The sequence below is a fragment of the Phoenix dactylifera genome, unplaced genomic scaffold, assembly GCF_009389715.1.
Source record: "Phoenix dactylifera cultivar Barhee BC4 unplaced genomic scaffold, palm_55x_up_171113_PBpolish2nd_filt_p 000528F, whole genome shotgun sequence".
Lineage (NCBI taxonomy): Eukaryota > Viridiplantae > Streptophyta > Magnoliopsida > Arecales > Arecaceae > Phoenix > Phoenix dactylifera.
In genome coordinates this window covers 135,600-274,486 of record NW_024067938.1, presented here as the reverse complement: position 1 = coordinate 274,486, position 138,887 = coordinate 135,600, and the positions used below count along the sequence as shown (strand labels likewise).

The window sequence follows — 138,887 nt, the reverse complement described above, 5'->3', positions numbered from 1 at the left end:
AATCCAACCTAAATCAAGCCACCAAATCCCCCTTTGACTACATTTGGTCATGCCCAATTGCACTTGATTGCACCTAATCCTAGGACTCAATCCAACCTAAACTTAGCCAACCCAACCCAAACCAACCCCCTCAATCCCATCCAACCACACCTGATCATACTCAAAAGCACCCAATCATACCCGGTTGCATCCGATGGTAACCGATCATAATCGATCAAAGCTCAATCATATCCAATCCAAACTCAATAGACTCAACCCGGAGGGCAAAATACAATGTATGCACCTGAAAAACTAAAACTTTATATTTGCACACAAAATGAACCTATCTTGAACCCAACATGGACTTAGGCTAGACCTAGTTAATATGAATAAATCCGCATTCCCTTTGGTATTCTCGGACCATGCTTCATTTTCCTATGATGAGTCCACCCTCAAATAGAAAGTGCATCATGATAATTTCACTCTCTTCTTAAGCCGTCATCCCTCTCCCACCCACCATTAAGACCACTTAACAAGTGCCATCCTGTCATGCTTCCAGCTTAATATTGCTTTCAACCATTTTTGATTTCTTATTCCGTTCCATTGTGCCACATGTCCCTCCAAATACCATCTCCTCATACTACCTCCCTCGCATCCAATCCTGGCTTCACCAGAGGATACAATCAAGACATTATCTATAAGAATCAGTCCCTCTTCTTGATACTCTTTTCATGACATGCATTGGGTAAAAGTTGGTGCAGTATGTTCATCATTCACATCAACTTTTAACGACCAAATTAGCTTTTTAAACTCTTCTTGGATCCTCTTGCATCTCCTACAAAATCTCTACCATGCGATCTCCTTCCACCTCACCAATCCAAGAGGAAGGAATGAGCCAATCTTGTTACTTTATCTAGCATCCCTGCAAATCATTGGATTGGTTTTTGTCCTAATTCTAGTCTTCCCCTCCCTTTATTCATCTCAACTATCCAAAGAAACACACTTTAAGAAGCACAACCTCATCTAATCCTAGCCGTCCATATTCGTGATCCTCCTCTCCCCCTCTCTAGCCAATAAGAGGTTGTGACTTCAAATTAGTCATGGCTACTATATCCAATAAGCTCTCATCCTAACCCTTAAAACATCCTCTTACCTATCTACAAAATACTAGCCAATTGAATCTTAAAGAAACAAAACTTCCCTAAATCCTAGACCTTAAACCTAACCACCTTATCAATCCCTTTTTTAATATCCTAAACAATAAGATTAGGCCAATTAGCATTTCATCACAACCTTTAGATCTAGGATTATCCTATCCCTCATTAAATTCTAGCACTTAAGTCATCCCCCTTTTGTATATGTACCTCCTCATTCTATCCCAATAATCATGAAAACCCACGCAAGAAATTGGGAAGAAAATAGTAGAAATATAGGATGCTCCACACAATTTTTTTTTCTTGAAACCCTAGCCCTTATCCTTACACCACACTTTCTCCCATGGAAACCCAATCTTTATACCTTAGCCTCTTGGAACCAACAAGGAAGAAGAAAGACTTCATAAGAGCTTGGGTGCCACACCTTCTCCTTCCCATCTCTCTCTTTAATTTATTTTCTTTCTTACTCCATTAGCATACAAGGAATGCCAAAATAGAGACAGAAGACCTATCTTTCCTTTAAGTCCTCATTAAAGGAGAGGTGGAAGAGTGCACCCTCTGGATCCTTCCCCTCACAAACCTAGATTTAAACCCAAAGCCTTATCTCTATAGATTCTTAGCTTTCCTGAAATTAGGTAGCAACTCCTCCATAACCCATGGGATAGCCCATACAAGGAAAAAGTTAATATTTTATAATGCTATATGCAAAAACTAGTACCCAAAAAAAATATGCAGCCACTAATTTTGTTAAGTACGAACATAAAGTTGTTCCAATCTGAGCGCCAAATGCTCTTCATAATAAGAACACCAGTTAGAAGAAGTTCAAAGAGTAAAATCAAGAACTGTTCCATAAATCTATATGTTTAATTATAAAAAATCGATGAACAAGAGAATATCCTAAAGCATAAAATGCTTGGCAATATAAAAGGTATCCCCTCCTTGAAAGGCGAAGGGAACCTGATTATCTCTAAATATTAGCCTAATAGGTAAAGATCAAATAATTTTATAGGCTTATTAGAGGAATTCAATTAGGAAGCCAACCGATAGAAACTCATGCAAAAGAAAGGACAGTGGTCATCTGTAGTTGGAATCACTTGTTTTAGTCATGCAGGAAACAGAATGATATAGTTTTTCATAACGGTTGCCCCAGTTTTGTTTGCTAGAAAAATAAAAATTGGATACATAAAACTTCCAACAGAAGAAATCCAGAAGAAATTTATTGCTACAATATGAAGATTATTACCATTTCTCGATAGGCTTGGATTTGTTTTCGAATGGCTAATAAAATTCATCCACATAGTGTTTGAATGGCTTTTTAGGATACTGATATGACAAGAAGAAGAAAAGCAGGCAAATTTGCCGGACTGTTCTGTTCATGTGACAAGCAGCAGAGCACTAACTCAATGTTCTACAACTAGGTTTTTCAAGTTATTGTCACAGCAATTATGGAACAAATCTGGACAACATACAACCGCATGGTATTTAGTTGACCTAACTCAATATTGACATAGAGGTGGACAGAATAACTGTCTGGTTGGAATCTGAATATGCAAACAATGGATCAAAAAAAAGGATGCGCATGGATTCCTAAATCATGTAACTGAATAAGGATATATCTGAAAGGCAAAACAGATATGCACAAGTAGGGTTTGGCAACCGATGCGAGCCAAAATATTGATAGAGGTTGAGGGAAAGATTCTTTTTATGCACTAACTAAAAATATTAAGGAGAAGGAAGAATTTAATGAAAAAACAGAAGTAGAAGGCGTAACGCTAGTAAAATTAAGATGAAGAGTAATTTTTTATTTACAAAAACTTTAAATGTTCTTGACTTCAGCAACTACGCTGGTTCGCCTTTAAGCATAATAACAAGCCTAAAAATATGTTTAAAAAGTAAATCTACTCTTGTCAGTGACTATCATTTGCGTTTTAGGATATTATTAGTAATTGACAAGTAACTAGTATTCCATGAACATTCATAAAGAGGTACACTTGCACTCATACTGTGTGAAGCAGCCCCCTTGCGCGCGCGTGCATGCATGCATGCATTTCAAGATTGCATAGTACTTACGCACAATGATAGATAAAATTTAACTAATGGAGAAAACTTTGTTAGCTCTTCTGCCACCCCTAAATATCACCTTGTTGTATTATTGAGCAATGGGTGTTGGTGCTCGATTTAGACTTAGGAGTTCAAGGACGAATTGCAAGTTATGGAAATAAATGGAAAGATGCAGGCATTTTGAATCAAAGCCAAAATTTCTTTCATGTAGCATACCTTGCACAAATCTAATTCTAAGCATATGCAGGTTGGTCCCATTATCCTGAAGAAAGAAATGTTAAGCTGAAAGCAAACAACAAATGCAAGGACTCTTGACCATCATGAAAATTATGCAGCAATGGCCTTTCAACATATACAACTTATTCTGTCACCTGTAGCTGCCATACTAGATATATGCTCAATGAGAAAAATATAAAAACTTTTAAGTTGGTATTATCAACATAAACAAGAACAGCCTTAAGCCATCTGATTTGAGGTTGCCTCAAAGGACGGCATTGCTATTGGTTCTGTTTTTTATACTGAACTCCTGAGATAATTGTTTTGACATTTGTTTCACCCTTCAGCCATAGCTTTTTTCAGCACGACACACATCTGTTCTTCAATCTGAGTTCAGACGCAACTTCTCATTTGGGTTCATCACTGGCTTGTTCAATGTTACAGTACTCAACCATAGTGTTACATTATAATCACGTAGTGGTACTATAGCGTGTTATACACTTAGATCAATTTAATTGCGCTTGAAGGCGCATCAGATGCTACTGAACTGTATCTAATTTCTTTTAGTGAGCAGCATGAATATTATTACTGACACCAGGGCACTGCACTTTTTTCAGTCCCCTGAAGATTGTGATGTTCCAATAACTGGCATGATTCGAGGCTGAGTGTATGGCTTCTCTCGAGGTTTCAGTCTCTCTTTGTGGTTTTGAGGATTGATGTTATATTTTAAGTATTTAACAGCAGAGTATTAACTTTCTATGTCTAAACAAGCATCATATTTAAGTTTACCTGACACCTCTTTCAAGGTATTACAAGACTTTGAGAAAGTATAATTTGTTAATGTTAAATTAGAATGTTAAATACCTCAATGAATTTGCCTCTGCCTTGGCAAAAAATCAAGGAAGAATTGCTTGATGAACTGATGGAGTTTAGGTCCCCTTGCGATAGTCGTTAGTAATGTACCAAGGACATATTCAACAGTTTTCACATGGAAATGGCATGCATGAGGAGGGGATGATGACTAATTGAAGTGTTTTTCTTCCAACAAAACTCTTTAGAAGTAATGTTGGATGGAGCAGCTGACTTATATATGCCCTTCATATAAACCTGCCCAAATTTAGCATCGCGCAAGATAAACCTTGTAATTATTGTTTGAAGCACTTTCCCATCTTTTGAACTATGGAAAAGCACCTGAAATTATTCTCCTTTCCTCTTCCTCCTCCCTCTTCTTTGAGAAAAGAAGAAGAAAAAGAAAATTGTTCCTCCTAAAAATTCCATCATTACAAAAACTTGTTCCTTCTAAAATTTCCATATGCACCTCCTCTTCTCTATATAAAAAGAAGTTCCTTTTAAATTTCCACCATGCAATGCTATTAAAGACCAATTCGCTCATTCATTTCTTGCTATTAAGTCATGGAACTCTTTTCCTTTTCCCATTGTAAGATCTTCTCAGGAAACTTCGAGTCACTCAAACTCTGTTTCCATGGCATCATACACTGCAATTTAGCCTTACCCAGGACATCAAAAAAGAACTTGGAATTGGAAGGTGAAGGTACAAGCCAGAGGTGAAGTCAAACATTTTCATTCTATCTTTCAACCTCCAGGCTTCTTCATGCAAATGTTAAGAGTTTTCTATTTTCTGGTTCTGCTAGGACAGAATTTCTTTCTCCTGATATATTTGGAATTCCTGTCAATAGCAAATATTCACAGCCTTTTTTACTCTCCTGGCAATTTATCATTTGAATATATTAGATTTGGCATTAAATTTTTGAGGAAAAAAATTGCAATTTGCTGTGATATTGTTACATTGACTACATTCATTGTTACATTAAGTTTTTTTGGTTGACCCAGCAAAACAACAACTGAAAGAAGATTCATTTAATAGACCTGAATTTATGGGCTCCTGCACATGGCTATACTGTTTAGATGGTAATGAGGGCCGCATCTTATGGGTCAGGATCTTGTGATCAAGAGGGCCCAAGAAATGCAATATAAGAATAACAAAGATGAGAAAGAATAGGCAGTAGGCCAGCAAGATAGGATAGAGTAAGGAACTCATATACTGAAGTATAGGAGTCACTCCAATTGCAGATGAAGATAGAAAACAGATAGAGAGGGTATCCACATGCCCGGCAGAAATCCAACAAGGTTCTCTCAGGGAAAGAGCTCAAGTCTGTGTGGAAGTGTCAAGACAGAGAAGGCGATGACCCAGAATATGTTAGAAAAAGAAAAAGTTCTAGTCTGAAATAATAATGGATAAACCCTTACAGGAAATATTTGTCGAAGGTTCACTAAACCTCCATAAGTCAAGATAAACTTTCATAGTGGAATGGCTTATTAAGATAGTAATGCTATATGACATCACAAGTCTGCTGCTGAAGTTTTGTTAGCCAAATAGGCATTGATAGCGTTAAGCAGCAACAGAATCTAATCAAGGCAAAAGATCATAGTACACTAAATATCATAAGGTGACAAACAAGAGAATTCTGCAAGAAAATTTAAGCAAAATACCCTATAAATTTAGATAAGTGAGACATTTAAAAAAAAAAATCTTTAGTTGTAAACATGAAAATGTTCCTTTAAAGAAAAAAAGTTCAACATATATATATATACACATATATATACATATAAATAAATATATGTATGTATGTACGTATGTATATATGTATGTATGTATGCATGTATGCATGTATTGATGCAGAAAAGTTATCTGAGTAGATGAATATTAAGAAGTTCAGGGTCATCTGAGTGCCTAGGAAGCTAGTCACAACTTTTGATCTCTTATGTTGAATGAGAACTTTCTACATACTTCCCTTTTATGATAAATATTACCTGCAGCATTACTTTGTCCTCAAAATCCAAAGTAACATCACTAATGGTATGAGTTTTTTACATAGATGAACTAGTACGAAAGCTAAAAATTTTGTATCTCATTTTATATAGTGCATCATCATAATCAATGTTCACATGAGTATCTGCATTACTATCAACATGAGAAATGGTCCCTCAATTTGCATTAAATTACTATTAATGGTAGTGATTTTATATTTGTTATTGGCTCATCGCAATGCATTAGTCATTACAAACAAATTGATAATCCTGCATTACTGTCAACCTTTATAACAGAACGCTTCGAAGTTCCAATTGTGAGATATACTGGCACAAGCAGGCCCATGAGAATAAAAGCTATCATTGATTTTTTGTGGATTAAACATTTAAAAAGCTATAAGTTATTAGTAAACTAACATATCCACAGAACAATGTGTTGCTATAACATTTTGATAAGAAGAATGCAGATTCACATAAAAGATTTTTTTTTTTTTTGGTGCCGGGGGGACTAGTTCTTAACAGTGTATCAATTCCTAAGAGTTGAATTGGCAATAAATAATTTAGAAACAAAACATGGACGCTTGTAACTATGACATGCTGATCGAACAGAAGAAAGCAGTAGCAGCTCTTAGATTGAACAGATCACAGACAAAACAACAAACCTAAGATCATAAATGGAGAATTCTCAAAAAGTCCTCTTGATACATCATTTCAGGGGGGAAATGATGAATAAACTCTTTCAGAAGTTTCAATGCAGTGAAATCCATAAGAGACTTAAAAAGGAGGAAATCAGAATGACATATTGGATAACTTTAAGACTAAAATATCAGAGAAAACAGCCCCTCTGTCCAAACTACATCTTAAAAAGCTATGTACCAATTACATCAGCTCAAGCTAGCATACATCAGAAGAGCAACCAAAATCTTGCAAGACATACATCATCTCAATAATCTCATACTTTGTGCAAGTAATATGCAACGACAATCATTTAACAGTGTAGTTGCTTCCAAGCACATGATAATTTAACGCAATAAGCTCACTAACATTTCACAATTACAAACTGAGTCATTAAAGAAGGAGCATGATGATAGAAGAAAAGAGCAAAGCACGGGCGGACAAATTATATTCTTTTAATCTAAAATCAAGAAAATGTAATGACAATAATTAAGTTAAAAAAATAGCTCAGTGAAAAGCTAAAAAGCAGAATGACCAAAGCAGAAAACAAAATTTCTTCTTTTGATTCCTTCTGTATCAAGACAAGAATTCGTATAAATCAGCGCCATCATCGGAATAGAGGACGCAGTTAAGCACACTCTTCCATTACCTTCACGACATTGTGCTCCCTCGGCGGCACAGGATAGTTGCGGGAGAAGCACGCATCACAGAATGTGGGTGCCTCATCCCCAAGCAGCTTCCTGAGGCTATCGAGCGAGAGGAAGGCGAGTGAATCACAGCCGATCGTTTTCCTCACCCCCTCCACATCCATCCTATTGGAGATGAGCTCCTCGGCCCTTGGCGTGTCGACCCCATAGTAGCAGGAGCTTACAATGGGCGGGCTGGAAATCCTCATGTGGACCTCACGAGCACCGGCATCCCTGATAAGCTGGACGATCTTGGAGGAGGTGGTGCCGCGGACAATGGAGTCGTCGACGACGACGACGCTCTTCCCCTCGAGAATTCCACGAACAGGGGCGAGCTTGAGCTTGACGCCGAGGTCGCGGAACTCCTGGGTGGGCTGGATGAAGGTGCGGCCTACGTAGTGAGAGCGGATGAGGCCCTGCTGGAAGGGGATGCCGGAGCGCTCGGCAAAGCCGAGGGCGGCGAAGAAGCCGGAGTCCGGGACGGGGATGACAACGTCGGCGCCGGGGACAGGGGAGTCCTCGGCGAGGGCGGCGCCGAAGGAGTAGCGGGAGGCGTGGACGGGGCGGCCGAAGACGACAGAGTTGGGGAGGGAGAAGTAGATGTGCTCAAAGATGCAAGCTTTGCGGGGCTTCTTGGGCAGGAGGCAGAGCGAGGTGACGGAGAGGTCCTTGCCGTCGACGACAAGCACCTCGCCGGGCTCGACCTCGCGCTCGTAATCGGCGCCGATGAGGTCTAGGGCGCAGGTCTCGGAAGCGAAGACGATGGCGCGGGAGGGCCGGCGGAGGCGGCCCATGACGAGGGGGCGGAAGCCGTGGGGGTCGCGGACGGCGAAGAGCTTGCCGGCGGTGAGGAAGACGAGGGAGTAGGCGCCTTCGATGGCGCGGCAGGCCTCGACGAGGCGGGAGAGGAGGGGGCGGGTGGTGGAGGTGGCGATGAGGTGGAGGAGGACCTCGGTGTCGGAGGAGGTGTTGAAGATGGAGCCACGGGCCTCAAGGTCGGCGCGGAGGGCTGGGTAGTTGACGAGGTTGCCGTTGTGCGCGACAGCGAGCTGGCCGAATCGGTAGCCGGCGAGGAAGGGCTGGACGTTGAGAGGGGAGGAGGCGGACCCGGAGGTAGAGTAGCGAACGTGGCCGATGGCTCCGGAACCAGGGAGGGAGTCGAGCTTGGCCGGGGAGAAGACCTCCGAGACGAGGCCGAGGCCGGTGATGGCGCGGAGGGTGGTGGAGTCGGAGGCGACGATGCCGGCGCCCTCCTGGCCGCGGTGCTGGAGAGCGTGGAGAGCTAGGGAGCAAAGCCGGGAGGCCTCCGGGTCGCCGATGATCCCCACCACGCCGCACTCCTCCCGGGGCTTATCGTCGAACAGTGGGAAGCCGTCCTCGTCGTCCGGCGACGTTGGGAACGGCTCAGCGCCGGGGACCACGGCGCTGGAGAGGAGGCGGCGGTGGGGGGAGGAGGAGCGGAGGCGCAGGTGGAGAGAAAGATGGGGTTTTGGGAGGGTTTTGACGGAAAGGGAGAGGGAGGGTTTGGGAGAAGGGAGGTGGGCGGAGGAGAGTTGGCGGGAGGCGGCGGCTACGGCGGTGGTGGAGATCGTCGCGGCCATGGAAAGGGCAAGGAAAGGCGGACGGTTCGTCGCTCGACGACTCCGGTCTTTCTGGGGCGTCCTACGAGTGCACGGGTGGGGGGGGGGGGACGAATCTTCAGATATATAGCCCGGCGTCAAATATGATTGGCGGATACCAGGGGAAACAGCGCCGTACATCTCGGCCGCTCGTTCCCGTCGCTCGGCATTATTCAATGATCCAAACCGTCCATCTACGGAGAAAAATCGCGAAAGATATCCAGGAACCCTACGCTGCCTTTGTTTCGTTCCTCCGCCACGTCGTCCCACGCAAGAAGCCGTCCTCCGCTCTTTTCCCAGTTGTGGTCAAATTTGGTTAGCCGTAGGTCCCAACCCCTGGTCCAATTCCACCACTCATGTCGGGCGCCGGTGGAGCTGGACTGGTATTGGAGCTGAGTTACAATGGCGTGTTTCCTGATCCGAGTCTGAGGCCATGTCTCATTCATGTCATCCAAGGGCAGTACAACCGTACAAGTAGTCAAAGACTAAACCTTCTTCATATGGAGTGATCTAAATTTGTCTCTCATTGCCGATTTTGAATAAACCAAGTCGTCCTGTGATTCCTCGGAGACCTTCGAAACTTGATGAGGTAAGGCCAGCATGGAGGTTTGGCAAGCAGGTGGCTGCCAGCTGTTCGATACGTCGGTTCCGGAGGCAGAGCTTCGAGCAGCCTGGGCGGGCGTGCGCTATGCGAGGATGATCCTGCGAGCCAGGTCGATCATTTTGGAGGGCGACTCCACCACGGTCATCGGATGGATTCGGAGGGGGGCGACGGGTGATGGTACAGACCACCCTTTGATCCGCGACATAGGGAGCATGATGGGAGATGAGCGAGCCTTCCAGGCTCAACATGTATTTAGAGAAGCTAATGGGGCAGCCGACTGGGTGGCGGCCCATGCGGCTCATCACTCAGGGTATACCCTTTGGTCGGGGGAGGAGGAGCTGCCACATGCGCTCCGCGAGTTGCTTTATTTTGATTTTCTTGGATGTATTCGTACACGTATTGTATGAAATACCCGTTTTCAGCAAAAAAAAAAAAAAAAAAAAGAGAACGAAATTGCCCATGAAAGTCAATATTAAAAAGGTAAGGAAATAAAATTTTATTATGCTGAGGAAAAGAAATACAAGAATTTTATGTTTTTTTTTTTTTTGCTAAAACAAGAAATTTATGTTAGATGCCAAAATTTAAAGGGACACTTTGGAGTAATAACCGCCCGCCGCAGAGCAACCAAGTGGATGTTGATCAATTAGTTGATTCATAGTGAGCAAACTAAATGATTCTACAAAGTTTTTGCATCCATCCAGGAAAATAAAAACTAAAGGAGGAGAGGAAGAAGATTTAAAAATTTCATGAGCAATTTAACAATATTATTAGATTATTATATGACATTCAGATGTTTCTCAACTGATCAACATCTGCAACGTCATTAAGCCCATTACAATCTCCCCATATAACCTCAACTTACCGGGATACCCCTATAATAATACCTTATAATGTGGTAACCTTTCTCTCTCCTAAGGCAAAAAAAAAGCTTACCTCATAGTAAATCACATCTTTGGCATCGGCTTTAAAATTATTATGTTATGAATTTTATGATAGCAAACTTTACAAAAGTTGGGCTAAAAATGGATTGGATACGGATCGAATATTGATATATCTATATTTGTATTCATATTTTTTAACGAATATGAATACGGATACGAATATTAAACGAATATCAAAATTGATATCCATATTTGTTCTAAACAGATACAAATCAAATATTAAGCATATCTATATTTGTTATAAATGGATATAGAAACGAATTAGATATTAAACATATCCATATTTTTTATCCAAATATGGATATAAATTGGATTTTTTTTGGATATTAATCAAATTTTGAGCAAAATTCAATGATGAAAAATAGTAATAAAGACATGACCGTAAAAAAGATTCAATTAAAAAATATAATTTTAATAAGCATTCATCAATAATAAAAACTAAAAATAATGATAAAATTATAAAGGATATATTTAATAAAAAATTATAATTTCAGCAATCATTTACCAAAAGCAAGAAGCGAAAATTTAATGAAAGCAAGAATTCAAAAATAAAAACTATAGTGATATATTCACAAAGGATAAATTTGATTTAAAAATTATAATTTGAGTAAACATTTATTTCATGCAAGAGAGATAATCATAATTCAAAGCTCTATTTAAATTAAGAAGTAGAACATAGAATTCAGAAAAAAAAATAAGAAGTACCATTAATTGAGGATCAAAATAATCATGAACACTCTCCTTAGTTAATATAAATATATGCTCTTCTATACTTGTAATAGAAGTACCTAAATACAAATATGAGAAAATAAGAAAGTCAATCAAGACGTATGAATAATCCTAAACAATAATCATTCAAAAAAATAAATATACGCTTACTTTCTCACTAGAGCTTCTATATTTTGGCTTCATCATAACGACATAATTATTACAAGAAGAACTATAATATTATTTCTTCTTAGGCATCCAACATTAAAAAAGCATGGATTTAAATGATAAATGATTCAAATATTTAGCATAATGCCCATAAGATAAATGATATAAGAGCAAGGATTTAAATATATTAAATAGTATCAAAAACACAATCACCATCCACCATGGTTAATCTCGTTCAAAAATAAACTTCAAATACATCCCAACACAAATATTTTTAGCAAAGTTTCATAAACTAATAAGTAGAATAGTTCCATTTAATAGAACGACGTCATGTGACAACCTTCAATGCTCTAATCACCCATGCAATAAAAATGATGACTTTAGTATAAAAATTTCAACATATATAAACAAAAATAATAATTAATATATTAAAACTATGTATCATATTTATTTACCTTATCATAGTATTTGAATTAATGTTCATTTGTTTGCGTCTTCAACAAAGATAAAGTAGCTATCCGACATAACAGGAGAATCAAGATCATGAACAATAGAAGCAATAGTACCTAAAATAAAATAAAAAAATAACTAGTAAAGCATTATAAATAAGTTAAATTTTATAAAAATGTTATGTAAAATACAACAATTTTTTTCTCCGATCTTAGCCAATCTTGAAGACAAATCACAACTTCAACTATATCAGGATCTAATGAACTTTAGAATGAATCTATCACTCGTACACCTATGCTAAATATTAATTCTGATGTTATCGTAGATACTAGAATTGCCAAAATATCTCTTGTAAACTGAGCTAAGATAGGATATTTTAGGCTATTAGATTTTCACCAGGTTAAAATATTAAAGACATCACCTTCAACCCATGGCCATACAGGTTCCTCCATCTATATATCCAAATATGTTTTAACTTGTTGTTGCTGTGCATTCTCCTTCATAAATTGTGTGAACCTTCTTTTTCTTCCTTCCATCTCATCAAACTCATCAAAAATATATCCACTATCTCTTGATGAACCAATATCATTCATAAGTGGAATAGAAAAGGAAGAAAATTTTCTTTCACACTCACTATAAAGCCTCCGAATGATATTATGAGCATCATTGATCTCTTTGTCTCCATTCAAAGAATAGATCTATGAGTAATAAAATTCCACCATCTTCATTTTATAGTAAGGATCTAAGAATGAATCCACCATTGGCACAAAATTAGATTGCTACCAATATTTGTCGAACTTCTCCTTTATAGATAATGCCATAGAAAGAAAAAGTTGATTTTTAGAATTTGTGCACCATTCAACAATTTGCAACTGAATTTTACAAAAATCTTGAAAAAAGAGAATTGTAGTTAGATATGTTGCACCTGAAAGAAGCTCAATGATGTTATAGAAATTTTTCAAAGCTTGACAAAATATTTTTACCTCTTTCTATTGATCATTTGTTGGACACATGTCGAATCTATAAGGATCAAAGCATTGTAATCTCTTGAAGGCCTCCTTATAGTGACAAGCATCCCTAAACATCATATACTTAGAGTTCCACCGTGTAGGGACATTAAGAGATAAACCTCTGCGTGTCTCCAAATTATCTTCTTTAGCCCTCTTTTCAAACTCCTCAAACTGTAGTGGAGAGATTCAAACGACCTTCACCATTTTCTGGATATTTTCAGTTGCCACATTAATTAATAATGTGTGCAACACATTTCACATGAAAGAATTGGCCATTACGTACAAGTATTTTTTAAAGTACCTTTTCATAATTTTTCTAACACAAATATCATTGGCATGATCATTATCCAAGGTTAATACAAATAACTTACAATCAATATTCCAATCAATCATATTTTTGATAAATATGTTGCACAAATTGACTCCCATATGTCTTCCTCCCATATGCATAAAATTAAATTTTTTTTTCAAAATTCAATTATAATCAATAAAATGTGCTGTTACACACAAATAAGACTTATTTTGTCTAGAAGTCCATAAATCCGTAGTTGCACTTATCGGGAAGAAAGTGGACTAAATATATCATAGACTTTTTTTTTCTCCTCTAAATATGTCTCCATAATCTCCTTTCTAAGAGATATGTGACTTTTTAATTCAAAAAATGACCGCAAAGATTGAATAAAATCAATAAATCCTTTGTGCTCAACCATAGAAAATGGATATTCATGCATAACAAACATCCGTAAAAGTTTCTTTCCGCCAACCTCTTTATTATATTTATATGTGTCCAAAGAACGAGTACCATCCTCTCGTGTTAATGATGTTTGCAATATTTGTTCGTCTTTAGCATCAACATTCTTCAAAAATCGATGACAACTAGCAAGATAATTATTCAAATATGTTGTCCCTAAACTGCTAACTCTATCAAATATTCTTTTGCAATAATTATATCTTGCTTGTTCTCTTTTAATAATTTTTCTACTTACTTCCTTTTCTACTGCATACTTTGCAAAATCATCCCAAATTTTAGTTTTTGTGTGTCTGTGTGAACCTAAACTTCATTGCTATAGAAAAGAAAAGCCCAGTATGAACCTAAACTTCAACCATTAGATTGGGAATAGGTTAAAGAACTAGATCAACTTCATTTCTATAGAGGAAACTTAAGGCTTAGATGATTGCAAACAATCAGCACTGTATTACCAAATCAAGAATCAATTGCATATTCAATTCATCTGAATTAATCATTCCAATCTAAGAAACTTAACCATAAAATTTTCAAGATAACATTATAATCGCATTGATCCATGGAAATGATATTTTTAGGATGTTTTGGCACAAAATGGAGCAGTTGCTATACAATGTTCCAATTTCATCATTGTCAATAAGAACTTTTTCTTATAGTGAATTAAGGGCTTGCCCTTTTGATCACACACCTCTCTGCATAGCAACCGGAGGTTCTTGACTTGATTTTCATGTGGTCCATCCTCAAAGATATGGACTTGGATAATTATAGTGCAGGGAAGCCTCCTCTTTCTAGAAAAGGATCAGGTTTAGTATATGGCATCACATAGTTATTTCTCACTTTCTTTTCTTTCTCTGTTTCTTTTAAAAAATGCAAAGAGATGCACCGAGATTAGTTTGACCCAGTCACAGAATAATACTCAGTGACTTTACGAACTGAGCTAGTTTAGATGGTTGCCTTCTAAAATAACTAAATAAATAAAGAGAGAGTAGAGAAGAAGAGGAGCTCAAAAATCATTTTTAAAACTAATTGACTAGAAAATGAACATAAATAATGCTAAAAATCATCTGACTTAAATATTTCTTGTTTTACTTCAAGGAAATTCCCTTGCCCCTTTTAGTGCATCTAAATGAACCAAATGAATCCCCCCAGCTCCCAAGCTGATTGGTAATGTGTGGAATTACTGAACCATCACAACCATAGTGTGATGATCTATGCGAGAATGTGTTTAGTCTCACATGGCTACGTACTGTGTAGATCTTGGATATTTATACAGGGCAAAAAAATCCAAATAATACTTTTCAATTAGTTTTTTTGGGCGAAATCATAAGTTGTGATAAATAGTATCAGAGCAGATCCGGCTTATGGCCTATATGGACTAGAAGACACTACAGTACATGGCCAATCATGGTACTTGTGATTAGATTTAAATGGATTTGAACTCCTATCTTGGCGAAAATGCAAAGGTTTAAATGAAAAAGGTATGTCAGGATCCGTGCAGATGTGTGTTTAATCCTACATCGGCTATACACTAGATAGATTTTAGATACTTATACAGAACCAAGAACCAAAGAATCCAAATAATATCTTCCGACTGGCTTTTTTTTCCTCGATTGTGATATATCAATGGACAAGCCAACACACGGCAAACCCAAGAAGACTGTAATGGATGAGATGAGCTAAGGGGAAGTAACCACTTTGGATCATTCAAGAATATGGATGGGAAAAGAAGCTGCTTTCAGCGAAAAGTTTTGAAATGGTTGTCATCGTTTGACAATTGCTGCAGGATTGGGCCATCCACTGCCTATTTCTATCACTACTTCATGTCCATGGAAAGGAACGGTGAAAACACTGCGTTGGACCTCGACCAAAGAATGTTTGACTTGCAGCTTAACATGCTAAAGTAGGCAATAAAGCACAGAATATTCTGCTTGGACTTTTCTTTACCAGCCATCCTCGCCTTATCGGAACCATTTCGTACCGAAAATGGAAGGCCTCTATTAATCAAATTTCAACACGAGTCGAACAAAAATCTGGAAAGCTGAATGAAAGAGTTTTAAAAGGCAATATATTCCAAAAGTCTCTTTATTCCGTTTCTCTCCTTTCCCTAGACCGGCCATGTGTCCCTGCGGTTATAATAAAAATTCTCAGGAGTCCATCTCTGATTTGACTTCTCGGTTTTATGCAAGGCCCGATGTTAGCATCTCATTCATCAGTTCAATTCTAAACCCTCGGACATGAAACATGCTCTAATTTTTGTTTGTTTGTGAATATGAGAATAGACTCCTTTAGGGCATGTTGGCTCGGAGGAGTGGCAATTTAGTTGATTTTTTTTTTATTTCTATCTCAATTTCAAAAAAAATAAAAATACCATATTTCTCTAAAACTCAATTATTATAATTTTTTTCAATTCTAATTTTGATTATAAATCAAAGATATGGCCATTCCGATTTTTATTCTAATTATAATTTTGATTCCAATACTAATTCCGAATATAGCTGTCAACTAAATGTACCTATATTTATTTTCTTTTTAGTGGCGCCTTCTAACAACTCACGTGATGAGCACGTGCTGAAGATACTGTCCTCGTTAATTTAATGATTAATGGTCATATTCGTGGGCAGCAGATGAAAAGATACGGGAAGGAAGACGCCATTGCGTACATGTCCCTTTCCCTTGCAAAGGCTGGCTTACAATAACATAAAATAATAACAGAGTTGCATTATCCGAGGATTTTTGTCTGTCCTCCCCCTCTTCCCCTCTTTCTTCTTCTTCTTCTTTTTTAGGTGAAAGTTGGAAGTGAAGTACTTCTCTTTCGATGGTACCTTATGGTCTTACAAATAGAGATGAGTGGCTCATACTAGCAGAGATTTTACCGAATTTTTTTTAAAAAAAAGGGATCAAGAGATATCTATTCGTAAACAGGTCTATGCATGTCAGAATCTCATTTGGTTTGCGAAAAAAAAAAGAAAAAAAAAGTGTGATCAACGAAAAAGTAAACACAAGCTACTTGGGAACAAAATGACTTGGTTAGGCTTCATGAATTCGAAGTTAAGACCTACAGAGGCGAGGGTAAAAGATTTCAGAATCCTGGGTTCAACAGCCTGAATTCTCAGTTCTCTAATCCCTTCCTCCTGTTCTTTTCAACCATCAATATCCAGTACTCCTCATAGGAGATATCATAGCATAAATTGGCCTGGATGCCCAAATTGCTAAATATTATAGCAAATCATATCACAATATAATTCTGGTACCTGGCACGTGAATAAGATGGAAAAGATTCTCTTCGACTACACCACAAAACTACTTTACTGCAAGTCTGCAATATGAGCTAATTCTCAGGGTCCAATATATGGACTGCAGGGCATGTGTTGTGAAAGCCTCTTCTAAAAGGAGGTCCTCTCCTTAGCAAGAAGTGTCCTAAGGGCAGATGAGATCATCCTGAAAGGAGACTCAGATATGGTGATCAATTGAATTTGAGATGCTGAGCGACAAATCAACGGCCATCCTCTTCTTAGCAATATACAACGGATAGTGATGGGCTAATATTGTACCCTATCTTTATTCCATGTATTATATTTTAACTCAGTTAGTTGCTCTCACGCCAGATTAATGTGAGTTACCGTTGTACAAAAAAAGAAGAAGAAAAGAAGACATCCTCCAAGGATAGTAGTGATCAGCAAAAGCCAGCAAAAATGCAAGAATTATATCTAAAGAATTGGAAGAATTTATCTCATACATTGAGAAACAAGTATCAATGTTTATTCTGACTACTAATATATATAATCAACTTCACAAGGAAGCTGCATCATGAAATTTGAACAAATGAGCAATTACCAGGCAGAAACGTTCCACCAAGCTATGTTTGGATTTGTTCCAACAACCAAGAAATTAAGCTGGTGGTGCAAGATTGAAACTTTATGCATACTGAAGCCGAAGACTGCTATCACTGCGAGAGGCACTTTGAGTTTCTCATATTTCATCCGGTCCAAGTTGTACGTGGGTTTGGCATGAACGTAGCATGGGTCTTCATATGCCTTTTTGACTTTGTTATTTCTCCTCCTTTTATCCCGTCAACTATGTGCTTCAATGTTAGATATAAAGCTGGATAAGGCTTTGGAAGCTTTTTTGTGCTTATTAATTCTCTTCTACCAATGGCTTCACGGACACTTCTATTCTTTTTTCCTTTAGCCTATTGCTTGAAATAGAGTGATGACTTGCACGAGTTATATCGATCGATTCTTCCACATTTTTCCTCTTTTCTTCCCTGCTTGATGCACAAAAGGAGATGAAGGACTGAAGTTATGGGATGCTCGAGGTTAGATACAAGATCAACTGGAGTGATCAAGGCAATTGAATGGCTAGAAGGCAAAGATGTACCAAATTAACCTAAAAGGAGGACCGAGCAATTCAAGAAACCCAAGAATTGGAGAGCAACTTGGACAGATTAGGCCCGAGTTGAGGGCCAACCCAAACCCAACTTAGCTGCAAAAATACCCAGCAGAAACCGAACCAGAACCCAATCACCCAAATCAAACCCTCCAAAACCTTTAACCCAAATTTGGATTAGGTTGAGTTATCCTAAATAAGATTTTAAATCCCATAAGATAGTGGTGTCCTGGTTTGTCCACGAGACAGAATGCCCCACTATAAGACCATCCTTATTAAGAGTGGCAATTTATAACCTGATCCATCAACTCAATGCACAACTGGCCCTCTTTAAGCAGGTTTCAGTTTGGTAGAATGGGTTCATGTTATAAATAGGTTAACCTACCTTGACCCATTTATTTAACAGGTCATATTCAAGTTTAGACCTTTAAACCGTTTAACCCGTTTTGACTCATTTAACTCATTTTGACATGTTTAACAATTAGTTCATATCATGACCTGACCAGGTTAACTCATTCAACACTCATTTTAATCCACTTAAAATCTACTTAATTCTTTTTTGTCCTTTTTAATGCAACCTGCTTAATCTTTTTACCCAAATATGTTCAACATATTTAACCTGATTTGACCCATTAGTTAACAAGTTATATGGGTCAGATTGGATTACCTATCTAATATGTAGGTCATGTTTAGATTTAGATTTTTGATCTATTTAATAAATAGATAAGATTTAGATTGACAAATACTTAACCTGACCTACATCTAGTCCGACCAATATCTGACCCAACCTAATCTGATTGATACTCCTAGTCCTGATAGCATGTCCCAATATGTACCCTCCGACTCTCTCCCCTTCTTTTTTTTTTTCTTTTTTTTTCTTTCTTCCTTCTTGTCTTATTTCCTTACTTTTTTTTTCTTCCTTCCTTCCTTTCTTTCTTTCATTTTTCTTCTTTTTTTTCTCTTTCCCTTCTTCTAGCTTTCCATCTTCCTTTCTTTCTGTTATTTTTCTTCTTTTCATTCTTTCTCTTCCTTTTCTCCTTCCATCCTTCCTTTCCATCTCTCCCCTTTCTTCTTCTTTCCCATCGTGTGCGAGTTTCAGAGTCTTTCCCCTATCCTAGTCCCGTTTTCTTACAGAATAGGCAAGATGGTTGGGATACTCTCATTTAAAATTTTGATCCCAAATAAAAAAGTCGTTATTTTATCACAATTTGGCCTTCGAGATTCCTTAGTCCCAAATTAGTGGGTAATTTCTTTGGGCTGAAAATTTTGGACGTATGTTAGGTTTGGATTTATGTGGCCAGGTTCATTACTAGAATTGTTAGGTCCAAACAAGCAAATATCTCTAGCCTATTTGGATTTTGATTGGTTCTAACTCAACCCACCCTACCCAGGTTTCTCCTTAATTTTAAATTTTTTGAAACTCTTGATCCACCTTTTCGATTAATGCGACACACTTCGACCTCCTAGCCATCTAATGCCTTGGTTACACCAACTAATCTTGCATAATGGCTCATATTCTTCAGCTTCTCTCTTGTACTCAAGAGGTGAAGAATAAGGAGAAGTAACAGTACCAAAAGAAGAAAAAGAAAAAAGGAACAAGAAGACCAAGAGGAAGAAAGATGAAGCAAAGAATTGGTATATATAATACATTGATATTGTTGCATGCTTCAACCCCTCAGCTGAAGAAAATTTGCTCGAATTAATTGGTAAAAGAGATAAGCAAAGAGCCTCCAAGGTTGATATATAAATATAACCTTGAAAAATTGGCTGAAGAAATAAGACGGAGGAGAAAAGAATAGATCAAAGAGGTAAAATATATAGACTCTCCAACAACTATTCAAACTTTTTGAGTAAATGGAGGTAAAGCATCACAAAATACTCAGAATTTTGAATTGTGCAAAAAGATTTGCAAAAAACAAATAATCATTAAAATGAAGGGAATGGGACTCGAGAGAAATAGAGTGATGAAGTGCAAGTTATAGAGAAGACAGGTTTCCAATTTGTAATGAACATACTCCTAAAAGTAGGAGTGGTAATAGGAGACAGTAATCCACTATGTGGAACCTAAATTAATCCTAAATATTGGATTTTAATCCTAAATTCGAACCCAAGACATTAATTGGTCGGGTGGGGATTTAGATTGATTGATACCTAAAAACCTAAACCCTGTTTTGGTATGTATTTATGTATACTTATGTGTGTGTAATATGTAGAACCAGAGAGAATCGTAAATCTCAGGTTTGGAACCTGAACCTATATTCGAGAATATTAGATTGGATTTGAATTTAGGTCTATTGCACCTGAAAAATTAAACCCTAGTTTAGTATGTATCTTTATCTATATATATGTATGTGCATGTATATATTATATAAATATACTTCAATGCATACTATATTTTTATTTATTTTATAGATTAAATCATAACCATGTATTTTGAATTGATAAAAGCCATGAATGAGTAGGTCTGCAAAGAATTGATTAACAAAATTTAAAGTCATGGTCACAATCCAACTAAATTAAGTGGGTCCCATAAACCACTATTAATTAATATATAATGGCACCAACAATCCAATGTGAAAGCTTGGTGATTAGTGTTGTCAATGATGTTCAATATTCATAAGGTAACATGTTGTGTGCATCTAATAACTTGAAAAGAAAAATACTAAAATAGCTTGATAAATACTTGATTACAATTTGATACCAAACCCATACCCTATTATATTTGGGTCCAATATTAGGTTCATGCAAGGATTATAAATTTGGTTTAGGTTTGAGGCCAACATATGTACTTCGAGTTATGGTACTGATATGACCAAGTCCAACCTGAACTAGACTTGTGGTTGCCCATATGTATTTAGTATATTAGGACCCTAAGTAAGTTCCTTAGTTTAAGGGGTTGACTTCAATAAATTCGGTGGTTGAACATCAATTTAGATTACTTGAAATTCAAGAGTGACTAATTGCTTTTCGTGACATATTGGTATGATTGAAACACTAAATTACCTAAAGCCGGAATGATAGGACTAAAGAAAAACATAATGATGACCTACATATGGAGAAAATATATTTAAAGTGTATTAGTGGATCTCAACTTGATAGTGTTGTTAAGGCCTTAGTTTTGGTTGATATTAATAGTCATAAAATAGATTTAAGGCCACAAATGAGAAATAAACTGATTATGTAGACAATTCACGCCAAGCAATAATCATATCAACTTCAACTCTTAAATATTATATGTAACTTCACTTCCATTAATATCTTCTATATAGAAAATCTATTCAGAATTTCACCATAAATAAGAAACGTATTGGCCATCCAAATGAGGATCGAAATAAAAAGGCCAAATTGCCACATGAAAATGCATCACATAAAAAAGTGAAGAGATATTTGCAATTCATTGCCACCCAAGAACACTCCTCCCCCACCAATAACCAAAATTTGTAATGAAGAACATAATTATAATTAGTTATAGGATATCGTTTTAAAAAAAATGAACTTCTAATTAGAAAAAAAAGGGTTCAAAAGCAAATATGAAACTCATATCTCATTATTGTGATGATAAGAGAAAAGACAACTTGCACAAGAGAATTAAAATGATAAAGTAAGTACATTATCGATAAGTTAGCAATGCAACATCAAAATCAACTCAAGCCTTGGCAAGACAAGAGCATTTATCACAAAAGAAAATGCTTGAAGCAATTTCAGGATCCGCTTAGATCTTATCCATATCTGAAATAATCTTTTCAAAACATCTAGGTTCTTTCTTGATATATTTTCCACGAATTTTCATGCAAGGCGAGGATTCTAGTCATAGTTTTCCACTAGCATCTTTTACTTTTTTTTTTGCATTAAGAGTAAGAAGCAAAAAAGTCTCCTCTAAAACTGTTGCACAAGAAGAAAACTAGATCAAGCCAACTCCTCCACTCAATAACCCCTTACCAATGCTTTAGCATTAGGAGCAAAACAAACAAGTAACTAGTTGTAAAGTTAATTAATATGGCTTGTTTCATGAGTTTAACCAATATTATTTCTAACTTTTTTTTTTTATCATAAATCACTCATTCCTAATAAAATTGTAAATATCATATGGGGAATTTGAATTCTTTATGCATTCCACTCATTCTCGAGACCCCCACCCAATGTCATAAATCTTTCTCCTCTCTCCCTAACTTGCACAACTTCCTCCTAGTCAACAATGTAGGCTTTGCGCCCATCTTCACTATACCCTTGGGCCTAGACCCTTCCCTCATTTGCAATTTATAAGTCCTCTATCATTTTATTTTTTGTTCAATATGTCAGTCTATAGGCTTGATCATGCTACACAACAAGGGTAGCCCATTCCCCTTAGACCTTTCCAATTTAGCTAGGCCAATAATCCAAAAAGTCACCTAAATTGGAGCCTTCAATATTTGCCACCATGAGATTAGAAATAACTAACCATGAAAATGAATTACAAATAGATGGTGAAAGACATTCGAAAACAAAGCTAACTCCCAATGAGAAACACATCAAAATTTTCTACCTTGCAAATGAAACCTTTTATTAATGTGTTTTTTTCTTGAATCACCTGTTTATAATTCACCATCAAAATTTCATCTTCCACATCATCCCATAACACATCCATCAAAATATTGAAAAAAAAAATCTATTTGCTAAATCTAAAACAACAAGCAACATGTAATAAATTATAAGATCAAAATCATTAAGCCCTCCAAGAGGAAATATATGTCATGGATCAAATCGATCTAGTGCATATTAAACAAAGACTAACATCATTTTTCTAATCCTTATATCTACTTGATCTGAAATATGATTCGAAGAAGAAGAAGGTGATTTGTGGGAAAAGATTGGAGGCTTACCTGATCTTAAGAGAGCAGTTTCATAGGAGATCAAAATCTTTATACTCGGTCCGATTCCATGGTTGAGTTTCAGGGCCATCTCTTAGAGTCTCTCTTGATCGCTAGGCATGAACAATCTAGGATGAAATGGAGGCTCAAGGATTAGGAAAAAATGGAATAACAAGTGAGAGATTTGAGAACCTTGTTCACAAGAGACATATACAGGGTCTCGCATATGAGCTACAAATTTGATTTGTTTCACTTTTTCTCCAAGGAGTTGGTCAGATTAGGCTCTAGATTAAGCAGGATATGTGGACTTCTAAAATAAAACAACTCCAACCCATTCACCATGTGATTTTTAATTATTTAGTTAGTATTAAAACAATAATTGATATAGTTGTTCCCATGGTGATATAGGATTGATTGGTGGGCTCTTACCTTGTCCTGTATTATGTAGCCTGATTAGAGCTATGGTCTGTGTGACCGAGAGATATTCTTAGCTAAAATTAAGTTCAAATGTTGCTGTAGCATGCTTTGCTTAAATGAATATAACTTGCTTTGATAATTCTTTTTCGCTGAATTACTTGCAGATAGGCTAGATAATAGTTCTCTTTGGACTAACTACTTGAATGCTAAAACTATTTTACTTATACAAGGTTTATAAATGACATGTCATCAAGACGTGTACCATAAGGCAATGATTTTATTGATTTGTGCTAATGCTGGCAAGTAGCCGAGTTTGCTGTTGGGTTAAATTTGGAGCAGATACCTCCTGATCTAAACTCAAATCCTAAGTATTATGCCTCGTCGGGTCAAATCTTTGCTTGGGACTTAAGCTTGCTTTGGGACTAGGCTCGACTCAACCACTTGTAGCCAAAATTATTAGATCCCTGCACAAGTTTCCCCTGCTTCCATCCCTCTTCCCCCTCTAATGCAAACCAAGGTAGTCCCTCCTTCTCGTAATTTAGCACAATTCGGCTCACTATGTAGGCTACTATCTTTTTGCCCCCAATTAGCTTGATCCAGGCTTAAAGTGTGCTCAAATTGAGCTTTAATTGATTTCAATTTCATGAATGTTATCAAGTTGCTCGAAATAGGCTCGAGTTTGACTTACTTTGAAATCGGATCTAACCTAGATCGATTTGATCCTATATTTCAAGCTCAAAAATAATTTCAAGTTAACATTGACTATGCCATTGCATAATTTAAGGTGGTCTTGTGTGACTAGCATACTAAGCAGCCAAAATGGCATTTGAGCTGTTACTCATGACCATTTCTCCTTTTTGAAGGTTGAAGAGGTATTCGGCAAGCCATTATATAGATATATAATCTTTCTATCTCTTGTAAAGATAAGCTTATATATTAATTATTTTTAAAATCAAGAAATTGTTTGATTTGTAATAATTTTACCTCAATATGCACCCAACTTGGAACTTGAAAAATATATATGTCTATTTCCATAGTTTTCTTCTTTGTAGTCATCCACTTATCATTGCTACTCATTAGCTGGTTTGCTCAAATATGCTATTTTGGATGATTTAGTTGTTGTTAGAGGTACCAATCAAGATGGCTTAGAGATTGGACCCTCGGCCGCCCAAGTCCGCTGATATCCTATGCGCTGACAAAAGATGGTACTGGAAGGTGCCAAAAGGCCCTTGGCCAGCGGCCAGGTTCATTTCATAAATAAAAAAAGTTGAAGGGTCCGTAGCCACTTGTACAATGATCTTCGCAGCTGATAGAGACGGACAACTTACCTATGAAGCGTTGGGCATTCTTTTTATATTATTTAACTTTGGCTTAGCATGGATAAGGTTTTATTCGTCAGGAGAAATGACATGTATCTATTGAGCTGTCGGTTGGTAAAGCTTTCTAGAGATAACCAAGAAAGGCTCATAGCAATCCTAATCATGCGAGCCTTTTGTATCTTCTTGGCCCTTGGTTTCTGACAGGGCTCAAATAAACTGTTGATATCTGTGGTAAAGATAAGGATTGAGGTTTATGTATGTTTGGATTTTTTGAGCTCACTAGTTCATTAATCCACCCCCTCTCTCTATGATACAAATTTTCTTTTAGTTAAGAGAACATGAAACCCTTTTTTTTTAGAAAAAATTAATAAGTGCATAAGTTATTGGAAATATATTCTTAACCAACAATTGCCATGGAATCCTAAGCTCCTTTAGTTAATTTTCTTTCATTATTGGATCGTATAAATAATATGATACAATCATTGATCTAACTTGGTATCCTGCACATAAATGATGTCAATGGTCTTCACCACTATAATAGGTGGTGTGGACTAATTACTTAAAAAAAAATATAAACTAATTCTCGCACTGCAAGCATGTTCTAAATTTAGAAGGTACTACCATTAACTTATCCTATGACCTATATCATATGATATCCCATTGCAAACATGATAATTATAAATATTCTCCTTTATTATCCCTATTTGTTTGATGCATGCAAGCTCCCCCATCTAAATTATCTAAATTGCCATTGCACATTTAACCTTGCCATCCTAATTACTCAATTTTGAGTGCTTAAATTTCTCACCCAAGACCTAAGTAGTTTCCATACGGAACTAATGGCTTTTTGGCCACAAAAGAAAAATGAGCATTCTAATCTAATGTGTACTTTAGGTCTTTGTACATGGTACTTGGCCACCAGATAAACCTCAGGTTGGAGCCTACTTTTGGCCTCCAATGGATAATCCTGCAAGATTTAATCTCAACCACTCATCATCTTGCACCGCCTTCATCATTAGATCATTCCCCAGCCATCCCATCCGAATGAAGCCATCGTTACCACCATATATTCTCTATCCGACCAAAAGGAATATTCCACCATCCATCCACTTGCCAGTCTTAGTTTATCAGTATTTAGGTTTTTTTTTTTCCCCCACTTCGCCCCGACAGCGTCTATAACGTATTAATTTCTCCTGTTTTCGCGCCATTAATCGAATTAATTAAACAATAATTAGAGAACTCTAGGTGGCCAGGCGGATAGGCTTGAAGCCGCGAAGAGAGATCGGGCTTTCCCCTGCCCGCGTGTTCCGCCGCCTTCTGCCAGCGCGATCCGCCGCCTTCCGTGTACCAGCGCTCTCCCTTTCGATCCCCCTGGCTCTCATGGAAGCCGATGTTTCTATTGTCGTAGTCCCTAGGATTCTTCTCTTCATCCAGACACCTCAGGTGATCTTTTCCCATCTTTTCCCCCCCTTCTCCGATCTATCTCTTTCGATTTCTCTTTCTCTTTTTCTTTCTCAAATGCGACGAAGATTGGTTTTTTCTCCCAAATTTTGATTTTTCTATCTTAATAAGGAAAAGTTATGTTTTTTTTGAATCGGTTTATTTATTGATTCGTTTGTGATGATGCTTGGGATTTGCAGAATCTGAATTGGCGGTGGGTCGTTTCGGTTTGATGAAATAAAGGTTGGATTTCGAAGTGATTAGAAGTATAGGGTGGTAAATACAGTGTTAAACCGAAGTGTTTTTTTGTGAGCTTGTCGAGATGGGGTTGTTGAATTCCAAGGGAAGTGCGCTATTTGTAGGCACTCTTCTCTGTCTGCTGGTTGGGTTTGCAGCTGCGAACGTGGTGCTGATTGGGAGGAACGTGTCATTGTCATTCGAAGATGTCGAAGCAACTTTTGGTGAGAGCTAGAACCTTTTTATATGACTTTGGATACTAATTCTGACAATTTTCAATCTTGAGTGAAGTAATATCTCTATTGCCTGGGTTTTGTGTGGTTTGATTATAGTTTTTAGTTAGCACATAGTTGATTTTGTGTAAGTAGAATTTCTTGATTGGGTACAAGAGGAACCATAGGGTTTATGCCATGTTGAATGTGAAGATTGTGTTGATAAGAAAGTTTGCAAGACTTGATCCTTAAGGGGAACTATATTCATGTTGCTGAAAATAGTATAATGTTGAAACTTCTATTGTTCATAAAAAAGTAAAGCAAAACCACAAGCTGCAACCTATGCAAATTGGTTAAAAAATCAACTAATAATAACCAAGCAATCATAGCACATGTTAATGTAGATAATTTGTAAGCTTTATCAGAGAAGGCCTCAAGATGGAAGCCTCTTCCAAATTGGTTAATCAAAGGGGATGCCTTAGGACCTTTGTTGGATCATGCAGAATTCTAGGAGGGAAAAATAAGATGCAAAACCTTTAGAATTGGGGGAAAACGCCAAACAACATATTAACCTGAAGCAACAAAATTGAGCAATGGGGGTGGTTTCGAGATTGAGGGATGCCATTGGTCAAAAATTTGAATATGTTTAGGACGCACTCAGAATTTGGTGGAAGAGATTGTTCAGAGCAATAGATCAAAAATATCAACAAGTCGTGGAAGACTTTCAAGTTTTACAAGGTTAATATAATAGAGGAAATTTAAAATTCATTACTCTTGAAGTGCAATAAATGGTTCTAAATGGAGAACATAGATGAAAAACAGAGATCACTTAGCAAAAGGATCAAATGTGAGATATCGCCTTGAAATATGGAAGAAGGAAATATGCAAATCATGTAGGTTCATGGAACATTATAAATGGAGAAAGAGGACTGCTGGGAACTTGAGGAGAACTTTGGCAACCTATATAGGAAAATAGGGATTAGTGCCCTAAACTGTGAGGGTTGATTTTCTATAGTGCATAAGGTATTTTGAAGGGAAGTTTAGTGTCATTGAATCTAGGGTAACGTTTTTAATTTTGATAGGAAAAATGCTCCTGGTTTGGATATTTATTCTCATTCTATCTTGCCAAAATCTATAAGCATATTACAAAAGAGGTGCCAATAAGATCTTTCGTGAATTTCATCACCGTAACAAAATTTATGAGTTGTTGAAGAATTCAGTATCCTCATGTTTGTAGAAAGGGAAGCCTACAATGTTAAAAAAGCTTTAGCCAAAAAGCTTGTTTAATGGCAAACGCATGATCGTTATAATGCATAGATAGGTGTATTAATGTTGTTTTCATCTTTTTGTTGGTTAAATACGATGCATAATTTTCTTCTGACCATCATGCAATACTGTTCGAGCATCAACAACATTTTCCAAAGTCATTTTCACTTTGTTTGTATATGGTAACTTCTGAGGTCACATAATCATGTTTTCATTCTATTTGTCCAGCACCGACAGTGAAAGGGTCTGGTGAATGTGGTGTATTACATCTTGCTGAGCCTCAAGATGCATGCACTTCATTGACAAATAAAGTTGAAGAGGGCCCAAATCCTCCATTTGTGTTGATCATAAGAGGAGGATGCACATTTGATGATAAAGTTAGACATGCAGAAAATGCCGGATTCAAGGCTGCTATTGTATATGACAATGAAGATAGCGACGTCTTGATTTCAAGTAATTTTTCTTGCTTTAGTCACAGTGTTTCTAACTTCAAAATCTTTTAATTATATATATTCAGTTTTAGGTTGCTATGACCCAGAGGATCATCCTTTTCTCTATGTTAGAATCATAAGTTTAAAATGCCTGACAACATTGAAGTTTTCTTTGAATTGCTGCTTGTATCTTTAAATGTAATTATACACATGCTAATAAATTGATCATCTTTCCTTTTTAAAGTAAATATTCTTCACTTGTACACAAACTAATATCTTGCTTGCTGATTATATATTGCTGGGATTTGTTCATGAATTGGTGATTGGCTGATAGGTAGTTCTTTTTTAGTCTAATGTTATGGTCGCCTTCCTCAACATTCAGCTGTACTTTAGAATTTGAAAGTAAGTTTTCTGAGCTTAGTATGTGGAGCACATCCAGATGTCAAGTAGGGAAGTGATGCTCTTAAGTACTTGAGTAGGTCTACTGAATGTTTACAGGAAGTACAGTGTTATATATCTAGTATATACTTGAACTTCATAAGTTACTAGTGGATGAAACTTTTTCTTTGTTGGCAGGATTAGGCTGCACCTTTAGTAGTTCCATTAATGTTATGGTTTTCTCGGTAACAATGCTGTTGCAATTTCATCAGCTATCTATATGGTACTTCAATGTGGGAAATCCACTTAAATAATAGGTCTTTCTTGAAAAGGTAGATTCATGAACAAGATTTTAAATTAACATCAGGATCTTTACTTGAATGTAACTCATGTAGCCGGAAAATTTATAAAATAAAGTTAAAATAAATTCTTCGAATGCTTTGCGAAGTACTTGCACTCAATGTTCTAGGTCCGTGCTCATCACATGGTTGCTTGACAAGACTATTTAGCAATTAGCAAATGAGTTGCAGATCAGGCCCTTGTTCCAGGAAAAGAACAACAGAAGGAGAAAAATAAGTACTTTGATTTAGGAGTCTAGACCAGCAAAAAATATCTTTATAAAAAATTTCCATTGAGTGGTTTTTTATTTATGAAGAAGCCTCTTCTATCTAGTGTTTGGGGTTTGTAAGGAAAAAATTTGAGGGATATTTGAATTAGTAAAACTGTCAACAAGCACATTTTCTCTATGCCTTTTTTAATATAGGTTCCCTTAACTTAATTCAGTTATTCTGGAATTCTTGGGCATTATACAGTGATGTTCGCGATTCAATATCTGACCATATTTTGGCTATTTCAGAGGTTGTAGTTGTAGCTTCTAATTCAGGTGCTTGAATTCAGATAAGTCTTAAAATTCTGCACAAAATAATCCCATAATCAAATCTGGGGATGTGTTTACTGCATAGCAACTGATATTATGTTTATGCAGGGAAAACTGTGAAATAACTTTGATAACAGGCTTCTCATGTTGAAGTATTTAGAGGATTAATTAGAAAATTTCCAGCTTAGTTATTTTTTAGGGTTGACTATTGATTCAAAATACTTGAATTACAGTTCTATATTAAATTGGATGTATTAGGGCCAACAGGCCCTGAGTCCTTTTGTCGGCACTCCTTTCCTCAGCGCATGTGATGTTTGGAGAAGTTTCAAATTTGAACCCAGCAGGTGGCAAGAAAAAATTAAAAAAAAGGATATAACAGGCCGAAAATGCTTAACCGTCAAATTGGTATTGAATCAAGCCAAAGTGTTTAAAAATGGAGGTAGAGAGCAAAGAGGATTTTGAATGGGGGTTGTAAGGAAAATAATGACAATTTCCTTTATAGAACGTTGGAATCGATTACAAACTAGGGTACGTAGAACTGATGTTGACATGGTAGGATGAGTAATAAGTCATTTTGGTTAATATTTGTTGTAATTTCCACTTTTTGATTTAGTGTGTGAGAGTGCTGGCATTGACAAGGGTTGGCACAAAAAGGAAAAGACTTTCTAAGTTGACGTTGTCCTGGAACATGATAAAACCCTTTGTTATACACAACCAAGTAATTTTATAAAAGCCTGGTCAAATTTCATGTTCTTTGATGTTTGACTCAGGAAGTACTTAAAGCTATCTTTGATAATGAATAGGAAAATAAGATAATTGACATAGAACCACAGTCTTTTTATTTTGCGCTTATTTTACAGCCCACTTTTCCTGGTTTCCATCGTAGCTCAATCCTTCCAAAAATGCCAATAGCTACATAATCATATCATTATGAAGATAGTTATTGCATGTAATATGTAGTTCTCATATAGCCTGACCAGACCTGACGATTCTCTTTTTATAAATTTGTATAATGTTTAACTTGCACATCAAAATCAAAGAACTGAATCTTTTAGGTTATTATATCCTATTCCTGCTATGCATTTTCTCACTTTTATCCTCTTAAGGATATTACCTCTTCTCTGATGCAATTCCACATGACCTGGCTAGTTGCATTTTATAGTCACTCTTTCTCAATAATATATTCATTAGCTAAAAATGGAAGTAATTCAGTGGCAGGATCTCCGGGTGGCATTCATATACCTGCTGTGTTTGTCTCTAAGGCCTCAGGCAAGATACTGAAGGAATATGTAGGCCGTGCAGACGTCGAGTTGTGGATAATACCAACATTTGAAAGTTCAGCATGGTCAATTATGGCTATCTCCTTCATTTCACTCCTCGCCATGTCTGCTGTGCTGGCTACATGCTTTTTTGTGCGCAGACACCGCATAAGGCGTGAACAGCCTAGCATTCCTAATGTCCGAGAGTTCCATGGGATGAGCAGTCAACTAGTCAAAGCAATGCCAAGTCTCATATTCACGTCTGTTTTGGAAGATAATTGCACTTCATCAACGTGTGCTATCTGCCTAGAAGACTATAGAGTTGGAGAGAAGCTTAGAATATTGCCATGCCGTCACAGTATGTCTCTTATCCATAACAAAATCAACTTTAGTTTTGCTCGTACTTAGTTCAGTAAGAAGTCTGATTGTCTTTGATTGCTATGCAAAGTGGCTAAAAGGTTACCCTTAAATTTATGCAACATTAGTAGTCATGGCATAACCAGGCATTATAATTTTTGACTAAGAACAACACCTTTTATATGCATCCTAAACATATCCTTATGGTGGATAGTTTGTAGGAACTGAAAACAATGTAGTGCATCTATGCAAAATATTTGGTCACTATTTAAGCCTGTTCAACATCACTCATGGAAAATTACTTGCACGATCTTTTGAATCTAAGTAGATTTTGATATTTGGGATTTTTATCAGAATTTTCTGTATAGGACTAAGAGAGAGCCTTGGCGCAACGATAAGGTTGCTCCATTACGATCTGAAGGTTATAGGTTCAAAATATGGAAATAGGCCCTCCACATGCATTGGTAATGCCATGTGTACATCTAATCCTCCCTAGTCCAGTGATTTCGGGATCCTTGTGCACTAGGCCACCCTTCTATACAGAGCTGCTTTGCTCCTCCATCCACTAGCTAATGATTCTATCCCCTCTTCTCAAGTAGACATATTTCATCACCATCATATTTTTTTTAAAAAAAATCAAAGTTGCTTAAGCCTTATAAACATATTTAAATGATTATTTTTTCGTCTTACACGAATTCCTCTATTGATTAATTGATAAATTGCACCAACCACCAACCAACAAGTGCATATTTTTTTCCTTGCATTGTAGTAGCAATCCGGGCATTTGTAATGCACGCTGAAGAAAATCAAATAAATAAAATAAGAATATCATTGGGGATATTTGAGCTTGGTAGATTGCAAAGAATACTCCCAAACCATTAGATTTGAAATTTTTGGGAGAATTGTTAGAACTTGAGAGTTGGTGGTTTCAAAAACCACCAATATGTGATAGTACGACCAATATATCTATATACACACATATAAAGAGTACTGTTTTGGTATGAAACTGGCACCGATGCGGGTGCTAGGATATCGAAATGGCCATACCAATATGAACCAGACATATTGGTGCGTATTGGTTATACCATACTAATTGATATGGTATTGATTGTTTTTCATTTTTTTGAAATACGATACCAATGGTTTTGAACCGGATAACCTAAAAAGTTATAGAAACAATATATTCAAGGTGACATGACAATGTCGGAGTAATCAAGGTGAATCAGAGAAAAAGAAAAAGAAAAGCTCAATAGTTTTTTGCGTAGCATTAAATCGAAGTTTATCCCATCTATATGTCATCGGTTTTGTCAATTGTTTTGTTGAAATTTGTGACATTTTAAGACTATGTCTCAATTTGACATGAATGGGGAGACCTTTTATGAATCGACACCAGATTCTAGCTAAAAGAAATTGGGCAAGAGAGGATCTTAGCATGATACCTAAGTCTAGTTGGCAAAAAAAATAACCTTCTTGTTAGTAATGAGGTTTTAGTATTATGAGACCTGACCTGGTGACTGAAATAGCACAACAAGGCCATGATTCCCTAAATTGAGTTCCAAATTAACTCTCCATTGTTCGAGTCGAATGAGGAGACCAACTCCTACTCCTTCCTCGACTTCACTGGAGGCTTGGAAAACCCTAGCCTTGCCTCTATTGCACTTCTTCCTGGCCCTTGAGATGCAACACTGTCCAACACCCCCCTTCCTCTCTTCTCTTTGGGGATAATTTCTCCCCATGCCGCCATCTTAATCTTGGTAAAGTTCGGCCTCAAACCTTGTCGGAGACAAGGTGTTAGAGCCCCTACCTTATTGTCACCTCCTCTCCTACTTTATCCTAGCATACCTCCGTCTCTGCCGATCTATAACCCACCAAGAACCACTGAGTTTCTACTTCTAATTCAATCCTTACTTCCATGATACACTATCTCCCTTATTTTTGTAATAACAACCCTTGTGGGCCTCCGGCCGTCTCTCCTCGACATCCTGTGGCTGGCATTGAAGCTCTAGCCACCAGTAAGAAAGCTAAGGCTCAATTATGGAGCCATCATCCATTGAGATCCTTGTTATGACTCTCCTCTATTTCTCTTTTTTCACCATCACCCAACGTCGCCATAGTCGATCATCATCGGCCGTCCAACAAGTGTGGACCACCACCACTACTAGACCACCACCTCCCACCTCGTCTTCCTCTTTCCCAAGAAAGGCCATGAAGATACCTTTTCCCTCTCTTTTTCTTTCTCTCTCTCTCACTTTGTCTCTCTAAACATCGAGGTGAACCCTAGTGGAGGTTCCCTTCCTCTCACTTTCTCTCTCCATGCCCTTCCGTCGATCTCAGTAGCAGATTTTGAATTGATGTTTTTATGACTACCCATCAAGTTGGCTTCTACCCCGGTCTTTGTTGGGCTTCATTGGACCCCACCATTGACAAGTTCTATCATGCTATGTTTACCTTGATCGGACTCTTGTTTCATGATTTGATCAGCTGAATTACCCAGATTGGACTGATCTGGGCTGCCAAACACCGCTACCGAGCCAGCCTTGTCCTTCCTCCAACTCTCCTCATGCTATTTTAGAATTTATCATGGCTATATTTTGACATGATATATTTTTAGATTAGATTTTGAAGAAAATTTTCAAAATTCGTTAAATTTGTCGGCTAAATATGCTCGTAAGATAACTAATAATTCAACTTTCCTAAATTTTTCTTTATTTACTTTGAATAAATATTGATAACAAATAAAATATAAATTAATTAACATGCAACTTGTGAATTTTGTGAGTAGATTCGATGGCAGTGCGCCAGGGAAAGGGCCAAGCTGTACACGAATACCCCCATTAAAGTACCAAACAAAGGGTTCTACAAGCAAGCTATTATTCTAGGGATCTCCATTGAGGAGCATCAAACCCTAATGAAAGTTCTCTCCCCATTAGCAACAGGAAATCATTTCAAGCCACAAGAAGGAATCTCCTACTGAATGATAGGAAAGTGAGTTCATTAGTCCGGTTGGGTAGGAGCACCTGGTTGATCGCCCAACAAAGGAGGTTAGCAATGTACGAATGTTTTCCAAGCAAGCCACTGGAGTCTAGGTTTTGCGAGCTAGCCTGGAAAAGAGGCAAGCATGTATAAAGGTTTAGGTCCAATCATTCTCCCTATGTGCTATCGGGCATAACTTCTACACCCGCCATACCAGAACATCGGCTAGTAATCGTTTTGAAGTTTCGGTGGAATCGATCTAGAACCATTCTGAGCTATACCAATCGATGATGTATGGAAAGGGCTTTGCTCCATTGGTATAGTAGGTAGAGTCATTTCTTGCCCTTGAGCCTTAGATAAATAACTTAACTGGAAAAAACGATTCTTCAATAGAAAAACAATAAGCTCCAACTGGGAAAACAAAATTGTAAATTGAAATTATAATTTTTATTCCCAGATATTATGTATTTATATTTAGAAAATCTTTTATCGAACTTGCATACTTATTTTAGAATTTGAGATATATATGATTTATTAATAGCTTTGATAAATTTTGAATTTTGGATTCTCAACTTGATTATATTTTGGACCCTATCAATGGAGGGTTATACATTGATATTTTGACTGTTCTGGAACTCATTATTTTGACATATTTAAAATATAATGATTTTGGTTCGATGCATAGTATTAGCAAGAAAAATTATTTAATTTAGGGTTTTTTGCATGAATACCCTCCTAAAATCGAATTTTGCAAGAATACCCTCCTAAAATTCATATTTGCATGTATACCCTCGTAAAACACTTATTTAGCTATTCTGTCCTTTTTTTAATTCTTGTTTTTGCATATATATCCATACCAACTAATACCGTTAAAGAATTAACGGTTTCAAATTAAAATGACTTAAATATCCTTAATGGGTAGATGTGCAAAATGAAACATTTATAAGACGATAACGATGGAGGACAAAAAAGTAATTTTCAAAATTTTATTTTATTTTTAATTAAAATAAATATGGTTTTTATCAGTGGTGTTAGAAGAATCGTTATATTAGGAGCATTTGTGCAAAAATAGTTCTTTATAAGGGTACAGAAATAAATATAAATTTTAAATGGTATTCACGCAAAATTAAATTTAGAAGGGTATTCATGCAAAAAATTCTTTAATTTATTACTTCTATTATCTAGTTAAGGTATTCACTGTGTCCTAGGTTATGGATTTGGTCCTTTTTTTTTTTACAAATCCAAAAAACTAATTGCTAACGGTGTATTGCTATAGGAGTGTGACTAGAAGTAAGTAGGGTCGGCAGTGTGAAGCCCAATAGTCCCACATCGGAAAGACTCGTTCCAGAGTCTGGGCATATGAGGCGGGTGACTCCAAATCCTGCAGACGCGTTTTGGGAGGAAAACAAAACCGGGGAGGGGTGAAGGACGCTTGCGTGAAGCCCCAGAACTGGACAATATCTGGCAGGGGAGCCCCGTGTTCCCCCCTCATGTGGCCCCCACGTGGGCACTAGGTGCCTCACGTGCCTCGCAGAGGCGGAGGCGTGACATTTGGTATCAGAGCCGAGGACGGCTCTTGTCCGATGGTGGGAAGTGTGTGAAACCCAATAGTCCCACATCGGAAAGACTCGTTCCAGAGCCTGGGCATATGAGGCGGGTGACTCCAAATCCTGCAGACGCGTTTTGGGAGGAAAACAAAACCGGGGAGGGGTGAAGGACGTTTGCGTGAAGCCCCAGAACCGGACAATATCTGGCAGGGGAGCCCCATGTTCCCCCCTCATGTGGCCCCCACGTGGGCACTAGGTGCCTCACGTGCCTCGCAGAGGCGGGGGCGTGACACTAAGTGCCTCACGTGCCTCGCAGAGGCGGGGGCGTGACAGGCAGAACCGGTGTATTGCTTATTATAGGGTTTCGATCGTTCTGAGCCGCCCCGGCAGCTAACCGGCATGGTTCCGGCAACGAAAACAAAATCCATTGTCGGAGGAGGAGAAGGAGAAGGAAAGAGAGAAAAAGAGAGCGAGCGGGGGAGGGAGGGAGAGGGAGAGGAATAAGAGAGAGGAAGGTGTAGGCCGACCAGCGGAGGGCTGATAGAGGCCTGTGAGCCGCGCAGAGGACGCTCCTTCGTGCTCTGTGGCTTTGTGGCCGAAAAAAAGGATGGGTCCTTTGTTTCGTTTGAAATAGGAGTTCGGCCCTTTTTTTATTTTGTGATTTTTAAGTGAAGTCAGCAAGCAATTGCGGACTTTACTTAAAAATCGCAAAATAAAAAAAGAGCCGGACCTCTGTTTTGAATGAAATAGGGAACCCACCCTGTTTTCCAGCCACAAAGGTTTCCTCTGTCTGCTGCCTGGGTCGCCGGCCTTCCTCCGTCTCTCCCCCTTCTCTCTCTCTCTCTCTCTTTCTTTTTCCTGCCTCCTCTACTATGTCAATATGGGTCCGGCACGGCGCGGGTACCGACTCGTCCCGTCGAGCAACTGGTGCGGTGCCCGGTACCGGTAGATGGGTTTTAAGCAAAGTTGGTTAGTAACCAGGACTCCAAAACCCAGTAATTTTATTGACTAAGCTAGTTGGCACCCTTAATATTGACTTTTCCTCCCATAATTATACTTAAACAAAATAGACATATACGATTTTTTGCTACTAGCATGTGCATATATTTGAGGATTTACAATTCAAGGAATTTTTGGTGTATCAAAACAATAAGTTTGTAATAAAAAGAGAACACAAAAACACTAAATAAGACTCAACTCTCCAATCATTTGAAATGGGAATGGTAATGCACTAAGTTTGCTCTCCATGCAAGAAGGTGTCACCATGACAGGGATTCCACAAAATTTACCTATTAAAATCAGTGGACATGTTTGCCAATGTTAATCTGGTTGGATATGATTGACACTTAAGTTTGCTTAACTCAACATAAGACTATCCTTGTTCTCTAAAACTCTTTGTTTTCCCCTTCAGTTATCCAACATAATAGCAGAGTGGCCAAATTTTAAAGCTAAATTTCCCCATCTTGCCATTGGACTGGGGCACCATTCCGTCACAATACCCAAGTGATCCCACATCTAACACTCAAAGGACCACACCTAATTGCCAAATGATACCTTTTGTTGTCTCAGTATGCCAATTTTTTTTTTTTTAATAAACATGTCCTTCATTTCACTTTAGATGATTTTTTTAGCTTGACAGAGAATGCATGATCCTGGTTTATTTGGAAAACGAAATTAAAATCAGGCTCTTCTGTAATCAAATGGGATTGAATACTCCTTAGAAGCTCCAATGCCAGAACCTTGCTGCATCTCTGTAACATACTTCTGATAGGACAAGCACAAACTGCACATATGAAAATTCACGGGCGAGAAGCAATTATTCCACATAAAATTTGGGCTAACAGCGGTCTTTGACATGTTTAATTAAAATTTAGATCAATATTTAAAAAATAGAGTTGCTAGCTTTCTTGATTAGCATTTTCTTGCCAAGCTTTTTTTTATTTTTTGCTTTTTTTTTTCTGGAGGGGGGGTTGGGATTTAGGAATAATAATTGGTGTAAAGCATACTTGGAGTACAGTACTTTGCACAACTATATGCACGACTAAAGGCCACTTTTATTTCTTGCATTTTTTGTTCCACAAGATTTGGTTTTCTGAGAGACACCTGGCCGACTAAAAATTTGCTAGTAGTTTGTTGCCTTTCAATTAGTTTGCTAGTATTTTATTCTATACTTTCACTCTATACTCTTTGTTGCATTATTGTGCAGAGTTCCATGCATTTTGTGTTGATTCCTGGCTCACCACCTGGAGAACATTCTGCCCTGTTTGCAAGCAAGATGCCAGAGCAGGCATAGCCAATCTTCCAGCTTCCGAGTGCACCCCATTACTCTCTTCTGGTGTGGCAATTCCTTCCTCAACTGCTGCACTATCATCATTCCATTCATCTGTGGCATCATCTCCATCTTCCAATATACAAATTGCTTCCACACCTCCTCAGTCAGAATCAACTTCTCGATCTCCATTCCTTTCTATTCCTCCTCGTATTCCTCACCCACATAGGTCCTATAATCACTCACGAGCTATCAGTATAAGCAGAAGCTCTGCTGACCTTAGAAATGCTTCATCTCATAGATCCCGCTCCTCTCATATAGTCTCCCCACACTCCATGGATTTTCCTTTGTCTTCACCCATCCATTCAAGATTCACATCCCCTTACATTCCTGGTTCGAGTAATGCATCTCCAAGCTATCTTGCTGGGTCATCCAGTCGACTGTCATACCTCCGGCATTGCAGGGAGTCGGGGGCAAGTCTGTCTGCTTTAGCCTCAGCACCATCTTTGCCCGGATGTTGATTTTGCTCAATTTCTGGAGGGAGTTCTCAAACTGGTTACAACCCCAAATTTGCGGCTTATGATACACCATGCTGGGGTACGGGAAGGCAGCAATGGGCGTGTCAGTTCAAGGGTGCAGCATCAGTTCGTCATACCATAAAGAAATGGCTGTTTCAGGATCCTTGTGACAATCTTGTTTGTTACTGATTGTTGGTTTTATTTAATGAGTTTATTATATTGAGTGTGAACTGAACAGTCATCCTTGTCTTGCGAGATTGAGAAATGCTTACTGTAGATGCTTGTCGTTATTTGCTTTGGAATTGAATATCTGGACATAGGAGGGCTCATTTTTCAAGCTTGGATTTCTCAATCTTCATTCTTCTGTGATTAAAAATGAATTGAATGCTCCCGTGGTGAATAGACCAATGTGGCTGCTAGTTCATTATCAAGTAATCTATTCTTCAAAGATCTTTTTCCTTGTGGTTCATTTTGGAACATAAGTGTGAACAAATTGGATGCTTGCGTGGTGAATAGACCAATGTGGCCTATGCTAGTCCATCAAGTAAATTTGTTCTTCAAAAATCTTTTGCCTTGTGGTTCACTTTGGATCATTAGTGTTATAGGGGCTTCTAATCATTAATTCGTAACATATGGATGCATGTATGTTTTATTGTTTTAAACTTGGGTTATCTGTGCCTATTTTGTTTGGCGGCTTACTGTGCCTATAGGTTCCGCTGTTACAGAATTTAACTGGAATCAGCTGTCTTTTCTCTAGCTTTGTTTTCTTGTTGCTTTATAGCTTTTGTTCTATAAAGCTTATGCCTTCAGTTGTACAACTCTGGAGCTGAGTAGCTTTGGTGCTACTCATTTAGCTGGAGTTCATTGTCTTTGCACCATATTTGTTTTCTTGCTGCTTTCCTGCTTCACCATGTTGGCTATTATATCGAGTGAGAACTGAGCAGTCATCCTTGACTTATGAGATTGAGAAATGCTTATGGTAGCCAGACACATTGATATTATAGAAATGTGCTTAAGATACTCTTCCAGTATATTTAAACAAAATGTTGAAGTCTGCATAGATGCTGCTTGTTATTTGCTCTGGAACTGAATGTTCTGGATGATAAGGAATCTGAACTAGATCAAGATTTGAAAATTCAAAAATCAACTCAAGAGTTCAAAAGTCAAACTCGAAAATTCAGAACTTGAATTCTGATTCTTTCAAGTGATTGATGGGGAAACCAAGCTAATCAGGATTTGAGAATTTTAATTCTTTTCTTTGATTGAATTGAGAATTTTAAGTCTCAAGTGATTGATAAGGAAATTGAGCTGGATCAAGATTTGAGAATTAAAAAATCAGATTCAAAAATTTAAAATTTGAATTCTAGTTCTCTGAAGTGATTGAAGACAGATTTCCAAGCTACAATCATAGTTTGAGTTTCTATAAATGCCATAATACTCCTACCAAAATTATTATAGTTGAATCTCTATAAAAGTTGTGATATTGGCTTTTCATGAAAGCTGCAACATTGGTTTTCTTACCAAAAATTTTGATTAGCTTGAGTACCAAAAAATTTGAGTTTCCAAATCTTGATTAGCTTGGTTTCCTTACTAAATACTTAAGTGAATCAAAATTGAGCTTGAGTTTTGAACTCTTGAATTTGATTTTTGAATTTTCAAATCTTGATCTAGCTCAGTTTCCTTATCACCGGACATAGGAAAGCTTATCATTCGAGCTCGGGTTGATCAAGCTCCATTCTTTTCCTGGACATAAAATGAATTTGATCACTGCATGTTGAATAGATATGCTGGTCCATCACCTGCCTTGTGGTTCATCTTGAACCCTACTGTTACATGGGCATCAGATTGTTAATTCCCAACTTCTTGATGTATGTGTGTTTATGTTGTAACTTGGGCATCGGTATCCACATCTGTTTGGCAGTTTATCTTTTGGAGTTCTCTTGTTCAGAGGTTATGGAAACTGGAATCAGCTGTCGTTTCACTAACTTTGGTTTCTTGTTGCTGTCTAGCTTCTGTTTATAAAGCTTATGCCTTCAGTTTTACAACTTCTGAAGCTGAGCAGCTTTGATGCCAAAGCATTTAGCTGGAGTTGGTTGTCTTTTTGCTAGATTTGTTCTCTTACTGCTTTCTTTCTTCTGTTGTATAATGCTTGCGCCTTCAGTTTCATATCTTCTTAAGCTGACCAACTTTGGTGCCAGACCTTATTGCTGGAGCAAGCATCTGTAAGTCTATGGGCTTCATTTCATTGCCTCATTTTCACTGGTATGGTAAGTGTGGAAGAGTACTAGTTGGATGTCTAGATAACTCTTTTGATTTGTAGAGTTATTGTTGTCCATGTAGCTGTTGTTTATTTTAGACTATTTATTCAACAACCCAAGCTCTGTTTAGCCAATGTTATCATTCAGGGATCAAGCATACTCCACTTTATCAGATCATTCTGGTATGTCTATTAGACTATTGCCAAGATGCTCAAAATTGGGAATTAAGCTACAGCTCTGCAAACAACAGTGGCACCCTGAAGTTTAGCATCCATGGTTTTCCACCAACACAAGATTTGCAATTTCTGTTGTCCAACCTGAAAGCCAAGTACTCAAAATGCTGGGATTTGTGCTAGCTGACAGGTGAAGTGATCCCTCTTTAACGATTGTGTCATAAGATCTGGACGGGGACTGTCCTTAATGCTTCCCAGTTCCCGTGACTAATGGCTAGCCCAGGTGATTTACCTGATCCCACTTAATGTAGATGATGGGCGGGCCTCTGCTTCTCTGCTTTGGTCCTTACTAATTGGAATGAGTCGATCTGTCTCATTTTCAATTGGCATCTAGTGTTCCTTTTATAACACTGGATGTTTGAAGTTCTTTTTTAATTCTGTGAAACATCCATCTCAATATTCTCATTTTTGATCAGCTTTTATCTCTCATATCCATTCCCCGGTTTTAATTTTTGGGTGGCAAATAATGTCGTTCTTCGCAGCATCATAAGGCATTGCTTAGCTACGACCATATCCAATGGTCCTTTCTCTCAATAATGTCCATAGCAAATGTAGATTCATGGTTTTTGAGTAACCAATCTGCATGCAGCTCCGGATCAACCTATTCCAAGTTTGCAGACATTTGAATAGCTCTATAGTGATACCCTAAATTATGCTAACATAAAATGTTCATTACATCCATAAATACTGATTAGGTAATTTAATAAATAATTAATTCTTTATAGCAATAAATTTCGAGCTATACCAATTCTCTCGTGCCATGTAACATGCTTGTAGTATTGCTCGAATGGCTTATACCTTCGAGCATATAAGTTAGCCAAAACTAAGTGCCCTCCCATTTCATTTAACAGTGATCAACTCATCCCAGTAAGCTTAGTTTTATAATAGAATAAAACTAATTAAGATTAAATTGACTAAGCCCGAGTGCACTTCATGCTTCAAAACTCAGGTCAGCAAGCCAAAAGGTTGATCTTAGGAATATCTTTGGAGAAAAGAAAAGGGAGGGTTGGTCTTGGGAGCTGGTATAGAACTAATTTTTGATTCCTCGTGTTCCTCCTGTGTCGTCTGAAGCTTTTTGTAAAAGAAGAGCTGCTTTACCTGGTCTTTTTGTTCTTATTATTAAAGGTCTCTTTTATCGAGATAGAGGTGTCAGAGAAAAAAATGCTTATCTGAAGAAGTATGTCACGCTTACTAAAGTAACCCTACTGTTCTTGTTAATAAAGGCGACAAGACATGAAAAAGCCTCAAGTCCTGGGGGCTTTGGGCTTCTTTTCTGTTACGTATGTTTTGGCTTTTTTCGTTTTGGATGTTTTTTCGAAAGCCGATGATCTCATTGCTTTATATTTATTCTATAGATTGGCTACTGAGTCCTCAGAATTGTCATTTTCATCTACTAAATGATGAGCCATCTTGTGAGGCACGCCGTTTGGTAATATGGGTTTCTTTTGTGGTCAGGCGGTGGTGCTTCGCTTTGATGAGATGCTCGTTATTATGATGCCTCGTGGTTACTTGATCCTTTTATGATGGGGCCGCCTCATGATCATGGCTTCCATAGGAACCAGCCGTGCGCCTCCGGCTGATGACCTTGTAAGCTGCGACTGTCCTTTTATGACTCATGTTGATCAGATAATTGTTGAATAATGTACTTCATGCATGACATGCAGGGTGGAACTATTTACAAATGTATTGGGAGACAGTATGAAAACTTTGGCAGGACCGGGACCGGCTATGTTTTTTATTAATCCATAAAACTATAAAATTTCTTTCGTTTTTGATTCTAGGAAGCATCATTAATTGTACAGCTCTAATGCACAAGCACACCTTCTTTTAGGAATTTTAAGGAGCAACACAAAAGCTGAGTATTCTGGACCGACTTAGTTATGTTTGAGGGCGACTTAGCCATTGTGATCGGCTAGATTCAAAATGGCTCCAACAGAGAGCCATCCTTTGCTTCGAAATATTTGGACAATGATAAGAGATGAGATGGTCTTTCAGGCCAAGCATGTATTCAAAGAGGCAAACGGAGCCACGAATTGGGTAGCTTCGTATATGGCTAGTTATTCAGAAGGTACTTTGTAGATCGGAGATGGAGAGCTGTCTGTAGTACTTCAGAATCTTTTGTTTTCTGATTTTTTAGGATATATATGTACCATAAATGTACGAATCATTTGTTTTAGCAAAAAAAAAAAAAGTGCAACGTTGGTTTGTCCTGAATTTTTTTTTGATATTAATACTAAAAAGTGGGCACAAAATTAATTTTACCAAACATGTTATTTTGTTGCTGATAGTATTATTGAGGCATCATATGATTCTATGCCATTAGAATTGTTTGTCTTTTAAAGGATATGGCGAGGTATACAACTACAACTATAAACTATAGAAATGAATTGTATAAATAGAATCATTATCATTGTGCAATGATAGAAATGAATATACTTTTAAGGAAAAAAAATACTTGAGGATCGAAAAAGAAACAAATATTCACAAATAAAGGAGTGTTTCTCACGATTTGCCCTGCTTACTTTGATGCTTTGAATCTTGGGATCTTTAATCTTCATACGAATTTGCTTCAAATTGTTATTAGTCCTAATTTGGAAAATAATTCTATATATTTATACAATTCAAAAATATATATTCAATTATTTAGATGAATAATCTGAACATGAAGATCTTACACCACCCCTTGGTTCGGGATATAGGGATGATGTGTGGGGTTGGGGTGGCCGTTCAGGCCAAGCATGTATTTAGAGAAGCCAATGGGGCAGCCGATTGGGTGGCTGCCTTCGCGGCTCATCATTCAGGATACACCCTTTGGGTGGGGGAGGGGGAGCTGCCACTGGCTCTCCGTGAGTTAGTATTTTTTGACTTTATTGGGTGTATTCGTACACGTATTGTATAAAAACTCGTCTTTAGCAAAAAAAAAAAAAAGATCTTACATAGTTTTATCTTGCACACCTATCCTGCTTTTTCCTCCAGACGGTACTTTACTAATTACTCAACACTCAGAAATTTACCATGGCCTATATACGATCCGCACCTGTCAGCCACAAATGCATTTCTATGTTGCAAAGATTAAATAATTTTTTAAAACTTAGGTCAAATCAGTTGAAATTTATACAAATTATAACTTTTAGCGAATGCGTGAAACTTAAACATAAATTGCCAGCGGTCATAACCAAGCGGTATGGAGTATACCGTATTATATCGATTCGGTACTGGTATTTGATTTGTATAGCGACCAACATTCGGTACGTCAAAAAATTTTATACCGTATTAATATTGTGCTAGTATGATACTGGTACGTAGTCCGGCATCGAAACGGTGAATCTTGGTATAGATCACCGATACCTAACTCTTGGTAATTTTACAAAAAAAATACTTAATATGCATCATTTACCGGGCATGAATCTTAAAGCATGATGTGTATGATAATTGATGCCGTAATGGAATTTGTACCTAATATATATTCTTAACAAACGAGACCAACTGAGAAGTAACGACCTTTTGATCAGTGCTTTATTCCTTCCGAGTAGACTAATCCCAGAACAAAAGTGAAGGTCCATAAAACCCGGCCCGCTCTTAACGTCCAAGAAATCCGACAGCTGTCCACCCGTCTCGCTCGGCCTTCAAATTCTATCGTTCCCTACCCCTCTATAAAATCCTCTTTACACTTCTACCCCCTCCGCAGCTGGAAAATTTACGTCACCGCCGCTCGCGCTGCCGTCATCGAAGAAGCGCACCGCCTCCTCTTTTTTCCTCACATAAAATCGCCCACGAACCCCACACTTCCATACGAACCCCAAGATCCTTTCCTTGTCCTCACCTCCCTCCTCTTCTCCGATCGGCAGCGGCGGAGGAGCGATGGCGGCGACGGCGGCTGGGGCGGCGGCGGCGGCTCTGTGGCAGCCCCAGGAGGAGGGGCTCCGCGAGATCTGCGGCCTCTTGGAGCAGCAAATCTCTCCTAACTCCGATCAGCCCCGGATTTGGCAGCAGCTCCAGCACTATAGCCAGTTTCCCGATTTCAACAACTATCTCGTTTTCATCCTCGCGCACGCCGAGGTTTTCTCCTTTGTTTCTTCTCCCTCTTATCCTCGGCCTTCTCTCTCTTTTCATATATATCTAGTTTATACGGATTTTGTATTGATGGAGGTGTTTATTGGTTACTTCTTTGACGCGGGATATGTTAGGGTTTGGGCAAGTTTTAGTTTCGATTGCTGGTTGTTGCTGTATGGAGTGTTTGGTTGCTCTTTGACGAGTTTGATTTGATCATGATGTGATTCGAGAGTCTTTCTGATAGTTCGCGGAAGATGGTATAGAGGTTTACGGGTGTCATGTGATGTTTCCTGTTTTCTTGGTCATTTATAAATGGTTTGAGATGATTAGGAGAAAAAAAAATATAGTTATATATCCTGGTCGGTCATGATTTCTGTTGGATTAGGAAATTATACGGAAATAGATTTGTAGAATTCTTGTGATTGATTTTTCAGATTCCGTGTTGGAATATTATGGGTTTCAGTGTACCCACTGGTTATGTGGCAAAAACCTGGGCGTACTAGCTTGTATCGGCTGCTTCATGCCAATTCGAACAAGCTTGCTTTTGCCGGTTCATTGGAAAGATTGATATGCGCCAACATGTTATTGGAAAATCTACTTGTGGTAGTACCAGCCTGTTCAATATAGTTTCAGTTGGTTTAGCAGATTTGGCGGCTTAGACCTTAAGGTGTTATTGGCACTATTGGCTAATTTCTTGTTTTTCTCTTCTGTCTAACACTCATAAAAATTATTAAGAATCTGGAACTAAGTGGAGTCAATTTAAGTGAAGAATAAACTGAGGATGATAAGATCCTTCATGTAAACCAAAAACAGATAGAAAACAGTATTGTGATCAACATAGTGAAGAAGGCATACTCTTTTGTAGTTCTCTTCCTTTTAAAAACACATATTGGATATGGTAATTTTATTTTTTTAAAGTACCAAAGTTTTAAGCATATTTTGTTCTGATTTTCGTTTTCCCCCAGTTTTTGTATTGTAAATTGAGTAGAGATGAAATATTGATACTTAAATTAGTTATTTTAATTAGTATGTATGCTGAAGTGTGGTTCTGGTGTATTAATGGATAAAATGCATTGCTCATACTTCTTGCGGCGGACATGAGGGAAGTCAGCGATAAGTGGTCCTTCTACTGGATGAGAATTTGTATTTTGATAGTCCTTTGGAAGCTTGCTTTTCTGTTATAAACTTATTGCAGATGGGTTCATGACTTATTGGAGTAACCGTGCAAGGTTTGTGGCGACAAGATTTGATGTCTATTATTATTTCAAATTTTAGAAAACTTAAGTTGGATGTGGGGTGTGGCTGAAAATGATTGGTGATTATGGTGTGCCAGGATGTGAAAGCACTTGTATTTGCAATGCATTGCTGATCGGAACTGGAAGGAATTTTATCTTCAATATTAAGCACTTGCTATATCTTGGTTTCGGCAACGGAAACGAAAACCGTTGCTGGAGGTGAAGAAGGAGAAGGATAGAGAAAAAGAGAGAGAGCGAGCGGGGGAGGGAGGGAGAGGGAGGGAGGCCGGCGCCGGGGCAGCAAGGGGAAGCCACACCGGCCTCCCTCCCCCCCTCCCTCCCCTGCTCTCTCTCTTTCTCTTTTCCTCTCTCGTTCTCTTTCTTTCCTGCCTCTTCTACTGTGTCGGTACGTGCTCGGCACGATGCAGCTCGAACCGACTCGTCCCGCTGGAGAACCGGTATGGTGCTTGGTCCCGGTTCTGCCGACGTTGGTGCACGTGTTTCCACAAATGTGCAACATTTAAATTGATATTTGCAATTTGGTTTCATTGTCGATTAATTACCTTATTTGAAAATAAGATACAAGTCAACCTAATCTTATGTTATTACGAGATATTTTTTATATTATTCTCCTTTTGCAATTCTTATTTGGAATGCCTTTGTCTACATCTTATTTCTTTATCCCTGCTAAGTGTTTGGACATGAAATTCATTGTTGGTAAACTGGTATCTATTTGCAGCTTGCCATGTTAAAATATATTGCTGACAGCTGTTTGTCATCCATTTTTAAAACAAAACAGGGTAAATCAGTGGAAATACGACAGGCTGCTGGATTACTATTGAAAAACAATCTCAGGGCGACTTTCAGTTCCTTGTCTCCTTCGCACCAGCACTATATTAAGTCGGAGTTGTTGCCATGTTTAGGGGCAACAGATAGGACCATCAGATCCACAGTTGGTACAGTTGTCAGTGTTCTTGTTCAATTAGGGCAAGTTATTGGTTGGCCAGAGCTGTTGCAAGCTCTCGTTCGTTGCTTGGACAGTAATGACACAAATCATATGGAAGGTGCCATGGATGCCATATACAAGGTAGCTTCTTTTAACCAGATCCATAGTTCGTGCTTTTTTTTTACTTATTAAGAAAAATCTTATATTGGTAATGTTATAGCTCTTTTTGGCTAATTTACATCAACCCCCCCGCCAACCCCCCCCCCCCCCCCCCCCCCCCCAAAAAAAAAAAAAAGAAAAAAAAAAAGAAAAGAAAAGAAAAAAAAGAAAAGGATCTTACGTAACTAAGAACCCACTCAAATCAAAGACTTGTTGTTTTTGAATTATATCGGAATGGTGTGATTCCAAGGAACTCTGCAGACAGCTAAATTTGGACGCATTTGTGCAAATATATGTACTACAGTACAACTTCCTGTAGTTATAGTTGATATTAATTTCTGAATGCCTGCCTGAAAAAAATATTCAAAGTTATCATGCAAGATAACATGCATTAGCTATGAGCTTGTATGGAATGTCTGGGCATGCAATTCATGATGGATCAGTGGTGAACTTAGCTCTGCAGTGTCAAAAGCCCTTCCATGGTATGAAGACAAGTCCTATTTTGCAACACTCTGTTAGTTCTCAAGATAGCTTATTATCCGCTGACTGTAACATTGGAATTTTCCTTGAACACTTGAACATGCACTGGAGCCCATCACTAGTGTTGTTCATTAATGAAGTCTCATACCTAGAGAAGAGGAATCCGTTAAATTCTTCTCCATCTTCAAAAGCTACTCTGTTATGATTGCAGTTTTCTTGCTAAGCCTCCTTGTACAATAGATCTGTTGAGAACAACATAAAATGGGTCATAATGAGGACAAATGCCATCTAAAAGTGATCATCTGGAATATCTGAAGAGCTCTATTTTAGAGACCATAGCTATTATTTTTCACTTCAATCTGTAATGTCAGATTTGTGAGGACATTCCTGAAGAGCTTGATGTTGATGTTCCTGGATTATCTGAACGGCCGATCAACATTTTAATTCCGAGATTATTGCAGGTGATTGAATATCTGAAAATTTAATTATTTAATATCTAAAATGCCCTCTGCAATCTCTGTCAATAGAAACCTGTAATATATGAGGTTAAAGACTGAATCATCCTTTTTCTTTTGTTCAGTTTTTTCAGTCTCCACATGCTGTACTCAGAAAGCTATCACTGGGTTCTCTTAATCAGTTTATTGTAGTGATGCCCAGAGTAAGTGAATCCAACATCTTGTTTTCAGTATTAGCAAAATCAAAGCTTATGGTTGACATGTAATGTGAATCGTTGTGCAGGCCTTGTTTATGACCATGGATCAATACCTTCAGGGGTTGTTTGTTCTCACTCATGATTCTTCTGCAGATGTTCGGAAATTGGTCTGTAGTTTTTGAAGCCCTGAACTTTGTGAAAATTCCATCTCTGAAATTGATCTGCCATAATTTTTCACTTTCAATTTTTAAATACTTCTTGGTATTAGAAGTCCTTGAAAGCTAGTGATGATTATGACACTGTCATAATCATTTTCATTAAGGTTGGATGACCAGCACTTGTGCCTCTATAATGAAATTCATGCTTGTTCTGGTGTTTAATATTTAATATGTGGTTGCCTTTCTCATCGAAACTGTTCTGTCATGATTCAGAAATGCTTTGTATCTTTGACTTTGTGATGTTCTTTACTTCATTTTTTTTTTGTGCTGCATAGGTTTGTGCTGCATTTGTTCAGCTAATTGAAGTCCAGCCATCATTCTTGGAGGTAGGTACAATGGATCCATTTGTTCTCTAATTCTCTGCTGTTGTTCTACTTTTATTTAGTTTTTGTATTTTATAATTCTTGCTTTGCATCTTGCTATCTGTGCTACTTTTTTTGGTATTTATTTGTGCATCATACCTGGTCCTGGTTAATAATGTTTGACGATTGGGTTCATATATCCTGATTGAGATCCACAGTAAGTTGCATGGGCCCACCCTGAAATTTCTTTCCTTCTTTAATTGACATTTGAACTTTATACTGCAGCCACATTTGAGAAATGTGATCGAATACATCTTGCAAGCTAACAAGGATCCTGATGATGAGGTTGCTCTGGAGGCTTGTGAATTTTGGTAAATCATTTGCCAACAGTATCATGCTATAATTATAAGCTCACAAAATACATATGTGATTGATTAGCAGTCTAATATTTGTAGTTTTCATGGTTATATATTAGTTAAATACAAACTTTAAGTTTCATCTGAGTTTCTTGGTAGGAGTTTTGGTAATAATGAGATGCTTGTTGCATGGTGAAAGCTTAGAAAAAATGAGGCATGTTTTGTGATGTCAGCAAAGTCCAATTATGGTTATCTGACATTTCAAATGCACTTTTTGGATGCTCATTTTGAAGTTGGAGAAAAAGGGGGCCTTGTAGAAAATTTATTACATTACTTTAGTATTATAGAATAATTAAAATTATTGTGGTTAAAGGTGATTTTACTGTAAATCAAGGTTCCTAAATATGTATTCAATTGATTCTCTTCCACCTTGTTTACTAATATTTTAAGGGCAAAAGAATGCTTTCAAATATGAATCAGATTATTATTCGCTTGATTTTCGTTATAATATTTTCTGATATATATATATATATATATATATATATATATATATATATATATATTGTTTCTGTTAATTTTACAAAATTCTGCCCCTATCTTTAGATTATTTGTTCGGGATACATTGATATTTCTTCTACATATGTTTTTGTTCTTTAGTTTTAATTTATTTGTTTAAAATCATTTGCAGTGCACTTTTGACTTCTGGGACCTGCACACATGTTCATGAAAATATAGTGCCATGGATTCAACAGCATTATATGATTTAATTGTAGGATTTACACAAGAAGATTCCAAATTGTGTTCATAACCATTGGCTTAGAGTTGTGAAGATACAATATGAGGCTCTTTTTTCTTTTGATCCTTAGCTGTAAAAGGGTATCTTTTAATAGGACTAGTCTTAGGCATGTGCTATGTATGTGAAATTATGTATATTGAGACTCTTAAAGTATGTCAAAGCATATGCATCAAGACTTTTAAAAATATGAGTCACGAATAATATAAAGGTTTCTAAAAGGGTTATCTTTTAACAGGACTAGTCTTGCCCTTTCTCTATGGGAGAGCATTTTTTCCCCTCTATCTAAGTGTTTCTAAAACTCTTTTTAAACATTTTCTTTCTATTCTTAAAAATCTATTTTTTTAAAGAAAAAACTTAAGTCATTTAAGATGCCAATCTGTTGAGATTTTGAGTAAAATGGTCATGATTTTCTAAAGAATCTGGGTCATTTTTTTTTCCTGTTTCTAGTTGGTTGATTGCTTCCAGTTTTGCTGGGTTCTTCCCCCTCATGTGAGATCATGTGAATGTCTGTTGAATGAATAGCCGACACTTAGTCGTGCAAAAATTTCCATTATATGTAAGAGATATGTTATTAGTACCATTTTGAGGTTTCTCTCTTACGAGTCAATATCTTGGTAATCTCAATTGTGACCAATATCAAGATAAATTGAGATAACAATTTAGCTTGGCCAAGATGGAATGCTGGAGATATTCAAAAGAGACTAACAGATCCCAAGATCTCAATTGATCTATAAAAATCAAGATATCGATATATCACTCGATGAGTGGAGGAAAGGTCGATTATAATTCCATGCCTTTATTTTAATTCTTCCTAGTTAAAAAAAATCTATTGAAGATGCTAAACAAAATGATTAAGTAATATTGGCCTAATCAATCAAGCTGATGGCCACTATCTCAAAATATATAGGGATATACCAGGCTGACACTTTATATGTATCTATATATGTATGCCTGGGTAGGTATGTATGTATATATATGTATGTATGCATGTATACATACATACGTACATATACAGCATGTACATATGTATGTATAGATGTCTGTAGATCATATTTGTCAGTGTCTGATTGATATGTCAGCAATGATGAAATATTGGCTTCATTGATTGATTTTCTATGCTTGTGATTTCGGACAGTTATAATCGGCCTGCCTCATCCTAGCTATTTACGGTCGGCTTTGCTTATCCTTATTCTCTAAATATTTCTGTGTAGGTCCAACTGTAATATTATTTCAAGCTTCTTAATATCTTTCCTCACAACTTCTATCTATGTTACCTTAAGTGTGCCCCTCCACTCACACACACAAAAAAATTCTTTAAGATCTTTGTTGTACATGCTCAATCCATCTCTGTGTTCTTGATATGTGAAACTCCTATGGCTTCTTTAATATATATATATATATATATATATATATTGATCAATCTCTCCTTTTTAGTTTTACTTTTGCAATTTTATGCACATCCGCCTTACAATCTGATTTCCCGCCACAGTTTGTTTTCACGAAAGCCCTTTGTTCTCCCAATATTCTATAGGCCTTATTATTGCTCCATAGGATTTTCCCTCAAGTCTCCAAGGTATGCATGGATCACATGATATCTAGAGGCACCTCTCCACTTCATACAATCAGCTTGAGTTCTATAATATCATAAATATGTTCATCTATCACCCATTAATTTATTTGATAGAACCCAAATGTTCATCTATCTTCCATTATTTTATATGATAGATCCCAAATAATGGGACCGATCAAATTTGTGATATCTATATACATTAAACTGAATTGGGACCATATCTTCACTGCCATTCTCACTAAATTAACATTTCTTTATGCGCTATTTCTTGTTTATTGATCTATAAGCCCTTACTTCTGAAGCTTTCTTCTGTAAATACAATTTGGTATATAAGCTGCTTTTTTTAAATCAATCAACACTATATTGTTTGCAAATAAATAGCATACACCATGTTACATCACCTGAATATTAGCAGTAAGTTTATCTTTAGTTAGCATAAAATGATGCGAGCTTATTTTGGATGCAACCTTTGTGGTTTTGGATGCAATCAACAATACAGACTAATTGATGAGTTACATACATACATACATACATACTGACATACATATTTTTTTTAGTTGGGCTAAACACTTTATGTTAACTCCTTGTAGAAGGAGCTAACAGTTTAAAATTGATATCGGACTATCCAAGTTTAAGATCCAAATTGGCTACAAAAAAAAGCCTAGAAAAAAATTCATTTGTTTTAGCGGTCTCTAACCTAATCATCAAGTAAGTGTTAAAATGGACAGTTTTATGGCATGGTTCTATGCCTTACTATGATATAATCATCAAAACCTAATGAATTAACACCTGCTGATGCTTTAAGATGTGTAGATCATTATTCATAAAGCAGATTTTCTATTTCTGTGCCCTATTACATATTTACTACACTAGTGGAATTGATACCATTTATTTTTGTACTGGCTTGATGCTGGTTAGATGCCACCAAAATATGTGAATTTTGATTTCTAGGCATTTGTTGCAGTGTAGATCATGCCTTCAGTTTGGATATTCAATTTGAATGGTTTATCATCGATTTTAAAATTACTAACTCGTTTTATAAGGAGCTAGCATAAAGTATAGACCAACTCATATCTATCTATCTATATATATATATACACATATATAGACAGTAAGCAATTGTAGTTTTCTTGCTATCTGCAATATCATAAGTGGCTAATCTTGAATGTGGGCTAACATCTCAGGTCAGCATATTGCGATGCTAATTTGCCCCCGGATGGCTTTAGAGAGTTTCTACCTCGCTTGATTCCAGTATTTCTTATGCCCCATTAGCACTATCAATTTTTAACCACATGGTTTTGCACCTTGTTATAATGTATGTACTTCTATTCCAAACACCTGTAGGTTTTGATGTCAAATATGGTGTACGCTGATGATGATGAGTCACTTGTTGATTTAGAGGTATGCTATTCTTTTTACAAGTTTCACTTGCTTGTGGTTACCTTTTTGGAGTTATCTTTATTATTAATATATGACTATTGTTTTTTTTTTAAAATTCTTGTTCAAAGGTAAACTTGTTCTAATGGATATAGTTTTCTTTCCTAACAGGAAGATGAATCTTTTCCAGATAGGGATCAGGTTTTTTATTTTCCTTCACAGTTTTCATTTTGTTCTTCATTTGAGTGTACATATTTATCGTCTTATTGCTTGGGAATTATATAGAAAAGCATCTTGATTGACAGGATCTGAAGCCTCGTTTCCATTCATCACGATTGCATGGATCTGATAATGGAGAAGAAGACGTACATTCTTACAATTTCCTGTTTCCTAATTTATATTTTCTGCTTTAGTTCACAATTATTCTCATCACTTACTCTAGCCACTAATATTGAGCCTTTTTGAACTGGTGATTTTGACACCACAACTTTGTAACCATCAACTCTGATCTTCTTCTGCTTATGCCTCCTTGATTGCTGCTGTCTACAGGATGATGACACTGTCAATGTTTGGAATTTACGGAAATGCAGTGCAGCTGGACTGGATATTCTGTCAAATGTATTTGGTGATGAGATTCTTCCTACATTGATGCCTTTAATTCAGGTAACTGTAAAATCTTGCTCTTAAAACGTGTGTACTTATAGTTATAATGGTAAGAGTTCATCTATGTTTGTGCCTAAGTTATAAAAAAAAATGGTTTGTAATTGGTTACTGTTCTATTGAAATGGAATAAGTATCTTTAAGAACATATTTTTTATTACTTGGTCAATCTGTTTGGACTGTGGTAGTGAAAGTTCACAGGTCCAACTTTAGTCTAGATTATCATTTGTGCTAGAGTTAGGATTTTCTTACTGCATATAACTGATTTTGGTCCTGATATCAGAGGAAATTCTTTTAATTGCATGCTAGATTTTGGCCAAAATCTTACTTCCCCTGCTGCTTATGTAGCCATGTTTATGCTGTTTGTTTTCTGTGACCTACCTTTGTCATCAGTAGCTTCAAACCGCTTCTGAACATAACCTGTCAGGAAGTATGCAGTTGCATAATTCATATAGTGAGAGTGAGCTATGCCTACTCCTTGGTAGTTACATTTTTTTTCAAAAAAAGTGCTTCTTATGAAAAACCCCTTTTGAACATGTTTCTTGAATCATGATACAAAAAACATCTGTAGAGAGTATTCTATTTTCTTATTTTTCACAATCAGAAGCAAAAAAAAATCCATTAAAATGTTAGTTTTCCTTGATGACTAACTGACCCCATACATTAATATAACAAATGAACCTTGAAACAATCCTTCAGACCCAAATTATTGCATGAATTATAACACGGAACTATGAAAATAATATGATTATGCATGACTTGTTACAAAAGAGGTATGGACTTTTAAATGATTAAAAATATTTCTTTCTTTCAACTTTGGAGATGATGAAGTGTGAATCTAAGACTTAGGGTCTGCCCAATTTGGTCTAGTGTTTGCTTGCTTCAAATACCTGATGGTTCTTAATCGGAGTCCATGAAGAAAGCTTCAAAAAGCCAACCCAAATTGTTGAGTTGAAGCTCGCTGGTTATGGTTGTAAACTTGTAATAGGTTCTAAGTGTACCTTGTCCAGCTTGTCTCCAAATTCTGACATATTCACCTTTCTGAGGTTGTCTGGAATAGTGTGATATAAGATTTTTTGCTTCAACCAGTCTGGTGTTTAAATATTTCTGCATGCAGCTTTGAATCTGAAATACAGAACTTATAAGCCATTCAGACTATATTGGTTTGCATATTTGAATTTATTTCATTGTAGTGGTTCCTCAAAGAGATGCAGCAACAGTCTGCTTTGGTTCTTGTATAACATTTAACAAAATAAACAAGAACCGTGCTGAAATATGGGATCATTTGGAAAAGAAAAAGTGCAAATATCTCTTATATAACTACTCTGAATGTTAGTGATGCGCAAAGGGACTTGGACAGCTGATATGTGGCACCTTGTCACAGAATCAGGTGGCTGAACAATTTCCTCAGTGAACTGCTTGCAAGTTTTGAACAAAATTAGTGATGCTTTAAGTTCGAGCAAATGTGAAAACAACAAAGTGATATTAATGAGAGGATGCTTTGTGAAGAGAAGAGATTAGCAGATGGAAGAAAGAGCAAGAGGCCATATAAGATGGTGAGTAGCAAAATCCAATTCAAGGAAATGGCAAATTTAATAATTTGTAAATCTTAGGTCTCAGAAGATTATTTGTTTAGAACCCCTCTTAGTAGTTCTAATAGATCCTTGATTATACCAAATCTAAGGGGGCTAAAAATTTGAACCATATATCTAACTCCAGTTCCTTAATCTAATGATTCAAATTCTGTTGGACGGGAGCATCTTGGATTCTTGGGTTTCCCACGGAACAGGATATGCCATGTCCCGCCCTGTCTCTATAACTAGAATGGTGGAGCATCCCGGAACAAATGTAAACTCGATGTTTAAGGTCACATTCAACAGGTCATTGCTTTACTAAGGGTTGAAATGGCAACTTTGCTCCTTACAATTCAGAAAAACTGTCAGTTGAATTAGTTTCGATGAGGTTTTGAGGGCGGCGAAACTCCTTCCCCACTTTGTTCTTGACCGTGTCTCCTTTTTTGTCCCTTCCTCTCTTTGCACCTTGACCTCTGTTGCCATGTCCTCCCTCCTCCCTCTCTCTCTCCCTCCCCCCCTTCCCTCCCTCCCACCCAACCTTCTTGTCGTCTCAATGGATCTATAATGCTGTTGCTGCCACCCCCTCTATATCTCTCCCCCCCTCCGATGCTTCAGAGGGTGTCAGCTGCTGGATCAGGCACACCACCACCCCTTCATTGTCTTCTTCTCTCTCTCTCTCTCTCTCTCTCTCTCTCTCTTTTCCTAGTCTCTCTATACCTGCTTCTTGCTAAAGGAATTCACCCTCCTCAGACCATAGAAAAAGTGGGCTGGGAGCAGAACGGCGACGCCGTGTCCGTTTTGGCCCATGCTCCAGCTATTTCCTGGATGGGACTGCAGTGGGATGGTAGAGCACCCATATGGGGTAATATTGGGGTCCTGCCCCTACTCCACGTCTCGGTTCCTCAAAGGAACAGGTTGGGACATACTGGGTTGTAAAACATTGCCTTAATTACAATGCTATTTTTGAGGAACAGGTTGGGACATACTGGGTTGTAAAACATTGCCTTAATTACAATGCTATTAGATGACATGCTTACAGAAAAAGAAAAAAGCAACAAGAAATCATAGTTAACTCTAGAATAATTTCATTATCAAGTTACACCTGCACATTTTTAGCACTTTTGAGTTTTAACCTTTAACATCAGTATCTTGCCAAGGGCCATGAATATCACTTGTAGATCTTAAAATATTATTTTCGAGACCAAACAAGTATAAGATCATTTAGGTCCAATAACCAGGTGAATTGTTGTTTATATCGGATATCAGCCCTTTAATCTGATGAATCACTGAGTCTGTACTACATCAATTATCTCATTATTATATCGTTGAAGGATTTGCAGCCAAACTAGAGCATGTTCTGCTATTTCTTTTTATTTTTTTTTAAATTTGAATCCCGGCAAGTAGGCTGTTTGTATAGGGCATGGAATACTGTATATAGGAACAACCTGTCTTGGGAAAGTACATCTTCATCTTGATTTGTTTCTGGGAGAAGTGAATTTCCATCTTGATTTGTACTCCCTTTCTACATAGATGTAATCCCTCTTTTCTCTCTGAAATGTACATTTCATAAATACTAAATGAAAAGCGGAATTGATATACTGGTTGATGGGATTGTAACTTTTCATCAGATATTTCCTCCATCCATGAATAGTTGTTAAGCAAAAGGGTTGTGCATTTTGTCAATTCACTTTAGAAGAAAAATTATTAATTGATAGGATTATATCTTTTAATGACATAATTTCTTCACTACTATTAATCACATGCATTGCTTATGTCAGTTACAAAGTCTGATAGTCAGATTAATGCCATATATCAAATAATTCATCAGTTGGTACCATTTTGGTCTTTCAAATATCAATCAAATTATTGTATGTATTGCATGTGTTGGGGTCAGGTTTATTTGATGGGATCAGAACTGTCCATGAAATACTTTTGTGGATGATTGAGTCATAACTGTCTATTAGCCTTCTGAGTTGCGCTGATGCATCCATGCATTAAATATATGTCCATCCTCTTCTCGCATCCATAGCACATGCTAGACAGTAATCTTTCTATGATCTTTTATAGACTAGTATGATTATCTGAGTTAGGATGGAATGCTTTTGGGAGCATTTTGCTCCAAATGCTTCCTAGTGCAAATCAATGAAGGTCCTCTTGAAATGAAAATCGGCACCGTTGATCATGATCTATGATATATAATATGGCTAGAAAGCAAAAATTATTTATTTTGGAGCTGTCTAGCTTATGCATCTTGTCTAGCTTAATGCAATTCCAAACCATTGATCTTGATTTGAATATTCTAAAATATGTGTAAATTAAATTTTAGCTAGCTTCATTTTTTTCTAAGGGGTTATTGTTTGGTACAATGGTAAAAGGCTTGGGCCAACAATTGCAATGGTGTGGGTTTGAGTCCCAGGGCAGCCATTTTGTGCACAAAAAAATTTTCAAAGATTATATTTGTCCCCAGTTTGCCTCTTTTGGGACCTCGGATTCCTGGGGCCATAACTAGGTAATATCTTTTTTTTGGCATTTTTCTAAGCTGTAGATCAAACTAAAACACAATATCATGCTGTTGAAATTGTTAATTTTGTTATCATTTGATGCATGAGTAAAGAAACCCTAAAAATTGATGATATTTCCACTAGGAAACATTTGGAGCCAAATGCTTTGCATTTGAGCGTAACTCTGATTATGTAACCTGTAAATTACATTATACAACTTGTATTTGGGTGATATATTGGCTACATACTTGACAGCGAAGGCTCCCACAGTAGGCCATTTCTAATTCATTAGCATGCTTTTAAATTGTTTTAATTTTTGCAGCAAAAGCTATCAACTATGAATGATTCTGCTTGGAAGGAGAGGGAGGCTGCTGTTTTGGCAATTGGTGCCATAGCAGAAGGATGCATTAGCGGACTTTACCCCCACCTTCCTGAGGTATTTCTCTGACAATACCTATAGGTGAAAGGTTAAACATTTTAGTATTGCTTAATTTATGTAGTTCTAATAAGCAAGCAGTCATGCCATATGAAACATGATTTACTTTTTATTGTTTCCTGGGAAATTAATATTGTAAATTATTGTTTGTATATATATACATGTATGTATATTTGTAATTTTATGTGGTTTATATGGCACAATTGTTTTGTGCTATATCTTACTAAAATATTCTGCAGCAGTAACAATCAGCAGCAATAAAACTTGTATGACAAATAACAGCAGGAGAAGATATTTATTCTTTTAAGTCACTATTAGCTGTATGCCCTAAATTTTGAACCGCTTTCCGAAGTGTTAGACAGCACGTTAGGGCCTTAGTCTTTATGTGTTGTGATGTTTATTGCATGGCCTAGAATCTTAACTCTATTGCCAGAAAATCAAATCTGAATGCTACTTCAATCTGCAAACTTTTTTATATAAGTTCATTTAACTAAAATGAGGTCTGTTTAATTATTGTTAACTTTCTTTAATAAAGCGGGAGGAACCATCAGCATTTTTCAATGTAATAAAGAAAAATTGTGTGAGGGGACTGGAAGCCTTCCTCTGACTCCAGAAGTCCATATTATCTAAATAGAAAGTAACCAGCTAAGAGAATGTACTGATCTTCAACAGCTGAAATTCCTACTAAATGAGTGGCATAAAATTAAAACAAGGGGCAAGAAGAAAATGAAAAACACTGTCAAAGCCACCCTGCAGCATGAGTCTGTTGCCAATGCCTTTGACAACTAGTTGATCTATTTACCCTTTTACTGGTACTCTGTACATACCAATAACCTCTACAAAGCCTGCCTTTCTGTTACTAATTGAACATTTTCTTGTGTACTTGATATAGCATGCGATAAGTGTGTGAAATGTTTCTACCTAATACTTTGGTACTATTGCATATGTCATGCATACATAAAGCAAAGTGGTCCATGCATGGGTATAAAAAAAAACCTGAACTTCTGACATTGTGAAAGAATCCATACCAAATGGTGAAGGTGGATGAAATTGGTAGGTAGTGGACCAGCATGAATGAGGAAGGTTAAAGCAAAAGGGCATTTAATGCTATTCGGTTCATTAGGTTAAAATAAAAAAATGAATGAGGAGGGTAAAAGCAAAAAGGTATTTATGCTATTCAGCTTAATTAGGTCAAAATTAAAAAAAATGGTCATTTTCGACTTATTCGCTGCTTACTATGCCCTGTTGAAGATTCCTTTCTGCTTTCTATTTAAAAAGAGCAAAAGAGAGCGTGGGTGACAATTTCTAAACTGTTAAGTATTTTTCAAATACCATGGATAAGCTCAATATGCCGATGATTATTGTGAAGACCGCATCTACCAAACGTCTAGTATAACTTCATAGAATTTGCTGAGACAACAGACGAGATGAAGTGGCATGCTCAACAATCTTCTTCGTTGTGAAGAAGGGACATTTGCCAATCTAACACTAACACCAACCCTGATCATTCACTTGGTCATGTGCGGGAACCCACTTTTTGTGAAAATTAACATGGGAGGTTGAACTCTAAAATGCTACCATCCATTGGCATATATGCTGAGTAAGCTTGTCAAAACGATTTAATGTCCTGTTCTGCTTCTGCTTTCGGTTCAAACATGTTCTCTGGTTACTTTATATGTGTTAATTAGTTCCATGCTATCTCTATTACTCTTAATCTTTGAGGTGTACTTTTCTGTAATTGCTGGGCTGCTTGTATTCTGTTTGCAGATTATTGCATTCCTTATACCGCTTCTGGATGATAAATTTCCTCTTATACGGAGTATCACCTGTTGGACACTTTCTCGTTTTAGCAAGTACATCGTTCAGGTGAATATAAATTCAACAGAATACATTGACTGATAAACAACGCCTTTTTGTTACTTGTGAGCTCTGGGAGAGTTGTTTAAGCATGCCATTGTCATCCTCTTTTACCTATTTGCTAAATATCACAGGCTTCTGATCAGCTTATTCTATTTTCCTGTATTCAAGGAAAATATCATCTTTTAGTGCTCATTTTAATTTTATAGCATTCTGTACTTGTAAAATGATCACTATTATTTGATCAAATGCAATCATTTCGCTCATAGACAACCACTTCTAGCTTAGAAAATATATTGATTAAAGGAACTGTTTACTTTATAGGGAAAGAGGGGTTAATTTAGAAATATTGAAGTTAGTAGCAGAATGATTTTGTTAGTTTGTCCATGCTCATTCTCAATGAGGTACATTTCCATGGTGCTTCATGTCCATTTGCCCTATCAATGACATCCTTAATAGTCTTCCTTAGATTTTGCACTAAGTAATTTGTCCCTAACAGTATGCACCTTTTTGCAGCTTTCACATGCTTACTATTTAAAGTTTTTGTACCATCCAATCCTGAGACCATTATAAGAATTGCTCCGCTACCATATTTAAGTACAAAGTTTATTGCACAAAGGACACTGATTTTCAAGACAAAAGTTCCCTAATGCATGAATTCTGGAAGTACCTAATCAAACCTGGAACTGAAATCCATGAAGTTGAAATTAATATATTTTAACTCAGTCATGATGAATTTGAGACACCAATAGTATAAGAAGAAACTAAGAAACTCAGAATAGATATCCATCTTGAATGGTATTCACCGAAATACCCTTGGCCATGTTTGGTTCGTGGGAACTGGTGGTGGGAAATGGGTATCAGTTTCTTGTTACGATCTATTCCCATGTTTGGCAATTCATTTGGACACGTGAATGATGATTCCAATGGGTATCTGTTTCCTATGAAAAGGCTAAACCATACCAAGGGGTTCTTTGGCATAGTTTTTCCTAGTTTTTGAAATGTGCCCGATTGAAAATAAGAAGACACTTTCTATAATTAGTATAAACTATACTTCAAAGATATATATATGTATGCATATATATTTATATATATGATAGATACATGGAAAATATGTTACAGTAAAGTATTATCTGTTGTGTAATTTAATATTATAATAATACATGTCCATATTATAATACAGAATATAATTTATGCATTCATATACAATAATATATATTATTAATATAATATATTATTAATACAATATATTATTAATATAATATAATGTTATATATCATTATAAGATATTAATATCATATAACACTGTAATTAACGTCGTTTTAATACAAATGTATTATATTATATATTATATTAGTAATATATCTTATAAGTCATAGAATTATATATAATTTTATATATTATGTTTTGTTATCATCATAATAATAAATATTAGTATTAATATTAATATTTGAGTATGTTTCGATACCAGTGAAGTCACATTATTATTCTTACATTTAATATAGTATTAATTTATTATATTATCATATTGTTATATTGATACATTTCTATTTTATTATTTTATTATTAAATTCTATTTTATAAATATGATGTCTATAATTATTATATTATAACAGTAGTATATTATTATAATATAATTATATTATATATAATATATTATATTATAACATTAATAATATTATTACAAGATATTAATATTAATATTAATGTATTGGTATTAATGTATTATATTATACACTACCTGGTTTGCTTTATTTCTGCAACTTTACCTAGGTTAATCCAAGCACAAGAATTAAAATCTCTCATTCCTAAGGATTCTCATGACTGGATATACTGAGAATATATACCGAGAGTAGGAAAACCATGATTTCAATTCCGGTCAACTAAACATGACCTTAAGTGGTTGCTTAGTTAATGAATGTTATCGTAGTGCTATCTAGTGCCAACTCAGCTCTATATTTAGAGCATGTTGGACGGCTAAGATTGCAAGCTAGAGTAGGTTAAAAAACCCCAAGGAGTGTTCTACTTTATTGATAATGATCAAAATGGGTTCGTGTAATAGTTAGACATGAGAAGCCAACATTGGTGAAACAAATGATTCACGAAGGTACTTGCTATATGAACAAATGTACTATATGATTAGTTACATTTGATAAAAATTGTTTTATTTAGTCTTTTCTGTTTAAGTGACAGTTTGTTAGTTTATTCTTCAATCTAAGGACACTGATGGAAAGCCTTATGGGGAAAGTATTTGGTTATTTATTGGCTCCAAGACTATTGTGGGCAATGCATATTGTAAGAACTTTCTTGGAAAATTGATTGGCAATTAGTATATTATCAGGGGGATATCCATTTCAAATATGGATATATGCATGACTATTGGTCCAATGAAAAGTAGAGGGGAAAAAGAAGAAAATTTAAAGAGATAAGGGCAAGTTTGTTGATCAAAGATATGACAGAACAGAAAATAGATAGGCTCTAGGAGTCATTTACCAACAAAACATGAATCTCTGATCTTATTCTAGCTTCAAATGATATTTAAAGTTCTTTAATCTTTTTTTTAAGGAAAAGATAGATAATGGCCATCAATAATTCATTAGGACCATGAATTGAGGTGAAAACGAATCTTGAACTAAAGTTTCTTCTATCAACACCAAAAGACTTTACCAACTCAACCAGCTGGTTCCCTCAAACTTCATAATAGCTGTTTAGCCCTTTTCTCTTGCCATAAATTGGTACTTGAGGTACTTTTGCAAATAAGAGTATTTACCCTGCATGGACCTCGTTCTGCATGGATCACAATTACTGCCACTGTTTCATTATATGACAACTATATCTGTAATCCTTATGGATTCAAAATTAATATAGGCTTATGTTTGCGTCGATGATTAGTTGTTGTCATTTGTATCTCTGATGACAAGTAAAATAGTCTTCTATCTGGTGATTTTTTTTTTGAAAATTTCAAACTATCATGTATTATTGCATTTCAAAAATATTATTACTTTGGTAGTAAAGCTTTAGATTGGTTTTCTTTTTTACTAGTGTATTTGTCCTGAATTGGTGTGAGGGAAAGAGCAAGGCTGCTCTCCTGATTTTATTTACTTGATAATGCAGGGCATTGGTCATCAAAATGGTCATGAACAATTTGATAAAGTTCTCATGGGACTACTTAGAAGGATATTGGATACTAATAAGCGAGTGCAGGAGGCTGCTTGCTCAGCTTTTGCAACTCTTGAAGAGGTTTTCTGCAGTTATGAATTGATAACTGTCCATGCATTCAAATATATGTATACCAATTGTGTCTTGCTGCTGGCAGGAGGCTGCAGAAGAATTGGCACCACGCCTGGAAATCATTTTGCAGCACCTCTTATGTGCTTATGGGAAATATCAGGTTTGAACTGATAGCATTTACGTGCATTGAGCTCATTATTTTGTCTGTGCCAGCTAGTTCATTATGTCAAGCAGTACCATGGAAGTTGCAAATTAATGCATTTATGTCATTCTTTCATATTTGCAAGTCACTCAGCCAACTTTTTTCATCTTGTTTCTATTGTTTGTGTTCTTTCTCAACGACTAGAGACGGAACCTCCGGATTGTCTATGATGCTATTGGTACTCTTGCTGATGCAGTTGGAGGAGAATTAAATCAGGTCTTAAAATTTTTAATGTAGTAATTTGTACCTTTTTTTTCTTTTTCTTACTATCAAGAATTTGGACTTAAATGAGGAGCTTATTCTTGAGATTCTGGTTCCTATTGGCAGCCAAAGTATCTCGATATTTTGATGCCTCCATTAATCTCAAAGTGGCAGCAACTTTCAAATAGTGACAAAGATCTATTTCCATTGCTCGAGTGCTTTACTTCTATAGCACAGGTATCATCATTTCTTATAGAGTTCATATGCCCTTTTCTTATGTATCTTGTTTGATATGATGATTTGAACATATTCCCCGCCTATTTGTCTATAAAACTTATGGTCACAGTCAAAGTTTGCTGAACCGGTATCAGAGGGTGCATGGGCTAGCAACCGGTTCAGCATGGTAGAGGTTTGTACCGTGCCATTCTAGGGCACACTGAAATAGAGAGAGTTGGAGAGGATGGAGGGGAAGAGGAAAAGAGACAGAGAGGGCTCGAAAGCCTTCGTCATTGTTGGAGAGGAGAGAGAGAGAGGGAGAGGAAGGGGGAGGGCCAAGGGAAACCCTAACCCTAATGCAGAGAGAGAGAGAGAGAGAGAGAGAGAGAGAGTGCAGGAGGGAGAGGGGGACGCTTATCGGTGACAATCAAATCAGGGCAGGGAGGCGGGGGTGTGGGGGGAGATGATCGAGCAAGGGGCTACTTCTCTTGCATGGCTTCATTGCTAGCTTTGTGGGGAGGAGGGGACAATAGCGACCCCCGAAGAAAATCTCGGCCTGTTTACTGAGCCGACATGGAGAATCGTCATGGTTCCCCATTGGTTCTGTTCGACGCGTCCTGAATTTGCTGGTTTGCAGAGATACAACCAACCCTGGATACATTTTTGCATGCTTCACATCCTATGCAAAACTTTCAAATATAATGGATACGACAAATTGACAATTATCTTATGTGGCATATGTAGACCGAGGTTTGAAAACTTGGTTTTAATAATATTTTAGTGGGCCTACTTTCAAAGATTGTTATTATACACTACTAAAAAATTGACAAACATATATCAATAAAAGTAGTATGAAAAAGGAAATGAAAAAAATGAAGAAAAGAAAATTGGCAATGCTATGAGTGTATTGAATTAAATGGGGCTCAATGTTCCAGTCTAGTATGTTCTTTAGGAGTTCATTTGCAATATTTTTAGTTTGAATTACCAAAATTGTTTGATTATAAGTAGTCAAGAAATAAAAGAATTTAAAAAATGAAAATTAGAAATTACAAGCGCAATTGTGTGAGATGTCTTAGTCATTCAGCCTGCTAAAGTGGTAAATCAAATAAGTGTTGTCTAGTAATCAGTAAGGATTACTGACTTCTCATAATACTTGTGAATTACTAGTGGATCAAATACAAACAAAAACAACTATATTACCTCCCACTGACAGATCCACATAGCATGCACAGCTAGCAGCATTCGGTTCAAGAATAAAGTGGCCATAAGACTTGAAATAAGCCTTATGCCAGCGAAACAACTTTTGAAAAACAGGCATAAGCAAGGAAATACTACTGTACACCAACTTTGGGGAACTGTGAAGATAGTTTAAGGATGTAATTGGCTGGAGTAGAGATTTCAAGGGAGTGGCAAAATGGATTATAAAAAAATGTGGTAGTGGATGTCAAGGGTCAGTGTTAAAGTCAGCCCAGAAGTATTTAGGTTTTGTGTATCAATGAGATCTTGGAGTTTGTCTATCTATGAGATCCACGGACCAGGACCTGACCTGGATCAATAGACCTAGGGCTCCGGGTATGTGTTTCAAGATAGATCTGTAAGACATTTTAGGTCTACAAAGTTTTCATCTTGTAACTTCACATTTCTTATAAAATCTATTAATTGCACTTTGAAACCATGTCATCAATGAGTTGTTTTCAGGGCATGAATGTTTGAGCTTACCAAATACTCTTACATGCTTAGGACCCGAACCTGGACTTGACTTGTAAACTATCCAAACCTGATTCATGTAGGGTAAGTGTTTTAAAGCACTTGGACCTGACCTCTAGACCTAATGGTTCTGTTGAAAAGTCTCCTGCCCGGACTTGGACCTGGCCCAACCTGGTTATTGAATAGGTATGATTTGGGTTAAAATTTAGATCCAAACCCTTGTGGACCACGTCGAGGCTGGAAGGTGTGCATGTCATACCCAATAGCACCCCTATTTTAGGTGATTTGGTTCTTGTTGGATCATATTCTGCACAGTTTGGTGGATTATACTTAGCTAGTTAAAATGAGTCTTAAATCTTTCTTAAAACAAGAAAACAGGGGAAGAATTGGTGTGGGAGGGGAGGGGCAAACTGAATATTAGGAAGCAGATCTGAACTCACAAGGCTACCCATAAGGTGCACGATTAAAAAAAGGAAAATTTTAAAACTAGGTTTGATCCATTCATTTGAGTGAACACTTCCAAACTTGACTAGATGGTTTCCAGATATTGATATGAGAGAATTTGAAAGGCCCTTAACAAGAGTGACAGGACGTCCTAATTGATTTTTTGATGTGGTTTTAGCAATCTCCAGGAGCAAGGTCAGTGTATTATAGTGCTGATTTGGCGGCAAACCTTGGGGCAAAGGTATGTTAAAAATTTGGAAAGACATGATCATATCCAATAGTCAGATTATCGAAATGCTTTTCAGATTGCCTGGGGCTCTTGAGTGAATGCCTACAATACAGGGATGGGCTCTAATGACACTAATTTTTGGAAATAAGTGAAGGAAAATGTGAAGGTATATTCTCTTTAGGGCATCAGGTTAATTGCTTACATGAATAAATAAGTTTACTTATAATATCGTGACAGTATGATGTAGGGGAAAAATAATAGATAGAATGTGCAGAAAACATGAAAAAATAGCATATTAAAATTTCTGAGATAGGGCTCCCTCATGGCATTCTTGCTCTTGCATTTCAAAGTCGAATCGGGATTCCATCTAGCGAAAGGTACCGAATGGAACTTGTGAATGTGTATGCCGAACGTAGGACTCTATAAAGTAATTTAACAGCAGATAGACACAAGTTATGACAACCCTCACACGAGAGCCAAAAAGAAGGCTTTCATTAAGATAATTCGCCCATACAATAGAACAAGGAGAGCAATCAACGCTATGGCTACTTTAGGACAATTCCCGCCTTAGGACCCCTACTGTGACAACAGCTACTACGCATCCCAAATCAGAAAATGCTATCGACGAAACATGGGGTCGAATAGGTCCAACAGAAGCATCCTCACAAGCAGCCAAAGATAGGCGAGGAAAAAATTCCGTTAAGATGAAGCTTCGTTTGGTGTTGATTCTAGACTAGACTGGAAATAACCCGATGAAACTGACCTGCTTTCCTTTTCTTCATCGGCTCTATCTAATCCAATATATTTTACTTGATCTTACTCTTTACACGATGACTGCCCTTTTGGGTTTTTTGACCTTATTATCTATTTGCCGAAGAGGTTCATTCTCCTCACTCAGGAAACTTATAGTTTAGGTGCTTTATCTGTCTTTGGTTTCATCGCTTGTTGTTTCGTCTGGTTCAATAATACCGCTTATCCTAGTGAGTTTTACTGGCCCGGTTTGGGCAGCTCTTTGGAGAAGGACTTAGCCCCCCGTGAGGTTGGTAACAGTACACCCTCATCAGAAGTTCTGTTAGCTGAGATTGCCTCTTTGAGGAGAGAATGTGAATCTTTGAGAACCCTGGTGAAAAAAGAGGGCCGGGACAGCTCTGAAAAGGAAGAAAAAGGAATAGAATCGAAATCTACTTCTAAACCTGCGACTTTCTCTGACTTTCGTTCTTTCGACTGATTGCCTTCCGCCCGGAAAGAAGAATTTTTTTGAACCATGGACTGAAAGCTCCTCGTTCCGAGCCCAAGAGGCGAAAGCGCTGGAAGTAGCTCGAGAGATGGAGATAGGCGAGCCAAGCGAGATCCCGAGTCCACCTCTATTCTACTTTCCTCTCCTGAGACTTTGTCTTTGCCATCTGCTGATGACTCTCACCCTCCTCGACGTGTCTCGTGTCCATCGTCCCCCAATTACGATAGTCAAACGAACCAACCCGGGGCCCCCAACCAAAGGGGAATGAAATGGAGAAATGATCGGAACGATTGAGGAAAGAAAGAGAATGGTGGCCCCTTTCGCCCAGGGGACCCCGATCAATCACCTTGCCAAAAGCCAAAAACAGAAACGGCCCCAAAGCTAAAAATGCGATATACCTTCCGAATATGAAAGGAAAGCTGCTGACTAAAGGTTACTGAAAAGCTAAAGCTGCAGCTATTGCCGATTTTCTTAGCTTTCACTATGGCTACCGAAGTTTCATCGGCATTGGTACCGCCACATCTTGGTGGCCTATAGTCCTGAGGGCATACTACCGCTGCCCTTTGAGTGGAGGGAAGGAGCCCTCGTCCCCTACTTAGGTAAGTAGGAGGACTGAGATTGTCTACTTTTATTAGCAAGGGTAATTCTCACAAAAGGAAAGTTTCTTAAAGGAAACTTTCTACTCTTTATCGTGCAATCAGAGGGGTTCTCAAACGGTGAAGCCTTGTATTCTCAAACGGCGAAGCCTTACCTTGCCTCCTTTCATTCTCGTGTCGTGAGATGTTTGGTCAAGTCCTATAACGAGCGAAACCCTCGTTTTGTGTTGCTGAGACATGCGCCTAAGGAGAAATTGCCACCGAAGTGAGCCGAGGAGCCGAGTGACGTGCCAGCGCTACTACTTGATTGAGTGCCAGCACGTAGCTGTGCTTTCAGCATGCCACCTTTTGGCTCGCTCTGTATACTCTACTCGTTCCCTTGCTTTCGTCCTCCCATTCATGCATGAAGTTGTCAAAGGGGCTTATTACTTACCAAACAAATCCTCCTACATCTATATATAAACGCTGGTTCATCAAGAATACGCAAGAAAAGCACTGGGAGATCAAACAGAGTCCTACTCTTAGGGAAAGCTAGGTGTTTACCAACTACAATCTAGAAGCAGTCACTAAAGAAGGTAGGATACGGCAGCCTTGCTTTCTAAGTACCGCGAGAAAGCCTTGGAGCGAAAGAGGCGCTTCTTGGACGGAGAGGATGGTGAAAGGGAAAGACCGAACGAGAAGTAGAGTCAGTGTAGGAAGGGAAGATCATCGTATAGAAAGAGAGAGCAAGAGCGATGATGAGAGGGGGCGAACGGAAGTTTCATCATTTTCTAGAGTGAGATGCGTTCACCATTCTTATCTTACCAAATCAATAAAAACTCGAATTTCAGTTTTGAATCAAAAAATCAAAGTAATAAAAGACCGTCGTAGTCTATTCTCTGGGCCCTTTGAATTTGTTCCCCTTTTTTTATCAAAGAGGAAAGAGATTTTAGACACTTATGAAGCTCTTGCGGAATGCAATCGACGTTCGGTTCGAATAACGGTTGACGAAGTGGGAATTCTCCTATTCTAGGCGGGGCGGGCCATCCACCTTCGAATGGTGTTGGTCCGTAGGACCGTGAACGGATTCGCCTCTGGCCTGCCTTAATCGTTTTCGGAAAGCGCCTTCCCCTTTTTGGTTGGTTTAAGGGGCGAGAGGGGGCACCACTTCCAAGACTGAAAATCCAATGATAGAAGAATCAACTGCTGCTCCTGCGCTTACTCCAATCAAAAGGAGTGAACATGAACCTGAGGAGAGAGGTCAACAGCGGCAAGGATAGGAGACAAGAACAGAATCACGCTCTGTAGGATTTGAACCTACGACATCGGGTTTTGGAGACCCACGTTCTACCGAACTGAACTAAGAGTCATTTTTCATTCGTGGTCTAATCAGACAACATGTTGCTTCTAACATAGGGATTGCTAAAAGTAAAATTCGGAGACTGCCCTTTAAAGCACAGTTTTTGAAATCTTCTCCCCGGATTCCCCTCTAGGATGGCTTCGCAATGGAAGCACTTAGTACTGAATGAATGGCAAGGCAAGAAAACTCCAACCTAGTCCAGTTATCTTTTAGCTATCTCACTGAACTAGCAGGGAGAGATGGCAGGGAAGGGCATATGTTTGCCGTGATCCCCTGAAACTTGTTGCTTCTCCTCAGTTTTAGAGAGAAAGAGCTAGGAGTTACCCAGGCGGCTGAGCCATCTAAGCATGAGCAATATAAGCGGATGTTTGAGTTGCTTTCTCAATTGATTGTGGATTGACTTAGCGTTCAGTCTCTGAACAGGCTCAGATGTCTGCGCCTGAAATTCCTGCCACGATCCATCCCCTTTGGCTCGCTAGCTGCGGAGTTCTTTACCTTGTCCCAGTAAGCGCTCTTTTCAATATCCGGTGTGTTCGTAGGAGCTCTAAGCCTATCCGTTGTTGAATAACCGGTGTGCAGATGAATAACCGCCGGCTAAGCTTACTTTTTTGGGGTGGGAACTAAAACGGATTTTTTTATTGATGCACCTGACTCGCTTGACTCATTTCCATTCCGGAGCATCTTAATCTTAAGTTTCCTTTTTATCGAAAAAATCCCATTATTGACTCACTATTCATCGAACCATACGGATCGATCTAGCAATGATGGAATGTATATTCTGTTTACTGAATCACATGAAATTTCAGCCAAGCCTTTGGCTAAACTGGAGGTTTCTAGAGTTGAGGAGCTAAAGACCTTCTATGTTCCTCCTTCAGGAAGAAGGGGACTAGTCCTTCCGCTCGAAAGAAAGCCATATTATGGCATGACTTGTCGACTTTGATCAAAGGAGAAACGGAGCAGAGATTAGATCCAGGAGTCTAAGCCTTCTAACTCTCGTTTTAAGCTTTCATTGGACTCAAGGACTTATCAAAGAGGAGCTAACCCTACTCATGCTAGTTCCCTATTACAATCCCTTACTACAGGAGGTTTTTCCACACGAGCTCCCGTTCTGCGGCGTGGTGGCAGGACCGCTAGGGGATTGGCTCCGGGTGTAGGTAGGGTAAAATCTGCAGGGGTCATGCAAATACATGGGCCCCTTCCCTTCTGCCGAGTTGTTTAGAAGGCGTCCACATAGGAATTTTAGACAGACTGAGAGGCAGACTCTTCTCGTTGATTTCTTTCGTCTTTGGCCCGAAATCGAAAACGTCGACAGTGAGACACCCCTACTATGTACACTATGTACAAGGCTTCTTTGAGAGCTGCGGCCCTCGACTGAAAAAAAGAGGGAACATAAAAAAAATGCGTTCTTACCTTTTTATATAAAATACCTACTTCTCTAAGTAAAGTAAGAAGACAGACAGAGATCTTGATTTGGAAAAGACTGAGCTTGCAAAAAGAGTTTACGACTGGCTTTTGATCGTAGAACGACTTGAGCTTGGGGATCAATGAGAGAAGAAGTTAGTCAGAGCGGGTCTTTGCCAAAGGAATGGAATGGGACCCCTTAGATAAGGATGCAGTGAAGTTCGATTCCAAAGGAGCTACCAAGAAGGGAAAAGTCAAAGTTACTAGGACTCATTATGCGATCGGGGTCCACTTGGTCAATTTCTTGGTGGAAAGAGGTCTTATACATTTGTCAAGTGAAGTGAGCTTTACAGAAGTACCGGCTTTTGCTATTAAGGAAGGAGCCAACTCAGAAATGGTAAGCCAAAGGTTCAAGCAATTCTTTAATGAGGCCTTGACTGAGCTCAAACTGGAAGCAACTAGTTTGGAGCTCGCCTTGAAGAAGGGCCCCTCTGGGGTTCTTTTGTGGAATAGAGTTTCAAGGGCTCCTGGTGCAGGAACAAGTCTTGTCTTCAGCTAGAATATCCCTGAGATTCGGGGGCAGGTCATCCCCATGCATTAGGGTTTTTTCAAAATGAATTCTCCGAGGGGAAGTAGCTAGCAAGGAAAGTAAATGCCTTTTTTTCTCCTGAAGTTGTCGGAATTATTCGTAATAGAATATTGGCTACAATTGACGAGGTCTTAGCTTTCTTCCACTGAGGATGATTGAGGGCTTCTTCCAGGTATCTTGGTGGAAGAAATTGCTGAAAGAAAAGCTTTATAGGAAGGAAGCTTGATAGGACACAAAGTGATTACTTGTTGATCATATGTTCCTTAAGTTCTCATTCAAGTTTGATTTTTTTCCTGGTTTGCTATAGCGACAAGCGGCAAGTCTATAGCTTGGACATTCAGATATTTGGAAGTGTTCAGTGTTAGTATGTAAAGATAAAACTTTAGAATTTTTAGCTGTGCAAAAGTAATTCCGGAGCCTGAACTTCTTCCACATGCTACAATTCCAGCACAAAAAACCATGACTAAAATAATTATCCAATAAATTTAATTTCCATCCACTCTACCTCTCTTAATGATAATTTAGCTAAATTATAATGATAAGATGAGAAAAGAGTAAAACAAATTATTTACTTGGTAGTAACAAAGAATATCTAAGTAAAATGATGCTCTATCTCTTTTCATCTGAGAAGAAAATAAGGGAAGGGTAAATTCTTTGTTTTTTTTTTTTTTTTGAGGAAAACTTATTCTGTTCTGCAATCATAACATTAAATGCTCAGGTGCATGGTATGCTGTACCGGTCGGACCGAGCGTACCGTATCCGTACCGATGGATACCGGTATCGGTACGCCAATGTCGGTCGGTATGCCTGGAGTATCGCATACCGTACCGTACCGATACTCGGTACGTCTATACTAATGCGGCACCGGTAACGGGTTCGGTACCGGTACGGCGAACCTTGCTCAGGTGTATACTATGTTTGAACGTGATCTTCTTGAGTTTAATGTATAGGTAAAATAATAACCTTACTCAATCTAGGACTTGTGAAAACATATTTCTAAATTTTAGTTTTATTTTTTGATCTAGGAAAAATAGTTTCAGACATTCAGAACGAAATCTTTAATTGAGGGCTAAACCACCAGCTGTTACTACATTAGCCTTGCTGTTACAAATTCTGTTTTCGTCTAGTTACATTAAAAAAAAATTGTTGAAGGGGTGATAGTTACTGTGGTCATAAAGTTTCTCTACCACAAGATATTTTGATTCCAAGTGTATCTGATTTAGCTTATGTTTAAGAGGTAAAAGGACCGTTTTTCTTTTTTAAAAAAGAGGTCATCATGGTCTAGCTGTATACTATTGATCATTCAAATTAAAGCTAGCCAGATTGGTGCCTAGCTAATTACTGTTGTGGTAATGTCAAATGATAAGCAATGTAGTTAGCTGAAAATTTCTATGGGCATTAGTACTGACTATTAAAGTCCTTGTATGTGTTCTGTAACTTCCCTTGATGCAAATCTTGTCTCCATCTGAATTTCTCTTTAACAAAATAGGGTGGGATTTCCCTCCCCTTCCATCAAAAAGAAAATAATCTTGTCTCTATCTGCCGAAGATTTTTTCTGCGTCACCTCCATCAGCATAAAGTTCATAAATGGATATCTAGGTAGTTAATGCACAAATACCAGCAGGAAGTATTCTATTTCAAAAAGCTTCAGGAGTTAGATTAGCATGAATGGGTGATAAAATGAGTCATTACAGAGCTTAAGTAGTGGGATTGGTGAAAATGGGTAATAAATCATTACAGCGATTGAGAAAGGAATCTTTTCAAAAATCGACTTAATTTTATACTCTAGAAGGATTTAGCATGGAGTCAGTTTTTGGCTTGAGCTCGGTTTGCTTGGTTAAGAAAGAAGCCGAGCTAGATTTAGGTCTAGCCTCGAGCTCGGCTCCCGAAATACTAATATATAAATTTAACTTGTATTTTTTAATTGTTATTATATATAATAATTATTTTTATAATTATTAACATAAGTTAATATAAAGTATGTAGAATAGAATGTATTCTAACTATAAGTTTAGAGTGTAATCAAGATTTTACTCCAAACTATAGAAATGAAAGCTTTGAATGATTCTGAAGTCTCACTAGGTCTCTTAAGCAAGCTGTTCATGAACAAATCAGGCGCAGCTCCAAGTTAAAAGATCTAGTTTGAGCTCGGCTCGATTAGAAAACAATCTGAGCTAGAGTGAGCTTGGTTTGTGTTCTTCTCATTTCCACCCCTATCATGAGTTGTTATTTCTTGGGCTTAGGTGGAAGGGTTCCCTGTAAATTTGATTTGATGAAGTATCTGATTTTGCTGGTGGACTCTGATGGACTCAGCATTTCGTTCGTTCATAATCATAAAACATCTGAAATAGAAAAGAAGCCCTTTGCTCATGGTTTGTGGAGGGATACAATCTTTAATGTGGATAGTTTTTTCATACTTGCTCTTGTCAATCCTTATGGTTCTGATTTGTCTATTCATCAAAATTTCTTTATTCCAATAATATTTCAATTAAAATATGATAGCTCTTAATTTGCTTGAAAAATCAATATTTATGTTTGAGAACACTTTGTGAATCTTTTTTCGTTTTGTCTGCTCTAGGCTACACGAGCCGAGCCCAGACATGCTTTGGGTGGCTCAGGCTTGACTTGTTAAATGTGTGAATCAATCTCAAGCCAAACATAACTTTTAAGTGTTCAAACTTGATTCTTTTCCTAATCAACCAGCTTGAATGCGCCTGTCATCGAACCAAGCTCGAGTTTCTACTTATTTTTCAGTCCTGGTGTGTTTGGGCTTGGTTTGTTTATGAGTCAAGCCTAAAACTGAGGCTTGAGCTGGCCTTATTTTCTAATTGAACAACTTCAAATGAATCTCTTATTGAATCGAGTCTGAGTTGTTCATGAACTGCTTGTTTAATTGCAGTCGAATATCTCCCTCCCACCAAACTCCCTTCCCTGCCTCTTTCTTTAGTGTGTGAGCATATGCAGATTTCTTTGATGGTGATCTAAAAGAATTCACTTGTTTGAATTATACTCAAATATGCAGGCTTTGGGACCAGGATTTTCTCAGTTTGCTGAACCAGTTTTTCAGAGGTGCATCAATCTTATCCAGATACAACAACTGGCAAAGGTATTTGGCTCTATAATTTTATTTTAATGCTGCAATTTGACAAACCCAAACCGGGTTATTATTAGATAGGTGTTAGTAAGTCCATGCTATTCTGTGTAAAATGTATCATATTTTATGTCTAAGCTGTCCCTTTGAAGTTTACTTTGATGCTGAGTACATATTCAATTAGTTGCATTATGTCATATTGATTATTGCCTCCAAAATCTTGGATGGTTTCTCTTTCCCATCTTTAACTTTTTGGTAAAAACATAAGCTCTAGCTTTTCTGGCATCTAAGTTATTGAGCCCGTGGTTATTTTAAATTTCAAAGGTGAGAATCTAACTCTATTAATATAGGCCACTTGAGCCTGCTGCTGGCGTCATTTGATATAACACAAGCTATGTTCATCTAGAAGAATATGAAGTTGGATCATCTTTAGGTTAGAGAGATCGAGTTTCATGTTAGGTTGGGTTAGATTAAGATTAGGTGCATCAGTGGTCTGGCAGGGCTTGGGTCAGTTTATAACTGGATCCTTCCTACATCTATTGGATAGATAATGAGGGAGAAGCCTTCATTCTTTCTTTTTCTTTCTTAAATGAATAAAACTCGGATATCTTCTCTAGTTGCTAAGGAGAAGCCTGCTAGGAGTCTTTCATATGGATGAGCAATGGGTGCTACAGTTGTGTATTATGTAATAATACATTTAGAGTCATTGTAAGTTATGAGAATGTAAATTTGACCTCTGACCTTTTCCGCATGTATGTATTTGCGCTATTGCTGTCATTTGTAGATTCATTGGCTTATTGCAACACTTCAGAAATATTAAGGCTTGTTTGGTGTTGCTTCTGCATTGAGAGAAGAGAAGCCAGAAATAGGTTTTCTAGATTCTTCTGAAAGTGCTTTTCCGAAATTTCTGTCCTGTAGAAGCACTTTTTAGAGAGTGTTACCAGACATTTATTTATTTTTTTTACAAAATACATTTTTGCTTTAAAAGTTGCAAAAGTACTTAATTAAGCAAAACCGAACTCACTTCTAGTCACATCACAAGACAGCATTTTGTGATGGGTATGGTAAATAAATTTAGCGTACAACTCTCTGATAGGCCGAACTAATGCTGGTGATTGCAAATGCAATTCTATTGTAATACAATACAAGTCATGAGACTTGATATAAATTGGCATGTTGTAGATAGTCCACTAGACTTTGCCAAAATAGTGGATGGTTAGATGATCTGATCAACATGGATAGTTTTGAGTATTGAGACTTCGTTCAAATACTTGGATTGTGCATGGATCAAGTCAGTCTGCTGACGAATTCATACAAATGCATACCTGTTTAACAGAGACCCAGTTCTCCAAGTTGATTTAGTGTACCAGTTTGCCTTTAAGTTCTGATCCTCCTTTGTGACTTTCTTCTGGAGGGGCCAAAAAAGAAGACATGTGGAACTGTAATGATAATAAATCTTTCACCAAGGGTTTTGAAAGAATACATTTAACTGTATGTGACAACAGGAGTCTTTATTTTTAACAACCATGGTATGATTGGGATTTTAATTTCAGTCACCCTGATATTTGATGCTTTAAATGCAGGTTAATCATGTTGTGGCTGGTGTCCAATATGATAAAGAATTCATTGTCTGCTCCTTGGACTTATTGTCAGGGCTTGCTGAAGGCCTCGGCAGTGGGATAGAGAGCCTGGTAATTTTTTTCTTCATATTTTTCAACCACATTGATTACATTCATCTTGTGTAGAAGCATGCTTTGAAGGTGCTCAGAGTAGTAATCCCATTATGATATACAAATAATACTTTATTGGTTATTCCTTGACTAATATAGAATTGGGCTGATTGGCACTTGGGGCCAAGGTCCGCAATCTCAGTCCCGGATACTATATCGGTACCTTATCGGTTCGGTTTGGTATGGTACGATGCACTTATGTACTGAAATAGCTCTCCAACCATTTTTCTCAATTTCCATCTCGGTATGGGGCGGTACACTTCGGAATGGGGCGGTATGCCTCGGTACAGATGGTACGGAGCTTGTACTGACTTAAAGATGTGTTTTGTACCTATTTTTGCCGGTACGGTATGATACGCTCTGTGCCGAGCGGTATGGGGCAGTACGACAGACCATGCTTGGGGCAAATGGGCCCCACCCATACATTTGTCTTGGTTGAGCAACGATACATTGGTCTCGGTTGTGACGTTTCAGGAAGTTTCATGCTGAAATTATGGGCTGTCACAGCCTAAATCCACATTATTTCAGACAAGAACCTCGATGGACCAACCAGAATTAGTTCATGATGATGCTCTATATTCGTGATTACTTGTACATATGTGTAAAATATGATTGTATTCTCAGGATCTCATCGCTTGTCATTTGCTTTATTCTGATAGCTTTACTTTATATTACACTTGAAACCCATAAGTTGATGTTCTGATTCATGAAGCCCCATTGTCCAGTTATGGAGTCTGTAATGTTGTCAAAGTAGCAGCCCTTTTTGGGCAGTTCTTGTTTTTGCCATCTGAATTTGAAAAGATGTATCATATGCTTTAGAATCTCTTCCAATCTTCCTTGTTTAAACCAGTCTGGTTTGAAAGCCTAAATTTAGACAAATATGATTCAGCCAATTAGTGTAATGACCAACAATATTAGGTTAGTAAACTCCTTTTGTCTGGCCCTTAAACTTAAAGGGCCAGTCTTTTCTTTCTTTCTTTCTTTTTTAAATTGCTAGCCTGTGATGTAAAGGTTGCATATATCCTTGTCATGACCAGTTGGGTTATGGATCAATCTGTGCTATATATAGCTTCCTAGAGTCAAACCTTCCAAGCTTTCTTTTGCTTAAATAAATGAAGCTGAACTTTTAACCTGGAAATAGAACACCAGCCTTTGTAATTTAATTCCTTAATTTTATATGAGATTTGAGGCTTTAATAGTCCCTATTAATGCTTGTGATTCTGTATGAATTGCTGTATCTCCTACCACCAATTGAACATATACTGTAGCTGTGCATCAAGTATCCAAATTTATTTTTGATTAGCGGTCAAGAAGCTTCAAATCTTAGACTTTTCTCCAAGATATTACCTTTGATTGTACTGTGTGTATTTTATGGCCTGCCATATTATTCATTTATGCTATTTGTTCTTGTTGCTTAACTGATATCAAGGATGCTATAATACAATTGTTGGTTACTGTCCTTTCCTCTTAAATCTTAAATTAGCCAACAATTTTTGCATTCATAGATGGTGACATCCATCCATGGTCCATGACCTATAATATATAGATCAATAACTTTGAGGGCTAGGTACCCATCGCTAAACTCTTTCTCAGAAACTCGTGTTTTCATCCGTTGAGCATGAAGCCCATAATATATCATCGTTCAGATAGCAAATAGAAACTAGGATCGTATATCAAAATATCAAATTATTCTGGTATAGCTATACTTTCACATGAGGCGTATAAAGACACTCCAAAGAATTTATTATTATTATTATTTATAGGTTGCACAAAGCAATCTGAGGGATCTACTTTTGCAATGCTGTATGGAAGAAGCAGCTGACATTCGGCAAAGTGCGTTTGCACTTCTTGGGGACCTTGCAAGAGTGAGTTGAAGTCATTGTTTTTCATAGCTTTAAAGCCTATGCATCAGAAAGGTTCCTTTCTGAGTTTTACATTTCTGCTTTGCAATCAGGTTTGCCCTGTACACCTTCATCCTCGTCTACAGGAGTTTCTTAGTGTTGCGGCCAAACAACTGGTAGGACATACTCTTGGAACATTAGAAATCCATACTTAAGTATATATGATCCTTAAATGGCTCTGTCATTGCAGCTTGGTTCCGCAGTGAAGGAGGCTGTATCAGTGGCAAACAATGCTTGTTGGGCAATTGGGGAACTAGCGGTCAAGGTTGGTACACCTCACAATATTATGTCCAATTGAGAACTAATCTCTTTCTATGATTGCAAATCTGATATGTTCAGCATACTCCCATAAGCAGTTGGCATCTCTGTCTCCTGGAAATTTATGATAGAGACTGAACATTGCCAGTCTTATAAAATGCTATCTTAGGTATAATGATAATCTGTTGGTCTGTAATTACAACAATCGCTCAAAATATTGTTGTGTGCACTGTTAATTCTACTGCTGTTTCATTGTAAATAATTCCTTGAATACTGTTTTTGGTACAAGTCAGAATGAGATGTTTACCTTTTATCATGTGAACATGGATGGCCATGGCTCAAGTTTACCTTTCTGAAGATAATGCGCAATAAACAAGCTCCTCTAGTTGATAACTGTTGCATCACACATCATATAAGATTTATCCATGAAATGTGATAGTGCCATATATGAATTTTATTTAATTGTTGCCATCAAACTTGCCCAACTCATATTTAGTGTTCTCTAAAATGCTACAGTATTTATAGGTTATCAAACTTTTCAAAATTAACAAATAAGAACTAGAACGTCATCCTGTTCTTTGAGCTCTTTGACCTTAGATCTGACTCCTCCTTTTCAAAATTAACATCGGAGGATCATCGGAGGATAAATGAGAACTCTTGTAATAGTGAGTAGGGACTTGAAGCTTATTTGACCTTAGATCCGATCTCTAGAGAGAACAGCCTGCCATCCTGTTCTTTCGTCTACTATTATTTCCTTCAGCTGTAGAAATCTGGATGATCTTTTATTAGCAAACAACAAGGTACACGGGAGAACTTGGAGGTTGGAAAGAAGAAAAGTTGGGGGAAAGAGAAAAGAAATACTGTCATGCTGATCTGACTGAAAACTCTTCTCATCTATTGTTGGATTAGGTCAACCACTAGATGAAGGTATATAATGACTAAATACCCCTATAGAAGAGCTAATTGCAGAAGGGATTAAAGATAACTGCTATATTACAATATTTAACATAATCAGAATTTCCGTTTGAAATTTCACTTTGCCTGTCCTTTGTTGCATATGCGTGAATTCTTTGAGGTTTTTTTCAAGGAGTTCTAAATTTTACTCTCCTATCCTCTCAACCCTGTAACCAAGCCAACTCAATGTAATCTAAATGCTTGATTTTTCACTTTCCCCACTTTTTCTGGAAGAAATATCATTAGGTTCTAGTGTACAAACTTGTTCCCAAAAAAATATGTTGTCTTTGCAACTGTCTAAAATTCAATTCTTTCTTTTTTCCTTCGGTATCATATTATGGTTATTATGTGCTTCTAGATACCTTATTCTTTTATCAGTTATTGGTTTTGCTATCATATATCTGAAGAAACCTGCAAAACATTTTAAGACCAAATATTTTCTGGACTGCTTTCTTTAAAAGTTGTTTCTGTGCACAACTATGACTAGCATCTAAATTATTTTCTACAGCATATCATTAAATTATTCTCTACAGCATATCATAGAAAATTCCTATATCCATGGGAGGGAGTTATTGGAAGTATTTGAAACTCAAGGTCCTTAGATTACATTGAACTGCTGCAGCTCGCAGTCATACACCTACTATGTCAGTCACTCTCTTCTTTATAAACTGATGTGCTATGTGAACTAGCATTAGGACAGCCATAACATGAGGAACCTACGTGGAAATTAGTTGTGTATGTTATATGCAGCTTCCTCATGTTTAATGTTTTTTCTATTGAGTTTTTTTTTTTTAAAAAAAAGTTCTGGCTGTCTAGTTTAACCCTTTCTTATAAATGATATCTACATAATACATAAAAAAAGGTAAACCTTAATCTGTTTAGTTGGACACCATTTGTTTACTACAAATTGATGGTATTTCTATGTTTTAAAAATGAATGTTGTTGACCATCTATTTTTTACCTAGTAATAGCAGTACAAATTCTAAAATCTTGTTTTCGCTATTGACTTTCAGGTTCGTCAAGAAATTTCTCCTATAGTGTTGACAATAATTTCATGCTTGGTTCCAATTCTTCAAAATGCAGAGGTGAGTTGTTTTTTTTATATTGCGATTTGTTAAAAATGTTAGTTTAATTTGCCATTTATCTTTTCTGGTGAGGACAGGGTCTCAACAAGTCACTCATAGAAAACAGTGCAATCACTCTGGGAAGGCTTGGCTGGGTTTGTCCAGAGCTTGTAGCGCCACATATGGAACATTTCATGCCGTCCTGGTGTGCTGCTTTATGCATGTAAGATGCTCTTTCTTTTTACACCTGGATAATTGGGTTCTTTATTTTTAGAACCTTATATCGAAATGTTTTTAAATGTTCACAAGACTTGCAAAGCTCAGTTTCAATCTTCCAAAATACTTCTTGGAAGTGGGAGAAAAATGTAGTGAAATAATAAAAGATAAACATGGATTATCCATAATAAAACTGCAAACCATAATTGTAACTTGATTTAATTGGTAATGTTGTGAAATTTTAGGATTTGTAACTGGAGAGACATGAAGAGTTAGACCAGAGATGTGGATATAATTGAAGACTACAATAAATTAACACACAATAAATTAATCAACACTCTTGAACCCTTCTTTAACTAGATGGTCCACCACTTTATTAGCACTTGGTCATACATAAGAGTACAACACCATGCCTTCTATAATGGGCACAATATAATTCTTATGCCATTTAGGTTTCCCTGTTCGTCTGGCCATGTAAAAACACTAATCCTGGTTACATACCCTACCGATGATAGTATGGAAGTTCTCTCTACAAGGAGGTTTTGTTTATTTTAATTTAAAGTCCCTTAGTTCATTCATCCAGAAAAGATGGGAAATATTGTCCACCAGAATTGTGTTTCTTTCTGAAGAGTAACCCCAGCCCAAATGATTCCTAACACATTTAGCAAATTTAGAATGAAAAAGAAAAGCCCTAGACAATTGAAAAAAGGAGAATGGCAAACGTTGGTTGCAGTTTTTAGATTCAAAATTTAGTCAACTATTTTTATGAGTATCCAAGCAAGGTTTGGAGGTTGAGTTGAGACTTGCACATGGATGCACAATATCTCTTGTTTCTTTATGGTGATGAAGGTTGACACTTGAACAGCTGTTTGACAAGCCACCATTGGCTTCCTTTTAGCTTTATTGGAAGCAACTAATAGAGATCCTTGATCACAGGATACGAGATGATTTTGAAAAAGAGGATGCATTTCGTGGTCTTTGTGCAACGGTACAACTTCTTTCTGCATATGTTAGTACAGCTATTCTAATAACTATACATGCTGATTTTTTGTGACTTACCTAGGTGAGAGCAAATCCATCAGGTGCTGTAGGATCGCTAGCCTATGTATGCAAAGCTATTGCTAGTTGGCATGTGAGAACTTTGTACCTCTTTTCTAGAGACATTTGATTCTCGAAACTTGAGATATCTTTTGGCTGATTTTTATTTTCACTCCCTCAGGAAATAAGGAGTGAAGATCTACACAATGAAGTCTGCCAGGTTTTGAATGGGTATAAACAGGTAGTGACTTATTTTAGCATATATCTTACTCTTTTTGGAAATTAAATTATGATTAAAATAATAAAATCATTTGCTGTAGATGCTTGCAAATGGAGGATGGGATCAGTGCGTGGCCACACTTGAACCTCCAGAGTTGCATAAATTGTCAAGATACCAAGTATGACGGTTCATCGGGACAAGCTCTCTTCTCTTGATGGTATCATATTTCCGTCTTGCATTTGAGATGGATGAAATAATGGACCCACGACGTCTGGATTGTCGAGCTTTAAGAGTGAGATTTGCCCCAAACTGTGTGATTTACCACTACAGTGGTATGGGAATAGTCATTGTTGGACGTGTACGACACTAAGGACAAAAGGCAAGTTGTGTTTATATGGGTCCAAGTGGTGCGGCCGATCGAAGACTGTTGGATCCCTTCCGTTATATGCTCATAGAATTATTAATTTGTATTGTTTCAGTGGGCTTGTTTTTGTCTGTAATTCCACTGATCCCCCCCCTTGAAGGCATTCCTTGAGGTTTGAAAAGGTTTTGTAATGTAATTTTAGTCAATTGAGGTATATACGTATTGTCTTGGGTGTAGCCATTTTTCAACATTTATCGTATTCAAGTTTTGATGCTAGTTAAAGAGTATGTGGCAGAATTGGTCTCTTGCAACTCTTTTACTTTGTAATTATTTTGTACTTGTTTTGAATCATTAAACCAAGTTTAAGGCAGATTCGATCCATAGCATTGCGTTCAACTGTTGAGAATGCAAATGTTTATATCATGGGATTGATTATGCTCTTGAAATGTCTTCCTCTCAAATTGGAACTTAGTAATCAATTAAAGATTCATCATGCTGATTATGATTATCCTTCTAAAATTCCTCGAAATCAAAAATCCTGTGTTTTGGTGTTTTTGGTCTATACAAGAAGTGGGTCCGTATAGATAAAATGGTATGAGATTATATTTTCCTATAATTTAAGTACTGACTTTTATTAATTTCTATTGCGACATGTTTCCTTGTCAATAATTAAGATTTGGATGCAAACTCAAGTTTATTCATTATAACTCCCAACCACCGCGACAATGATCGCTGCTTAAAAAAATTATCACGCAATGTAAACTCTATCTATCTTATCTATAAAATTTATTTACTATTTGATTATATATTTTCAATATAAAAAGAAAAAGTAACAGTTCAGTTTTCTGTTTGATACAAAATTAAAGAAAAAAATTACAGTACATTTACTGCATTTGGATGCTTTTAGAAGTTTACTATTTAAAATAAAAAATATAAATTTTATATTTTTTTTAAATTATATACAAATGTACTTATTTGTAAAATTTTGCAGCATTGGAATATAAATCAATGTGATTTAAAGAGTAGTATTGAATGTAAAAATTATACATATTTCTTAAGAAAATAGAAAAAATCAGTTATAATAATTTTATTACATATAATTGTTTTCTTAATTTTAATTTTTATATTTTTTTATTTACAATTGTCCATTTATTGTCTTGGTTGGGACTACAACTGGATAATGGTATTATATATAATAAAAATATTTAATATGGTTTAATTTATTTTTTGATATATGGAGATTGTTCTTACTTATCTGGGCCGGTGAAATGCCATCCGACCCCAATAAAAGCATCAAGTAGCTTGCAGCTTAGTTGAGTGGCTGTTGATGGCTGGATTTCCTCATTTTTGGGTTAGTGAATTTCTTAGTTTTTCGGTCAATGGGATATCTATTTTAGGTTTAAAGCATTGTCTTTTATCTACAATATAATAAAATATAGTACTACAGTATACTATTAATTTATCATATTATATTATATCATATAATATCATATTATATTATATAGAATAATATGATATGAATATAATATCATATATTGTAATGTTATAACGTATGATATGACATGATATAAGTAATTTAATATCATATAATACATTATGTTATATTATATTATTATCATATTAATATTGTATAATATTTTTATAATAATATTATTATACCTAAATACATGATGTAATATATTATAAAATAACATAGAATATTATTATAGTCTAACATGATCTAATATTATCATAATATATCACAACATATTATTCTTATATTCATATTATTTTAAAGTATATTACACTATAATAATATAATATAATTCTATTATAGTAATTTAATAAACTATAATACATTACGTTATATTATTATCATATTAAATAAATTATTATTACCATTATTTTTTATAATAATATAATACCATTAGAATTATAATATGTAATCTTAATATATTATAACACAACATAAAATATTATTATAGTATAATATGATGTAATGCTATTATAATATATCATAATATAATAATCTTATATTTATATTAGATACTATTATAAGAATACAACTTTATTTTATTATAATAATCTGTAGTTTTGACTTCCCTCCAATGACTAGCTCCCGTTTCTCTCTATCTGGCTTTGTTATTATTACAGTGTCATCTGCAATTATTTAATAATAGTATTATATTACTATGCTATGATAATATTATAGTATAATGATATTATAAAATATTATTATATTTTCATAATAAATATATAAATTATTATTGATTATATTATCTAGATTAAGATATCAAAATAAGTAATTTATAAATTAAGAATACTTTATTATAATATTTTTTTATAAAATAAATAGTTAGATAATTGAAAGTATAATGCACTATTATGTTCTTCGTTGTTGTTCTATTACCATAGGCACTTTAGAAACACTTCAGAAATATACTCACTAAATAACATGCAGCTTTTCATTGAAAAGTCTACAAGCAAACACTTTATGGTCCAAAACTCTAAACCCCAAAGCTCTACTACCTACTGCAATGCCAAATAGGGCCTTAATCTTAACCATTAGACATCAATGTCAGCATTATTATTGCAGATGCATCCTTCATCTCAACACCATTATTTTAATGCACGGTTGAGGAAGAAGATGCAGAAGAATGCCGTTGGCTCTTTTACTATCTTTGTAATAAGGTTGCAACTTGGTGGATGAGGTCAAGTAGATATTATAACAATGCTATATTAAATAACTATATTATAGTACTATTACTATAATAATATCATATAATATTATATAATTATTGTATTATATTATTATGATGAAAAACTATGGGTATTTTCATTCTTGCAAAATTTTTATAAATATAAAATAGTTCTTCGACGTGTCTCAAGTAGAGCTTTTACCAAAAAGCTCCAAATTAGAGCTTTATCCTGACAGTTTTTTTTTTCTCCAGCTTTTGAATGAGTCCTAAAGCTATTTCAAAATTTTTACCAAACAACTCAAAATTATCCCAAAAAAAAACTTTAAACCCTCTAAGAAATTCTTCTTGATACTCGAAAAGTGAAGCTAGATGGGGCCTAAACTAAGACCGAGTTAGCTTGCTATAATAGATGAGCTGAGCTCAATGTGGTTGGCTTAGCTTGTGACGAGCTTAAGCAAGTCCTGCAACATTCTAAATTACGCTCGAGCTGAGGTCAGTTTGCTCATTTTTATCATAGTTCTAGCCTAAACGGCTAAACATAAATGATTAATCTTTCATTTAAATAGCTTAGGCACTTTTTTAAACTCTGTTCTTGTCTGCTTCTTCTACAAGTGAAATAGAAATCTTGAAAACCAGACAACCTATTTCTACATGAGGGGCCAAATCTTTCCTAAAATGCAAGGTTTGAAATCCCACATGATCTTATAAAGAACGACAACCAAGACAGTAAAATATCATATTGTAATGACTTCATAACTTGCCCAAGCCAGCATATATCTGAAGTAGGATCCGTGCACACCAATCCCACTTAAAATATGATTTAAGTTCCACTCCAAATATTGCTCAAATAAAGTTTGAAAAGTACAACAAAACATAAGTAAATTGATTTATTCGCCATCAACTCCATTAGTTTTTCCTCACTAATTGAAACTTAAGAAAACATAATATTGCTGCGACTTGGATGCTCCAGGTTTATTGTAGATTAATAAATAGTTCTAAGAGTCAAGAAGTCAAGTAAATCATATATAATTTACCTTCCACTTGGTTTAATGTGCAGCTAACATGACTAAGTTAGATATTATGATCTAACAAATTGTATGATCCGCAACAAGGACATAGGTTAATTAATTATAAGATTCTGAGAACCATGGTTGCTCATGCTTTAATTGCCTTCTGGTTTCGTTGTAAGTGGTAACAGGAAGATATGAAGTTCGAAAACTAGTCTGCGAGTTGAGGTTTGGATTATGTTGTTGTAATATCAGCGTTACTGAAATTCAATTAGTAGAAGAGAATTCCCAAAAAAAAAAAATCAAATTATTCCCAAAAATGGTCGGAGAATTCCCAAAAAAAAATCAGATTATTCTGCTTGTGCCTCAATAGAGAACCAAAATGGGATAAAAAAAGAGAAGAAAGCCATCCGATCAGCAGATGGCCAAGATTTGACTATTTCAAGAAGAATAAAAAAAGAATATTTTAATTCAAGAAGATTATCTGATCTCGTAAAGTTAAACAGCAAGTAAGACAAAAAAAAAACTTCCTGAAACAGAACAGTCAAAAAGGAGAGCAGACCTTCTCCAACCTATTTTCGATTTCTTGGGCTTGATGACGTCTGGTAGAATGGTATTGAGGAAGAGCCTGACATACAAGAGGGAGAGGATTTGATGAAGCGAGAAATGAAGCACAATGTTCCTGCTCATCATCTCTTTTTCATGCTGCCTTCTAATCTTGTAAATTCTATATTCTTATCTTGTTCTTAATAAAACTTCGGGTGGCTTCTGCCTCCTTACCGTTAAATAATAATAATAATAATAAATAAAATATCTGATCTCAGGATCTAATCTCCAAAACCCCCAAAAGGAAAAGAAACGAAGTGCATCAATTAACCGATCAATCAGGAATCAAGTCTCAACATCTAGATTCGGAATCAAGAAAGGATGATCTCGAGATCTAGAGTCAGTATTAAATCAAGAAGCAACGTACTTCAACGATGAAGAAAGAACGACGACCCGAAAGATCCGAATCAAGAAACAATCAAGAAAGAACAAACAAACGGAGTAGGAACGATGATCCGAAGAAAAGAAAAAAGAAAAACGGATTAGGAACGATGATACGAATCAAGAAACAATGATCCAAACCAAGAAACAATGACAAGAAAGAACCAAAACAACTATCAAGCAAGAAGAATAAACGATGACGGTAAGAGATCAACAGATCGGAAGACCGCACCTCAAGCTCTCCTCGCTAATGCTTCTTTCTTCTCAGCAGTGGCTTTCCCCTTCTTCGCTTCTTGCTGAAGGCCTGCAATGGATCCCAGAAAGGTACCCCCATCCCTGCGATGATCGCCATCCAGAACAAAGCCATCTTTCCGAGATCCTTCAAGTTCCTCTCTCCGCCATCTGTGATAGAAGAGAAGAAGAAGAAGAAGAAGAAATGAGAGAAGAAAAGGAGATCAGGACTCAGGAGAAGGGAAGGGGACTCTCCAGCCTCGCTCTGGCTCTCTCGCGCTCAAGACCCCTCCGGTTCTAGCGAAGGCCATTTTATAGGCGAGACAGAGAACAGGAGAAGCGCGCTGGCCGAGGGCGGTCATAACGAAATTTGCTTTTTCCCTATGTAAAAATTTAATCAAAGCCTCAACGGTGCACTAATAGTAAAAATTTTGAATTAGATTTTTTTTTTTTTTTTTTTTTTTTTGGCTAAAGTGGATGATTCATCCGGTTCCAAGACGAAAATATCTAATAAAATCAGAAAACAACTAGTCCAGGAGCGCCCAAGACAACTTTCTCCTTCTAACTTACAGGGCACCCCCAGAGTGACTAGCTATATACGAGGCCATCCAGTCTGCGGCTCCGTTAGTCTCTCTGAATACGCATGGGGCTTGAAAGACCACACGACCACCGATCATAGTCCGGATGTCTCGAAGCAGGGGGTGGCACCTTCCTGCGCCACGGTGCTCATGTTATGTGATGCTTCCGTCAACAAGATATTAAAAAATTAAAATATCCATATCTTTATGATTGAGAATGGTACAATAATTTTTTTTAAAGATGACGGTATATAAATATAACGAGGGCAGAATTGAGGAGATCTTTTAATAATTTTTCTTTTAAGCTTCACCATGTTGCAGTGGGCATTAACCTCTGATCATCTTATGCACCATGGCTAAGCCTGAATTTTATGTCACACTTACATCCGATGTTGGGTATCAATCTCATAAGGCTAGTTATCAAATACTTGCACGTGCCATCAATACTTTGAACATAATCATAACCAAGTAATAAATGTTATATAGATAGAATAAATAACTCCATTAAAATATACAAGTATGAAAATTTAATTTGATTCAACATAAGTCCCTCTATAAAAATCATGAAGACATTTTCATCATAATAGCTCATGTTTCATGTAGCATAATTGCATATACAAGGTATCAATGCCTGCTAGAAGAAGAGAGCATGTTGGATACTTCCTCTTTGCATGCAAACTTCTCATCCCACTTCCAAAGTACAACATTTCAGGACCTAATACTATATCTAAGTGGAGTGACAATTAACTTGAATTCAGGGCTTCCAAATCTATCCTTTCTTTACCTCCCTTCTAAATTATTACTGGAAGATTTCTAGATTCAAAACAGAACATCCTCATTACATTCTCCCCAAAAACTACACCAATATGTTGAATCTAAGCAAAATTATTTATCTTGCGAGTAAATCAAAAGTATCGGTCCCATCAATTTCAAAATTTCTTCTAAAATTTTAGTATTTAAAAATTATATTTTTTTATCATAATTCATCATGGTTGTTCCGAAAATAGAAACCCTAATTCTAACATCATCATTGGGTTGACCTAACGAAAGTACCTGAAAACTCGATTGGTCTGGTCAAACCAAAATTCATCTGATCATGTTCACACTAGGATATAGGGGTTTCGAAAGAGATCAGGGGTGATTATTTCTAACAATATCTGAAAGGGACAAGCTGGGGGCTGGCGTGCTGCCCGCTGACCATAGGTCAGGGCCTTTCACTAGGATCAATCCAAAATCACAGAGAGAGGTACCATATTAGATCTAACATCTTTATAGAGAGTAGAGAAAGAAAGTCTGATGGAGAGAAATATAAGAGAGAAAGGATGGGGAAGACAGAGAAAGAGAGAGAACCGGGCCTCTCTCTTTAGCCAAGGAATAGGAAAGGAAAGATAAAGGAGTGGTTGTGGTGGTGCCTAGGTCAGGAGAGCAACGACCAACCAACAGGCAGCCGACAGTGATCGGCGGTCGGCAGTGCCCAAACCCATCAAAAATAGGGATTTCAACCCCTTAAACCATGAAATAGAGGTATCCGACCGCCGAAAACTTTGACCATGGCCATGAGCCACCGCAGGCAATTAAGAGAAAACCTCGGTGACGAGCACCGGCAGCGGAAATAGCCGAAACCGAAAGAAAAATGGGTCGCTACTCAAAATAGGGGAAACAGGGATTTGCCCCTTCTCAGCCAAAATCTAGCGAGCCCCAATCGACATTGGGGTTCCCAAGGATTCGGAAGAAAGAGGAGAGGAGTAGCTCAAGGGGGGCAGGTCCTTACTTGGTTTCCGGCGAGGATTGATCGCGGCAATGGTGTAAAAGTGATCGATGCTCGAAAAGAAAAATCAAGGAAAACACCGGCAATGAGCTCTGATCGAGGTCGGTTCTCCAGTGAGGATGAGAGAGGAGTCGAGAAAGACCTCTAAATAGGCCTGGGTGCGACTGGAAACCGACCTAGAGTCGGGTTCCGTTCGATGATTTTAGGGAGGAAGAAAATCCCAATCGAGAGTCTCTTCCCAACTCGCACGTGCATAGCATGTTTCAAATTTTTTTTTTTTCGTTTTAGGCCAAGAGACTGGCCAGTCAAGTGGACCGAGCCCAGTTTGCTGGGTTTTACAATAAGCAATTGACCTCCAGTATTAAAATCTATCATCCTCGTCCAGCGATCTGTTAGCTTGGCAAACAACCTATGTTGGGCAAAATCTTCTCATGGCAAAGGCAATTTAACCCCTCCGCGCAAGTGAGCACGAGATTCCGATAATTCCATCACGTGCGAGACCGTTACTGCATGTCTCTTGGTTGTTACTCCATTTTGGTAAGTTGTTACGACACAATCATGAGTTTGTTAGGATTCAATCCTAGAAGATTCGGAATCTTGGCTATATATAAACCTAGAGACCCTCTATAAAAGGCAATCAATCAATCAATCCCTCTCCGTCCAAATGAGCATATGGTTCTAGCAATTCCATCACATACCCGATAGTTATGGTATGTATGTTGGTTGTTATTCCACGTTGGCAAGTTGTTATAACACAATCCCAAGTTTATTAAGGTTCAATCCTAGAAGATTCTGAATAAACCTAGAGATCCTCCATAAAAGGCAATCAATCAATTGATGAAGCATCCTCAAATACCAGTATTACTATAATTATTCACTCTATTTTTTTATTTTTTCATTTTTTATAAAAAAATTCGAACTCTGTTGGAACCATTCTAGTAAGCTCTCCGAAAAATATGTCTATGGAAACAGCGCGCATCATCATTCGGGGATCGGAGGCAACAGAGGGACATCCAGACTAGCAGCTTGAGCTTTTAGATCCCCACCGATTTCTCCATTATTTTTTTTGGGTGCTTTCTGGTGCCTCTTATCTCTCCATGACGCTGCCCACTTCCTAGTCCACATCAGCCACATTACCGCCCTTCGATCGCGGTCTCCGGCTCCCAACAAGCGTTTTAAACCCGGAGAGGGACTCCAAGATCCGTTACCGGTGAGACGGTAACTTTGGTAGGCTACAAACCCCGGCGGGGCCACCCGCGGCAATCCCAACGCCGTGGGACGCGCTGTCCGCGTCCACGTGATGGACTGGCAGTTAGGCTGCCAAAACAGAACTCCTATTAAACTATTACAAAAAGTAGTTTTATTTTTGATAAAATAAGTAAAAAATCTGGATATCCTTCTAAATATCGAATTTTGCATGAATAATCTTTCAAAATTAATAATTACATGTTTAACTACGTAAAAATTTGTTATTTTACATATATCCCTAATATAATATAACGATTATTCTAACGGTGTTCAAAAAATTATATTTATATTAATTAAAAATAAAACAAGATCCAAAAATGCCGGCATAAAATTAAAAACTGCTTGGACACCACAATAAAAATGCTTCGTTTATATTCATTAAATTTGATGAAAAATAAATTTTTGCTTTGAGGAACGCTCGGACATATATTTAGCTCAACATTAATTATTTACTGTATATATTTTGAGTACTTGATTAAGAAATTCAAATAATATTTTTCAGCTAACCATTTTGGTTGAGATTCTGAATTGTTACAAATGATATCAAAACGGACTCAGCCATAATTTATATGGATAAAAAATACTACCGCACGAATCTATTTACATCTAAGGCACCAAAGCCTTGTAAATTGATCTATATTTTTAATTTTATTTGCTTATGTAATAATACAAGTCACAAAATAAAAATTTAAATATTTATAGTAAGAATATTTCTGATCTTAAACCATAAATTAACGCAACATATAATGATAAAATAAGCAAAAAAAGTCTTCCATATATATTATTAGCTTTCTCCCTAAGGTTATATATCATGTTCTCTATAGCAATAAGAACACCAACTACCATTTTCCAACCTGTTACTGTGGGATCTGTCTCTCTTAGGATCTCCAGTCAATACCTTTCTCGGTTCTTTTTTTGTATTTTCGATTACTAATAAATATTCTGTTGGGCGCTCCCGCCTGCCTTCCGCGCTCGATGAGATCCACCTGGCTGGGCTTCTAGATGAACTGCCGTCCGCCGCCCCACCGATGGACCGCTCTCCGACCAACGGCGGCCTGCCGCCGGCCGGGTCCTCCTCCTCCTCCTCCCTCTTCTCCGACAACCTCAAGGGCCTCCTCCTCGCCGTCGTCTCCAGCGCCTTCATCGGCGCCAGCTTCATCTTCAAGAAGAAGGGACTCAGGCGCGCCGGTGCCGAAGGTGCCCGTGCCGGTACGTTTCTTCCTCCCCTGAATCCTTACCCTAACCTTGATATCATCTCAATCACCGTGCTGAGGAAAAGAGTTTCTTTTTTGTTCGATTCTTAAGGCTTAGGTGGGTACGGGTATCTCCTGGAGCCACTCTGGTGGGTCGGAATGATCACCAGTGAGTTCTATTCTCTTCGATTCCATCTAATGAAAACACTCTTTTGACGAATTCCTATCATAAAACTCAGAGAAGTTTGAATCTTGGCAGTGATTGTTGGAGAAATTTCCAATTTTGTGGCCTATATGTTTGCCCCCGCGCTTCTGGTGACGCCGCTAGGGGCTTTGAGCATCATAGTCAGGTAGGGAATGAAAAAATTTAGGGCTATTTGACCTGTGGTTCAATTGTGGATTTTTATTTGTTCTCTTGAGACGAGCTTTGATTGGGAATATCGGTTGGGCAGTGCTGTTTTGGCTCATTTCATTCTCAAGGAGAAGCTCCAGAGGATGGGTGTGTTAGGCTGTGTGCTTTGTATCGCGGGGTCCACGGTGATCGTGCTTCATGCCCCGGAGGAGAAGACCCCAAGCTCCGTGGAGCAGATTTGGGATCTGGCAACTCAGCCAGGTATAATTTTTTTGATCCTTGTCATTAGGGTTTTCCTTGTCTCCTTGCTGTCTGTTGTCTCTGACGCATGGTTTGGAATCATTTCTATTCTTCCTCCAGCCTTTCTTTTGTATACAGCTTCGGTAGCAGCAGTGTCGCTGGTTCTTATGTTGCATTGCTCTCCGCGGTATGGGCAGACAAATATAATGGTGTACTTGAGCATATGTTCCACGATTGGATCTTTGACGGTAATTGTTGTCGGCTTTGGGTAATGTTGGAATATTTCTCATGTCCTGCTCGTGTGATTGCTGAAGTGTGTGATCTTCATGCATGTCTCTTGTTGGTTAGGTGATGAGTATAAAAGCCATAGGAATTGCCATTAAGCTTACCATTGAAGGCATCAACCAGGCTGGTTATTTTCAGACATGGGTGTTTACTATGGTTGCAATCACCTGCATCATTATTCAGTTAATTTACTTGAACAAGGTGAGGCCTGAATCAGTAATTGCAGTTTCTAACCAGCTCAAATCGGTGTTTATGCTTTTGTTATCTTATCAGAAAATAACTGGGATATCATACTCTTTCTTCATTAAGTTAATTTGCAAACAACGAGTTGATTTTAACATTACTCACGATGGTGAGTCAAGATTTTTTGGACATTAACAATGCTGTTCGGTGTGGACTGACTATGGATTATGCATACAAAACATCAAATAGTAGCACTGCAATTCCCTATTGTACCTTGTAATTTGCTTGAACATTGTCGGAACCTTGGAAACCATGGAAAGTGTGTTAATTGTGCCATTTGCTTAAGCTGCAATTCGAAATACTATAACTAAAAAGCTCGTATTTTCTGCACAATCTTCGCAAAGCTAATTTCTTAGTACAAGCGAACATACAAAATCTCCCCCAACAAATTTTCAGGTGATCTTGGTTCTTCCTATCATCTTTAGAGGACCTTCCTTAAGATCCTAAGCCACTCTTTCTCAGACCTTGTATAAATTTTGCTGTCAATGGTCATCTCATTCGAGTCAATTTCACCTCAACTCGTAAATTTCGTATAGTATACTTAATTATGATTCAACTATTTCAATTCCATCATGCATCTTCAACATCATAAGCTTGCATATGTTTGTCTTATGTGTTTGTATCATCTTTCGTACTTGATATTCTCACCCACACAATGCTGCTATAGGTTGTCGTAGTAGCTTTTTTTTAAAAAAAAAAGAAAAAAGAAAGGGATAAGTAATAATAGGACATATCTGATAAACACTGCAAAAGCATCTACAGTTTGTTATAAAACTTCCCACCATTCTCATTTACAATTGAAGTTGACTATAATACTTATTCAGGTTCACCTCTTAGTTACAGTTCTGCTTTGGGCTTTGTTCTTAATAAATTTTATCTGCGGATTGTATATTAGTTTTGGTAAATAGAGAATCAAAGGTTCCACCATAAGCTCTGTTTGATATTCAACCAAATTTGCAAGTCATTATTGGCTTTACAACATTTGTAAGGAGGATGGACTTGAAGTTGTCCACTACCACATCCAAAAGCTTGTTGTTGCAATTGTATCTCAACCTTCTTATTGTCATGCTGCATATATCCTCAATCCTGTTAATACATCCTTAAGAGTATCTCTATGTGCCCTCAGAATTAAGCCTGTGGGACTTGGACATAAACTTTTTTACATTGGTAACAATATATTCAATATCTTTGTTAGAGTTGTTCATCAAGTTGATTGATCATAATGTAGATGTTGACCTTTCTTAGCATAAATCAAGTCATCGAAGACCATTATTTATTTTGACCTTTTGCTATAGCATGAACCGTGGATCATAATTTGTCGTGTGAATATTTGTGGTTTAAATCTTCTTGGAAAAAAGGTTGTAGGGGATGGATGAGATATATGCCAAATAGATCACTTTTATTTCCAGGGATCTTGCCTATTACTGGAACAAAATGAACTTCATACATTAATTATGTTACCAACTTCATTATAAAAAGCAGGCTGTAGAATGCTGAAAATTTAAGAAATTTAGGAATAGCAAAGGTTGGAATGTTGATGTGGACCATTAATAACTTGATAGAGTGGAACTAGGAAGGATTACATTAGTGGAAGGCTATGTTTGGCACTGATGGATTCTAAAGTGAGGCTAACCATTTGAATGCTTTAGGCATTTGCAGCTTAGTAACCCTCGATGGAAGAGAGCTTTGTCTTAATTATATGTCAAGTATGTTTATCCTTTTTGGTACAAAGGTTCAATCATTTGAAAATAAGAGGGGAGGCCAAAGATGTAATGCAAGCAGCGAGAAATGATTTAGAAAATCTTTCTGTTATGCTTACTAACTGTGTGATACTGAAGCTTAAGTTGTTAAGGAATAGGTCGACAATATTAGCCTAGACTACGGATATGGTGAATAATTGGATTGAGATGATGACCTGGTCAATTAAATAAATATTGACTTGGAAGGGATTTGAACTCTCGACATCCAGCAACCTTAACATTGATACCATGTTAACCAACCTCTGAACCCAAAAGCTTAAATTGTTAGTGAATAGGCGAGCAATGTATCTCAGGTCTAACATGTTTAGAGGGCTTGCACATAAGCTTTGGTTTGTAAACATCAACATAAAAGAATTTTAGACTTTACATCTCAAATGTTATTAAATTTATTGTGACTTGCATCAATCTGAGTCTTCGTGATGGAAAATTCAGTGTACTTGTGCATTGTGTTGCTTGTTGATGTTTATCCATGAAACAGATTTTTGTTTGCATGGCTATGTTATTTTACTGATCTTCTTTTTAGGTTAAACATTTCTCATGTATCCTAGTATGTAACTCCAGGTTTTTAGAGTTTTTTAACATGTCATAGTCAATATCAGATTGTGTTGTTGATGCTCGGTTTGACATAAGATTTTACATGCATGAAGTTTCATGCTCAAATAACTTTTTTGTCCTGTGATATGGATATATGATTTTTAAGATGAGTCAAAGATGTGTAATGGATATCAATTGATGATTCTAGTGGCACAAAGATAACAAGGTTAGAGGTAAAAAAAATTTAAGGTTTTCCAAGTGCACTTTTGTATATGTGTTGCCATTCGATGCTCACTAAAATTCAGTAAAGTTATGCATGTTTGTAAACTTAATGGTATACATTCCTTATATAGTTATGCAAGCCTTCATAAAAGGGATCATGTGTGTGTAAAAGAGAAAGAGGGTGTTGGTGTTAGAAACATGGACATAATTATTATGGATCTTCCTGACAAGTGGCTTTGGCAATTTGACAATGGAATAAGCTATGTTAACTTAGTGGCGGTATGGGTTTTTAACTGACTGATGGATGGCACCATCTGCCATATTATAACATGAAAATCTGTGCCTTTTGTTGTGTGTATGGATGTGGCTACAGACATCATCTCAATCAGGAAAACAGATTGGGAGATGATGTGTCTCCCTCCTCTCTTCAGACACATACATGAACTCAAAAAGGAAAGGGATCTTAGAGACATAGCCTTAGAGAGATCTTGGAGATTGTCTTCTCTGCATAAATGTAATGGATACGAAATCTCAAATTGGAAAGAAACATGGGAGATGGAGCACTTCCCTCCTCTCAAACATGTGCATGCATGTGCCACATTTTAGTTAATTCTCTAGTAAGTCATATCTATGAGACTTTCGAAAAGTCTAGAGTTGACTGGGTAGTTTTCTTGAATCATTTTTGAGACTAGCTAAAGAATCGAATTTTGGACTTGTTATAAATTGATGTCTGTCACCAATTACTTCTCCAAGCTTAGCCTGCCTTTTGCTATCAGGTTAAAGTTGGTGACAATATGACAATCAATGGATATTATATAGGCTTTGTTGTTAAATCTTATGACTCATGATTCGGATCTTATGATCTGGATCAGAATGGCCCTAAACAATTTGGATCCCATCCTTGGGTTAGGATCGTTGTAGGATCACAAGATTTAGGTCCATGTTGGACTATACATTCCTTTCGAGCATAGATCCAGCTTGATTATGCTAACTATATATTACATCATTGGTAGGTCTATTCTCTATAATTTATGTGACTGTGGTTTTTAAATTGCTTATCACCAATAAGTATTGGCAATAAAATTATTAAGTCTGTTATCGAAGTTCATAAGTTAAAAATAAGATGCAGGTATGTGTAATTTTACAACCATATGTTAAATACCTGTCCATGTTTTCTAAAACATTCTACCTAAAGGGATAACTAAACTGATTAAAAATATATAAATTTCTTGAATAACCAAACAAAACATTTGTTTCATTAGACATGCTATAGATGGGCCTATATTGGTCAAAACTAGAGTTTTTGTGCTACAGCTTTTTATTCTCCATTCATTTGCTTTATAGTTGCCACATACTCCAATTTTCATATTTTTTTATATTTTAAAAGTTCTAAAAGAAATCAGAAAAATCTGATGATCTACGATCTGATCCGGTCTAGTTCCCTATATGGTTACGACTCAATCCTAGGGGTGGCAATCGGGTCGGGTCAGACATAAACAGGTCGGGTCAGATACAGATCAGGTCATAAAATCATAAACCTGAACCTGACCTGTTTATTAAACAGGTCAGAAATTACAACCTGAACCTGACCTGTTTATTAAACAGGTAACCCGACCCGACCCGTTTAACCTGTTTAATAAACAGGTAACCTGTTTGCCCAACCCAACCCGACCTGTTTAACCTGTTTAGCCCAACCCATCCTAACCCGACCTGTTTAACCTGTTTGCCTAACCCGACCTGACCTGTTTAACCTGTTTGCAGTAATTAAGAAAATTAGTTGAAAAAAAGATTGCTTGCCCCTTTTTGTTTCCTTTAGGCTTTAATTTTTGTTTCCTTTAGGATTAAATCTGTTTCCTTTAGCAAAGTATATCACATCTGAATAATATGCATGGTTACCAACATAGATATAGGACTGCCTGCATCTTAAACTTTCTTCTGAACTTTCATGTTCTTTTTGTTCACTTTTTCTTGGCATACCAAAAACACTAGAATAAATTAGCTCTAGCATGCAACAGAATGTTAAACATGTGCAGACATTAGACATTGCAAATGTTTGGAAGTGATAATCTGCAGAGTTGAGCTAATAACTGCAGCTTAAATAAAAGGAGAACATCATTGCAGCAAAGTGCAAAAGAGTACACATATGACACAAGGTTTGAAACCTTTTACATATGTCTGTAATTCTGTATAGGAATTTTCATAAGTCAAACCATGTAGCAACATCATGGTCTGAGAGATAATAATAAGAATGGCCACGAAGCAGTAGTGCCTCCAAATTATCTTCATCTTGTTTAAGTATGTATCCAGTCTCTGAAATAGCACTTGAGTAGTCTTTCAATGTTAACAACAATTTCACCTTGAGAATTTTTGCCTGCAAAGGACACGCTTCACTGAAGTAAGGTTGCAGCTTATTGGTACAATCTCTATCTAATTTAACAAGCAAAGACTAACATCAGTAATCCATAAATGGTACCCGTAAGCATCCTAGAGAAAAGACAAGGACAATTTTGTCAATATAATCCAAAGCTTTTGAAAATCATGAAAGGCATCTGAGATACATGAGAGGTTAGTGAAGCAACAAATGTAAATCCTAAGATTTAGAGGCACAGAAAGTGCTGAAACAACAATATGCAGTAGAGACCCATGGAACACAGTTTAGTTTGTTTTATGAGCAGAAGCAACTCACATAATATGATAGAAGAAAGAAATGTAGTGGACCAGTAATATACAGAACCTACCCCAGTGACACTAGCACATAGCATGTAATCCACACCAGAATCTTAGAAACAAAGTGACCAAACATAACAAGTTAAACTGATTTGACCGAGGGACACAAATGGCATAACAAACAAACAGCATAACAAGCCTAAATTACAACAGTATAACCACGATGAATCAAGAAAACAACACAGATAAAAATAAAAACAACAAGACACAACAATAACTAAGGCGATACTTATCCATAAAATTGAGATGGTCTCTGTTAATGCAATAAGGAGCAATCCTTTAACAACATCTATGCATGGAAGAGGTCCAAAAGACAGAGAAAAAGGAAAGATTTCACAGAGGGAATTACTACTATAATATTATCTGCAAGACACAAAGAATAAACCAGAGGCCAAACTTAAGAACTTTCTCAGGGGAAAAAGGAGCCAAATTTAACAACAACCAACAAAACCAACCTCCACAAATACAAGTTTCAAAGACCACGCATGTTGAAGAAAAATCGACCAGCAACCACAAAGCGGTATGGAATTTCATTGATCTCAGCTCTCAAGGAATAAACAAAGCAGTACTTCAAATCAAACAACAGATAATGTTCTCACATAGTTGATAGGTCAGCTAAAGGATTTAGTGCTATCCTTGGGGTAGCAGTATGCTCAAGAAAATACCGTATGACACTTAAATAATATCAAATAGAAATTAAAACCCCGTCTTGTGCTCATGCTACCAAATCTCAGAAAATTCCAAACAGCGCCAGGCAAAAAGCACACCTTTTACCAAATTAGTATTACAGTGCAGACATTCACAAACATGAGGTAGATGATAATCTTATTTAAGATCCAAGTAAATGGAATTGCTTTCGGCAATGAGAGAGATCCAGCTAATTCCAGGAGCTTCCACCTGAAAGCCAGCAAATATATTTATTAATTTAATAAAAAGAAGTCGATGAATAGGATCGGCATTTTTTTAAAAAAACAGTATCTTGGTCATTTTATCAAGTTGTCAAAAAAAAAAAAGCAAATAGTCGATCTTCTTAAATCCTTCCTGAATGCTACTACGTTGGAGGTTGAAATCGAATGTATGGATTTTAAACCCGGGTAAGAAAATAAGTAACATTGCAATATTGCATATAAAAAGAGAGAAAGAAAATCGAAGATTTAACTCCGGAAAAAGGATGGATGAAATCACCTCTCCTATCCAAGAAACGGTTCTCAACTCTATTTTCTGGGCCGATCCGCCGTCCGATCTGACGATCCTAGGGTTCCAAGCTCTCACTCGACCGAAGAAAGAAGCCGGAATCGGAGAACACCGAGGACCAGAAGAGCAACAACTTCACAAAGAAGGAAAAAAAGTAACGAAGCTCTCACTTCATCGGAAGAACTGCTGATCCAAAAGAAAATCTTCAGAACCTTGTGAATAAAAATCTAAATCAAGTGAGAAATCCTTGCAAAACTTGCTTAACCTAGATCGATTGAAACCAAAACAAAAGAAAAGGAAAATAAAAAATTGGGGCAGTAGCGAAATTATGAGAACATTAAAATACTAACCACGGCGATCTTCCCCTCCTCCTAACCGCGGTGATCTTCGTCTTCCCCTCCTCTCAGACTCGGGGCGATCTTCTTCCCCTCCTCCTAACCGCGGCGATCTTCCCCTCCTCTCGGACTCGCGTGCTCGGTGCTTCCAACTCCAAGCCCTCGCACGACACGGCCGCATGGTTGCACAGCGCACGGGGAATAGAAAAGGCTTAGGGACCTAGGGTTTGTGAGAACTCCTAGTGATTATAAACCACCTGATCTTAGATGAACGGCAGCAGCCCAATTACAATCTAAACGGGTTAAACAGGTTAAACGGGTCAAGACATTTAAAATCCGTATCCGACCCAATTAATAAACAGGTTAAACGGGTCAACCTGTTTACGACCCGAACCTGTTTAGGCCAAACCCGAACCTGTTTATGGCGGGTCGAACGCGGGTCGGGTTGACGGGTCGGGTCATATTTTGCCACCCCTACTCAATCCCGATGTTAACAACATTGCATGTGGGTGTGACCTTTCAAGGATGAGAGACATGATCACCATGCTCTTTCACTAGAGTTTGCACTGTGACAAGTAATAAGGACTTCTAGATTCGGAAATGAAATGCAGAAGGTCATGCATGGTGAGATCATTCTACATCTTCCCGTAATGTGGTGCCCTCATAATAATAATAGGCAAGGAAGGTATGCTGCATATGTAATCCTTTCAATGGATACTGTTGCTTATTATCAAAAACTACAATTAATGTGGATTCTTCCAACCCAATATTTTGTGTGAAGGATTCAATAAAATGTTGCACCACTTATTCTTATAGTTCACTTTTTCCTTTTAGCAAATACAGTTCAATATCTAGCAATCCAATCAGGCAGCATAGGTCGGTATGGTTGAATTTTTTTTTTCTAGACTGGATTAGTTATCGGCCTGGTCCATGTGTGGGATGCACAAGAAATGAATATTGCATGACTTGAGTGGTTTTGCCCTCAAAATCAATACATGTTATCTTAATAAGCCAGCTATAAGTGAATTGGCTGGGTTAGGAGTTGGCTAACCAAACTGGCAGCAACTTTATTAAGTTGAGAAGATATGATGAATATACATGCTAAAATATGAACCTAAATCAAAAGCGTGGCCGGGTATAACTACAACTAGATATCTAGAGTTATACATAATATGACCCATACGTCAACTTTACCTTGCAAGCTTAATCCCATCTATGTGGGCTGACTTTGTTGATCATGGTAAATTTATTGAAGTTTGAGAATTGTGTACTGTTGGTTTGTAACTTGATTCTCATCCACTGTCCAACCTCATTAATCAGGGATCTATCCTTGATAGCTTCTAGGCTTGGCATGGATATAAAATAAAGAGAATTAGATTTTGATACAGGGGGTCCGCATTCATTTCTAAGGCACATATCTTGTGTTTAGATCAAGGAATACTGAACTGAGCCGTACCGGCCGGTTCAGCCTGAACCGAGCCGTACCGGCCGGTTCAGCCTGAACCGAGCCGATCCGGTCTCTGACCGGGTTGGTTCGGTAGGGGCCAGAACTGATTGGATTTGGTTGGAATCGGCCATAAACTGCCAGAATTTGACGGAATCGGACGGTTCCATCCGGTTCGGTTCGGTCCGAACCGTACCGGTCGGCTGGTATGGGTCTCGGTACCGGTTCGACAAACCTTGGTTTAGATCAACTTTATTGCCGTTTTAGTTTGGCATTTTGTTTGGTCTTTGGATCAAACAATATTGTTTGTTATGCTATTGTATTGTCCAATATTTATTAGGTAGAAGTTATCATTTAGTTATTTAAATTGATTATCTTAATGTGTTCTCTTAAAAAAAGAACAGTCTTGATGCGGCAAACTTTTGTTGGAATGTTCCTGTTTTGCTTTCTTACTACATATTTGGTCTCCATGGAATGGTCTATCGGGTAGTTGCTTTCATATCTTCAGAGCATTTGATTAAGTCCAATTATCATGATAATTTTGTAAGAAGCTTTCTATATCTTGGAAAGCTTTGTCTGTTGTTTGGCCATCTAGTTCTCCTACTGCGTATTTAATGTCAGAGGAATGGCCTATCAAGTTGCTGGTTTTTTATCTTCAGAACATTTTATGTAGTTCAAGTATCATGGTTCGTGGTTACCTTTTCAAAGCTTCCTCAATGTTGGAAAGCTTTATTTGTTGTTTAAATAGTAAAGATACCCTGTATACTTACTTTTTGTTCACCTTTGTGTCTTGCTGAAAATTTATGTCATTGCTTATTGGACATTATTTTTTTTCTCCTCTGATATGATTATCTTATTGCATAATGAACAAGATTATGATGTTGAAGAGACTTAATTAAGACAATGCTTTTGTCGTTTTTTAGTTTTTATTTGACTCTTGTGAGATCAAAAGATTCAAAATGCAGATTTATAATTGCTCCATATTTATTGTCATTCTTTCAGGCATTGGATACTTTCAACACTGCAGTTGTTTCACCCATCTACTATGCCATGTTCACCACTCTTACTATATTTGCAAGTGCCATTATGTTCAAGGTATAAAAACTGTAAATTTTATGCACTATGGCTTATTTTTCTGGTTAACAAGCATTAATCTGCTTTGCAACTATGTAGGATTGGTCTGGACAGAGTGCAAGCAATATAGCATCAGAAATTTGCGGGATTATTACAGTACTTTCAGGAACAACTGTATTACATTCTACAAGAGAACCAGATCCACCTTCCTCTACAGGTATATGCATGCTGTTGTTGATTGGCACACTATAGTAGGCTGCAAGATAGTATGTCTTGGAAGTTGGAACCTTATGTCATTCGCTGTTGTTTACTGAGATTTTAGCTCCTTACCTATTTCCGGACCATGGGATTCTTGTTTGAGTAAGCTACTAATTTGCAGGTGTAGGGAATGCACAGCTACCTGTAAAGCACCACCTGAAGCCTTCATGCTCACTATGTAGAAACCATGACTTGTAAAAATAAATCAGCACTTTGTGTTTTTTTGGTAGATCTAAAAAGCCATTTTCTTAAAAAGCCAGTTTGAAAAGCCCAATTTCTTATATAATAAGGATTTCCAATACAAACCAAACTATAAAGTATATTTACGTGGAATACATCTATCACTCCAACTCATATGTAAGGACTTCAATTTCCATTCACTGTATTGTGCATATGATTCCATTAAGGTCTAGTTTTATTTTTAGCAATTAGCATGAGATGACACAGAATGATGTTCTTAATTTTTACGGACTAACATGGATTAATCTTCTATATGTTGTCTCAGCATGCTAAGCCAAATTGAGTCTTCTTTCTAAAGACGTTGCACAATCAAATACTTATTTGTGATTCCCTACCATTATTATGAGAATATATGAAATTAGAAGTACATTAAGTTGAAATTAAAAAAATTGGCTTCTATCCAAATATGTGGAATTTCCATGCACTCTTTTCTGATCTTGTTTGATATTTGAACATTTTGAGATTTATCACAGTAGAACTGGTTTTGCAATATCTTAGATCAACATCCTTTTGTCTTTATCTTGTTGATACCGTGCATGTTTGAATTCTTTATCTGTGTGGTAATGTTGATTGGATTCAAGACCAAATTTGATCAGTTCAAATTTGAAGATGGGTGTTCCAAAATGGAACATTGAAATGTGAGCTACTATGCCTCCAATGCCTATAAACCTATAATTTTTTTTTTGGAGACTAGTTGCCAAAGCATCAAATTGTCCCAACGTGGACATAACAAATACAGCTAATGTCCTAAAATGCATAATAAAGTATATAAGTTGAGAATGCAAATTGTCAATCTTCATCTAGGCATCTTAAAACACACGCAAGCCAAATTTAGTTATTTTGGATGTTTCTAACCAATGTATATCAAACCAGAACATAATTTCATGTTTCTGTTATTTGAACTGCCCATTTGAGATGGATTGATGCATAGGCAAGGGGTTTCCAAAATAAATTACTTTTGGTTTGTAAATGGTTTATAAGTCATAGCCGACATTCAACCATTTGGATCTTTATTGGCAAACACAATCTATAGATTTGACCTAATCAAATTGGTCTCTTATTCGGTTGGATTTTACGCGTAGTCTACTACAAACACATGTAAGCAAGTGCAGTTTGGTCATGCTTATGAGCAATTATATACCGGAACATACCAAGTTTGCGGATGGATCATGAGGTCTATACCTGATACATGCTCAAATGGCTTATATGTTAGTTCTTTTGCAAAAATATGTGTAATTTTCCATACTTTAAAAGGTGTTTTATTGACCATAATCAAGCTCCTGTGACTGGTGCCTGCAAATATGCAGATTTGTATACACCACTTTCGCCTAAAATCTTCTGGCACATCCAAGGCAATGAACGGGGAAAGCACAAGGATGATGATTTGTTATCTGGTGAGTTCTTCACTGTGGTGCGGCAAGACTACTTCACCTAGAAGGCCCAGGATGGTGGCTTGCTCTATGCTGAACTCATTGCTGCGGTGCCTGTGCCACAGAGACCTGGTTTCCCTTGGATTTTTTGAGGGCCCTTCTTATCAGTCACTGAAATCTGCCTCACCCTTCATTGGATCAAAGTGGTATTGAAAGTTTTGTAGGTTGAACAAATGCTTAGTGATTGAAGAAGCTACTTGGATTCTTCCTTTGTTATAGCCATCTTTGTCTGCGTCACTGCGACGTCTTATGGTTCTGCCTTTTGTTTCTGTTAGTCGTTTGCCGAAGTCCTTGCGATGTATTATTACTAGGGCCGAATTCCCTTTTTGGTCTGTCGTCTGATTGGTAGTGCCTGGGCTGCGTGTGTTGGTCTAACCATGGAATTAACTAGGGAGAAGAATGATCTTGATTGTAATTTTCTTTCTGTGATTTGATGTACAAGCTATCGTACAGTCACCATTTTATAGCCTTTGGAGTTTTTGGAATTGAATAACTGGTAATTGTTGATCATGGACAAATGAAAAGGTGATACAAAGAAAAGGATATATGCTTACCAGCATCATCCATGTTGTTGTCGTCACTTTTACCATACTACAGCCAAACCTACCATCAGTACCACCGCCACCTCTAAAAGCTCCATTGCAACTACCATCACCATCATATTTGTTGTTTTTAAATATTAACCATACCAAACATAAAAAATAGATAGAAATTTTTATTTTTTATTTTTGAAAATCATAAAAAATAAAAATGATGCCAAACACACGCTGCTTATAAAGAAAGGGTAAATAAAACTCTTAAATTAATAAAATACTGCTGCTCTCTCAGCATTTTCACTTTTGTGCCTCAGTTAATCAATCAGTAGCAATGACGAGTACTCTGGCAAGCCCATATTAGAACATCTTAGAAAAGCTATATGAGCCTCAGACTTGTTTAATCTTACAACATTTGCCCCATTACTGAAGGATACAAGTTGCATAAAGTAAAAATTCCCACAAGAAATATTTACAATGATAATGAGAACTAACAACAATTCATCTAGATGAAAATCAGCAAAATCTCAAAGATCACAAAAGTTTGCTGTTATGTAGAAAGCCAAAAAGAGAAGGCCAATTACAGGTGTCTTCTTTTGCTTCGTAGCTCGGACAGTTCAGCTACATTTGCTTGAACTACAGAGATATTGTTAAGATACCATGTTGCACCTGTGTGACCAATTACAACCTGTTTACTATGAAAAAACTTTTGCTTGCATGATTCCCATCATTGTGTGGCTTCCACCGTAGATCTGCAGCAGAAGTTGCAAACATGAACATTCATGAATTTTTTTTCCCACAATCAAAGGGTTATTGACAAATAGTGTAAGCATCAGGACAACATAAAAGGCAGAATCATGAGGAAATCAAGAGCAACTCCATCAATATATGAGACAGGCAAGAAACCCTACCTTCAATATCATTGCCCACCCAGTTCCCCAATATTATCTAAGAGAACCATAACTTGTGCAAGGCATGCAATTGACTTAAACTGTTTGATTTCAACGACATTCGGTACATCTCCTTCAGCTTCCCAGAATCTGTAACTCTATTGCACGGTACTGCCTGACCAATAGTTCCAGGTTTGCTACCTGACAGTGATGTTGTCAGCATACTCTTCAGCAGTTCCTGTAACTGATTCAACAATTTAGCTTTGATCTCCAGATCCTTATCGTGTGAAAAATCTTCATTTGCTTCCACAACATGCCGACCTTCGAGCAGGTGGAGTAGCGCAGCTTCCAACATCTGCAGCAGAAGTGGGCTTTTAACTTTATAAGACATTTTTTTAAAAAAATAAAAAAAGCTGTGATAATTAGTTAAACACTAATTACAATTTACTGCCAAGGCATGTTGTCATGGAATAGGATCTGCTTACTGTAAATTTGCCAAAAAACCAAGTCATACTGGTATAGACCCAGGCAATACAAATTAAACTCAGAGTTGCATGCAAATGGACTCTGGAACATGGATTTGCATACACTACAAAAATCTATTTTAAAAAAATATATGTTACAACATGAATAGATAGAATGCTAACATATAAATCTAAATCTGGATAACCGAACTTAATTTATAGGATTCACATTGACAAACAGCATTGTGATAATCTATCTATAGGGTCATCTTAAAAATTAGTGGATTTGGAGTATTTAACATCAAATGTAAATTTTCCTTCTTTTCTTTTCAGACTCAGTTCCACCACATCAAGTGCCTATTTCCCAGCATCCAGATTCCAGATAAGACCTGATCATTGAACGAAAAAGCATCATTCCACATCCTCAAGTTTGAAAAGGTCCTAGATAGCTTAGCTAAGCAGTACATCTCATGGTACGCATATTTCACTAATAAGACACCTTTTGTTAATAAGCACACTCAATTCCTATATCCTGGAACTCAATCCCCATAAAATCTAAATAGTCATGCAAAGCTGTCATGTTTGAGCCATCAATTTCGTCCATAAGCAACTCAAATTTTCCACGTAACAAAACCAGAATACACAGTCATTCAGGTTTTTGACCCTGATCATCAGCTTTATGGAGCAAACATGTCTCTGCTATCTCCTGTGAAATTTTTCCTACATCTTTAGATTCCCTTCAAAATAAATACATATACTTTATCAAGCATGACATCATCAAATTTGCTCATTTTAAGTTCCAACTTCATGTTGCAATCACATAAATGTAACTAGTCCATGAAACAACATTAACCTTTGCTCTTGTCCTTGTGCCTATGGTCTGCTCATTCAATTAGGCACCATGGCTCAGACTCGAGATATTTGGAGCCGCACCCGCGCTAAGGCACATTACTGATTAGAGAATGTTGGATCAAGTGGGTTGGTGTAGCACTTCAAAATCACAGCACAAGTTTTGACAAAACAACAACCCAAGCCAGTACAAGCCAAATTTTCAATTCACTTTTTGAAATGGTGGACACAGTCCAGTAGCAACCACTTGCTCTTCAAATATTATGGCTCATTGTTATTCCACATATTTTGTCTCATGGAAGGAAGCTGAAGGCATTCCCAGATTTGCAGTATCAAGGGCCCATGCTGCTAAATTTTAGCATTAGTTGCATGTAATCACCATAGGAACGATCTGATGAGTTAGCTACTTGCAAGTAGCAACCAAGCACTTGTAGCAATGAACAGAATGCGCAAGTTCCAAAGCATCACTACTAAGTCTCCTTCGATCTTCATCTTCAGTTTACTAATTTCCCTTAGCTGTATCCTATTTTCTAAGACCTAAAATGGAGGTACAGATGTATAAATGTATTGTGACGCTACAGCACTCATACAGGTTAGCATGCACACAAGCACACGAATGTTTTCACATTGAAAGGAACACAAATAGCAGACTATATACACCTGAGTATGGTCAATTATAAATCCTAAACAAGCATACAGATAAGGAGGAACCAAGTTTAATCTGCCAAAATCTGTCTGACAACTTCAACAGGAAAAAAATGCAAGCACATTTGTGACAACAAAATGCAAGATGATAAGCGACATGCCCATAGAAACCGAGGACATATATTACCAAACATGTACAAGACAAGTATTTTAGAACCAAGGCTGTATGAACCAAGCAAATTACAGTTATATACTTTGCTACACTGACGATAAAGGTAAAAATAAAAAAGTCTAGAGAAACATACCATGTTTGAGTGAAATGAATTTGAAAGGCTGAAAGAAAGGGCTGATTGCTCCAGAAGGATATTCATATACATAACAGGATGTGTCTTTGGACCATAGAAATCTATGGACTTTTGCCAGTTCTTTTCTGTTAAAGAAGCATACCATTTGGCCTTTTGACGGTATCTGTTGTCGTATTTAGAATGCTTGACATGTTTGAGGTCCAAATCCAAGAATTTCAAACACAAGTCTCTGTGGTAGCAAGCAAGTTGGAAATGAGCAAAAGCAGCCTCCTGTTTGCGTGACTCGCCAAGGGATTCATACGTAGACAAAGCCTCCCTAAAAGCATCACTTGCAGACAACTCATACTTCCTATGTTCCTTGGTTCTCCCATCATTAGGAAACTCATCATTGTAGCCCTCAGCTGAAATGCTTTCTCTTGCCAAAAGCATTCCAAGCCTTAGATATGTGTGAGCATATTGTGTACATACTTCGTTACACAACATGCTATCAGCCTCATTACCAAGAGAAGTCAATTCTGCTTTTGCAGCCCCATAGTACTTCAGTGAATCAAAGTATTCAGACTTAGCAGACTTCATAGCTTGCTTATATGCATTTTGAAGGAGATCATACTTCTTAAACTCATCGATCTTTGAAACCAGTTCTTCAGCCAATGCTCTTCTCCCATGACCTAAGTTACAGTTAATCAATATTACATTGGTATGGTCTGAAACTTCCTTAAATGCTTTTAAAGCATCTGAAAATGCACTTTCTGCACTGATCAAGTTTCTGTTCTCAAGTCTATATCGGCCTAGTTCATTGCAAACCCATCCCTTTTTCTTCAAAACAGAATGAAGTTCTCCTAAACCAATAGGAAATCCATCCATTGCATTCCTAGCTGCATCATAACAACCTATAGCAGCAGTCAGATTGTACTCGACATCTCCATATTTAGGACCTTCAAGAAACTTAAAAATACCTCCATTTCTCACTTCAGATGCATCTTTTGAACTTGGTTCAGAACCAACTGCTCCAGAACCTGTGGTGTGAACTTCCCTGACATGATCACTAACTGGAACATCAGCAGATTTATAGCTTTCTTTGAGCTTACATGTATTTTCTGGGTTAACAAGCATATCACTATCATTATTATTCTGCAACTGCTCACCTTCAGAAAAATTTGCACTTTCTATTTGGTATGAATTATTATCATCTTGAATTCGAGCAAAGGGTGAGGTTGAGGAATTTCTTATCATCGATTTTCTGATCTGTTTTCTGCCATAAGACGAGGGAGAATCTCCACTGCTACTGCTTGCACTATTACCACTGTTTGCTCTATCACTCTGACAACTACAGTTAATCAAAGAACAACTGCTACAGTTTTGCTTGTACCGTCCCAACTTTTTCTTAAGGCGTTTTACCTCCTTTACAATTTCATCTGACATTCGCAGTCCATTTCCTGATGTTTTTCTTTCTGCTTGTACTGGGATTTCTTTACCCCTTGTTCTATGATACTCCACAAATACATCGGCAACAAGTGTCCATGCATTCGACCAGAACAGGTAAATAGGAGAGAACTGATCAGCAGCATATCCATCTTCTAAGAACTCTGAGTCCAAATCTTTTGCACCATCCATAACCAAATTTGTCTTCTCTTTATCATCTCTAAAGTTCACCTGACATAATGAGATACTGGTCATAGATGAGATAAAATAAGCATCTTCAAGATGTTGAGGCATTGACCCATAAACTAAACATGCTAATTCTACGACCTTGAGAGCTCGATGCAATTGTCCATCCTCCTTATAAGCTTCGCCGAGTGCCAAATATGACTCTCCCAGCAAAAGAACAAGTTTCCACATCTTATTATCCATCTTTGATTTTGGAAGCCATTCCCGGATATCGCAAACTTCAACACAGTCAGAATCACCACATGTGCATAAAGAGAAGTTGACAGAGGAAAATCTTTCATGAATTTTGTTTCCATGATCAATTAAACCCTCCTGAGCATTCTGCAGCTGGCGCTTCCATCTGAGTGACTTGATAGCTTGCGACACATGGTGTATTGCAGCTAACTTAGAGGAGATTGGATCAGAAACTGTGCAAACTAAATGAGGGGAAGTTGCAATCTGACACATATCTAACTCATCATTTGTTCTAGAACTAGCCATGTTTTTTGTAAGATCTTCAGCTCCGTTTGTTGCAGATAGAGAAATGTTTTGACTTAGACATGCTTCTGTTTCCAACTTTGATGTCCCTGATTCCTCTGACTCCAAACTATCTAGACTAGTCCCAGCTTTGATTGAGGTGGCATCTTCTGCAGCATGAGATGAACCCTTTTCCTTTTCTTGGATCCCTGATCCAAACATTTCCAGAGAGAATTCTGAGGATTCATCTTCCAGGTCAGTAACTGTAACTTCAGATTCTAGAAGAAAAGATTCTGATGGTAACTCCAGTTCCTCATAACATTTCAGAATGAGTCTGGCAAACTGTTCATGAGCATACGCACGAACAACCTAACAAATGACAAATTACATTATTAGCAATAGCTACTTTATAAGTATATAAATTGAATGCAGAGACTCAATAATGAAGAAACTGAGAAAGAAGTTGCAAAATAATGCTAGGAAACCAACGTACTAGATGATCCTGCTCACTAAGGAAGTCCAAACATTTTTTGAAAAACTTTGCACACTTCACTCTACTATCAGGTGCCTGCAGCAAAAACATCAAAACATAAAGTTCCAAGCTAGAGATCAGCTAATCAGTGTTGCATCAAGAACAACATAAAAGTTCCGGTTTTGGTACCTTTGAAAGTGACAACCTGTGAGCTATACGGTAGAGAAGAACCCCCAGAGAAAATAAAGAATCCCTTCTCCCTTTATTCATTAAGGATGGAAAAGAACTACAGCTTTTTTCTTGATCATCAGTTGAATGGTTTTTAGGTATGACAGACAGATCAAACAGCTGTATTACATCCTCTCCTGCACCTTTATACAACTGCAAAAGTAAATTTGGACACAGAATCATGGGGCTATTACCATAATATAACCAAACAAATGAGGCAAATTTTTAATTATACTATAGAGGTGGGAAGAATGGGGCTGGGAGGGAGGAAATAAAGAGATAGTAGATTAGATCTTCAAATCAGGGATATCCAAAAAGTTTAGGTGTCCATACCCAGTATGCACCAGGATCCTGTTTGCAGTTATCCTGAAGAAACCTCAAAACTGAAAGCCCATTCTGTTGGACAACTTGAGGATGAAATGCAGCTGTACCATCTTCAGATATGCCCTTAAGAAGGAATATATCATCCGTTTTCAAAAGTTCATAACCTTGAACAACACCATTTTCATGGTAACAGATAGCTAACTCAGGCACGCTGGCCATGACATTGTCAAGCCAGGCCTCAAGCCATGTCAATGGAGTGACCTGTCAAAACAAACTACTGAATGACAAAACCCCGTGAAATCAAGCTAAAACATTCAGTATGTTGTGCCTTACCTGTCTTGAGACATCCCAGAGGTGCAGGCTCACTGCAACATATTTCTCATTGCTGAATAAAAGCAAGTCGCTGCCTAAAAGCATCCGGAAGTTGTGAAATTGCCAAAACAAAACCCTCAGAAAACCATTATTTCCCTCTCTCCTGAACTTATCTGACTCTTGCATCGGGCATCTAGGCTTTTCACCAACTTCTGAGGTCTTCTTGATAGGATCTGGCCTTCTACCTTTTTGCTTGTTCTGCTTGGTGCCCCAAAAGAATTTGTCATGATTCCCTTGTGAAGACTTCCGCCTGCCACTGGCATTTTGATCAAAAAATTGAGACTTAGCATGGGAGTTTGTAGCAGATACAAAAGTACCCTCCATATGTCCAAAATGTCCTGGTAAGATAGTGGAACTTGACTGCTTCTCGGATGATGGTTGGTGACTAGGAGGGCAATCACAAGCCTCTGCTCTCACTGAGTGCATGGCGAAGTTCAAGAAGATTGAAGGATCCGAACCTTTGGATTGGTTATTCTGTCTTCTGTACATCTTTTCTCCTTCTTCAACATCAGGGCTATCCTTGGCAAAAATTCAAGACATTAAGAATCATGCAAAGCATTAAAGCAAAATTTCAATTATTTAACAGCATACCCTGTATTAAGAATGAGGGTATCCCCAATGCGATGAACAGCAATGGACAATTGGGCCTTGGAGTAAGGTATTTTAAAAATCTGCTTCAAAATGTCAGTCGGAGCAACCACATCTATTTCATCCCCATATTCAGTCAGGCCAGATACGGCAAGTGCTTCACATTTTTGAGACAAATTTTGAGTAATAGGACTGCTTTCACAATGAAATTCTGAGGACACAGCAGAAAATCTAACCATAAGTGACAAGGCTACACCAGATATAGAAGTGTGCATGTGTGTGTGTATAAAAGAATAGTAACCATGGGCTTGTACTTTTATGTTTAGGTTCTCACAAACACACAAGAGCATATGAAACATGCACAGCATGCGTATGACAGCTCAAACATCTAAATATCCAGCTATCAACAAATGGGACGCCAGGAATAAGATGTGCATCTTGAGAATGAAGACTCAAACAACAATGCCTCATTTCTATTTGATGCAGCTATATATATATACACTTGAAAAAAGGAAAAAAATGTTTGATATTCTGAACTTGTCTCTTCTATTAAAAATCAGAAAAGTTACAGCATGTCAAGGGAGATTTTAGAAGCTCTACATAGATAATAATATACAAGTATCAATAAGCTGTTGGCTCAGGAGAGCGGATATACAAAGAGTTTCAGAGATTCACAACTACGAGATTTATACAATTTTAAGAATATTTCTTATTCGATGGTTGCACTGGCACCATGAGGTAACTAAGAACATCACTAGATAATATCAATATGTAAGAAAAAATTATGCAACACTAAAGACAACTGCTCAATGCTACAACAGGGGCAGTTACCATATCTAATACAAGTTTCAGATGTACTAGCAATAGCAGAAATAAAAAAAAAACAATTTGATAGACAAGATTATTATACAATAAGGACAGCAACCCAATTCTAAAACTCCCCTCCTGATAGGGGTTGCATTCATGCCTGGAGTTTTATATAATCAATATACCTTTTATATCCATGGCATTAAGCAGCAAGCCATGCCAACCACCCAGCATTAGCTTACATAATCTTTCACCAATGCCACTATCTGTTCGAATGAAGAGCTCCATACAGAATGACCACCACCACCTCCAAATCCTTCTCATAACTTTTATCCACGTGGTCTAGGTTTTCATTCCAGACATATTCTTTACAAGGAATCCCATAAATCTTTGCTACTTATGCCCAAAGAATCCCATAACTGTTCCCCCACTTGCTCACAATTGGTGTAGCCCTTGTTAAGCTCACATGACTGTGTAATTTTCATAATTTCATACATATCCACCTTATCGTTCTCATCTTTGCCGCACTCGACTCTCTCTATTACTTTTGCTTGCTTGACTTACTTTATCACCTAACATTACAAGTCTTATTGTTGTATTATAAATTCTTCCCTTAAGCTCTATTTGATTGCTAGTGGAATCTTCTTTTCGGTGTTTGGCAATAAAGAAAATTTGAGATAGAGAGAAAAAAATAAAGAATCACCATTTTCTGTTACTTTTAGTTGGAAATTTTGCGAGAAATAAAGAAGACAAGTGGATATGGATGTCTTGCACATCCTAACTAATTTCTCTACAACCATTGTTCTATATTTTTTCCAAATAAACCAAAAAAGCAAATGTAGTTGAGCTTTCTTCTCTCTTTTTCCCTTTTTTTTCCAGAAACCAAACAAAGCTCACAAAGGCATGTAAGTTGCATAACCTTTCAAAAGAATCTAGCTATTTTTCAACCAACAACCTCCATTGGTACTAGATTCTCATAGTTGACCCCTACTGTTTTGTATAAAAAATCCAGAATAGCAAAGAAGATCATTCATGTTGAGTTATCTCTTGGGGATCAAATTTGAGTGGAACTGTAGATCCACTTCTTAATCCATCTGCACCCTTATCCTCAAAGATTGCTTCCATGATCTAGCATTCAAACCAGTTCTCATGGATCAACAATACTGTTACAAATAAAGTACATGGTAGATTGCTTCCATGATCTAGCATTCAAACCAGTTCTCATGGATCAACACTACTGTTACAAATAAAGTACACGGTAACTTAGATACAGCATGACACCGTATTTTGCGTATCAGCTGAAAGTCTCATCAATACTTATAAGAAGATTTGAGTTTTTGGACCAAAGAAAAACAGTTCAAAGTATTAAAAATATGTGACTTACTTACAATTGTCCAAACAAATTGTAAGACAGGCTTCACATATAGCAAGGTTTTCACTCGCAAATTATGAAGACCGAAGAGGTGAAAACTTTTATCAAGACAAGAAAAAAATGAGCAATCCTCTTGTTGCCAATACCGGTATTAACAAATTCCTATTAACTCTGACAACGCATCCATATCACAAACATCTCATATCTCTTTCCCTTCTTCTTCAATTTTTTTGGGAATTCAACTTCAAAGATCTAATTGAGATGGGGGAATCATTCGACATGACAATAAAAAACACACCGACATTAACTGATTTAGGTCCCAAGTACTAAGCATATAGCTATCACTTTAACGCCAATGAGATTCTAAAAATCAAAACTCTTCTTGCACCACCATGCAACCAAACAACAGATCCAATTTAAATTCATAAATTCTCTCAAAATACAAATTAAAAGAAACACCTAAAACAAGGCGAGAAACGGGCACCTCCACTGCTCTTGGCCCCGGATGGAAACACCTTCTCCGGAATGTTTGAGAGCAGGGGCAGCGTATTGAGATCCGTCTCCGCTGGCAACATCTGGTACCTCGGAGCTCCAATCCTAAATCAATTGCAAATCAATTACAAAGAGCAATTAGACCCCAAAACTGAGAGTTAGAAAGAGAGAGAGAGAGAGAGATTACGTGTGTGGAGAGGGCACGAGGGCGGAGGAGGACTGGAAGAGGGGGAAGGTGGAGTCGGTGGGGACGGGGAGGGTGCCGCAGAGGAAGCCGACGGGCTTGGGCTTCGCGATCTCCATCTTCCCCACGCACTGGAGTTCCCCCGAGCCCTCCATGGCGTCGGCTGCTCCTCCTCTCGTCCCTAATGGCGGAAGGCCGGGAACTAGGTTTATAATTTGGTGTCGAAGTATTGACACGGACACTAGCGCCGGTCGGAGGCTGGGAGCTCGGAGCTTTGATGGGGATCGCTGCTTCGGTAAGTGTTATGGTGGGTTTTCTTTCCTCCCTACGTTTTTCCGGTTGATGAAACGTGGAACTACGGCTATAACCAGAGCTGCTGCCGCACCTAGGGGCGTCGCGTCGGACCCAGAACGTTCTCCTCGTGACGCACGAGATGCCTTTCACACGTGCGTGCAGGTAGCATTGTTTGGGCAAATTTGTATTTAGCTCTTGCAATGTGGTACTGGTTTGAATCCTTTTATTAACGCAAATTAATTTGCTACAAGGAGGAGGGAAATAGAAGTGTAAAGTCTCTTTTATGCCACGTGGTATAGAAAATTGGTGTAACTCTATAAATTATTACCAAATATGTATGAAAAAAGAGATATTGTGCTGCATGCATTAAAATGACCGTGCATGCTGATAATCATAGCGACTTGTTTTTATAATGATACAATGAGACAAGCATTTGATGAATGAAGTCTGCAAAAATAAGCAGAGATTGGTTGTATTTACGGCCGCATGGTGTATACAATGTTGGAACTAATTTTTCATGAAATCATCAATATAAAGTTATCAAGTCTGATGATCCTTTTTTTTTATTTTTTTTTTTATCTATGCTGTGGGCACCCTAAAGCAATGGAAATAGTTAGGATCTTCTCCGATTCAACTTGAGGGATTGGGTTATGCAATCATGGTTACCTGTGCTTTGATTGACGGCCTTTGATCTCATATGTGATGATGCTTTTTGCAAGGTCCATGACAACATGTAGTGCATTATCCTATTTATTATGCAGGGCTAAAAAATGAAGAGTTATCATGTTCTACATGGACGACTGCAATTAGAGAGAACTGGACCTCCACTCGCCAAGCAAGAGGATCTAATTTTGTTATTCCTCTTCAATAATCAATGTGTTATTCTTAACTTTGATTTGTTGTGATTCTTAAATAATTTTAAGCTTAGAATGTTTTCTAGTTATAAAAAAAGGTTAGATGAAGAAGGATTATATGCTATGAACAGTTTATGACAATCTTTCCTTAGAATAGTTATTTAGGGTATAAATAGGTTTAGTGGACAAGCTTTAGCACAAGGGCAACATTGCTCTGTTGTGATCTAAATATCATAAATTTGAAACATAAAAACAATCTCTTCATATGTAGGAGCAAGACTACATACTTCTAATCCTCCCAAATCCCGCAATATAATGAGAGCATGGAATGCCTCTTTTTTATATAAAGTACAAATATATTTTATCAAAACATTTTTTTCTTTTTTTTGTAATAGTTGGATAAGTTTAAGCTTTCCTTACAAGAGAAACTATAGCGGAATCAACAAGTATAAAGTTCTTTGCTTATCATTCTTCAAAGTTATTCAGCAAGTATAAAGTTCTTTCTAAGTCCTATACCTTCTTTATTCTGAAATCAAATTGCCAAGTCTATCAATAGCTAAGAGCAACCAATGACCATTATTGGACCCTAAGCATGTGGACAGCACATGGTGTTTTGTATTCTCGTGCAAGAAAAAGTTAGATTAAATATATAGAAGTTTTGAACTTCTAACTTCTTTCTACTAACATCTCACATTTAGGCTTGTTCTTCTACCTAGAAGAATTTATTTAGACCTTGCAAATATATTTTGAACTCGAGTTGATATGTACACAATATCATCTTGGATGAGGCAAAAGAACTAGTAGGTTAGTTTGTTGAGCTAGTAACAACAATCTTTCCCCCTAAGATAACTAACAATAATTAAACAGTTCCAAAGACCTTTACTACATTGTCATTATTATTTTGTTCATTATTTGATCAGGATTTTTCTAATCCAACAACCTAGGCTAAGTCCACTCAATGTAGTCCTAAATATTGGCTTGTTCTAACATATACATATGAAAAAAAAGGAATATCTGATATAAGCGTGCATAATTTTGGGAGATCACACAACTGACAATTTTGATATAATTAATTTTAAAAGAGTGCAATCCATGAATTGCACTTTACTAATAAATACACTGGTTTGGGTTGTATCTTTGGTGCGAAAATAGTTAATCTTTTTTTTCTAATAAATTTTGAACTCGAAAAAGGCTATTACGCAATCTACTGGTAAATTCACGTGAAGGATATATCCTCTGTTTTAAATACAGATATAAAACTAACCTATGAAATCATATACAATCATGAGTGAAAGTAGATTCGATAATATTCTTTGGATTTATTTTTATATTCAAATCTATTTGAATATAGATAGTAATTTGAGTATTCAACTAATATCTATATTTATATTTATATTTATATTTGTTAAAAAATAGATATAGATATAGATAGGTAACTACGCGAGCCGCATCTAAATATCTAATTTTATTTATAATTTTATTTAATTTTATACGGGAATAAAAATAAATCATCATATTAATATGCGATTAATTTAATTTATCGCTGCTCGGTAAAACCTTCTCCACCGAACCAAAAACCCTTGCACGAAACGAGACTATCAGCCTTCCCTCCTCCGCCTGCTGGATCCAGTAGGAGCGAGGAGAGGCGGAGGACCCCGTAAGCTCTAGTCAAATCTCCCCCTTCCATGGCCGCCGCCGCCGCCGCCGCCAACTCTTCTCTTCTTCGTCCCCTCTCCTCCAATCCCACCTTCGATTCCTCCGCCGTAAGTAGTCATCTTGTTCTCTCGCTCTCAGTCTTTCGTCAATCTCGGGTTTGGATCTGTATGGTTTAATGTCAGCAGCTGTTTTTTTTGTTCTAGGGATCCAAGAATTGCTGGGGTTTAAGGGGAAGCTTAGGGTTCTCCTCGAAGAGAGCCTTGGCACCGCTGGCGACGCCAAAGAGGTCCGAGATGAGTTTCGGTGGGGTTAGGGGCATGGACGTGAGCACTTCGGCTATGGTGGACGGGGTTGCTGACTGCTTGGATGATGTCTCCCCGGGATTGGGTTAGTTTGGACTTCTTGGTTGTGCCTTTTTCCCTTTTTTATTTATCTGCGGGATTTTGATTCATATGACGGAAACATGCAGATTTGAAGGGGAAGGAACCGAGTATATCGACGATATTGACTAATTTTGATAATTCTTTTGATCCGTATGGAGCTTTGAGCACGCCGCTGTACCAAACATCCACCTTTAAGCAGGTACAGCAATGCGATGATTAAATATGAGAATGTTTTTAAATTTTTAGATTGTTTTTTTTTCTTTCTTTCTTTGTTCATGTACTATCCTTACATTTTTTGGAGGGGGAAAGGTTGTTTCTTTTTCATTTTTACTCATGTAACATGATGACATGGAGTATCCCTTTGTTGCCCCATATTCGTATGTTAAATCTTGTCTCATCTGGGACGGGGAACAATATTACAACATATCTTCTGGATAAAACTGACTAATTATGTTTTTGTGGAGTCACTTTCTACCTTAAACACTGAAGGCAGTTAAAAGCAAGTGTGGTAGCCTTATTTAAAGTGAAGGCTTCAACTTTGTTGGAACTTCCCCTCATTGTGGATTCAGATCATGCAGGCTTCAACTTTGTTGGAACTTCCCTTCATTGTGGATTCAGATCATGCCAAACATATGAACTCTAACTACATCTAACTGTCTGTTTACATTTTAGCGTTTTAGTTTCCAATTCAAGCTTGACCTGCATTTTTTTGCGAACTAGAATTGCTTGTGAGCATTTGATGGCCCCTGCAATTAATTTATAACACATTCCGCTTCTTTTGTGAAGTTAGGCTGTGACATTCGCATAATCACCTATTTTCTTGCTCTCACCTTAGGCAACGACAATTCACTTTACCATTAAACCATTTTTCGTGAAATCATCATTCCTCCGAAGTTTCATTCTGGTCCGAACAAATTGCTTAAGCATATAGTTGTAGAATTTATACCTCTTGTGCACTTAGTTCACATTACGTAAAACACCATCCATTTCCTTGTTTACAATAGTCTAATAATCCATTTACCATAAAGAACCCATTTAGAATTTCTATTCCTTCACTCTAGTTCCACTTATAGGAGAAATCACATGACCTAGTACCTATAATCTTGTGCAATCTATTAAAATGGGAGATGTGAAAATTTGCATGCATGTTCTGCTAAAATAGTTATGCATTTATACATACATAAGCTGCCTGCTGTTGTGATCTGTATAATGACAATGCGTTTTCCCTTTTTTCCTTGATGTGTCCCAAAATTTATTGTGCTCCTGAATGTAGGAGTTTTCTCTCTTTTAGTGGAAGAATACACTGAAATTCATGAATGACAAGACAGTCACATTAATTATGTAAACAAATCTTCAAGTGCAGATCAAACTCTAAAGGGCCAGACTATTGTTTAAATTCATCTTTTGCCTGTAGCATTATCTTTTAGAAAAAACTGTATGGTAGCAGATTGTCATGCATTCTGAGCTCCGTATTCTCAATGTTTTTCATTTATTTTCAGCCTTCAGCTACAGAAAATGGTTCTTATGACTATACTAGAAGCGGAAACCCTACTCGAGATGTGCTGCAAAGGCCAGTATAATTATTTAGTTTTGCCAAATATACAGGCACTAGGTGTGTATAATCTTGTGTAATTCTCTCTTTTAATATTAATAACAATGTTGTCATGTCCACAAATCAGTCTTATGGCCAAGCTTGAGAAGGCTGATCAAGCATTTTGCTTCACTAGTGGAATGGCTGCATTGGTTGCTGTAACACATCTTGTTGAAGCTGGTGCGCATCTGTTTGTCTGAAGTCCTTAGATTCGAGTGTCACATGTACTTGACTGGCCAACCTTGTAATTGTTTAGGTCAAGAAATTGTTGCTGGAGAAGATATATATGGCGGCTCTGATCGATTGCTCTCACAAGTGGTGCCAAAGAAAGGAGTTATTGTGAAGTTAGTCCGGTGCCCTTCATTTTTCTGGACATGTTTTCTTGCCATATTTATTTTGAATTTAATTACAAAGATGATATTCTTTGAAATGACAGACGAGTCAATACATCTGAGCTGAGCGAGGTGGCATTGGCAGTTGGCCCCAGGACAAAGCTTGTGTGGCTAGAGAGTCCAACAAATCCTCGCCAACAAATTACTGATATACGGGTAAGAAAGTGGCTTTTGTGCTTTAATGGATAACTGAACTGCTACTCTTTTTATGAAATAATAGTGAAGCAGAAATAAATGCTAGTGTTGCAATGTGTCACATGCATTGCATTTGCTTCTGCGCAAACAGAGCCCTTGAAGTTAGAGATTTTACATCCTACTTGTTTCTGCAAATGTCATAATTTTTTTAAATGCCCATGCACTAAAACAATTCACAATACAATCCCTTTGGATAATTTTGTTATTGATCTATAACCAGTCATATGCAAGTAATCTAATAGTAGCATCATGTGCTGATGTCATCTTATAACAGGGACCAAGATTTACCCTAAAAGTTCCCGATTGTTTTCTCTTTTCTTTCTTCTCTGATGCTGCCAAGATCATTTCCTTATTTTTTCTTGCTGCTGCTCCATTTTCTTCATATCATATTGTTACCATTTTGTTTTGTATGAGAGTTCAACTAGGCCTTGCATTAGTAAAAGATAGCCGTTTCGACACTCCGGACCATCACAGCAGTGGTTGCATTGGAAAACTCTTCACTTGTATAAGGCTGCATGAAAGAATGCATATATAGTGATAGTAGTGTAAATAAAAGGATAATGACTTTTCCCAATAAGATTTTATTACGAAGGATGATGTTGTTCAATTAATTAGCCCCAGAACACTGAAAGTTTATGGTGAATGCATCAACTATATATTAGCATTTGATTTTTAATGCACTTGTCTTTCTAATCGGGATTTCGATTATCCTTCCTCTTTTGTTTTGTACATCCTCACTTACAAATGATGATTGTTGTTATTAAGCCCATGAAAATACATTAAGATAATAACTTTTATAGTGCTGAATTTCTGTGATGGGTCAGCATGTCTATCAAGATAGCACGACTTGTTTAACTGCCTCCCTTACCTCTACTTATGAAATTTCCAGAATATGTAAGCCTTACAATTTCTTAATGCTACTTGTTTGCCAGATTTCTGTTTTTACTGTTCGAACTTTGAAAACAGCAGTTTTCTTGTTTCCGATACTGATTGCATTACTCAACAAATTTTGTGCTATTCATATTGTTATGTGTTATAGTCATGTCCCCTTCTATCTCAAGGATGCTTTTGTCCATTTTCTCATGCATCTACAGAAAATTTCAGAAATAGCTCATTCATATGGTGCTCTTGTTATGGTGGACAACAGTATCATGTCTCCAGTGCTTTCGCAGCCCATAGAACTTGGGGCAGGTATATGACAGACTATGAAGTGGTAAAAAATACCAAGTGTTTAGGATGCCGTTGCTTTCTCCTGTTTCAGCAGTAGATACTCAATTATAATGTTATTGTGTCCATCTTGCAGATATTGTAATGCACTCGGCTACTAAATTTATATCTGGGCATAGCGATCTCATGGCAGGCATCCTTGCTGTAAAAGGGGAAAGGTTGAAATTTTTTTTATTCCTCTATTTATTTCCTAGGATTACATTTATTACCAAGTATTACCTGGTTATGGTTGCACTCTCATTTCTCTAATATGTGTAATAGCATATTCGATCATTTTATTATAACAGTTACAATTATAACCTTTTATCCTCTGTATATACCAATAGCCAACACATATTGCTTATCATCTTTGACAACTTATTTGGCTACTGATGATTTAAATTTTCTGTGGCTACCAATTAATAGCAACTAATAGCCAGTGTCATGACCCTTAACATTTGCAAACTTTTTGGGTGGCAGAGAGTAATGATTTGTTCATAAATTCCACATGACATATTCCATCTTTGCATGGTGACAGTTCCATACGATGGCAATTTGATTCTACCAAGTTCAAAGTCTGTGCGACTTTTGCTTCATCAGAGGAGGATAAGAAAGGCAATTAAGGAAAAGAAAAGGATATCAGCATTCATATTCTTAGTTATGGTCTTTGGTGTAGGCTAAATGACCTTAAGCTCACAAGCTGTGCTAATAATCCATACTTTTTTGATACTACCACAATTCATACGTGTCAGGTTCCCAGTTAAACATGGTTGGCAACTCTGAAGGTTGAAATACACAGCGCCATTAAACATTCAAGTTCTGGGTTACTTTGTTGTTGGTTACATTTTATTAACTTTACTTTCTTTAGGCTTCCTGGCCCAAGAATTATGTTTGGACTGTTGCTATTCACTATTCTTTCAATTCATATGTCAAACTGCCATAAGTCTTTCTTCCCACACCAAGGAATCAACAATATGAAAACTTTGTTATAAATTTTCCTTTTTCCTATTGGTATCGGGACTAACAATAATGGCTGGGACAACAAACATCCATCTCGTTCGTATTTTGGATACCCCTATAACCATCAAAGATCGTTGAAGTGACTAATTCCTGAAAATAGGAGGCGTTGAGGACAAAATTTTTCCATGCTCTTATGTTGTTATCTACAGCTTTGTTAACTTCACTGAGAAGCATGTCTTGTCATATGAAACATACGAAATGACAACAATTGTGTAGTAACTGAAATTTATACAGCAAGCATTTTGTTTTTATTGGCTTTACCAGCTTGGCGAAAGAGATTGCATTCCTTCAAAATGCTGAAGGCTCCGGGTTAGCACCATTTGATTGTTGGCTTTGCTTGCGAGGTATCAAGACCATGTCTTTACGTGTGGAGAAGCAACAGGTACAACATTTTCTCATTTTTGGTTATTTCTTTGTACCATGTTTCCGTGTTGTGCTTCTTGGTCCTTATAGTTATTAAATAGGTTTCATGTGTTTATTATTTAGTGTGACACATGAAGTTTCTAACATGGAAAAATATGAAACAAAAGAACGATCTGAGGTCTTGAACTGGCCACAATGGAAGAGATTGGTTGTGTGAATTGACTAATGGATGTGGCTGACAAGTGCAGTGATGCAGGTTTGAGTCCTAGGGAAGCCACTTTGTGCAACAAAATGCCAAAGATTAGGTATGTGAGGCCCAGTTTGCCCCTCTGAGGTCCCCAGGTTGCCAAGACCATAGCTGGGTAATCGAAAAAACATCAAAGATTTTGAAACTATTTATTATTTCTCTCTTGCAAATGCTATACATACTTATCACTTATAAATTGGGCTAGTGTTTGTGAAGATGAGTGCAGGACATGATCCTTTGTGATAAAGTTCTAATTTTGTTATAATTTTGAAAAACCAAGCAGATGTGAAATGAGAAGACAGTATTACATCAATGTCAGGGAATGTCCACTTCAACTGGTTTTACCTGAAATTATTTGATGACAAGTGAGTTTATCCAGAAAAGCATTTGTCTCTTCCAATCCATCTAGCAACCTTTTGATGGTTTTGCCTATGGTTTCCAGGATGGAAATAAATTTGGAAAATCTCCAAAAGTGTCCAGAAACATGTAATTCTAAGAAAATATCAAAAAGTTATCTAACTGAAAGCAGCAGTTGAGTTTGTGAAAAGGCAAACTTGATTTTTTTTTGGTCCCTAGTTTCAAGATTGTACATAAAACAGTGTGGTCTATGACATGTTCATGTTATTGCTAGCATGGCCTGTTTATTGCTAAGACTTCTATAATCACAGCATTGAGTTTTCTACACATATGCTGTTAGGCATCATGGTTTCAAAATAGAAATAGATTGCTATATCAAAGGCTTTCATTGGTTATCACGGTTCTTTGATAATGTTATATTGGTAACAGGCCAATGCTCAGAAGCTTGCCGAATTCCTGTCATCTCACCCAAGGGTGAAGCAAGTGAATTATGTAGGACTTCCTGGTCATCCTGGACGCTCTTTGCATTATTCTCAGGTACTCTGGAAAAAGTAATTTTAAAAGATAAAAATCAGAAAGCTAGAGTAACGCTGCCCTTTGTCTGTCCCTGCAGGCAAAAGGTGCTGGTTCCGTTCTCAGTTTTTTGACAGGATCATTAGCTCTCTCAAAGCACATTGCTGAGACCACAAAATACTTTAGCATCACTGTTAGTTTTGGTAATCATCTTCTCAGCTCTTTTAACTTACCATCTGATCAACATAAAGTTCATCTTGGAAGCTTTCTATACTTCATAAAGTTGTGAAAATCGCATACTCAGAAATGATTCCATGACATATTTCAAGAACTGCTAACATTTCATGATTTTAGCTTGTTACCATGAAAAAGTTGAAAATTCGTTAAAATTGAAAAATAGATGCTATTTACTTAAACCATTATCATCTATCTGTATTCACATGCACTTCTTCATTGTTATATCAATCATACAGAAACTATGCTTTTATTTTTTTATTTTTTTTCCTTTTCGCTTCCAGAAGATTCTGTATACTGTTTATTAAGTTTCTGCAGTTCTGATATAATTATCCTCGGTTACTGAACTCTTTACTGATCTGCAAGCATTCAGAATATATCGAAACACTCATAAACATCCGAAGTCCCATGGAAACCTAGATCCATGTCTGCTTGAAGTTATAGTTTTCTTTTGGGATTGTCATAAACATAATAAATAATCGCTCCTTGTGCGAACACGACCAATACGATTATTCGTTTTTAGTGTAGCCTTTTTATGTGCACAGCAGGTACTGGAATGCATAGTTTCTTGCAAAATCCAACTAGCAGACATCTTGATTCAAGATGACTATGGCATGCCAGGCTTAAAAAAAAGGTTCTTTGAAAGTTCATTATAACCATATCTGGAAGAATCTTTACATTTCTCCTGGACTCTGCATTCTGGCTTATCTTGATCAGTATGATGGATATTGATATTGGGGATGAAAAATTTTACAAATGGTCTCCATTGTGGAGTATGTGACCTGTACAAAGATTTAAATTTGTGACATCCTCATATATAGCAGTATGAGAAAACGACCTCTGCTCTTCTTTCAGAAGCCTAGAAGATTTTGGCCTTTTACTCCTATGATAATCTTATTGTATCTTGTAAATGAAATACTGGGTAATTTTTGAGAGCTATCCAGTTTGAGTAGAACTAAGTTAAAGAGGATCCATGCTTAATATTCATAGTGGTGATCTTAGAGGAGGCTGTGGACACTCAAATTAGACAACTACAATTGGTATCAGCAATTTCAATACGTGCAAAGTGGTACTTTATGGAAAACTTGAGCTTAGAAAGCAAAGTTTTTACACAACTTAGTGACACTGCTGATACTCACAGCATGCTAATCTGAATTTCTGCTCTTTTTTTGTGTATCATATATCAACTTATATTACCATCTGGATACAGGAAGTGTGAAGTCACTTATTAGCTTGCCGTGCTTCATGTCCCATGCGAGCATACCTGCTGCAGTTCGTGAAGCCAGGGGCTTGACTGAAGATCTTGTCCGTATCTCTGTTGGAATTGAGGACATAGAAGATCTTATAGCAGATTTGGACTATGCTATAAGATCCGGACCAGCTTAAACCATGTGCAGTTTGGGGATCAATTGTGCCATCGCTGATTGCGTAACGTGCTGATATATCTATTTACCTTAATAAACATTTGTCTGTTTAGCTGCAACTTTAATATTTGGAAATCCAGTTCTTTTTTGCTTGTGGTGGGTTGGTGGGTGTTGCGGTGGGGAGAAGCGTTCATGCATTAATTTGTGTGTACACATATTTATAGGGGAATCTATTTGCAAAATTTCACTAAATTTGTTAAACCATTATATGAAATTATAAGATCAGATTATCACATAGAATATTTTTTGACCACCTTGATGTCCATGGAGATCAGAAAGAACATTTCCCCACAATTATTGTTGTTGCTCAAGTTTTCCTTCTCCAGACAGACAATGGTAAAAGCGAAAGATTAGATGGAACTGTGGTAAAGGATGAGGCTGTAAACATGAAATTCCTTCAATGGATTCTGACTGTAAAGGGTAGGTCAGGATGTCTTTTATCTTGTTGGCATGGTTGGAGGAAAAGGAAGATCAGAAAGATTCTCAGAGCTAGTAAGAACCTCCTAATAACGGAAAGGCGAGAAACAAGGGGATATTTCAGAGTGCAGATGCCACCATTTCTGACATTATCACACAGGTTGAATCCTTCTGGTTAAGTTGGGCTCCATTTGTCTTCCTTAAATTGGAGCAAGATATTTGTACTTTTGAATTGTTTTGTTTTTTAGATCCAGTTGATTTATTCATTTCAGTTTCTTATGAAATGAATTGATGGGAATGGGAAACCCATGATTGTCACATTACTGTTTTTTGCAAGAATTTATATATATAATGAAAAAGAAGAATTTTAGCTGGAAGAAAAGTAACTTGCCTGTAAATTGCCATGAAGCACATTGGTCAAGATTGCAAGGCATGGAGATGCAGAAGAGTAGTATCGACTTGCTATCACTGGGAGGCATCTAATTTAGTTCTCAAACAAATAATATGCAACTGCTTTTGATGGCTCTTGTTCCAGAAGCCTTAATATTTGTTATTAGTCATCTGAATAGACTTATGGGCAATATGCTGGGAAGTTGTTGCTAAGTCATCTTGGATTTGGTCTGTGCTCCTACTTTCTGAATGCCTAGTGGGGATGTTTTTCATTTCCCACATCTACCAATAAGAATGACTTAGGCTGCAAAGGACTTGAACTTCGATGCGAGAATAGATATTTTAAAATCGTATCATCTCTATTATTGTGTAAAAATTTCCTATCTCTGTGAGGTTGGCTTTTCATCTACTCTCTTACTATCTTGTTTCACTTAGTTGAGCACTGCATTCATTTGTTGGCATTTTTCGCTATCTTGATTTTTGCTTTTTTAATATGAATTCTTGAAACTACAATACTGTGATTTTTGAGATGAGATATTTGATAACTATGACTGGCATTTTTCTAACAGACTGAAACAGAGGCACATGGAAAATTAAACAATAACAATAAATATTTAAATTTTCAAAACACGGCCTAACATCTGTTTTAAGCTCACCTACGAAAGTAACATGGAGCACCACAACAATATATTTGGTTGTGCGCATATGCAAGTCTGGAGTTCTTTAGATTTCCAGTTTATATCATTTGTTTTTGAGGCACATGGAAACATCTTGAACCATTTTGTAGTGATGGTATATGATGTTTGGTAGTCAAAACATATCTTTGAGCAAACAACGTTGAAAACACTAGGTTGGGAAAGGGTGTAGGTAGGACTAGGGGGTATGGATGTTGCATTAGGAGGGGGAGGAGGGAAGTGTGGTGTGAATATAAGCTGCTTATTTGAATGATAGGCCATGCTATTTAGATATCCCCTTGATTTGATTTGATTGTTATAGTAACATATCTTTCAAATTATGTTCGTTAGCTGGTTTAGTTAATTTGCTGTTGCACTTTTCTAGCTAGTTGGTCTGGTAAGATAGGATCAGATAATTTGGTCCTTTCATGTAAGTTTCAAATGAAGCATGTCCCACTGTAATCCTATGTTCAGTAACCTGGACAGGTATTCAATATATCGCTGAAGTGTAGAAGATAAAGAATTGAGGAGAAGATTGGTGGAGAAAGATGTGAAGGTTAGTATGATTTCTTGCATTACACCTTAATGTGCAAAAATGTATCAAAGAATAGAATAAAGAAGAAAAAATTATGAAGAAGATTAGCGAATGATTTGTGGAAAAACATTAGTTAAAGTCGTGAATTAGTGCAAATTAGTTTTCTAAGATCCATGGTGTTAAAACTTGATGATCCAACTCAAAAAATCTTCCGAAATCAGATAGGATATTTCCTGGTTGTTTAATCTCTCATTTGGATCAGTCAAGTTTTTGGAGGATCCGCAGAAGATTTGAGTTAGCCAGTTATGTTCTCTTCCTTTTTATCTTTCAGAAATCATGGTAGAATGACTTCCTAATACAGTTGAAGGGCAGAAGTTAGAGGATTATCATAGACCTGGCCAGGGGAAGAGCCTTACAAAGTTCATGTAGCCTAGGATTTACCAGGTGATGGTGGGCTTTAAGGTGCTAATCTTTCAGACGTCAATACATTTGAATCTGTGCCTCGCCTGCAAGCAGCAGTATAACACTGAACTTTGCTGGTCATAAATGTAGAAACCTTGAGGCTGAATACTAAATTAAATTTGTGAATCAGAACTATCTGAGTATAAAATAACTTGCCTGGTATATTTAGGCTCCTTGATCCTGTATAAGTATCTAAGATTTGCCCGACGAATAACCGATGTTGAACTAAATACATGTTCGCACTAGAAAATCAAAGTACTTCATTTTTGTTATGTGCAGTTTCTAAGCTAAAATATTTTCATGATGTAAATTGTTTGTGGGTTATATATGAAGATCATGAATCATTCTCGAGCATGCACTTATGCTGAGAACCTTAGGCTGGAGGAGGCTGGCAAAAACCATGCGAATACGAAGGTTGAATCAGCAGTAGAGGAAGCAAGGGCTGTGAATATAAGTTGCTCTTCGGGAAGCGTAGGGATTATTAGTACTTTGATTTCTCGCCTCTTTGGACTTTCCCATCATGTAACACGGTCAGTCTATTCGGAGGTCATTTTGTTGGGGTTACCACTTCCTCAGTTCCTTGTATTCAGTTTCATCCAGGCAAGGTGCATCATTAATTTGGCCTCACATTTTGGCGCAAAGTTTGCTTATGTTTAAACTCATCTAGATTTAAAACTTGTACAAATTTATGAATTTTATCACCTCTAAGCATTTTATCTAATGAAGGGGTGGATGGTGGAAAAGGCTGACATGAGGTTTATGTCAAGAATCATTGATGCTGTCATATTAGACCTGTAGATGAAAAATTTATGGAGTAGAGTTCAGGAAATAGAAGATCAAGGATAAGCATTTTATCCAATGAGGAAGAGTAAGGGGTGGATGGTGGAGAAGGCTGACATGAGGTTTATGTCAAGAATCGTTGATGCTGTCATATTAGACCTGTAGATGAAAAATTTATGGAGTAAAGTTCAGGAAATAGAAGATTAAGGAAAAATTACGAAAAGTTTTTGAAGGTAACATAGTTTAGATCTAGAACTTCTATTTAATATAGCATCAGATTGCAAAATTTTTTGCTACTTACATAATTGAAATTTATCAACTTGGCATTATTACTCGACTATGAGATATGGTTTGAAAACCTGCTGATCAAATGAAAAGTGAAGTTTATGAGCAGATGACAGTTTTACACATGTATATATGTATATCCATCCATCCATGTATGTATATATATATATGGCCTTGTGGGATGATTTACTTTTGGCACTTCAAGTCCAGCATTACATTTATCAAAAATTGTATGAACAGCAACTTGGTTGTTCTTGTTCATTAAGTACATAAATGCATAAATATATGCATATACATCTGGAGTAAGTATGTTCTTTATCAGTTCTTCCAAAGATTTCCATATCAATCTCTTTTGGAGATGAGAATACTTGACGCCTAGGTCATGTCTCCAAAGGAAATTTGAGAAGGACCAGGTGCTGGTGGGCTATATGGTCCTTTTTTTCAGGCCATGTCGATGCGTTTGGAACTTCATCTCACCTGAAAATAGTGTAGAAAATTGATCTTAACCTTGAAATATTTCAGATTCAATGCTGAATGTTACCACTGGGACAGAGGAAGATTATCTGATTAAGTGGGGAAAGAGAAAACTTGCCTGTAGATGCTCCATATGTGAAGAACGCCTCAAATGATGATAATGGCAAGCACAACTGCACAAGCAAAATAGTGCATGACTAAGCAATGGAGTTGACGTTGCTGCTACCAAAAAGAATGTCAAGATAAGCAGTTGTCCTTAAGGGTTCATCAGAGAAAGGCGATTGGATATGGCATCTGTCTTTTGGATTAATTGTGATCATGGATGATGTGTTGGGAAGCTGGTGCTCTGTTCTTTAAGATAATGCTTTTCTTTCTGCTGTTGTTGTTACTGTTCTGCTCCATCACAAAGTTTTTTTTTTCAAATAAAACGGTCACTCACGGTAATCTGACGTGAGTACAATTGAGTCAAAATACAAAACGCGGCCGAAAGAAGGGATATAACATTAACCCATGTCCATGAGACCTCTCCGGAGTGATGGGCAATAAAGGATGCTATCCAGTCAGCCGCCCTGTCTGTCTCTGCTGCTGCTGTTACTCTTCTGCTCCATCAAAAAGTTCATGATGTTGGATGGGGGCTGCTAGTTTATTCTTGAATTGTGTCCTGAAGACCAAGTTAATAAATCAGCTATTGATTGGTTCCATGTCCTTAATGTATGTATACTTTTCAAATGAAGATAATAAAATTTCTTTTGTGTCATGGACCAGGACAACTTCCTAGTAATTTCTTTTGTGTCATGGACTAGGACAACTTCTTGACCATTCATAGGGATCATACTTGGTGTCAGCAAGGTATCCGGAGAGTGATGGGGCATTAAACCTGAACAAATTTAAAAGCTTATAAAGGCATCAAACTCAAAGCATCTTGAAGGCCAAAAGATTGAACCTAACTTTACCAAAGATCGAATAATAAGTATGCAATCTTGCCCCCTTTTTTTAAAAAAAAAAACTTTTTTTTTCTTTTGTGTCCCTTTTTGGTTTTTCAATCAGAAAGCTTACGGCATCACAATCCACAACTGTTTGTTTCTTTTAAAAGACCAACTAATGCTTGTACATTCATTTTTACAATGTTTATTATAATTTCATTTGTTATTTGTTAGTAATCATAAACAAAAAATGCATCAAGAAATCGGAGAGAATGTCATGTCATGTGAAATATTATTGATGTATGTTTGATATGGACTCACTAGAAAATCAAGGAAATGGAACAATATCATTAACTAATTAGCAAAATGAATTAAGCGTCGCGCCTTCTGTATGAATTGTTGGATTGCCAGTGGACTGGCTATACAGATAAAAAAGCAAGGGCATTTCTTCAAATTAATAGTCTAAATGGATGGTAGTGACATCAGATCTTGATGCTGCTAGAAGAAGATCAAATAAATACTAAATAGAGTTTAGTAGGGAAAAATCTTTAAGGAATCAAATTACTTTCAAATGTTGATGACAAAGTTTGTCTTTACTATGCACCAATGGATTTGTTTGAGCCCATAAATGATTGCATGATAAATGGAGCAAGTTCTTTATGATTCCCCTTTCCAGATTTCAGTTTCATGTTCTTTATAATACCAATATCCACCATGTGGAGTGATCTTCAATGCCCCTCGGCATTAATGCTTGGCAAATGATATCAACTTATCCACGCTCGAATCTCCATTGATGAGGATACGTCAATGGAGCTACTTATGTTTCTGACCTCATTAAATGAGAGCTTCCAAATGTTTCATACTAGGTGGAAAGAAGGAAATCTCTCGCACTCCACTCCCTTATCCCTCTGTCACCCACCCAAAATTGTAATGCCATGGTAGTGACCTTCACTCGACAAAAGCAGAGTAGCATGAAAAAGAAGCCATGCGTGAAGGCTGATGACGTTACCATGCACACTAAACTCTCTCCAAGTGTGAGCAAATTTTCATTAGAATGATGGGGGATTTATCGAAATATTTGCAAACTTGCATGCTTGTGTAGCCATTTAAATATGCCTCACTCCTTGTTCAAACTATATCAACCATAAATTTCTTTTTCTCTTGCTAACTCATAAGTCACAAGATCCTATCTACTTTGTTTCATTAGCTTTGATTTATGGACCTGACACGACCAAGATGGACAAATTAGTAAATGGTCCGAACCAGTTTAACAGCGGCTTAAAAGTCCGTCCAACTCGTCCACGTCACTCTCCTTCCCTCCTCGCGCACCCCACGCCGGGCAACCCAACTGTCCTTTTTCGCCATGTATACACCCAAGCCACACGCTTCATGATTCGTGCCTACCAACAGATCCTCCTTGTCCTCGTACATCAAACGGCCAAAATAGGACAAGCATGTTAAGCAAAGACTTCCTCAGGCGCACTGGAACAAAAGCCACTTTCCAAAGCCGTTTCGTCCGCAAAGTGATCCATTTCTCGTCTTCTACTCCCAAGCTCTACTCTCTTTCGTTCTCTCTCTCCCCAGGCTCAAAGAGATGAAGGAGTTGGAATCTCCGCTCTCCGCCTCGCCGGATCTCGGCGATGGATCTCCGGCCGGGGACCTTCGGCTTCCCCGGCGGAGCCGATCCTTCCGCTCCACCGCCGACTGCCCACGCTCCACCTCCCGCCTCTCTTCCTCCGCCGTGCCCTTCTCCTGGGAGCAGCGCCCTGGGATCCCCAAAATCCCCGGCAACCCCAAGTCCCGTCCTACCGATCCCATCCTCCCACTCCCTCCCCCCTCCGATCCTCCTCCTCCTCCTCCTCCGAGAGCTTCCAGAAGAAGCGATCCGACGCCCGGCCCGCTGCCGACCCATTCGTCGCGGCCCTCGCGGAGTGCGCCAAGGAGCCCTCGCCGCCGTCCGATGGAGCGGCCGAGATGGGGATGGAGAAGCTCTGGCGGCGGGGCGGAAAGGTCACGGACCTGCGGCGGGGAGCTGCGGCGGCGGTCTGGTCGATATCCGACCGGTTCAGGATCTTCGGCTTGGTCGGGTGGTGCAAGAGTGGGAGGTGCTCCGTCGCCGACTCCACGGTTTGCGTCCCCCGGTCCAGCCTCCGGAACTGCAACGCCTACGGGCGCTTGAACCGCCGGGCCGCCTGACCTCGCTGCCCGGTCCAAGGAAAGGTTCCATACTGAATACTATACAATAAATCTAGGTAATGGATAAATCTGTTTACGTCTGTGAGAATAATGATGGTTATTTGCTTTTTTTTTTAACTTCCGTATAATTAAAATAAATTAAGTTGGACACGAGGACTGAGTTGGCCCTCTACAATTGGCAATGGGGAATTATGAAGTGGGATTGGAATCATTAGATGGCTATTATAATTAAGTTGGCTTTATTTTCTTCATTTTGTTGGTAAAGTTATCACCCCTTACGTCCACTCCCAAGCCGATCCATAAGCTAGCAACACTTGAGAGCGAGGGAGAGTGAGATCAATTTAGTGTGCCTTTGGTTCATGATTAAAATCAAAATTGGAATGAATTAAATAGAAATCAGAACGATTGTAATTTTTGATGTATTTGGTTCGTAATTGAAATTATAATAGTAATCGAATTTGAATATTGCACGTAGGGATCGAATTTTGAATGATTGGGATATTCTGATTCTCCTCTGAAATCTTTTTCAAGTGAATGGCTGAAACAGAAGTCATAATCCATCCAGCTTGTTTGTAAGATGACAGGTATGCATACTTCTAGTACAGGAGGCTATCCCCGTGGAGCTTGATCATGGATAGAACATGACAGCTTTAAGATCAGTTTGCATGCAGTAGCATGGTCTGTGAGGTGGCATTTTCCGGCCGCATGCATGGTCGGTGAGGTTTGGTGGGGGTGGGTCCAATGTACTTTTGTTTGGACTCGTGCAATGAAACAGTTAAAATCATGGAAATCACAAGGAATAAATTACAACGTGGAGAGAGAAAAATATACAATAGATGAAGTGAGAGTCAAAGGTAAGGTTTACGTCCAATGACATATGGAGAACGTGTCAATGCCGACTTCAAACACATCAACACTACAAAGGTATTTATCTCAAGTTCATTTGCCACAATACGGCTATCATATTACGATTTTACTTCAGTCAGTCACTAGCTCCACCTTCAGCATCCCCCTCCTTGCGGTTAAGGTAACGACTTCGGATATGGCCTGCTCCCATAGTGCGACAGGCTATAGGTACAAGATCTGAGAACGAATTTATAGCCATATGGGTGATTCCGACTTCATCCAGACAAGTTGCAGCTTGGAAGATATATATTGTTGCAGTCCTAGTGCGATACATCATGAAGTGTGATATGCCTTAGAATCGGCTATAGTCGATATGGACGACTGATCAAGCCATCAATCAAGACCTGCCATATGGCAAGCCTAAGAAGCAAGACCTGCCATATGGCAAGCCTAAGAAGCAACAGATAGCTCTTTGAATTTCAAAATCTTCTCATAGCTTACGGCATCTCGGCCACAATCATAAGTGGTTTTCCAAACCACACCTACAAGATATATGCATGCAAAACGACTATGGCCCTGTTTGGGGGAGCTTTTGGAGGGCCAGAAAGCACTTTCTGGCCTTCCAAAAGTACTTTTAGATGAAAAACTGTGTTTGATAAATTTTTCAAAAAGCTGTTTCAGCTTTTGCGGGAAGCTGAAAACAGCTTTTGGGAGGAAGCTCCAATTTGAAGCTTTTGGGAGGAAGCTGTTTCAGCTTTTTCGGAAAGCTGTATTTTTGACAAAAATGCCCATATTAAAATATAATAATTACATAGCTTGTCCCTTTATAAACCTAAAAATGTGCTTGAGCCAAGAACCCTAGCCGTCAGACTCCTTTCCGTAAGAAAATGTATTTTTCTTTTCAATTTTTATATGCATATCTTGAACCACATTTTATCACCTAGCTAGAAAAAATGTTAGAGAGATAAATGATCATTCGAAGGATGAAAAATTAATTTACATTAATATTTTATACCTTTATTTTTGTATTATACTATAAATATAATATCATATTATATTATATCATAATATAATAATATATTATGTTAAATAATTTAATATTATGTTATATTATGGAAAATTAATTTATACTAATAATTATAATATTTTATACCTTTATTATTGTATTATACTATAAATATTATATTATATTACATTACATTATAATACATTAATATGTTATTTTAAATAATTTAATATTATGTTATATTATGGAAAATTAATTTATACTAGTAATTATAATATTTTATACATTTATTATTGTATTATACTATAAATATTATATTATATTACATTACATTATAATACATTAATATGTTATTTTAAATAATTTAATATTATGTTATATTATGAGAAATTAATTTATACTAATAATTATAATATTTTATACTTTTATTATTGTATTATACTATAAATATAATATATATTATATTATATCATAATATATTAATATGTTATGTTAAATAATTTAATATTATGTTATATTACCAAATATTAATTTACTCTAATAATTATATTACTATTATGCTATATTAACATAATATTATTTTATATTACAATAATATTATACTATATCGTATATTTATGTATTAATTTATGTTATGTTTTATTATGTTCTGTTGTATAATACTATGCAATGTCCTTTATGGTAATTTTGTCATACGAAAGTACTTTCTCAGTTTGTTTACCAAACACAAAACAAAGTACCACAGCACTTTACGAATGTAGTTACCAAACAGCAAACAGCTTTTTATAACAGCTCTACTTCAGACAGCTCTACTTCCAACAGCTCTACTGCCAATGGCTCCCCAAACAGGGCCTATATGTGATCCTCGGAACGTATGATGGCCTAAAAAAAAAGTGACTGAGTACCCACGTGACGTGGACCTTCGTTTATGCTAGAGAGACATTTCGAATAAATTCTCTGAAGTTCTGACAGACCATCGTGTTGTTGCTGTTCAAACTTTCACTGTCCTCCCAGTGTCGTTCTGACTCAGCGCTTGGCGCCGCAATCAGACTGATTCTAAGCGGTAACAGAGCTGCTGCTGCTGTTGCTGGCTATTTGTGATGCGGCATGAAGTATCACTGAGGTGGCTTTTGCATACGTATCACTGAGTCACCGAACTAAAGTTATAACTATCCATTATTATATGGGCCCGTTTAAGAGTACCATGAGGCTTCTCTGATATATTTATGTTTTTAATTATTCATAAAAATTGATGATTAGTCCTTGCATGCACATATATATTCTAATGGAACATCGTTGTGCTTTTGATAGTGAAGACTGTTTGATTGATATGGCCCATTTTTTGTTAGAGTAGCTAACAGTTCCAGTAATTCAGTTTCTACCTCATCGTTTTTAGAGATAAGAAAAGAGATCCGCCAAAATTTTATCTAGGTTGCAATACCAGGGATGCGTACCATCCAAGTTGGAATTTAGAACTTCTGATTAGTAAGCAGAGAGGTATGACTACTGGGACAAATCTAAATTTATAATATTTTAATATGAGACTTAATCATTTTTTTGCACAAAAATAATAACTAAAAAATAAAGTGAATTTCTTTCAGAAAATTTAAATTGCATGTCGCTTGTCTAACCATTACTTTATGAGATATCAGATATCTATATTAAGTTAGTAATGTGCTAGGATTATATACTATTTATTTTTCTTTTTTTTTGGTTAAATCTGGTTTGTTCTCCGTCAAATGGGGTTTTCCATGCCTCTAATTTAAGCATGATGGTCTTGGCTCACATGTGAGAATTTTCATGCAAAATAGAGCAGCAAAGGATCTTAATGGCCAATCTTTTTGGTCAAAGAAAATGCAATCATAAAGACTTTACAAGTCAATTTGGTCTGTAATTGTACATCCAACAATGCTCAACCAGTTCCTATTTTGAAGTTCTAATTATACTAGTTTTAGGGTACAATTAATTGACCAAACAACCTACTTTGTCTTTGGTTTTAGTGTACAATTAATTGACCAAACAACCTACTTTGTCTTTGGTTTTTAGAGTTAGCTATGTTAGTCTAATAGGGGGAGCAGTCAATCAATAAATAAAAGAAGTTAGTGTCGGTGCTTTTAAATTTGGATTTTTTGCATGTACATCCTTCTAAATATCGAATTTTGCATAAATACCCTTCCAAAATTGATATTTGTATGTATACCTTCGTAAAACTCTATTATTGTACAAATTTCCGTAATATAACGGTTGTTCTAATGGTATTAAGAAAAATCATATTTATATTAATTAAAAATAAATAAAATTTTAAAATTACTATTGTCCCTGTTTTCTTCTCCTGCTAGCGGGATTGTGATCTATTTACTTGTCTACCCATTAAGGGTATTTTAGTCATTTTAATTTGAAACCGTTAATTTCTTAACATCGTTAGATAACATAGATACATATGCAAAAATAAAAATAAAAAAGAATAGAATGGCAAAACAAGTGTTTTACGAGGGTATACATGCAAATATAAATTTTGGAAGAGTATTCATGCAAAATTCGATATTTAGGAGGGTATTCATGCAAAAAACTCTTTAAATTTTTGGTACTTATGTATGTCTTTGAAAAATTTATGCAAAAATATAATTCTTTGTGATACAAATTGTGTGTTAAATTTTTTAAAGGTAGTAATGCAAAAATCGTTAGCTAAAAATCTGATGGGAGAGTATTATTACAAAAAGTAAGATGGTTGGAGAGGTGTATATAGATATATATAGTGATTCCTTAGGAATAAATATGCAATAAACTATATTTACAAGTTTATATATGTAGTTTTCTTTTCTTTTTTTATGAAGATTTTTTCTGAAAGTTCTACTAGGGATGGAAGGAGTAAACATAGGTTTTGACTATTTTTTTAAAAAAAATATAAAACACCCAAATAATAATAGTATTAACAGATGGCTTTCTTTCTCTTTTCTTCTCTACTTTCTCTATTTTTTAATTATTTATTTTTTTCTCTATTCTTATTTATATTTCTTATTTTTTTGTATTTTGAGGGGGATTCTTGGTGCAATAGTAAGATTGCTATATTTGACTTGGAATATCATGAGTTTGAAATACGAAAATAATTTTATTGTAGAAAGGGTAAGATTTATTATATCTGTCCCTCGGCGGACCTTGCCTTTTTTATTTTACTTGTTTTCTTCCACTAGAGTTTTTTTAGCTACTATTAATATTTTTTTAGTAAAATCCAACAGATTTACCACTTTTTATATATCTAATAGAAGATCTTGATCAATTTTGCGAGTGCTCTTCACAATGGAGCAAAAGTAGACAAAGACCACTATGTAATTCAAAATTAATTTTTATCCAATTTGAACCATGATTGGAATTGTGCAGTCATGTGTAGGTGCTGAATATCTACAAAGCTATATTAATGTGAAGGAACCAAAGGTACCAAATATGGTCTTCCCTTTTAGGGTGACAAGATAAGCTAGAGAGATGGAAGGGAAGAGGAGAATGTGAGATGTGAAGGCAAGACCTAATTCCTGCACGATGAACAAAAGACCTCGAGTTTTTTTTTTCCTTCAACATCCTGTGGGGACTAGGTTCCGTAATTGCTTTGCATCTTTCTCAGTCTCTCTTCCTTCTCCAGATCTTCTTCTTCCTCGCTTGCTCTCCCTTTTTTTCCTCCAACCTCATTGCTGAGTTCTACTAAAGCTACTTAATGGGCGCTAAAGCTACTTCCCCTATCATAATATCAATTTGTAGGCTATCCGCTAGTTGTCAATGGATACTCTCCATTTGAATTGGCAGTTCATAGTAAAGATTGCACTTTAATTTGTTGTAATATATACTCTTTGTTTTAGCTCTTTCTAAGTATAGTGTAGAGTAAGAGAATTACAAAGGGCATGCATCTGCTGCAGAAATAATTTACTTAATTGGAAAGGATCCAAATTAATCCTATCTTCATATTTCACACCCCATGGCGCTCTTCACAAGCTAGTTGTTCACAAAATAAATATAACCGTTAAGTACATACAAA

The 138,887-nt window shown here is 37.1% G+C and overlaps 7 protein-coding genes, 2 long non-coding RNA genes and 1 other non-coding gene across 14 annotated transcripts; 5 read left to right on the top strand and 5 right to left on the bottom strand.

The window, feature by feature from the left end:
* Positions 1 to 7,349: 7,349 nt before the first annotated feature.
* LOC103702738 (amidophosphoribosyltransferase, chloroplastic-like) lies at positions 7,350 to 9,294 on the bottom strand. Its single transcript, XM_008785291.4, has one exon. It carries the CDS (start codon positions 9,199 to 9,201, stop codon positions 7,543 to 7,545), a length of 1,659 nt encoding a protein of 552 aa, XP_008783513.2. The 5' UTR covers positions 9,202 to 9,294; the 3' UTR covers positions 7,350 to 7,542.
* A 16,645-nt stretch (positions 9,295 to 25,939) lies between these two features.
* On the top strand, positions 25,940 to 38,955 carry LOC103702657 (receptor homology region, transmembrane domain- and RING domain-containing protein 1-like). Of its 2 annotated transcripts, XM_008785170.4 has the most exons (5): positions 25,940 to 26,257; positions 26,455 to 26,715; positions 28,198 to 28,422; positions 30,868 to 31,272; positions 37,998 to 38,955. In XM_008785170.4, exons 2-5 carry the CDS (start codon positions 26,577 to 26,579, stop codon positions 38,579 to 38,581), a joined length of 1,353 nt encoding a protein of 450 aa, XP_008783392.2. In that variant the 5' UTR covers positions 25,940 to 26,257; positions 26,455 to 26,576; the 3' UTR covers positions 38,582 to 38,955. The 2 variants fall into 2 exon arrangements, with proteins under 2 accessions (XP_008783392.2, XP_008783393.2); XM_008785171.4 differs by lacking the exon at positions 28,198 to 28,422.
* Positions 38,956 to 44,737: 5,782 nt separating this feature from the next.
* LOC103702655 (transportin-1) lies at positions 44,738 to 82,857 on the top strand. Of its 2 annotated transcripts, XM_008785169.4 has the most exons (29): positions 44,741 to 45,128; positions 47,157 to 47,444; positions 48,314 to 48,403; positions 48,523 to 48,600; positions 48,681 to 48,761; positions 49,088 to 49,138; positions 49,400 to 49,485; positions 53,021 to 53,087; positions 53,181 to 53,237; positions 53,385 to 53,414; positions 53,519 to 53,578; positions 53,763 to 53,876; positions 58,271 to 58,384; positions 60,152 to 60,250; positions 63,356 to 63,481; positions 63,558 to 63,632; positions 63,819 to 63,890; positions 64,002 to 64,112; positions 74,656 to 74,739; positions 76,308 to 76,415; positions 78,218 to 78,319; positions 78,409 to 78,471; positions 78,546 to 78,620; positions 80,581 to 80,652; positions 80,730 to 80,854; positions 81,784 to 81,835; positions 81,911 to 81,979; positions 82,067 to 82,126; positions 82,206 to 82,857. In XM_008785169.4, exons 1-29 carry the CDS (start codon positions 44,931 to 44,933, stop codon positions 82,287 to 82,289), a joined length of 2,691 nt encoding a protein of 896 aa, XP_008783391.2. In that variant the 5' UTR covers positions 44,741 to 44,930; the 3' UTR covers positions 82,290 to 82,857. The 2 variants fall into 2 exon arrangements, with proteins under 2 accessions (XP_038975247.1, XP_008783391.2); XM_039119319.1 differs by lacking the exons at positions 80,581 to 80,652; positions 80,730 to 80,854; positions 81,784 to 81,835; ... (1 more) ...; positions 82,067 to 82,126; positions 82,206 to 82,857 and adding an exon at positions 78,712 to 79,009 and having other exon boundaries at positions 44,738 to 45,128.
* On the bottom strand, positions 66,623 to 87,370 carry LOC120106329. The gene is made up of 3 exons (XR_005508514.1): positions 87,357 to 87,370; positions 71,404 to 71,406; positions 66,623 to 67,461 (listed from the first exon to the last, which is right to left on the bottom strand). It is a non-coding gene; the product is annotated as an uncharacterized LOC120106329 (long non-coding RNA).
* On the bottom strand, positions 69,580 to 69,654 carry TRNAW-CCA. The gene has a single exon. It is a non-coding gene; the product is annotated as a tRNA-Trp (tRNA).
* Positions 87,371 to 91,808: 4,438 nt separating the features above from the next.
* LOC103702654 (probable magnesium transporter NIPA6) lies at positions 91,809 to 105,056 on the top strand. The gene is made up of 9 exons (XM_008785168.4): positions 91,809 to 92,175; positions 92,272 to 92,328; positions 92,419 to 92,509; positions 92,612 to 92,772; positions 92,872 to 92,999; positions 93,100 to 93,237; positions 102,498 to 102,590; positions 102,669 to 102,786; positions 104,375 to 105,056. Exons 1-9 carry the CDS (start codon positions 91,995 to 91,997, stop codon positions 104,500 to 104,502), a joined length of 1,095 nt encoding a protein of 364 aa, XP_008783390.2. The 5' UTR covers positions 91,809 to 91,994; the 3' UTR covers positions 104,503 to 105,056.
* On the bottom strand, positions 97,832 to 100,362 carry LOC103714912. 3 transcript variants are annotated; one of them, XR_005508512.1, is made up of 4 exons: positions 100,067 to 100,362; positions 99,708 to 99,899; positions 98,269 to 99,419; positions 97,832 to 98,166 (listed from the first exon to the last, which is right to left on the bottom strand). It is a non-coding gene; the product is annotated as an uncharacterized LOC103714912 (long non-coding RNA). The 3 variants fall into 3 exon arrangements; XR_005508511.1 differs by having other exon boundaries at positions 97,832 to 98,222; positions 99,290 to 99,419; positions 100,067 to 100,356; XR_005508513.1 differs by having other exon boundaries at positions 99,290 to 99,419; positions 100,067 to 100,355.
* Positions 105,057 to 105,294: 238 nt separating the features above from the next.
* LOC103702653 lies at positions 105,295 to 115,501 on the bottom strand. The gene is made up of 10 exons (XM_008785167.4): positions 115,150 to 115,501; positions 114,955 to 115,067; positions 112,295 to 112,502; positions 111,665 to 112,217; positions 111,341 to 111,592; positions 110,969 to 111,160; positions 110,801 to 110,875; positions 108,184 to 110,676; positions 105,942 to 106,275; positions 105,295 to 105,782 (listed from the first exon to the last, which is right to left on the bottom strand). The coding sequence occupies exons 1-9, from the start codon at positions 115,299 to 115,301 to the stop codon at positions 105,979 to 105,981; spliced, it is 4,335 nt and encodes a 1,444-aa protein (XP_008783389.3). The 5' UTR covers positions 115,302 to 115,501; the 3' UTR covers positions 105,295 to 105,782; positions 105,942 to 105,978.
* Positions 115,502 to 117,843: 2,342 nt separating this feature from the next.
* LOC103702652 (cystathionine beta-lyase, chloroplastic) lies at positions 117,844 to 126,128 on the top strand. The gene is made up of 13 exons (XM_008785166.3): positions 117,844 to 118,057; positions 118,154 to 118,337; positions 118,420 to 118,532; positions 119,833 to 119,903; positions 120,013 to 120,104; positions 120,181 to 120,268; positions 120,361 to 120,472; positions 121,606 to 121,702; positions 121,815 to 121,896; positions 123,002 to 123,119; positions 124,134 to 124,241; positions 124,318 to 124,420; positions 125,662 to 126,128. The coding sequence occupies exons 1-13, from the start codon at positions 117,980 to 117,982 to the stop codon at positions 125,835 to 125,837; spliced, it is 1,422 nt and encodes a 473-aa protein (XP_008783388.1). The 5' UTR covers positions 117,844 to 117,979; the 3' UTR covers positions 125,838 to 126,128.
* A 3,104-nt stretch (positions 126,129 to 129,232) lies between these two features.
* On the top strand, positions 129,233 to 133,222 carry LOC103702651. The gene is made up of 2 exons (XM_008785165.3): positions 129,233 to 129,255; positions 132,369 to 133,222. Exons 1-2 carry the CDS (start codon positions 129,233 to 129,235, stop codon positions 133,009 to 133,011), a joined length of 666 nt encoding a protein of 221 aa, XP_008783387.2. The 3' UTR covers positions 133,012 to 133,222.
* Positions 133,223 to 138,887: the final 5,665 nt, after the last annotated feature.

Excerpts from the sequence above, each read along its gene's own strand:
- LOC103702738 (XM_008785291.4), bottom strand. The coding sequence starts at position 9,201 with ATGGCCGCGACGATCTCCACCACCGCCGTAGCCGCCGCCTCCCGCCAA.
- LOC103702657 (XM_008785170.4), top strand. The coding sequence starts at position 26,577 with ATGGGGTTGTTGAATTCCAAGGGAAGTGCGCTATTTGTAGGCACTCTT. Across the intron at positions 26,716-28,197 it reads AGATGTCGAAGCAACTTTTG|CACCGACAGTGAAAGGGTCT; the intron begins GTGAGAGCTAGA and ends CTATTTGTCCAG. Across the intron at positions 28,423-30,867 it reads TAGCGACGTCTTGATTTCAA|TGGCAGGATCTCCGGGTGGC; the intron begins GTAATTTTTCTT and ends GAAGTAATTCAG.
- LOC103702655 (XM_008785169.4), top strand. The coding sequence starts at position 44,931 with ATGGCGGCGACGGCGGCTGGGGCGGCGGCGGCGGCTCTGTGGCAGCCC. Across the intron at positions 74,740-76,307 it reads AGATACAACAACTGGCAAAG|GTTAATCATGTTGTGGCTGG; the intron begins GTATTTGGCTCT and ends CTTTAAATGCAG. Across the intron at positions 78,472-78,545 it reads GTGTTGCGGCCAAACAACTG|CTTGGTTCCGCAGTGAAGGA; the intron begins GTAGGACATACT and ends CTGTCATTGCAG.
- LOC103702654 (XM_008785168.4), top strand. The coding sequence starts at position 91,995 with ATGGACCGCTCTCCGACCAACGGCGGCCTGCCGCCGGCCGGGTCCTCC. Across the intron at positions 92,510-92,611 it reads GCTTTGAGCATCATAGTCAG|TGCTGTTTTGGCTCATTTCA; the intron begins GTAGGGAATGAA and ends TCGGTTGGGCAG. Across the intron at positions 93,000-93,099 it reads CCACGATTGGATCTTTGACG|GTGATGAGTATAAAAGCCAT; the intron begins GTAATTGTTGTC and ends CTTGTTGGTTAG.
- LOC103702653 (XM_008785167.4), bottom strand. The coding sequence starts at position 115,301 with ATGGAGGGCTCGGGGGAACTCCAGTGCGTGGGGAAGATGGAGATCGCG. Across the intron at positions 112,503-114,954 it reads CGGGGCCAAGAGCAGTGGAG|AATTTCATTGTGAAAGCAGT; the intron begins GTGCCCGTTTCT and ends CTGTGTCCTCAG. Across the intron at positions 106,276-108,183 it reads ATTCATTTCACTCAAACATG|ATGTTGGAAGCTGCGCTACT; the intron begins GTATGTTTCTCT and ends CTTCTGCTGCAG.
- LOC103702652 (XM_008785166.3), top strand. The coding sequence starts at position 117,980 with ATGGCCGCCGCCGCCGCCGCCGCCAACTCTTCTCTTCTTCGTCCCCTC. Across the intron at positions 119,904-120,012 it reads ACTCGAGATGTGCTGCAAAG|TCTTATGGCCAAGCTTGAGA; the intron begins GCCAGTATAATT and ends TCCACAAATCAG. Across the intron at positions 121,703-121,814 it reads GCCCATAGAACTTGGGGCAG|ATATTGTAATGCACTCGGCT; the intron begins GTATATGACAGA and ends TCCATCTTGCAG.
- LOC103702651 (XM_008785165.3), top strand. The coding sequence starts at position 129,233 with ATGGTGGAGAAGGCTGACATGAG. Across the intron at positions 129,256-132,368 it reads GTGGAGAAGGCTGACATGAG|CTCTACTCTCTTTCGTTCTC; the intron begins GTTTATGTCAAG and ends TCTACTCCCAAG.